The following is a 101,086-nucleotide window of genomic DNA, read 5'->3' as shown; positions in this document are numbered from 1 at the left end:
AGGATCATCTCATACTCACTCAATAACTGAGCTTCTAGATCAGCAAGATATTGAAAGAAGTTAAGCTGTTGCTTATTTTGGATTCCTCGGATTCTAGCTAGCAAGGTTCTTTTCTCCTTGAAAATGTTTTTAAAGGTGGCTTTGCTCCAAGATTGGACAAATTCAGTGAATTTGTCAATAGAAGTCAGCAAACTACTACTTTCTCCCCAAGAATGATGGACTACCTCCTTTAACGAAGACTCCGACAGCCAGAGCTTCTCAAACCTAAAGACTTTTGTTTGTCTGACACTTTGGAATAGATTAACTAGAACGGGGTAATGGTCCGATCTAGTTCTAGTTAAGTGGAGGACAGAAGAATCTGGGAATAATGAATTCCAATCAGGGTTGCAAAACACCCTATCTAATCTTTCAAGGATTAAACCGGCATCAAAACGCTTGTTAAGCCAAGTGAATTTTGGGCCAGAAAACCCCATGTCTAACAAATCACAAGAGTCTAGACACTTCTGAAATATTGAAGCATGATTTTGATTAATGGGTTTACCTCCTCTCTTATCCACATTGGAAAGTTTTTCATTAAAATCACCAAGGCATAACTAGGGGAGGGAGTTCTGGGATGCAACAAATTTCAGATTATCCCACAAAATCATCCTATTGCTAAAATTTGGACTAGCATAAACTGCAGAAAGAAGCCAAGAGGGGGTATCAGATGATACCTGGACTGTAGCGTGGATTTCTTGCTCTGTTTTACTAATAATGTTGACCCGAACATCGTTTTGGTTCCATAAAAGCCATAGGCCACCTTTCCTTCCAACTGAATCAACAATCTCATACCCATGAAAAGGTAGGCTTTCGCACATGTTAGCAGCTGCTTGTCCCCCTATTTTAGTTTCTGCCACTGTAACTATAGCCGGTTGATGTATATCACAGATATCCAAAAAGTGATTTCTGAATGTGGTACTACCAGCACCACGCACATTCCATGTGATAATCTTCATTTGGCTAAACTTCTTGAGCAGATTGACCCCTGGTGTATGCATCACCTGCCTGAGAGTCCGTCTCCCCTGATTCCACGATCTGGCCACTCTCTTCTATGCCTCTGAACCTCTCTAATATTGGCCAGGCTCTCATTATGAAATCCATATGGTGAGCCTCCTCTTCTCTGTCTATCTTGATTTTTAGTTCTGTTCCTGTGACTCCGGGTGTGGGAAAAATGAACTTCCTGGCTTCTTCTCGCCAGTCTATTCCCAAGGTTAAGGGGATAGAGAAAGAGACTCTCCTGCCCATCTTCTTCGATGATGTCTGTTTGAACCCAATTCCGTTTCTGGAAGGGCCATTCCGTTTCCTTCTCCAATCGCTGATTGACGGTCTTCCACTCCATTTCTTCCGTCTTCGGTCCTTTGTAAATGATTTGGGTTCCCTTGCAATTGTCCATTCATGTTGAATGGATCCAGATCCATCGTGATGCTCAGTTAGGTACTGGTTGTCCACATGTGTAGCATTCCCAAGATGTCTCTTGAGTCTACTTCTCCTGGGTTCGTTCCATGTCCACGCAATGTCCTTTCCCTCAGATAAGTGGGAGTGAAGATTGGGTGGGAGCTCACTAATTCCCAATTTTCCTCGTTCAGATTGGAGCTTGGGGCAGTTGTGATTTAGAAGATTATCAGTTGTGATTTATTCTTCTCAGAGTTTCAATTAGGTTTCATCAACTGAATTTTGGCAAGCCTGAAGTCAACTCAAAACTAAATGAGGATTTCGGGCTTTCGGACTTTTGGGTTCGGGCCTAGATTAGTAGACTCAACCTTGACTTATTATTTAATATGAGTTTTGGGTCCATATTGGATTCGGCCCAAACTCATAATTAACCACATGATTAATATTTATAAATTATTATAAATTTGTATATGAATTATTAATATTTTAATATTATAATATGCATAATTATTTATTATATGTATCATTTAATATGCAATTATATGTATATATAGAAGTTGACCTTTGACAAAAAAAAAATATGCAATTATATGTATATTATATATATAATTATACATATGAGCGGGCCAAACCTTAATCGGGCTTAAGCCCAGTGAAGCCTAAATTCAGCTCACATTTAATTTCGGCGCAGTATTATTTAGGCCAATCTCTGTCCGGTCCTATTAAACATAAGGCTCATCAGGGTTATTCACAGCCCTAATTCTTGTGTAATTCCAAGAAGATGGTCTAGTTGAATAACGTCAGCTAGTTTATTTATGTAGAAAAATTTGGTCCGCAAGTCAATTAGCAAAGACACATTTTTTTTTTTGGGAGACAGAAAATTTTGTGTTGATGGCAGGTATGGGGTAAGAGAGTGGGAATCGCTGGAATGGGAAGCATAGGCAGGAGAATCAGCAAGAGGCTTCAAGCCCTCGGGTGCAGCATTGCATACAACTCTAGGAAGCCAAAAGCCAATATTTCTTTCCCATTCTACGCAAGCGTTCAGGAACTGGCTTCCAACGTTGATATTCTAGTGGTTTGTTTGGCATTGACAAATGAGACTCGCCACATAATTAACAGAGACGTGATGAAAGCCCTGGGAAAGGAAGGGATCATCGTTAACATTGGCCGCGGATCTCTCATTGACGAGAAGGAAATGGTTAAATTGTTGGTGAAGGGTGAAATTGGAGGAGCGGGTCTTGATGTGTTCGAGAACGAGCCTGTGGTGCCTCAGGAGCTATATGCATTGGGCAATGTTGTATTGTCTCCACATAGAGGCGGTGCCGTCCCAGAATCGTTATTACGGTTACAGGAGATCATGATAGCCAATATCGAAGCTTTCTTTGCAAATAAGCCTTTGCTTTCAGAGATTGAGCTGGAATGATTATCTTGGATTCTTTCCTTCCTAGGACTCCATTGTATCTCGTCTGTGTTACGAGAATCTGATACTCCTATGCAACTAAAGAACTTTGCGTCTGGTTAAAGAATAAGTGCGTTTGATAAAACTGAAGTTTGAATTCATTAAATTATTGAATTGTTAAATATTAAATCTAATACATTTGAGTGCATATCACGTTCAGTGATAAGTGGATAGTTTATCACTTAATTTTGAAAATAAATTTTATCTAAAAAATTCAGTGTCATTCAATTAATTTAAATGTTCAGTTTTAGATTATCAAATATTTGAATATATTAAGATCTGAATTCATTAAATTAGTGCTGAAATATACTATCAAATACTCCAATTTTCCTTCCCATTATTCCGACAAAGGTAAACTCCATACTAGTAAGTTCGTAGTGAAAAAGCAGCATCAAACACTACAATTGGTGTCCCAACGTTATGCCTTCTTGAAAACTTTATTTTGCAAATAAGATAAAGGATAGATACGCATATCAAAAATGAAATGGCCAGGAATTTGTTGTTAATGATTTTTTTTCTTTTTTTTTTTGGGCTAGAAGTGTCATTCTTTTTTACTTCAAAAACTATATCACACCCATTCGATGTAAATTTAGCTAGCTAACTTCTAGCCATTTAAACATCACACCCAAAAAATAAAGGTTACAAGCCAGCTGGCTACGTGTACATCTATGGCTCATTAATTTACAGACTGAATTATTAGACCAATGAATTTGCTTGATGACTTCCCCAGGTCAAATAGTGAGATATAATAATTTATAGGATAAAAAAAAAAAGCCTCCTATGGTTCAGTTTACGTAAACTTTAGTTCCTTGTGATTTAGAAACCTACAATTTAACCTCTTGCGATTGCAATCAAAGTGAAACTATTAGATTTTTCGTTAGATTTGTCAGTCAAGCTTGAATAGTCAAACTTTTCAAACAAAATTACTATAATATTATAAAATCATAAAAAATTATGAAATAAAAATAAAATTTTAGAAAAGCTTATATTTACCTCCTCTTCAACGCTATATGTAGGATTGTTACCACCATAATAAAAAAAAAATTATATTTGCTTTTGTGATTTATTCTTGCCACCATGATTTGTTCTTACCCTCTTTTAAGAGGCGAAATAAATATAATCTTTTTTTTATCACTGTAATAGCAGTCCAATAGATAGCATTAAAAATGAAGCAAAGACATCTTATCGTATCTTTTGATGATGTATTTTGTGCATTGGATTGGAGATAGTATCAAAATGAATATGCATTCAACAATCTGAATGTTCTTCTTGCCTATTAACGTCGTGATGTTGTTTAGAGAGCAGCATACACTGATGTCCAAAATCTTCAACTATAAATCTGCAGTTGAAGAACTCTCATCAATACTCAATTGCCTTATTGTTACTATTCAAACTGAGCACGTTTGCAAACTTACGAGTTGCCAAATCAATGTTCAATTATGTTATCTGATCATTTTGTCCCGCTTACATTATTGTTTCTTGTTTTGTTGCCCTCATTTTTTGATGCTGGACATTCTTGTAGGTACAAGGCAAGCGAGTTGGAATTGTGGGTTTTGGAAATACTGGCATCAGAGTAAGTAAAAGGCTTGAGGCATTCGGCTGCACCACCATTGCCTACAGCTCTAGGAAGCCAAAACCCAGTTTTCCCTTTTCCTTGTTATGCAAATATTCTTGAACTTGCTGCTTGGAGTGACATTCTTGTTCTTTGCTGCTCATATACGAATGAAACTCATCACATTGTCGACAAGAATGTTATGAAAGCTTTAGTACATTGTCGACAAGAATGAAACTCATCACATTGTCGACAGAAACTATATTGGTAGACTAGGACTTGGAGACCTGATACCAGTTTCCCAGAACAAAAAGAGTGTTAATGTAAATAAAATATTTTGTTGTATCAATTAGTATTTATTAGCATCAATTAGGATTACAAAATAGGATATTATCTTGTATTATTAGCATCAATTAGGATCACAATATTAGTCTAGATTCACTCTTTCTGTATAATACCTTGTATATATATATATATATATATAGGCACTACATTGTCATAGAATTTATGAATTCAAAAACTTTTTCTCTCCCAAATAATTCTTCCAACAAAGAGTATGCAGTATGCTTAAAAGGCCTAAATGTCTGAGAAAATCTTTTGAAATGATAGTCGCAATGAAAGCAAGGTTTTGGACCCAAAATTTGCTCGAGATATGTAAACACAAACACTGATGCGGGCGGAAGCTAGACGTTGTGCCCCGAGGACTTCTTTGTGCAACCAAAGTTACCAAAGAACTTGCAGATCTTTCGAGCTGGTGCAGCGTAGGGGACTGGAAAACATTGAGATGCAAATATGATGCAAACAATGTGATTGAAGCTATTGATAAAGTTAGTGTAGGGGAATGAAAAAAGTGTTGCTATCATTGATGACATACAATTCCCCTAGCAAATATTCTTGAGGACTGATCTTTGTTTATCTTTGTAGGCATGTGTGATGCAACAATATTGCTCATGTAAATTCTGAACATGCAAATTCATTTAGACGTCGAGGAAGATCAAACTGCCCGGTGGCTTCTTGGTGATTTTTTGTAGACGAGGCATAGATAGATGTGGACTAGTATGTTTTCTTTTTCCCCGTGATCAGTTGTACAATGTTTAGGTTGATGTTATTTGACACATACTAGCAAGCAATGGAACGGGCATTTTGACTGGCGGCCTGCCTATTATTTGAAGGAGTTGGGCTTTAAAAGTTTTTCATTATATTTGGTGGGCTAAATAGGTTCCGATGATTTGAAGGGATACGGCTTGCCTTCTTGCCACTACAAGATGGATTCCATTGGAAATCAAGAACCCAACGCTCTAGAAGTAGGACTGTCAATATGGTCAGGCGAGCTCGAGTCCGGCCTGTTCGGTCCGATAAAAAGTTCAATGAATCTAACCTATCATTGAGTTAGGTTAAGTTTGGGTCTAAAAAATAGGTCTGAATTAAATATGAATCGAGTTTGGATTTGTGATTAGTAAGAGCGTTTTGTCCCCAAAAGCCTAGTCAATTGTACGATAGAAGTTCTCAATTCGACTATAAAATCCTTTTTTTTCCCTTTAGCTCGAATAGAAAGAAAGTTGTATGGGAAAGTGAAATGAAGGAAAGTAAGATAAAGAAAAATAAAAATAAGTTTGCCACATACGTTTGGTTATTAAGAAAAATATTGAGAGAATATAGAAAGTTAATGACGGTTAGTAGCAGTTATTGAAACTTTTGTGAGTAACCAACTATTTTCCTTCAAAATCCTACAAGTTTTGTAAGACACAAAATGCAGGAAAATGCAAGAAATATTTACGACATTCCTGCGAATCAAAACATGCACGAAGGAAAAAATAACTAATTTTCCTTCCCACACTTTTCCTTGCAAACAAACACCATCTAAGCGTTTTAGAGTTTTCTTGAAAAGAAAAAAAAAAAGATAAAGGCTTCTATTCTTTGCATCCTAATCATTCATCCATTGTTTGCTAGGCAAATAAATGCCTTATTGTTCCACTATCCAGTGTGCCAGAGTATCCAATTTATTATTCTCTGTAGAGGGAAAAAAATTTAGGGTAAATCTTTTCTATATTGACAATATATATATAATGTATGTATATGTATAAATTAGTGCATTTGGATGGATGCTACATATACAAAACTTATATTTTAAAGGCTAAAAAACCTTAGTGGCCATGCACTAAACTATTAGTCGGATCAAGTTTTGACCATCAAACAATTTTTCGTCAAAAATTAAGCACTCAACTAACTAATCAATATGGTGTCTATGATTAGAGAGGTAATTTGAGAAGAAATAATTAAAGAAGCTAGAGTTTGATATTTTATGTAAAACGTGTTTGATGTACAAATGTTAAATGGCATATCCAGGGCATGGTGCGGAGGAGCAGCCGGTACCGGCGATAATGTCATAGAAGTAAGCGCTCTTGTCGGAAGGAGTAAGGACTCAATGCCCAGAGTCAACTGCTAGTAGTTCAGGAAGTTAATCGGATTCATCCTACATAAAGTAAGAAGAGGCAATACAAAAGTGTGTAAATTATGAAAATGAGTCAAGGTGGATAAGCATACCCTTGCCCAACCCGGGGTAACTCAAGTGGTTCGTTGCTCCTCTTTAAGATATGACGACCATGGTTTGAGTCCCGGAGATAACGCGTTCGAGAGAAATGGGCCTCTCATCTCGGACCGCAGGGGGAATAGTCGGGCTAAAGGCCCAGATACCTCCTGTGTCGACAAAAAAAAAAAAAAAGGATAAGACCCTTATAACCAATTAGCCAATGACTACAGTTATCTAAAGGCAAAAAGGAGCTCATCAAGGCTAACAGAAATGGCTAACCCCAACAGTGGTAGAACCTTCCTTTTTCGGTTGAGGACTAATTTGCTTAGCTAGTGTAGGAAGAAAGGCAGGTAGCCCCATTCCCATTAAAGGGATATTCCCCGTTGGCTACTAATTTAGCAAGAAGGTTCACCATGTCAAGTCTCACAAGCAAGAATAAGAATAAAAGAAAAAGAAAGAGTTTGTTGTAGGAATTCCTAACCTCTCAACAGTAAAGTAGTCGCTTAGTTTTCTAAGAAAGCAAGTAGCTAGCACATCTCTTCCCTCTTCGAGCCAACCGTTCACTTCCTCTAACGAAACGAGCAAGGAAAATGCTTGAAAGCCAACAACTCAATAAGATCCTAGTCGTTCTCCTGCCTTGCCTTACCAAGGGAAGAAACCGAAGAAGGTGAAAAGGGAAGCATTGAAACAACCATAACAGATTCTCAGCCGTTTATTCATTGAATACCCACGTTTTTGGCTATTTAATTGAGATGTAAATGGGAAAAGGAATAAGTTGTTTTTAGACCTGAGCTCATATGAGTTGGGAAATGATCAGACAAGTTGTTTGAAACAAAGAAATTACCTCAAACGAGTAGTCATAGCAACGTGTCTTTGTCTTAATTGTATAACAAAAGCCACATTTCAATTAAATGTGTTTACAATACCATTCCATTAATTACACCAACATATAAGCATATATGAGTTGTACATGTTGCAAAAATTGTTGCAAAATAATGTCACCTTCCAGAAATGCCCAGATGTCTACATAAATCAAAACTTTTAATGTACCAAAATAAGGACATTTCAGTAAACACATCCAAACACATGCTCCCCTCAATTGTACCAAAAATTCTAAAAAACAAAATCACACAATATCTCACATTTCCAAAAAATCCCTATCCATGCATTTGAAATTCAACCCCCTTTTTGACCAAAACTCAATTTTATATAGTATAAGGATTCCCATGACCATTGCGTCGATTAATATTCTTAATCTATGAAATAAAGTAAAACACGTGGCAAAGTGTAGCGGCAGTTTTGTCTACCATTTATGCGATTGAAAGCAAAATCATGCCACGTATTCTACTTATTTCATATATTACGAGTATTAATTGATGCAATGGTCATGGGTGTACTGGTTAGTTAGTTTAGTAATTAACTTGTGATAAAAAATTGTTTGATGGTCAAAACTTGACCCGACAAATTGTTTAGTGACCGCCAAGGTTTTTTGCTCTATTTTAAATTGAATTGTTGCATTCAAAACTGCTGATGCATACATTTTTAGTGTAAAAAAGATTAATTAAAACAAAAAAAAGCCTCATTACAACATTAAATATCCCAAGGTAAAAACTCTTATTATGTCAACGTGCAAGACGGTGATTGCTCTTACTGAGATGATCAGACAAACTGTAATAATCTACTTGTCTTTAGTTAAAACAAGCAGTAAAGGGTGACCTGTCCGACGAATTAGTAGTGTTATTCAATTATACGGCCGTCTTTACCGTCCTCCAGCTGCAATTGGGATTTCGCCAGTTTCTTGTTCTTGTAATCTTGTTAGATTTGGTACTACAATTTGGATTTTTGGAGCTTGGCCTCGGGCACTTTTCTAGAAGGCCAAAAAATGCAGATTTGTCATTACACTAATTTGGGATTTTTGACTTTCATTAGTTTTATTGGACACCAAATTTGTTCTGTGATGTAGCCTGATATTCTGTATTCAAAAAAGACAAAAATTCGTCTAGGACAGTTATTTGCAACTTCATGATACAGCGTATTGGGCTATTAATCCGTTTCTTTTTTCTCTATCCTTCGTTATTTCCCAAGATTCTGTCCTTTTTCTTCTAAGCGGCTTGACGACCTTTTGCTCATACCAATATTAATTTTTGTCTCTAAAAAAGTAGGATCTGATCTGAATCATATTTATTTTTTTATTTAAAAAAGTTGAATTTGATCAATTTATATTTATTTTTGCCACTAAAAAAGTGGAATATCATCTTTTTGTAAATAAAAAATGATTGCATATAGGTCATGTGGTGATTTCAAACCAAAAAATTATCAGAAACTTAGGTTAGAACTAAATTTTACTAATTTGAATTTGCAAAAAACGTAAGATTATTTTAAAAATTAAAAAGGAAAAATTTCAAGCTTTACGGCAGAACCGCTTTAAACTCCTAACTCCCAAGCCACGCTAAAGAATCAAGACAGTCAACACACGACATCTATCTTAAGAAATTAAAAATTGTAAGTTCAAAAATCTTACACGAAAAGATTGTTCGGCAGTACGAAACAGACACCATAGTAGTTGTAGTATTCAGATTGTACAAGAAAATACAGCAGAAGATTGAATGGAAGGTCTGCAGTAATAGTTGAATTCATTACTTGCAAGAAATGGAACTGTACTTGTAGGTACTAAAACTGTATAGCTTATCCTGCCTGTGCTAGCACATTTGACAAGGCAGCCATAAATGTATATACATGAACTGGAAAAAGAATTGTTGATATGTACTTTTGCAACCAAATAGAAGGAAGGAAAAAAGGACTAAAGGAGATGGGCAGCAAACTGACCATCTTCGACGGAGTCTCTACTCACATCGAGTCTTCCTTTCTAGATTAGGTTAAATTAGATTATAGGGATCTTATCGTTGTGACAAAAAAAAAAAGAGATGGGCAGCAAACAGTTTCGTTTGGAATTTGATGCTGATAGAATAAGTGAATAAGGCGAACCCAATAATATATATGTTTCAACAACTTGATCTAACATTAGAAAAGTGGCTAACTGCCCTTAAGACTACATTTACCAAAGTGGCTAACTCCCTCCCTCGTAAGGTTTGGAATTTTTTTCCAACAAAAAATAGTACAAAAAGAAAAGGCTAATTGCCAACTATAACTCACCTAGTTGAAGAAATACATGGCCGTAATATTTGATAATTGGTTCTAAAACTCAACTTCTAGTTTTGAATGAGTGGCAGTTACGTACAAGTAAAAGAGATACGCTTAAATTTTCAGAAAGACTTATTATTCATGGTATAGAGTGGATCAGAATCTTGAAAAGGATCACCGGATCAATGCAACCCAACAATACTGCATAAAAAATAAGAATAACTATCGAGCGAAGTGACCTGACCATCAATTTCTGTCTCCCATAGTTTATTAGTAGTAAAATGTAGCAGAATAACTAATCCAAGCAAATCTTGCTTCACCAGAACTTCTGTAACCATCAGTCATAGGATCGGAATTAACTTGTCTAAACCTACAAAGAATCGAATCATCTGATGTATTCTCAATAAAGATCCGCTAAAGTTCAAGATTCGGGAACCGAAACCAGATCTAATTTACGTAAGAAATCAAGGGTGAAAGAAGCAACAAAATCTTAGTAATTGCCAGTTGATGATGCTTTTGGAGCATCCTAATTGGTCAACTGGTCAGTTCAACTACAAGAAAATGTAATGTTGTGTAATGATTTAAGAGGGAGAGAGCGAAAGCCCAGTTCCAACACAGCAATAGTTGTCACAGAATACTTACTATATATGATATCAATTAAGACTGTCTGGTTCGGATGAGATCTTTATTATATATGTAACCATAGGTGAATATGCACTCATTTGCATAGATTAATCCATTTGGCCATCGTATCCTTGCCAGATTTCGATTTGAATTAAAAACTTTGTGCTCATTTCGACTAAATCCCTAGTCATGCATGGACATTTGGCCAGTTCAGACTAAACCAAATTGTTGGAAATGTATATGTAATTTGAATCAAAACATCACGATCCATAACAATAATGTTCTTTAAAAGATTTGGAGCCTTGGATACGTGTGAGTGCAGTGTTTTCCATCTATTCGGCAATCCTCAAGATCCTATGAGCTCGAGTAAATCAATCAAATGATGAATTCATGCATGACAAGTACTCTAACTCTTATTCTTTTTAGCAAACAATAAGATAATTTCATTCAAATAAAGTTACACGCATCGTCTCTTCTTTTTTTTCTTTTTTTTTTTTTTTGTTCATTATGATCGTCCAAGGTTTAATTAATATTCGATAAACACGTTCGGTAATAAAAAAAAAAAAGAGTAAATCTTATATACATTAACAGTGTATACACTATCATCGCTGGATTCATGACATGTGTGCAAAAGTTGAATTTCAAATTTAAATTTTACATAATTATCATTCATCTAATACACTATCAGTGTAAGAAAAATTAATCCATAAAAAAAACTCATACGTTCGTAATTTTAGGGGACTAGATCCACGCTGCATCTGTAAATTTGTACCTTAAATTTTAGGCTCCATTTGGCAAGTGAGTTTTTTGGGTGTTTATCTAAAACTTTACTGTAACTCACTGTAGAAGTTTTTAAAAAAAATTTTGAAGTGTGTTTTTTTTTAATATTTTGAAGTGTATAGTTTTAAAATTTTGAAATTTTTTTTGAGATTACTGTAGTTAAAATTTTTAAAAAACTTATAGCAGACAAATTTGATAAAAAATTTATCTGCCAAACAAGGCCTTCATTCTGGACACTTTATATTTCAACTTTTCTGATTTGTCCCATTTAAATCCTATTGATAACAACGTTAATAAAAGTAGGAAAAATCGTTCAAAACGTCTCTCACATTTTACAAGATGACTTTTTTCGTCCTTCACTTTTAAAAGTGTAATTTTACGTCCTTTACAAATTCACATTGACCAAATTTGGTCCCTACCTAGGTTTTCAACTAGTTTTTGGCCGGAATCCACCACGTGACTTACATGTGATCATTTTTTTAAAGGCAAAATTGTCAAGTCAAATTTTTACATAATCTGATTCATAGTCCCTGACATTTCACAAAATGAATTTTTTCGTCTCTAACATTTTACAAAATGAGTTCTTTCTTTCCTCACATTTGAAAAAATGAATTTTTCCATCCTTTATATTTTTCAAAATGAATTTTTTCATCCCTCATTGATTATGTATACGAATAGTTTTTTTTTTCTATAAACCCACGTATATGTCTATTTGATTTTACCTGAACAGTATGAATAACATGTAATTTATCTCTATTGAATTTTATCTAAATATACTAATCGTAGTTATACACATGCTATTCAATAGATATATATAGGGGTTTAAAACCAATAATTTTGTTTGAAACCCATGTATATATTTATATGATTTCACCATTTGAACCTATTCAATATTTGTGACATTTCTCTTTTGGTAATAATTTTTTAATTGAGTTGTATAATAAGGTCATCTAATTAATGGATCCTAACTCGAATTCTATAATTGTGCTAACAAATTTCAATTTAAATCTGAAATTTCTATTCGGCACTTTTAAGACCAACAGTTGAATTATTTGCCTTGTGATTTTGTTAAAATTTGAAAGTGCCAATCACTTATTTCTTTTTGTCATACTTTTCGTTTGTTTACTTTTTCTATCCAAATTTAATTCGATATAAACACTCGATAATATTTAGGATTAAATGCCTTCTTTATTTTTAAATTTCGAGTAAAAGAAAATGAATATAAGTGAAAAACTAACAATTTTTTTAAACCCATGTATATATCTATTTGATTTCACTTGAGCAATACGAATAGTGTGTAATATATCTCTATTTGATTTCACATGCTTTTCGTACTGTTCAGGTGAAATCAAATAAATATATACATGAATTTTAAAAAAAAATTATTCACACACATGATCAATAAAAGATGAAAAAATTCATTTTGAAAAATGTGAAGGATAAAAAAATTCATTTTGTGAAATGTGAAAGAGGAAAAAATTTATGTTATAAAATGTGAGGGATTATAAATCGAATTATATAAAATTTGATTTGACAAATTTGCCCTTAAAATATGATTACATGCAAGACACGTGGTGAATTCCGACAAAAAACTAGTCGAAAACCTAAGTAGGGACGAAATTTGACCAATATGAATTTGTAAAGAACGTAAAATTATATTTTTAAAATCAAGGGACGAAAAAAGTTATTTTGCAAAATGTGAAGGATATTTTGAACGATTTTCCCATAAAAGTAACAGCCTAACAGGACAGAGGAGTGGGCACTACAAATGTGACCTTTCTTTTTAGAGGGACAAAGGAGAAGACTGACCGAGATCAGATTAAGGAAAATATACAGTGCATAGGATTTGATGTTCACCAGAAAGGAGATCAGGCGATCATAAATCTATTATATTCTAAGGTGTCAATTTCATTGGAAGTGGACTCCAAAGGAATGCGACAGTTAGTTTTAGAGGTAAGACCACTTTAATTACCTTTATGGCTTTAGTTTAGAACTTTTGATGGCTTTAGTTTAGAGGGTGCATTGTACTGCTGCTGGGACAAAGCCAACTTTTTTTCTGGAGTTGAAACTGCCCAATCACCCGTTTCTTGTCAAACTAATATTGTAAATTATTGTTGCCAACACAAACCCAGTTGAGTAGTAATCATACGAGTGTAAAAGAAAGAAAAAATAACCAAAAAAAAAAAGGATGATGAATTAACAAGTAACCACACACCACATTCTTTAAACTTTTACAAGGCCAATTTCTAACAGCGCCAGCACAAAAATTGAAACGTGGGGACCAAAATGGCTTATAATTAAAGAGTTATAGACTATGGAGGAAACCTTGTTCCTTTTTTTTTTTTTTTTTGAATTTAGGAGGACCAAACAAAATGCTCTGTATATACTGTGGGAGTTTCTTTTACTGATTTTTCATAAATTTCCAGGCTCATTTGTAAACAGTGATTTTTAAGGAAATAAAAAAGAACTAAAACATGGTATTTATATAAGAGAAATAACAATATAATAAAAAATGAGACAGAAAGTGGCACAGGATATGGGACAGAAGATTCGTTGACTATGTGCAAAACTTATTCAGATCGAATTAGGTTTCCTAAGCTCCCATTGCGAGAGACAGGTCACACTTGTGTCGAAGTACAATCAACAATAATGGGAGTAATACAATCAACGAACGACGAATAATTTACTGCAAAAGTTCAGAATTACAACTATTACAATTCAATAGCTCTACAACTAAATTCAAAAGGGTAGGAGAACAAACTCGTGCATAATAAGATTTGAACCCTGAATTTCTAACTCCGAATCTCAAGCTTGATCACTTAATAATTAAACGAGTCAAAACTTTGATTTGTCGAAAACATTGAGTAGACAGTAGAGGTTGTTCTCAGCCACACATTCCCGCATTTCTTGGGAGCTGTTGAATTAATAGTTGAACCATCTGCATCCGGTCTGATGACTTCAATTTAATTAGGAAAAAATCTCTCTGTAGCTGTTAAGTGAGATGTGGATGTTGACTTTTATCTTAGATTTCATCACAATATTTGATGAATAAGGTAGACTTTGACTTTCTTTTTTTTTCTTTTTTGGGGTTGAAAAATTAACGTAGACTTTGCTTGCTGCATAAAATTTATGTTTAGGTACTGTTGGCTCATTCCTTGATGCTAGTCATGTGAACGTGGATAATGATCCTACCAATTAGGGTATTTCTTGGTAGTAAGAATGCATTTTAATGTGTACGGACCAGTTGTCAACCATTCAAGCTATGGTCGGATGCACTGAACTTGATGGCCGGTTTAATCAACAATTAATCCAACAAGATTAACTAAACAAATTACTTTAATTACATCAATTCTTGATCCAATCTCGTAGTGGTCCGACTCCCAAACGCATGTGTTAATTATGCCAAAGCGTGCCTACTGTTCACCAAAACTCCACACACCCAAAAAAATTTTATTCGTTTTACTTTTGTTTCTGTTCAATTTCATTCTAGGGTCGAATCAATCATATAGGATACAGAAAACTGGGAGATGCATGTAACCAGCCAAGGAATCAGGGTGGTTCGACGGTCAACTAGTAGTGTTGTCTACAGAAGTGTCCATCATTACAGATGGGAACAATTAACTTAGATATGATCTGATGTTAAGTACATTGTGAGGAATAATATGCCATTTAAACTTAAAATCATGGTTAAGTACACTGAACATATGGAGGAGTTCAAAGACAAACTAATCTTGATTTTGGGTTCGTATATCTCTTCTTCATAAATGGTTTGTCTCTGAAGATTGCAAATTTTATTCAAGATTTGTAAGACCCTGTAGACGAACAAGAATCAGTTACCAAAATGGCACGTTAATAAACTTTAAATCTTTGCAACTATTTATAGCTAAGAGATTAGGAATTAGGTTCGCGAATTATTTGAATTGCATGCATTATATATTAACACTAAATAAACCCAACCAAAAAAAAGCAGGAATTTGATATAATTCTCTTGGGACTCAATTTACTGAGGCGCCAATCTTGACATTTTGAGTTCGCCAAACTCGAGTTCGAATTCTTGTTTGGTGAAATTATGTTGAAACTCGGTTCAATTAGGTCGAAACTCGACTCGTTTGCACCCTTAGTTCTAACCTCTAAACGTTATTCATGTATATATTTCATTTGACTTTTCCTATTTTAAGCGAATGAAAGTTCTTTAACAATATGCCGTAATCGGTCTGAAATCCCTATCATATTAAAATAGTTGTGCTTGTTAATAGCAAGTATACCATGTAGACTCCAATATTGGGACAACTTAAACCAAGAAAAAAAAAAAAAAAAAAAAAAAAGCCCCAGGAAATCGAGAACCAGCCAACAAATGCAACAACTATTTGTATCCATCCATCAAGAACAGATTGTGTATGTTGGGATTTTGGTCCCACCTCCACCCAACTCAAGAAGTAAATCAAAATGACAGAAATCATCAATATCATCAGCACTTTGCATTATCTGAAAATGACAATAACAGTAGCAACAAGAGGTTGCTCTCGTACGTGGGGTAGTAAATGCAAAAGCCACAAAAGAAGCTCAGCAGTATTATTCCACCCCACTCTCATGCTTGGATTGAAATGGACGGTTGAAGACTGAAGAGTGTGCAGAAAAGGAGAAAGTCCAGTCCTGTTACTGTTGCTTTTGTGGCTGTGCAAACTCTGGAGACAACTATTAGGCGAAGTGAAGCATTTGAGGACTTATTAGATTTTGAAAAATACTGCTGCTACATCTTTTTTAAATGCTTGGAACATCTCTTTATATGCATATGCATAGTACTTTGTGAGTTATAGATTTCACTTTTTTGTTTTGGGTTCTTATGGATGGTAAATATTGACATCGTATACTGTATGAGAGATTCTACAGCTCCTTTACATATCATATCCTTAGATTAAATGTACCATTGGATGTTAAAATATATGTTTTTGAGCATTAAATTATAACATTTTCAATATTTTATAAGATAGACCATTACCATCGTATCGTTAATGGATACCAATTGAGAGAATGGTTCTCTACAAAGACCATAGAATTTTTCCTTATATATATATATATAGATATATATGGAAACTTGATCCTAAATAAGAAGTTGCACTTCTGCATATGGTACCTAAAAACTTGTAAAGCTGTAAGCATTTATTCTCTTTTGGCAAATTTTACGATACAAAACGTGAAAAGATGACCTAACTTTCCCTAAATTCTGCAAGTACCTAAACTTTGCTCCTCCTTAGCACAGTTGCAGGATCCTCAATATCTTGGCATCTTGTGGAAAACTGTATAGCTCGTGTGAAGGTTCAATCAGGTCAGGCCTCGGATTCTCCAATATCTGGGTCCTTCATGCGTCTTTTAGCTGTGGGGTTTGCTTATCAGTAAGAGATTACGATATGGCTTCAATCCCATGTTGTACCTCGGACGGTTTACATTACATGGTAGTGATGTAAATTGTCATGGGAATTTTTTTTTCTTTGAAAAAATATATATACTAGAGAAAATATTCCTGCTCGTCCAAAATTAAATTTAAAGTGTCAAAATCTGAACAGCATTTGAGATTAAATGAACATAACATTGATTTGAGACTACAAGCATTTGAGATTCAATGAACATAACATTAATGATTTGAGAATGTAAGTTTTATCGAAGTACCAACTGCATGAGCCACATACTAGCAAGTCTAACTTATCATGTTGGTCCTTTTCAGATAAAAGTGACCAAGAAGAAACAAAAGAAAGGCCAAGCCGAATAATTTCATTGGGAGGACCATACGTAGTCCACTGGTGTAATCCATTATGAAATGAAACTAAAGCGATACTTTTTAGCTTAATGAAATAGTAAATCCTTGAAAAAGCAAGAGAACAATGATTCTGTTACTAGTTTGATGTCCCTGAGATGGACATTGATAGTCTTTCTTAAACTATCATTAATTGGATCGCAGGAAATTAAATGAAATGTTGAAAATATAAGGATAATCATCCCATCATTTGAATAGTTGTATCACTTAGACGTGCAAATAATTTCATGGAAGCCTCCATTCTTCTATCAAACGAAAAATAAAGATAGAAAAGTAACCTCTATTTTTCTTTTGTGATCATAAGAGATTTCTTCCACCGGAAGAAATTAAAAGTTTGAAGTTGAGAATGGTAATATCACTCATAGAACTCAACGCCAATACAAGTTGATTCAGTTGGTAAGAACAGAACACTTTCTTACAAAAAGTCATGTATTAAAATTACGCTACCGATGTTAGTGTAAAGGTTATGTTAGTAGACTATCTGTAAAAATCTCTGTAAACGACCGAAGATTTTAAGAACATCTTCTGACCCATGGTAATTATTAGTCAAATTCACCCAATCTTTTTTCTCAAAAAAAAACTCGACCAGATTGATATCCACTATCAACAACAACAAAAAAAATAAAATGAAATAAAAAGTAAATGCTTTGGCTTCTCTTGACAACCACAAGGCTAATTTGTACTCCAGTACTCCGGTTACTGTCACTGATCATGCTGCTGTGTAAAAACCTATTCTCTAATGAAGTTTGATCACAGGGACAACATAGAATATGAAAGAACTAGACAAAATGCCATTTAATTTAAGCCTTACAAAGTAAAGTATTGTACTAACAGCTTTTAGCTTTCAGACGCACCATTCAGTTGGTTGCAATGTAAACTAAGAAGAACAAAAATTGCTTCAGCTTTTTCAACTTTCCCCACCAGCATTAGGTCTTTATGAATTATGAATTTGGGGGAAAGTAATTAAGAAAATAAAGTTTATTGCTTCTTTCCAACTTCCCCCAACATTATGTCTTTATGCTCCTCATCATTGAGTCGGTGCTGTTCTATAGTTGGTAGAAGGGGTGGATAAGGATTAAAGAATCATATCATAAAGTTTGTAAGCATGTTTTGTTGTCATGTTACGTAACTCTTTTGTAGTTTCATAAAATTTCATGAAATGGAAACCTGAACTAACAATATAAACACACCAAAAAAATAAAGAAATGAAGTAAAAATACTATGAACATTTACCAGGTTAAGATTTAATAAAAAGAAACTCAATTATATAGTCTCTAATTATCATAACTCTTAATAACGCAATACACATTAGTACTATATACCGGCAAATTTGTGGCTTGCCATATTAAAAATGCACTATCTTTTAGACAAATTTGTGTCATTTTCGCAATCTCTATCCTAGAATGTAATTATATATACACCGCATTTCATCTCTATATAACTTGTATAAGTATATATATATATATATATATATATATATATGTTTGTCTTTGTGACCTTTTTTTTATCTCTGGCAAAAAAAAAAATGTGCATAGGTGCTTTATAATTTCCAATTTTCATTACATTCATCCCACCTTGATCAACTCAAATTCGACAATGTCTATAAGCAATAATTGTGTAACTCACAGTCAAGAATTTATTTTCTTTAAATTAAGTGGATCCATCAATAAAAAGCACTAAAAAATGCTTTTAAGTACATAACCTGATAATTTTATGTATGAAAACCGGTGTAACAAATGTTGCTTGTAATTTTTACGTAGGAAGTTGTAAATTCAGAATTTTGCAGTGACATCAACCAAATTTCTAAAAATCTTCTAGTAATTAACCAAAAATACCAACATATGATAATTTAGTCAAGATTTATAACTTGAAACAATTTTTTTCTTTTTTCAATTGCATTTCTCACCCATCTCTTCTGCTCATGGCCTTAAAGAGCTAAACTTGCTTTATGGAAAGATTAGTCATAGTAGTTAAACTTGTAATTAGTTATTCGTTGAGCACATTTTGAGTATTATCTGACCTTGAGTTTTTCTTCATTGGAAAGACATGTACCCTTTGTAATGATTAAAATTAATAAATTATGTGTTTTTTTTTCTGCACATTATCCTACATCTAAATACATTAAAGCATCACTTCATTTCTAAATAATTAAAAGTGTATAATCAATTAATGAATTAATTTGTTAAATTCATGGACAAGTATAATACAAATGCTTACTCAAATTGTGTTTTTATTTAACACAGATGTACACTTTAATGCATATCCAATCTCCTTCAAACAGATAAATACATTTTTTTTTCTTTTACATCTCTACTCAAATACACAAGCCATTCCTCCTCTCTACCAATTCTCTCCCTCTCTCATACATGCATGCACATTTTTAATTTTAGTATACAATCTATTACGATTAAGATATAACATTTCATTAATCAATTTAGCATCATTATAAACCATCTGCTTGTTATTGAACTATATAATATACATGGAATCAAATGTTTAAGTTCAATTCTCAAGTTCAACTGACTATCAAACATACTAGGATCACTTCATGAAATCTGCAAATTAATATTTGGAGGGCTTAAATTTCGATTTCCAAATTTCATATTTCAGTCTTGAATTTGATCAGCAAGCTTTCTACATCTTTTTATAAGGTGAAGTATATAATGCAGGTTGAACCTATATAAGAATATTAATCACTTAAAATGTTGGTTAGGAGAGCATAATTTGATGTGAATATACATACAATTACCAAATCTTTTAATTGCTTAGAGAATAGTTTACTGACAATACCCTTTTTTCACACGGCACTGAAACAGCAGTTTTGTATTGAATTGCCATAAATGGAGGGACTGAAATAGGAAACAAAGCAAAGCATGTCCAGACTCCAAGGTCTAGCATGAAGACATCATTCTAAAAAGAAAAAGAATTTTTTGCAACATGCAATTTATAAGCTTGCCTAATTGAGATGATCTCTTGTTTGTAGCCAGGATACGGTTTGTATGATGGGGCACCTGTTATATTAATTAGAGAAAGTAAATAAATATAAGTGAGAATAGGTAATATTAAATAAGAAAAAAGAGAGGATCATAATTATTATTAGTACATAAATACAAGAGAGTGTAGGTAAGATTAAACCAGAAAATATATAAATCCAAGAGAAGATAATAATTACTATTAGTATATAAATGCAAGGGAGAGTAGGTGAGATTAAACATGGAAAGATATAAATGCAAGGGAGAGTAGGTAAGATTAAACATGCAATTTATAAGCTTGCCTAATTGAGCTAATCTCTTGTTTGTAGCGAGGATATGGTTTGTATGACGGGGCACCCGTTATATTAATTAGAGAAAGTAAATAAATATAAGTGATAATAGGTAATATTAAATAAGAAAAATATGTAAATGCAAGAGAGAATCATAATTATTATTAGTATATAAATACAAGAGAGTGTAGGTAAGATTAAACAAGGAAAATATATAAATCCAAGAGAAGATAATAATTACTATTAGTATATAAATGTAAGGGAGAATAGGTAAGATTAAACATGGAAAGTATATAAATGTATGAGAGGATATAAATACAAGGGAGAGTAGGTAAGGTTAAACATGGAAAGTATATAAATGTAAGGGAGAATAGGTAAGATTAAACATGGAAAGTATATAAATGTAAGCGAGGATATAAATGCAAGGGAGAGTAGGTAAGATCAAACATGGAAAGTATATAAATGTAAGGGATGATATAAATGCAAGGGAGAGTAGGTAAGATTAAACATGGAAAGTATATAAATATAACAGAGGATAATAATTATTAATATGTGTACATATATAGTAGATTAGGTAAATACTAGACGTGCTGTTAATACTACATCATAATTAATTTTAATATAAGTTCTAAACCTTTCACATACGTTATGCATAAAAAATCGCTAATATATATATTGCCAATGTGAGAAAAATATTTGCATTAAAAGAATAATTCATGGTAACCTCGCGAGGTGGACCACATAGAATCCTTCCTAGTATAATATAATTTCTTACCAAAAATCCAAAATAAATAAATAAACATTGCTACTTCAATACTTAACTATAGTCGAAGTGGCAGACAATCGAGAAATAAGATTAAACATGGAAAGTATATAAATGTAAGCGAGGATATAAATGCAAGGGAGAGTAGGTAAGATCAAACATGGAAAGTATATAAATGTAAGGGATGATATAAATGCAAGGGAGAGTAGGTAAGATTAAACATGGAAAGTATATAAATATAACAGAGGATAATAATTATTAATATGTGTACATATATAGTAGATTAGGTAAATACTAGACGTGCTGTTAATACTACATCATAATTAATTTTAATATAAGTTCTAAACCTTTCACATACGTTATGCATAAAAAATCGCTAATATATATATTGCCAATGTGAGAAAAATATTTGCATTAAAAGAATAATTCATGGTAACCTCGCGAGGTGGACCACATAGAATCCTTCCTAGTATAATATAATTTCTTACCAAAAATCCAAAATAAATAAATAAACATTGCTACTTCAATACTTAACTATAGTCGAAGTGGCAGACAATCGAGAAATAAGATTAAACATGGAAAGTATATAAATGTAAGCGAGGATATAAATGCAAGGGAGAGTAGGTAAGATCAAACATGGAAAGTATATAAATGTAAGGGATGATATAAATGCAAGGGAGAGTAGGTAAGATTAAACATGGAAAGTATATAAATATAACAGAGGATAATAATTATTAATATGTGTACATATATAGTAGATTAGGTAAATACTAGACGTGCTGTTAATACTACATCATAATTAATTTTAATATAAGTTCTAAACCTTTCACATACGTTATGCATAAAAAATCGCTAATATATATATTGCCAATGTGAGAAAAATATTTGCATTAAAAGAATAATTCATGGTAACCTCGCGAGGTGGACCACATAGAATCCTTCCTAGTATAATATAATTTCTTACCACAAATCCAAAATAAATAAATAAACATTGCTACTTCAATACTTAACTATAGTCGAAGTGGCAGACAATCGAGAAAGGCGATAGGATCCCTGCGTCAACCCCTTAAACCCCCCCCCCCCCCGCCCCCCCTCCCCTTTCCCCCCTCCCTCTTCTTTCCATCTTTCTTGTGACGTCAATTTAAATTCTCTCAATTCTCCCACTTTCCATTTTTAAATTCAGTTTTCCTTATTTCTTTTCCTTCCATAACAATTAATCCCGGTTTTCATATTCCGAAAAAAAAAAATTTCCCTGCCCTCGCAGCTATTTAAACCCCCCCCCCCGGCCGTTCTCCCCAACCCATTCCCAGAATAAACAGAGCTTTTTTCCCAGTTCAAACCCCCACTGCCCCCCGGAAAAAGGAAACCACCATGATTGCCTACTTGGAACGAGTTTCAATACCAGAACCAAACAACAATGAAGACGACAACGTCTCACTCCTCCGGAACAGTTTAGAAGACTTGCAACTCCAGGGCAGCATCGACTACGGCCCTACTGGCTCAGCCAGTAAAGATTTTGGCGGCATGCAGATAACGAAGCCGTTAGCAGTTATAAGACCCGCCGGCGCCGAAGATATTGCTAAGGTCATCAAGCTGGCGTCACGCTTACCCAATTTAACGGTGGCCGCCAGAGGCAACGGCCATTCCATTAACGGCCAAGCCATGGCCGACAGAGGCCTCGTTATCGACATGAAATCAATGGAGAGCTATAACAAAATTGAGGTCCGCCGCCACCCTCCGTGTGCTGACGTGGGCGGTGGGGCATTGTGGGCTGACGTCTTGAAACGCAGCGTTCCCTTCGGGTTGGCTCCCCGGTCCTGGACTGACTATCTTGATTTAACGGTGGGGGGAACGCTGTCCAACGCCGGCGTCAGTGGCCAGGCTTTCCGGTATGGGCCTCAAACCGAAAACGTTACGGAATTGGAGGTCGTTACAGGCAAAGGTGAAATTGTAACGTGTACCAGAAATGAAAATTCGCAGCTTTTCTTCAGCGTTCTCGGCGGACTTGGCCAGTTTGGTATTATCACCAGAGCTCGGGTTTTACTCCAGCCCTCTCCACAAATGGTTGGTAGTTGTTTTTTTCTTCCCTCTCTTTTTTAATGGAGTATTATTAATATTCATTTTTTCATATAAATAAGTACATTTTTTCAGATTTTAATGATTGCTTGATTTTTTTTTTCTTTTCTTTTTTCTTTTGGGACTGCATCGTAGATTTATTTTTGTTGCTAATGATTACTAATAATTTTAGGATTTTTTGTTTTTTTTTTGGATTGTTAGGTTAGATGGATAAGGGTGGTGTACAGCGAGTTTAGCGAGTTCACTCGGGACGCTGAGTTGCTGGTGAGTCAGGAGGAGAGTGGTGAATCGTTCGACTACGTGGAAGGGTTTGTATTCGTGAACAGTGATGACCCGGTCAACGGGTGGGCATCTGTACCGTTGGATCCGAACCACCCGTTTGACCCTGCCGGTATCCCAACCTCCGCTGGCCCGGTGCTCTATTGCCTTGAACTTGTCTTGCATCACCGGGAAAATGACCGTCCCTCCTCTGTTAATTTGGTAAGCTTTCAGTCCCTTTTTTTTGTTTTAATTAATGATTGATATCATTTTAAGCTTTATTTATTTATTCTTACATTTATTAACTATTCTCTCTTTTTTCTTTTCTCCTCTACTTCTAAAATCAACCTTTGTTAAAACAAATGAAAAACAAAGAAGAGATATACATTTACGCACTAAACACATTCGGATTATCATGATGACTGTAACGTCTCTAATTTGTCTCTGATTCGTTCGTTCCATGGTTTCAATGTTTAACATTTTTCTTTTCTTTTTTCCTTCTCTTTCTTTCGAAAGATTTAGAATCTCTTCTTGAACCAAATTTTAAAAAATTGCAGAAATTCTTTTCCTTTTTTTATTTTTTGTTGTATGAAATACACAATTGTGGGGGATGTGGGCGGGGCCGGAGGATCCGAACAGAAACCGTAGGCCGCCAATTGGGGGGTGGTCCGGGTAAGGAGACTTAGCTTTGACCTAGGTGGATGCTAAAAGGGCCCGCAGTATTATACTGGTTGACCGTGATGATTCAGGAATATGGGTCCCACTCCTACAGGGCCGGACAGTGAAAAAGTCAAAAGAGTTTTTGTCAAAAAAAAAACCCGGAGTGATTAATAAGAAATGATTTGGCGCCACGTGTGGGAAGCAGCACGGCGCGGGGGAGGGGCATGGCTTGGTGGTGGACGGCGGCGGCTCCGGTGGCGCAAGTGGAGGACGACGCGAGAATCCAATCTGAATTATGAAACTGACTCAACGGGGGGTAAAATGTGTAATGTATCTTCCATTGGATTTTCTGACACCATCAACGTGTGGAAAAAGTGGGCACACAATCGGGACATTATTACGAAATCGACACCGTGCTTTCCCCTATCTCCCTTCTTCTGACGTGGCCTTTGTCAGGAGCGGGCGAGAACAAGAACAAAAACAAACAGTAACGTTAGCGTCACCAAGCTGTGTCCTATTGCTGAGCGATCATTAGAGATTTCACTGACGTTCGTTGTCTGGTCCCCCTTCTCGTCAAAATCCGTCACCATTACTTTCTCTTTCACAAATTGCCAACATATTTTCCCTATCAAAATATAGCATATACTCTGTAATCAAATGAGCCCCCCCATCACTTTCAATTACTAATTTTTTGTTTTTTTCTTTTTATTATGAAAAAAAAAATTTTTTGGGGTAGGTGGTGGATAGATTGCTTGGACAGCTGAGATTCTGCAAGAAATTGAGGTTCGAAGTGGACCTGAAATACGTGGAGTTTCTGTCTCGTGTCAAGGTTGCAGAGCAGCAGGCTAAGGCCAATGGCATTTGGGACGCCCCTCATCCCTGGCTCAACCTCTTTGTCTCCAAAAGGGACATTGCCGATTTTGATCGTTTGGTCTTTAACACCATTTTGCAGCACGGAATTGGTGGCCCAATCTTGGTCTATCCTCTCCTCCGCTCCAAGTAAGCCCTTCCTTCCATCCCCAAAAAAAGAAAAACACACCCTTCTTTAATTCATTCCTACTAATTTCACTTACTTACTTACTTGGCCAACTTCAATTTGAGTGGTGCGGACTGCTTCTACACTTTTTTGAATTCTCTTGCGTATTACTGTCAGTAGTAGAATATCTCACATTGATATTTCATAAACTTTTATAATCATATATATAAAAGATGTTAGGCCACTCGATTCATTACTAATTAGTTTTGAGATGAAAGTCCAATTTCTTTTACACGTATGTGTGTTGAAAGGTCATTCTCCTCGTCGTCGACACTTAATAATTTAACGGTGGAACTTTTTTTGAATTCTCTTGCGTATTGTCAGTAGAATATCTCATATTAATATTTCATAAATTTTTATAATCATATATATAAAAGATGTTGGACCACTCCATTCATTACCTATTAGTTTTGAGATGGAAGTTCAACTTCTTTTACATGTATGGATGTTGAGAGGTCATTCTCCTCGTCGTGGACACTTGAGAATTTAACGGTGGAACTTTTTTTGAATTCTCTTGCGTATTGTCAATAGAATATCTCATATTGATATTTCATAGATTTTTATAATAATATATAAAAGATATTGAACCACTCCATTCATTCTTTTACACGTGTATATGTATAAAGGTCATTCTCACCATCGTCGACACTTGAGAATTTAACGGTGGAACTTTTTTGAATTCTCTTGCGTAGTGTCAGTACAATATCTCATATTGATATTTCATAAGTTTTTATAATAATATATAAAAGATATTGTACCACTCCATTCATTATTAATCAGGTTTAAGGTGGAAGTCCAACTTCCTTTTACATCGTTTGTATGTTGAAACTTAATTTTATTTAAGCTTTTTAGGAGCGTTTATCACATGTTAATGTCACAAGCAAATCAAGGGTTCATTCTCATTGCTGTCACTAGCTAGCAGCTGGTAAAGTGCATGGAGTCCACGTGGAGGCCTCACAAGGTCCATGTGTTTAACTCCATTGATTTACCGCAGAAGCATATGATGGACACATGGCTATCGAGGTGTGGGGGTTACATTGCTGGCGTGGCATGACTCTACTGTACCCTTTGATTATTATTGATATGCTGACTATTTTGCTGAACGTCTTAAATCGGGTGGTTAAGATTTTGTAGTTAGGGCGGGTTTTTTGCCCTTTTATTTATTTTATTTTATTATTTTTTATAATAATATGGGTCCCTATCACTGATTATTATTAAGTGCCCAGTCCCTCTCCTTTGTGGACCCACCATTTTAACATGCTCACCTATTGCTGCACTCCACCTCAATGCTTACCATTTCTTTGTCCCCTCCATGATTCACCATCACTGTTTTTCTTCTTTCTTCTGTAGTACTTTTGTCTCTCCCCACAAATCCCCCCCCCCCCCAAAAAGAAAAAAAAAGAATATTTTACAATCATGAAAATTTTTTTGTGTTTTTCAAAGAATGAATGCAAGAATTGTTGTACCAAATTAAAGCTAGTAAGGGTACTAATGTGTGTGAAGAAAATTTAAAGCAAAGGCATGGAGAGTTCTTTAGGACAAAGATTTGATTTAAAAAAAATACGGTGATCCAACCAATGGGTGATGTTCGATTCGTCGCCCGTACATGGTAAAGATTATGGTAACCGTTTTTGTTACGCCCTAGGGGGAAAAAGAAAAAAAAAACTAAACGTCTGGATTGTAAGTTATTTGGGATTATTTTTTGTAAAAAAAATGCTGTAACATTTTTTTTTATGTGATGTATTTCTATATGAGATAAAAGGTGGATTGCAAAATTATGATGAAGGTGTTTTCATGCCTTATACTAGATTTTAAGTTGATGGAAAGGAACTTCAAAAGGGATGTTTTGCCACGCAAGTCAGGACAATGCAAGTCTATTAAATAGTGGCAAAATCAGGAACAGTGACATCAGAAATATATATATCTTGCTCTGCGATTGTTGAATTTTGATTTTCGAAAATAATTGAGAGTACTTATTATTTGCATTGAAATACTGCTACTAAATTGCATTGATGTCACAATTGGCAATCGTGCACGCTAATAATTTGTTTCTTTCATTTCTAACTTGCTATATTTCCAGTAGACATGGACCAATAGTTAGCATCCTATTAAAATTCGCTTTTATGGACCGTTACCGTGTCCTACTCTAAATTTATTCTTCTTCCTTCTTTTAAAAAAAAAAAAAAAAAAATTGAATGGAACTGTGACATTCTTTTGTTCGTGTTGTGAATTTGTGGTCTTGGTAATTTTGATGGGTTCTGAATAAAATTCAAAACATTTGCAAAGTGTTTTTTTAAAAAATAAAATAATAATAATAATTTTTTAATTATTTTTGGCTTCAAATGAATTCAATTGATTAGGTGGGATAGCCGTGCTTCTGTTGTATTGCCTGAAGGAGATATCTTCTATTTAGTGGCATTGCTACGTTTTAGTCCTCCCTATCCAAAAGGACCACCTGCAGAAGATTTGGTTGCCCAGAACCGTAGAATCCTCCACTGTTGTACCAGAAATGGATTGGACTTCAAGCTGTATCTCCCTCATTACAAGTCCCAAGACGAGTGGGAGCAGCATTTTGGAGATCAATGGACTAGATTCAAGGACAGAAAAGCCTGTTTCGATCCCCTGGCAATACTTGCTCCTGGACAGAAGATTTTCCCCAGGAATCATCATCATCATCATCATCATCATCATCATCAGTCCTAGTGGTGGGATGATTGATTTTCATCACCAACCTATATACCATTACCAGCCCTTCATTTGTTGTTTTCTGATTCTTCTTCTGTTTACCAGTTTTGCTTTCGATTTCATTTGTTCATTGCTATTGATTAAGATGTAGTCGGCATCATTAATGTAAACGAATATTTTCAGAAAGAAAAGGCATCGCAAGTGTTACCTTCTCAATAATTTTCCAAAATCTGAATTGCTGAATTATATGTGTCACCAAAAAATTGTTCCCATGATCAATTCATCCCAGCAGAATACAGGGGCTGTTAGAATGATGTTTTTTTTTGGGTTTTTGTCTAAAACACGTAAAAAAACGTCTATTTTTGTTTTTTTGAAGAACTTTTGATAGGAGAGAGTTGAATTGGGTGATAAAGTGGAAGAGAACGTAACTAAAACCTCCAACTTATCTCAAAAACAAAAAAAAAACTTCTGACACTTTTATAAAGTACTATTGTTGTAGATGGTGTTTTATCTTCTTGAGATACCCCTAAAACAAGGAAGCCAAATAGACCAATAGAGATTTAGAGTAATAACATCCCATCATACACTTTTGGAGGCGAATGGGAGCATCAATCCTTGGAAACCATCCCATCATATATATTTTCTTTAATGCAGTTTTGATAGAACAGATTTATAAATATCAACTAACTGTAGAATTGGATGACAATGCTGCTAGAACAAAATCACCACATCATTATTCGAACCTTTACCAAATCACGGCTAAAGTAATTACAGGTCCTTATTGAAGTTCTTTTAAAAAAATAATAAAGTAATAACAGTTAGTATCAAGCTCCATAAATTTAAAAGGATTAATCTTTCCTACACTGACGGTGTATACACTATCAGCGTTGGATGAACGACAACTATGCAAAATTTGAATTTGAAATTTAACTTTTGCACACGTGTCATGAATCCAACAATGATAGTGTATACACTGTCAGTGTAGGAAAAATTTACTCTAAATAAAATGCCATAAGCTCTTTTTTTTCTTTATCATTTTTTGACAGGGATCGAGGGGGGTGTTGGAATTGTTTCTTTTTCATTGCCTTTATAGGTTAACGTACTGTCTTATAAAATAGAGGAGCCGCTTTTGGTATTTGATTCCATTCACCTTCGAACAAACTCCAATTCTAACCTGGAAATCATCGGGCAATTAACCTCAATCCATTTCCTCTTCAACCTGATTAGTTCCCATCCAATCCAAATTACAATAAAGAAAAGCTCATACCAACATGCATGAACAGATAAAAAATGTACATCATAGATATATATAAAGCTTCTTCTAATCACGGCATCAGATTCCATTTTCATGCAAAAGAACAACGTGACAAAAGCTTTAGCTTTTCTAGACGATTTGGTTCTTTCCTTTCTCGGGTTATGCTTGGTTTTTGTTCCATGCAAAAAAACAAATCTACTTGGGTTCAACATCCCTTGACCCTTAATTCGTTTAGTTCATCACGTCTCTTTTTCCTTTCTTTCTTTCTTTCTTTCTTTTTTTTTGCCCTTTTTTTCTTTTCCCTTTCACTTTTATCATAAAAAGTAGGGAAAAGTCTGAATAGGGTGGTGGTGGGAGATCGATGGAGTTACTTTTGGAAGGGCAATGATAAGATCATGATTTCTTGTAAGATGTACCAACCAATGAGACGACTCTCTTCGTTCAATCCCATGCAAAGTATCAGATACGACCCCTGGTATCTGTGCCATGCATGGACGTGCTTCTTCAATTCTAATCCTGTGGGCTTAAAAAAAGTTTCAGTCTGCAAATGTACGAGAAAATTCTTGCCATATGTTTGGCTATCGAATTCTGTGCTTTGATTCTGTTGAAGTGGAATTGATAAAGACTTTTAAGAACTAGCTAGATTTGAGGATTCGATTCCTCATCCTTCTCAACACAAAGTGTTGATTAGATTAGGTAAATAAATATCATCGAGTTTCAGTCAATGTGTGATAGGGGTATTTAATGGTTTGATTAAATTGGACAGAGTAATAAGGGGTCTACGGTATTATTAACTGAAATATAAGCAAACAGTTGTGAATATGTGGTTTTCCTAACTTATATTTGTAATGATTAATATATTTGAGAAGAGGAAAAGCATTTTAAAATTTTGAATTCCCATTTAATTAAGCATTTTTGGCTTAAATAATTTTGATCATTTTTTGAACTTTAAACTTTAGGCTTACAAAAAAATTAATTTTTACCTAATCACATTTTATCGTTATAACTACTTATAATGAGAAACAACTGGATGTAATCCGCTTAGAAAGATCAACCTGTTAATAGCTATATATCTAGCAAGTGTCACTAGAGAAGAAGCGTTAGCCCTAGGGATACGCTTTAGTTTACTCTTAGAAGAAAAAGAATAAAACAATTTTTGCCCGTGCACCTCAAATCATTCTCAAAAGGCGATTACAACCAAATCCCTTCTGTACTGAACGGAAAAACTGTCTACCATAGCATCATCATTGCTCCAAATCGGCCTAATTGCTACAATTTGGCTACCCTTTTCCATGTTATATTATGGCTGCCTTTACCAATCGGACAAACATGGTCCAAAGGTTGAATCAGTGAACTATTATATGTTTATTACTATCATCAATTGATTAAGTAGGAATCACAGTTATAGAAGCCATGCATGGCTGTAGGCGGTGAAGGAGTTAAATAAGGAGTTGGATTAGTAGCATTGGATGCTTTGGGTAAATTGACATGTGTGTGTGTACGCACGCGTGTATGTCTATATATATATATATATATCATCAACATGATAATTCTTATTTTATTTCTATTCCTATTATGTATTAAGGGAGAAGGGGTCAATGAACACTCGAAGTAAATTGAACTGCCAACAGATAAGATGAATGCCTTGTGCACCCTTCAACGAAAATTTTTCAGTAAAGTTTAAATAAGAGTACAAGTTAAGAGATTTGATTTCTCGACTTATATCTAGGGAAGGAGAGCCAAGTCAGCTAGCCTGAGTTGGTTTGTATTCATATGTATTTAAATAGTGAACGTGGGCTATTTCTCTTGCCTGACTACTATCATACCTAAACAAAATCATTTCTAAAAAACATTCAAAATTTGGTAGATTCGATTTTCAAAAACTCAAAATTTCAGATTATGTCACACTATTTGATGAGATTGTACGACACAATCTAAACCGTTAGATCTTTGAAAATTGATCTATCCAAGTACGAGCCTTAGAAGACTAGTGACCAAATTAATACACTGTGGTCTAACTGGTTATTCTTATTCATCGCTATGACTTGTCGCTACTTAAGTTAACAACCTTTTTGCCGAAACAAAAGATATCGAAAGACTACCTTTACCATCTTTTCAGGATAAAAGTAAACAAAGTATAATATTAAACAGTTGCATTAATCAGTATGCCTTTCCTGGTTCTTTGTCAAACATGTCGTCCAACTAGAGTGAGCATAGTGTATTATTTGTTGTTGGTGCACATCTTTAGCAATTACTATGTCTCTTCTTTTTTTGTTTTTCCAAGATTTGTACCACGTAATTAAGATATGCTATTATAAGCCTTGTTCTTAGTTGCTTTGGATTATGTAGAATCTAATTATAGAAACTGATTAAGAATCAACAAAAGCTACTCTTTACGTGATTAAAAAATCTATCATCAGAATACAAAAGTAATCGAGAATATCGCAAAAATTGATTATTGAAAATCAGAATCTATAATTAGCTAAAATAATCAACCGAAAACAAGTCCACGGTATAAAACAAACTATTGCACTAATTAGTTTGGAGTCGACTGCTTCAGCGAGAAGTGGAAACAGGTATCGTCTGGCTGGGGCTATATTACCAAAAAAAAAAAAAAAACAAATGCACCAAAAGAACAGAAGCATTCTATCTAGAAGCAGGCCAAGCACCACCTGAGAGGTAATCCCGTTAAGCCCAGAAAGACGATCTTAGCTTTGGAGATCCCTTTAGTATTTTTGCTCTTTCGTAGAAATTCTAAGCATGATTATTGGCAAGACTACTTTGGGTACATGTCGTGTATACCTTAGTTTTCAACCTGAACAATAAACAAGAAATTACTGCTTAATTATATCTTGTCATTGTGACAAAATAGAAATCTGAGATGCATGAAAAAAAAATTTTGTTAGTTAGTAATTGATGTTAAAAATAAAAAATGCAAACAAACATAAGATGCCACAAAAGAAGAAGATGACACGGAATATGTCATGGGAGGAAGAAGGCCATTTGCCCTTCCTCTCACACCGAATGATTTTATTTTGTTTTTTTTTGTTTTTTGTAATGTAATCTCTTATAAAATTTTTAGTGAGAGATATTTTCTGTTCCAGGGTTTTTTTTTTTTTTTAATGAGAGTTGATTCTCTTTTAGGATTTCTGATGAGAGCTTTCTTTGCCAAATGTCAGTTTATTTTCTTCAAATTTGTCTATGAAATTCAAAATTTTTTTCTTTAAAATCAATTTTGTTAGATCTCAATTTGATATATAGGTTTTAAGCAGTTAAATGATAGATTTAGAGAGAAAAGACATACACAGACAGATGTTCATTAGATTCAATGAGATCATTATCATTTGGAATAGATCGGAGATTTATAACATACTATTTATTTATTTTCTCAGATCTAGTGCATGTGCAAATCCTTTGACTCTGTCGTTTCTGTCATATGTATAATAATGTATTTTTTATCATTAGTGTAAATCTCACGAATGAAATCATTATTTTTATTCAAAAATTAATAATAATAATAATAATAGAATCTTTTGTCATTTCATGAACCAAATGTAAATAAACCAATCCAAAATTTATTTATTCACAACATCATTCCAGGGCAAGAACTAGAAGGGGCCAAGCTACATTTTCTTTTTTTTTTTGTCAGCAACGATACATTTGTATAACCTACTCTATCCTAATCTAGGGGGGAGGGGGAGTCTGAAGAGGCTGTGGTAGGAACTAGTGGGTATACAGACCCAATTAAACCAAAGGGGCCAAGCTACATTTTCTTTTTTTTTTTTTTTGTCAGCAACGATACATTTGTATAACCTACTCTATCCTAATCTAGGGGGGAGGGGGAGTCTGAAGAGGCTGTGGTAGGAACTAGTGGGTATACAGACCCAATTAAACTAAGGGAGTGCTATGCCACACCTACAGCCCCAATGAGGGACTTACGTCTCTCCCTGGTGGCCACTGAGCCATTGGCCCAGTGGCTAATAATAGAAGATGATTGTCCGTGTTATAATAGAAGAACAGTGGACATGGTCAGTCCACTGGGTTTGTTGAACTTTGTCAAAGCATTCTAGAAAAATAACCGCTTTAGAAATGAACTTCAACAATGTGGAACAATACAGCCCAGGACAAGATATTCCCTCCTAACAAAAGCCCACTACTTTTCATTTGTTACAGTCTTTCCAGCTCCATTTTGGGCTTGCAGTTTGCTTATATCTGTACTTGTATAACTGAACTGGTGATGTTTTTCCTGATCACATCCTTACCAGTTGGCATGAAGATGATAAGGATTTCAACAAATGATGGTAATATATTTTTGCAGCTCTATTCAACCAAAAGCATTAAAAGGGAAATTTATAGAATGAAATATAGGACTACCTTAAGCAATAATAGGGAAATTTGCTAAGAATTCGAAAAGAGATGTTTTATTTTGAGTTCAGGAGAAAATTTCAGTCCGTCACCTGATCTATTATATAGTATACAACCAAAGTAAATATTTTCATTTTTTACATTGTTTCAAATTATTATTTTTTAAATAATTTGTTTCAAATTAATTTTGAATCACACCTAATCAAACTTGAGCTAAGACCTTGGAATAAAACTTTGGGTGATTGTTTCTAGCACAAGGACAAAAGTAAACGCTTGAGTTTGACTGTTAACCTGCCAGAAAAGGGAACGGCAGTCGGAAAAATGAATTTGAATTTGAGGATTACAAGTATTTAGGTAATGGAACGACATTGGAACAATGAACCAGGGAGTATAAAAGTTCAAATTAAACGTTTCTATATCTCTCGCAATAAACCACAAGGCACTTGGTGCCTTTGCAAGTGGAAGATTAAAGGTTCAAGTCTGGTCTTATATAATCACTATTCAATATGACTTTTTCTTAAATCCAGCAAGTTCATGCTGCATATACGTGCTCGTCTGACTGATTTCATGATAGTTTAATTTCTTCCGAATTTCTTACACTCCAATTTAACCTGTCCCTATATCTGTCTATTTTTATGATGGTTTAGTTTCCTCCGAATTTATAATAATTCAGTTCAACATGTCTCCTCCTTGTAATTTAATAGTAATTATAGCTATGTAACGATCTCTACTCGTCTGATCCCATGATTATTTAATTTCCTCCGAGTTTTTAATAATGTAGTTCAACCCTCCTCTCCCCGTAAGTTAATAGTAATTGTAGATATGTAACAGCTGACCAAAAAAAAATTCTCTCGCAATAAAGAATATTGCAAGCCAACTACGGTGGATGAAATCGTAAATTAAAGATGAGTATTAAATTTATGTTTAAAAAAATGAGGGGCGAAGAAGCCAAAAAAAAAAAAAAACAGTTCTTCCTTTTTAAGTCTCCGGTTACAATTTACATAGTCGAAATGCGTAAACTCGTAGTCAACTGTCGGCCACGTACTGTGAAGTAGTCAGATCAGTTTCACATTGTCAAGGATTTGTTGGACCGCATGATCAACTTTAAACATTTTGCTACAGCCGTCGATCGGGTTGCTGGACCCCACATGTTTCATCCCAAGGGGGCCAGACGCCAAGTATTAATTACAATGGTTAGCCTGCTGCTAATCATTTTTTTTGAAGCACTAACTAAGGTTGTTAATTAATTGAGAAACAAAGCCCAGACAATGGATCACACCACCATTCTTTGCGCCTGAATCTTAACCTCAATATTAACGACAAGGTGTGCTGATTGGGAGTTACTATTTTCAGGTTTAGCGGCCGCACAAATGTTGCTTTATGCTTTTGTCATACGACTATTTCTTTTTCTGATTACCAGCTATTGGATTGAGTCTTGGTGGATGAGAAAAGGAGAAAAGGGTAAGGTTTTTAGATTTAAAAGTCGAACCAAGAATCTTACGAGGGGGGTTTTTGATTCAATATTTTCACCAGCATCAACTGGTTAGTCTTAACCAGTTGGGATTGTTATTACTCTCTCTGTCCCGTTTTAATTTCACACAGTTTAAGAAAAAGTAGTTAACTTTGTTGGAAAAACAAATTTAGATTGCTATTTTTCTAAAATACCCTTACATTAAATAACGTTGGCTTTTCATATATCAATATGTTTTGAAAAATTTAAATGCATTAAATGTGGTAGGTTATATTCAATACTAACAATCTAGTAATAACAACTTATATTGAATAAGGGTATTTTAGAAAAATTAAAAGACAACTATATTTTTCAATTAGAAAGTGGACTACAATTTGGGACAGACGAAAAAGGAAAACAGGAATATCAAAATGGGACGGAGAGAGTATTAGAGGTTTTTTATCGAAAAATATATTGTAACAATTTGATATATGTAAGTTAAAAATGTGACTAAGAGATGTGCTCATGAAAAAAATGAAAATTTTTTTAATAGAAAATTACAATCCAAACAAGATGATTTATGGGGCTTTAGATAAAGTTTTCCATTTTCCGTTGCTTTTGTATGATTTAAAATGTCCTTTTCTTATTGGAATGCCTAAGGATGTGTTTGGATAGGAGATTATATAGAAAAAATTGTTCATAACAATATTATAATATATATGAGATAAAAAAAAAGTTTGAAATTTTATTTTTTTTATACAAGTTGAATAATATTTAATTTTTAGCCTTTAAAGAAAAAAAAAGTAAAAATCTTATACCGTTGTGAAACTAATAAAATAAAATACTAAAAGTAAAGAGATTAGAGCAGAGACGAGGAAATATGAAAATATTTATATATTATTCACTTATCAAACGTTCCAAAGGTTACAAATGCATCCTATAAGCCCCGTATTTATAGGCCATACAAAATCAAAGATACACGTACCAATATTAATATGGATACATGAATTTAGTGCTTTAAATATATGAATTGAGTAGTTTCATAAACGAACTAATTACGAGGACAGACATAAATATATCAATAATAAATACTCTGATGTATCTGTTGGGGGGATGACAAATACATATTCACACTTGTCATTTCATACTGTAATGTGACATCATCATAGAAGACAAAAGGGCGTAAAAAGGCAAATGTATCACTCATCAGTTCGGCCATTTGGGCTCACACGCGAGAATTGACAAACACGAATACCAAGCCCAGTTGCAGGTTGGGTTGGCCTTTGCACCATCATCATTGGCCTTCGCAACATTAATATCGTTTCCATTTTAATTCCTTCCCAGCCTTTATTTTTTCCTTTTTCCGGGGAAAATATCCCTTCCCAATATGTTCAATAAATGCTTATTGTTTTACAGCTCATAAGCATAAGCTCAGTTGAATAATTACTATGTCCTCCTGATGTACTACTGCTCAGAATATTAATCGTTCTTGCTGTCATCTTGAATCAATTTATTTACTTTACTTTACTTTTATTGTTATTGTTGAATTTTATTTTTGAGCTAAAGCGATGAGTTGTCAAATAAGAGTTTTGAAAGATGTTTGTATGACTATGGATCGAAAATTTCTATTTCCTCTTAGGGAACCATTTTCTCAATGTATATTCTTTAATGATGATGGTGATTTGTATTTTAAATATACTTTAAATTATTACCATCCAAATGTCTAAATGCTTATTTTACCATTCAATGATGAATTTAATCTGCGAGTATATAATACCCAAAAGGATTATAGAATCTCCTCTTATTGATTAACGTTTTCAAAATGATATTTACACGATATTGACTGATGTTGTCGTGGTCTAGACACTGTCATCATATTAGGAACGTGATCTGTAGTTACCTTGACAAATAATTCTATGTGTTAAAAGGAAAACAATAATAAAAGGGAAATCTCATTGTTCAATCTTTAGGAGTAATTATCTTGACAAATAAATCCCGTCTACAATTTTTTGTTCGTAATCTTAATGTCAATTCAAAAAATGATTGCACAGCCTAATCCAGAACGCGAGCTGCGTGATTTTAGAGCGCGAGGATGTTCTCTCAGCACATTTTTAAATAATTATTTATTTTACATACATTATATTTTTTTATAAAAACTAACTTATTATAATTATTAACTCTTTACAAAAGCCCAAAAAGAAGTGCAATCAAAACTCACGAATTCTTAATGATTTGGAGATATCAAAGATATACCTTATTTAAGTTTTGATCCTAGTTCAAGTCAATAAGAAACAACAGCAGCATGAGTCAGTGACAGAAGAATTTAAGAATTATTTATTATACACAAAAAAAATATTTTGAGAGGAAGAAAATAAATGGTCTTCGCTCTGCAAGTCTGTAGTCAAACTCCACTCACACTCCGAAAACGACGTCGGGGGCAGGGCTGTTTCGTTAAAATCCAACAGGCATTACCCTCCGATTCTGACATTCAACGAATAAAATATTTTTTGTCAAAATAAAAAATATACATAAATTATTTTTTAAAAAAATAAAGAACAATTTGGCAAACTCGAAAATTGGGTTGATTTCACATACCTCCCCGAGGATTTTAATAATTACAGAAATCTCCCCTTAAGTTGTAAAACATACACCTACCTCTTATATTTTCACTATTTAGGTAACATTTTAGGCCCAAAAGGTTATATTTTTTTCTCAAAATTTTTAAAATACCCTTGAGTTATAATTCACAACAAAAATGTAAAGAAAAAAAATGGTTCACAATCTCTATTTCATTTATCTTTAATTGCTATCACTATTACCTACCCATCAACATCTAAATCACTATAAAAAAATTATTTTTATTTTGATGTTCCTTTTTTACTTAAAAGTTTCTGATGCAAACTATTGCATCAACTATAAATGTTACATTAGATGCCAAAAAACTTACTTACAATTTCATATCAATATTATATTTTATTTAATATATAACAATATTTATCAATATCCCTACATTTCAATTTTATGGTTGCCATATTTTTAATACAAAATAATCTAAAACCATCACTATCAATATTAATAACCAATATATTCCATTGGCATATAGTTCAAAATCAATCAAATTATCTCTTATAGGAATAACATCAATAATTGTAAATAAAAAATAGAACACATAATACAGTTATAAATATATACTAAGAACACATTTTTTTCATTACAATCATAACAGTATAACTTATATTTAGTTCTTATTCCACTTCCTATCCATAATTTTTATTCTTTATCATTGTTACTACCTTCATCTTCATCTAATTTGGTAATGAAATTAGCACTCAATTTGTCATTTGAAAATTTCAATTTGCTAATGCCTATCCATAATTGAAAACAATAAGGGCTCAAGAAAACTAGTTAATAATAATGAAAAATAAAAAATTAGGACTAGATATCAAAATATGTAAGTATTGGTGGTTTAGTGTGTATACAATGATTTTATTAGTGGTAAAGAACGCATTTGGTTGATAATAATAAAAAAATGACTTTGAAAGGAAAATAGATGTAAGAGGAAGAACATAGAGAGTTAAATGAAAAAAACTGTAGTTTAAATTATTAGTTGATAATAGATAAGAAAGTTTTAATATTTTGATAAAGTTTTTTAATGAGTTAGACAATTAATAAAAGACATTGTTGTCTTTTTATCACACTAAAGGCGGTCTTTATAATTATGTAAACTTTAACGGAGCCAAGTGAAATTGTCGAAAACCTCAGGGGAGGTTTCTGAAATTATCCCTCGAAAATTTCCTCAAAACTTCCCCGACAAAATCTCTCCTCGTTAGTATATAAGGCACTTTCTCTTCACTTCACCCAGCAACTGACGGCAAATCCAACAAATTGCAAATTAACTTAGCTAGTTTTGGTACTGGAGAGAGAATTAAGAGAAGGAAGCTCAGTCACTGAAAATCCCCAAAAATCAAGAAAAAAAATGAGATGAAAAAAGTTTGAATATCCATCAATTTTCTCTCCATTACCCCCAATCTCTCCTCCAAAGATCCGATCAGATCTCTCCTCTTTTTTGCTTTTTCTCTCTCTCTCTCGACCTGTACATGTATATATATGTATTCTTTGTGTCTATTCATCTAGGGATTTTTCATTTCGGTTCCGTTTAGATTGCATGCATACATATCGGCAAGGCTAATAATTGTTGTTGGGTATCTGGGGCTCCATTCTTTGATTCTGTGGAAAAAATTAGGGCCTTTTGGATTTGTTCAGGGGGGAATTTGGCAGATCGTGAGCTAGGGTTTGGAGAGTCGCGAAGGTTAAAATCGTGGTATGTGAGTGCGTGTATGAGGATTTGGTGTTTTACATGTTTTGGAGAAAAGGAAGAAGATTGTACCAGTAGTACTAAAGAGATGAGTGAGGGCATTTTGGGAAATGTGATTGACGGTGGCGGTGAAGCTGCTCCTTCTGCTGCTGCTGCTGGTGGTGGTGGTGGTAATGATGATATGGAGAATGATGAATCTGAGGGTTTTGGATTAGGGCTTCATTCCTGGGGTGGTACTGGTGCTGGTGTCGTTGCTGGCGGTGCCAATGGGGACGGTGGAGGGGGGTTGAGTGATGGGGGGAATGGGGATTTGGAAAATGAGGGCTTCTTTGAAGTCGTGAATTGGCGGCATTTTGATCAATTGGAGAAGGATAGTTGTAAAAAGGGCATAAAGGAGGTAAATTTACAATTGGGGCTCAGTGATGAGCCTTCTTCGTCATCGGCATTGTTTTCTGCTGCATTGGATAGGGAGAATTGTGACCGCGATTCTCATAATAAGCGGCCAAAAGTTCAATCTTTTTCTTTGTAAGCTGCGGCTCGCTCATTATCTGTCTTGCTTTGATTTCTTTTAGGCCGGTCTTGTGTATGCGTTTTTCATGTGTTTGCGATTCTAAGAGAACTTATTTCCATCTCTCTCTCTCTCTCCCCCCCCCCCCCCCCCCCCCCCCCCCCCCCCCTCTCTCTCTATGTTCTTTTTTCCCCCCGAATTATGTACACCAGTTAATGGGTCAATTCGTTACTGATTTTCACCTCAAAGATTGGAATTTAGTACTTCGATGGACTAAAGTCGTAGGATCATTTATTTGTCCAATAGAATTCAAAATTTTGGAACTTTAATAGGTTGTATTAAGTTATTAAAACTGGAATTTCTTCTGGATTTACAAATGCTTGTGTATTTTCAGACTTTGGTTACCACTGTGGGAACTGATTTCCAGTTTGGATATAGCTGAAACACACCGTGATACCATTTTGTGCTAAGAGTGATTGATTTGGGGTATCAAATATGCCTAGTTCATCCCTTTGCGTTTGATCATTGCCCAAGGAACTTGATCGAAGGACACATTAACATATATGTTTTGGAATTAGATAGAAGGTGAAGTCGTTTTTACAAGTGTTTCATCAAGATAAATTCTTTTATCTTTGCTGTCGTCTGTCATGATATGGAAATTGAGGTTTTTGGATCATTAAGTTCGAAGAACATGGCTTTTCAGTATTCTTACCTCGATACCTACCAGAATTTCATGTTGGACGCTGAAGTTCATCATGTGCTTCATTACTATGTACTTGATTATAGAGACAAGTTGGAGCTGTCAACTTAATCATATACAGGCTGGGAGTGATGTTTCAATAGCCCAAGCTTAGATCTGGGATGCCTTGGACGATAAAGATCTGGTCTGGAATTTGGGATAGGCAACTTTTAGAGTCTTTGTTTATACGTATTGTGGTAGTAAAGTGATTATATTCTATGTTTTGTTTTCTGGAAATTACCTTTATTAAAAGGGATACTGGTTTTTGGTCTTAGTATTTAGTGTTTTGGTATCTTGGCTTATAGTCAACTTTAGAAGCCTCTTAGCATTCTGAGTTTAGAACTTATTTCGCTTTTTGTTGCTTTTGTGGTGCATGGATTAGCAAAACTTTTCGACTCTGACTATGAAGGTCAAATAAAAGCTTGAACTAGACTGAAAGTTGTTGTCTAAACTTCACCTGCTAGTTTGATCTGATGGTTTGGGAATTTTTGCAGGGACTGGGGTACACATTTCGACAATGAGGTGTCTTATCTTCCTCTCATGTGCAAGGATGGCAGTGTTGATTATAAGCCTGATTCTGGTGGCACCATTGATGATGAAGGAAATGATAGCAGTACCTCAAAAGCCGAAGATTTAGAAGCTAGGATGGATCTTACTGATGATTTATTGCATATGGTATATGCCTCATTAAACTTACCTTCTATCTAGCAAAATAGTAAAGATGTAAATTGGTTCATCTTAGTTGTTCTAGTATGTGGTAACTTTCATCATGTTTTTCTAAATACAGGTTTTCTCTTTCTTGGATGACATTAATCTTTGCCGAGCTTCAAGGGTCTGTAGGCAGTGGAGGGCAGCAAGTTCTCATGAAGACTTCTGGCGACGCTTGAACTTTGAGAACAGGCCTATATCCCCTGCTCAATGTGAGTATCCTTATGATTTAGAACATATGGTGTTATGGTGGTGCTGAAATTTGTAATTAAGGTGATAAAAAATGTTGAATTATGGTGGTTGGAAAATTGGCTACACTTGTGAAATATATTTATGTGGGAGGTAGGCTGGAGAGTAATTGAGCAAAAATGACTTTACTGTTGCATGAAAGTGGAGGTGCGGGGAGGATGTTGTTATTGGAGGCTAGTAATATACTTGGACCATGTGCTTGCTGGTATAATATTAGCTTCAGATTTTTTTTCTGGAATGTTTTACAGATATTGGTGGTGAAAATTTTGGAGGCGGCAATTGCTGAGTATCACCCATATTGCTTCTACAGTTTCTGTTGATTTAGCAGATTATGAGTCAAAGCCACTGTGAAACTAAAATGAGTTACCATATTTTTCATAGTTTAGGATTCCTGGATGCCAGATTTACATCCTGTTTGCAAAATAGCTATATCACCCCTGGCGCATTATCACCAATAGCTGCTGCTTATTTTCCTGCATTATATCCTTAAGATAAAGAAACGTTGAAGTTTATTATCTGTGTATTTGCAGTTGAGGACATGTGTCAGCGGTATCCAAATGCTACTGATGTAAATATTTATGGAACCCCTTCCATTCACTTGCTTGTGATGAGAGCAGTTTCTTCATTAAGGTAAATGGATTTCTTTTTATAGTGTGGGGCAATTCTGAGGTAGCTTTTACATGGCTTCTGCTCTACATCTTTGTGCTCCCAGAAATCTTGAGAAGTTGACCCTGGGCAAAGGCCAAATAGCAGAGAATTTCTTCCAAGCTCTGCCTGAGTGCCATATGTTAAAAACTTTGGCTATCAGTGATACTGCTCTTGGAAATGGTATTCAGGAGATCCCAATTTACCATGACCACTTGCATACCCTTGAGATTGTCAAGTGTCGTGTTCTCCGTGTTGCTATCAGGTAATGTTAAAATTGTTATCCTAAATAAGTAAACCCTGCTTCTGGAATTTGTGCTGAAGTGTTTTGCCTGCCAGGTGCCCGCAACTTCAGAAGTTGTCACTGCAACGTAGTAGCATGCCTCATGCTGTGCTTAATTGCCCCCTTCTGCGTGAGCTCAATATAGCTTCGTGTCACAAGCTTTCAGATGCAGCAATTCGATCTGCTGCCACTTCCTGCCCTCTTTTGGAATCCTTGGATATGTCAAATTGTTCATGTGTTAGTGATGATACGCTGCGTGAAATAGCTTTGACTTGTGAAAATCTCCACATTCTTAATGCATCATACTGCCCAAACATCTCTCTTGAGGTCAGTTTGCTCTAAGTTTGTGTTTGAGTAGCCAGACTCTTGTTTAAACACTTGCTGAAAACGCGTTATTTCTTTACTTTCAAGTCTGTGAATACTTGCTGACATTTTCTTTCTTTACTTTCAAGTCTGTAAGACTGCCGATGTTGACAATTCTTAAGCTTCATAGCTGTGAGGGGATTACTTCAGCTTCAATGGCCGCCATAGCTCATAGCTATATGTTAGAGGTGTGAACTAGTTATTGCCCTGTGTATTTCCTGCATATAAGATTGCTGTTAATGCTTTTTTAACTCTTACATTGCTGAACATTAAGTTTTTGTCATTGTAGGTGCTCCAACTTGATAATTGCAGTCTACTTACATCCGTATCCTTGGATCTTCCTCGCTTGAAGAACATAAGCCTAGTACATTGTCGCAAGTATGATGAGGTTCAAGCACGGTCTTAGATTTTTATTCTTGTGGATATGTTAATTTTTGTTAATACTTTTGCAGATTTATTGATTTGAACCTGCGAAGCAGTATGCTCTCATTGATTACGGTTTCTAATTGTCCCTCTCTTCAAAGAATCAACATCACATCAAATACTCTTAAAGTATGGCTTCCATAACTTTTAACATTTTTTTAATGAATTGACATGCTGGTGAACTTGTTCAATGAGTAATCTTTTTGGTCCTATACGACACTCTGCAGAAATTAGTTTTGCAAAAGCAAGAAAGCTTGACCTCATTAGCATTGCAATGCCAGAGCTTGCAAGAAGTTGACCTTACAGAATGTGAATCTCTTACAAATTCCATTTGCGACGTTTTTAGTGACGGTGGTGGCTGTCCTTTGCTGAAGTCTTTGATTCTTGATAACTGCGAGGTGTGTGACAATTGAACTTCTGCTGAATTTGCCTACTTTACATTCACAATTTTGTTTTTTCTGTTGGTGGGATTTTCATCACCTGATAGCATGTCTCAAAAAATTCTAACCGGTTGCAGTTTGAATAAATTTTCGAATGTTTGTAGAATTGTATGTTAGAATGGATCAAATTGGTTACCTAAGTTGCTATTGGCACACAGTATGTAGTTATATATGGGTATTGATATTTTATTGGAAGCTAACACTTGCATTTTGGTCTTGTCTACAATTTAATATTTGTCTATGCTGATATTGGTACATTATTTGTGGTTGTACGTGGATATATGTTAAATTGGAAGCTAAAACTTGTATCTTGGTCTTGTCTATGATTTAGATTTCTAGCAGTGGTAAAATCTTCTATTATTTTATTTGTTAAAAATTAAATTGCCTGCTATTTTAAAAGTTTCAAGTCTTTTGTGCTATGTATTTGTCTTTGGAGGTTATTAATCTATACATGGGAGCAGCCTTATTGTGTGCAAATTTTTGGCTGCATTTACCCTGCCTTGTGAGGGCTCATGACTATTTGGAAGCCTTTTTTGACATAGTTGTTCATTTCCAAAAAGTTCTAATGCCTGAAAGTTTCCTGCCCCTGGCGAATTGTCACCAAAAGAAAGAGGATCGTAACTGAAGGGGAAGAAATACTGCAGAACTCAAATCCATCTTTACGCAGACACTCTTGTACTTGTGACCCTTAACCTAGTTGCAAATTTCAAAATTGTTTTGAGTGCCTGCTAGTGCCAGTTTCCTACCCCTGCTGAATTCACATGCACACACAGCATAAAAAAAGGATAGTAATTGAAGCGGATGAATTCCTGCAGAATTCCATTCCATTTTTAAGCAGACACTTCTGTATTTGTAGCCCTTCACTTCTAACAGTTTGAATTTGCATGATGAAGTAATATGCTTTGGCATGTTCATTTTAATCATTTTTATCAAAAGAATTTTGTGACAGCTGCATATTGGCTTCTGTATGGCCTGTTGTCCCAAAATTTAATTGTTAAAACGTAACTCCTTACTTTTTGGCATTTCTGTTTTCCTATATTGCTAATTCTGTTTTGTTTTCTATGGACTTGGAAGAGATGCCTACCAAAACATCATTCCATTGTTTGCTTGGCCTGATCCATTCGCTTAGTTTGTGCTGTACATGTGAATGCTGCATCAATTCCCTGTTTTCATCATTACCGTCAACTAAAATTTGTCATTGTCGTCAGGGATGCTTTTCCTAGCTCTTTATTATTGTCCTTGTGTGTATCCTTGTAGATGTGTCGCAATTTGATTTAGTGATTAGATTGTGGTTCTAATGTCTGATTTGTCTGTTTCTCACTTTCAGAGCTTGACAAAAGTGGGCTTCTGCAGTTCTTCTTTGGTTACTCTCTCTCTGGCCGGTTGTCGTGCTATTACTTCTCTTGAACTCAAATGTCCTCATCTCGAGCAAGTATCATTGGATGGATGTGATCATCTTGAAAAAGCATCATTTTGCCCTGTAAGAGAATATATTCCTGGCTTGTGTTCCTTTTGCTGTTTGCTTCTTTATTCTCTCTCTGTGTAGGTGTCATGATTTTGATCTTCTATGTCTGTTTTAGTGCCTGTTCTGAGATACTTGAATAACCACTTTTGACAAACCATGTCTCAGTCATCTCAAGATAATTTGACTCTCTCTCTTCCCTGAACATCCATGCCAGTTTGCTTATGCTCTTCCACTGTTATATCTCTTAATCAGATAATCCTTTCGCATACTGACTTTTTGCATTGCTTTAACTTATTCTTTTGCTAGACTTTCTGATTGGATCTAGTACTAAACTACCATTACTTGTTTTTATGTGTGTTCATGTTGCAGGTTGGTCTCAGGTCCCTCAATTTAGGAATATGTCCCAAATTAAATGTGCTTAATGTTGAAGCACCACAAATGGCATTGCTTGAATTGAAGGGTTGTGGAGTATTATCTGAAGCATCCATTAAGTGTCCATTACTGACTTCTTTGGATGCTTCCTTTTGCAGGCAACGTCACAAATTCTTAATTCTTTTGGTCATCAAATTTTCTTGTGATATTTGATGCATAGTCTGATATTTCTCCCTTACTATTACTGTGATGTTTAACTGTTTCTGGATTTTGTGGCTGATATGTGAGCCATTGTGCTTTTCTGTGCATGCAGCCAACTGAAGGATGATTGCTTGTCTGCCACCACTGCTTCATGCCCTCTGATTGAATCATTAGTGCTAATGTCATGCACATCTGTTGGCTTGGATGGACTTTTATCTCTGCATTTGCTTCCAAATTTGACATGCCTAGACTTATCCTACACTTTCTTGGATAATCTGCTGCCTGTATTCGAGTCCTGTTCACATTTGAAGGTATTATAATATCTTATCTCATGTGTACAACCATTGGTGTTGGAATATTGAACATAGAACATTGTGCACTATACGAACATGGTATATTGGATAAATAAGAGGCCCAAACTGAGAAGTGTTGCATCCCCTTGAAATGAGTGCATGTACATTGCAGCAACTCTTTATGGTTGCTGCCAAAGCTCCAGGTGAACCTGAAATTGGCCATGGACTTAGATCTACCAAATGATAAGAGTGCCTCGTATATTTGAATTTTTTGGGTTTGATTCTTTTACTTGTGGAAGTTGCTTAGGCATCTCTTACCTTTTTTACTTTCGGATGATCTCACAACTTTATAATGTCTACATTTTGTTGACCTTTGCTGGAGCAAATTGGACATAGAGATTGCTATAATTTCCCTTAAGTTTTTCCATATTTGTATTTTCCCCACCTTCCTTTCTTTTACACGGTTCAGTATTCCTTATAGGAGTTTGTAGATTGGATTTTCTACTAAAATCTGGTATGCTTTAATATCTAGGTCTTAAAATTGCAAGCTTGCAAGTATCTCGCAGACTCTTCATTGAAGCCTCTATATAATGAAGTTGCTCGTGCCCTTCCAGCCTTGTATGAGTTGGATTTGTCATATGGGACCCTCTCTTGGTTGGCTATTGAGGAGTTGCTTGCCTGTTGCACACATCTAACACATGTTAACTTAAGTGGATGTGTTAATATGCATGATTTGGATTGGGGTTTTGGTGGTAACGAGATTCTTGAGCAGCCTAGACCTGATGGATTGTCAGATGAAAATAAACAACCCCATCGTTTGCTGCAGTACCTTGACTGTGTAGGCTGTCCAAATATTAAGAAGGTTGCCATTCCTCCTACAGCACAGTGTCACTATTTGTCGTCATTGAACCTTTCACTGTCAACCAATTTGAAGGAAATAGATGTTGCTTGTTGCAATTTACGCATTCTCAATTTGAGGTACATAATTATGTAGTTGACTGTCCATTTGGTCATTTTTGGATTCTGATATCCTCGATCCCAATCAAGGTAATGACATTGTTTTCCTCCACTTTTTAGCAACTGCATTTCTTTGGAAACCTTAAAGCTCGACTGTCCAAGATTGACCAGCCTCTCTCTTTTGGTATGTTTCTTTGTCTTCAATCATGATTCACTTCTCTTTTGTTGGAAATCGAGTTTCATTCCTATGTAGGATTAGTTATATGGAAGCTTGAAACAGATAAGATTGAGCTTCAGTTTGATTTATACATCATCCTTGACAATGATGTGTTTTATGCTTTACCTCGAGTCTCTGTTGTATGTTTATTTGGTGCTGGCCTGTGAAATGGGATTAAGCAATTAGCAATTTAGGAACCTGTACCCTGGAAATCCTGTTAGAGAGCAGATATGAGCTGTCTAATTTTACATGCAATGTTTCAACAAAAGTTTAATCTATCTTCACTTCCTCTCAATTGCATATTTCTCTGCATGCTTTGAATTTTTGATCAGTTACACAAGCTTTTATCATCTGGGATAATTGGATATGTGTGGTGCTTTGATACTTAGTTTGTAAAAGTTGATTGAGCCTGAAATAGTTGAGAAGTTACTTTGTTGCTCAAAAACTGGGAAGAGGTTGATTTAGTGTCGAGTTTGAGAATTGCTTGATTTCCTCTTTTATTTTGTTGATTGATTAAATCTAATAATAAATACTGGAAACACACGACTGCTTCCAGTATTTATTATTAGGGCAGCAACACTTTATGCATAGCTTTCTTCATCTACTTTACATCTTTAATTGGCGAAAATAGAAACCATTTTTCATTAGAAGAACAGAAAGACTTTCATCTCTTACTGCAAAGTGTTCTGATGTGACATTTATTTCCTATTTAACTTGGTTACTTGAGCTTTGAGTTCCTTGCCTTTTCCCTTTTGTTTGGGGTTAGCTATGAAGTGAATGAATTAGGCTGTGAATGGTGCACAGTTGTATATTAGCTATGCATTTGCTTTTTGCACTCCTTGTTTGGTTGCAAATTGCAGCCTTTGATTGCAGTTTCAGTAATTACGAGTTCGTTATGTTCTTTAGATATTGTTGCCGTGAACTTATTTTTTTAAGTCCTTTCTTTCTCAGTCCTGCAACATTGATGAGGAAGCGCTTGAAGCTGTCATGTCGTGTTGTAGCATGTTGGAGACGCTTGATGTCCGTTGTTGCCCAAAGGTATCGGAGCTTTATCTTCTGTTGGCTTATTTAAGAGAGTCTATTATGTGAGAAAAAAAAATCATTAATTTAAAAAATGATGTTATGTGCAATGCAGATCCGAATGAGCGTGGAACAGTTACATGCGGCATACCCAAGCTTAAAGCGCATATATTGAGCAGCCTTGTACCCTAAATAGCGTCAAAAAGATAGGTGCGTCATATTGAGCAGTTGCTTTGCTGTGCTAAGGGTGTCTGGGGTGTCAACAAATTTTAGTCATTTGTGTTGCATCCATCTGTATAGTAAATGCGCTCTCTTTGTTAGGAAGTCGTTTGTGTGTTGTGCTACAACTGTCATTGTGTAAGAGCTGCAATAAACTATCTTTATCATTTATGTGGAAGCTTTTTATCCCATCCTTCGATGCCTTCTCACTTTTCTTTGCTGGTGAAAAAGAAATTGCCCTTCTGAAGCTTTGAATTTAGAGGAATACGACTTGCGCTCCTGCCTAAAGAAATTGATATTAGGCATCAACTCTTCTTAGATCACCATCTCTCATTAAGATCCTCTATATATCACCCTTTACAAATTCAATTTACAGTTTGTCACAACTGCATTTGGCTGGGATTTTTCTGCTTCTGAGTAAAGATTAGCCAGAAACAACTGAATTGTCACGTGTTACGTGCCCATTGATTATTCAATGAGCAATGCTAGAATCCGAGAACTCTTATCTGGTTCCCGGAATTCTGCTGGCCTGAGTTGTGCGGTAGAGCGTAGCGAACATGGGTTTCAGTTGTGCTCTGAGATGCAGATATGCATTCTGAGGATTGAAATTGTAATTAAAACTTTGGTAGAAGAAAAATATGGCAAAAAAGCTTGTCGATCAGTCTGGGTGGTTCGTTCTCCTACCGTGGGATTGGATTTTATGTATGTATATGATAGTCACTTTGTACATTTGTGCACATCAGCAAAACGTCAATGTGTCTGGCTTTTTGTATAGAGTCTGGTTTTTTATGTTTACAAAGTGAGGCTCTATACAAACACAGAGCCTTGGAATTTGGTAAAATGTAGGAGAAAAGGTTTAACGTGGAGTAACTGGATTATAGATTATCAAAAAGGTGTCATGTATTTCACAAATTCATAAAATTGACTCCAACTGCTTCAATTCTGGGTCGAGGGCTTCAGCTGCTGCATCATCTTCAGAATCCCTGTATGCATCAGCTATAGCTTTTCCCTTCTCAAGCACATCGGAAGGAACAGTTTTGAGTAGACTGCAATGAAGAAATATATCAGAAACAGCTACTCTTCCTATCCTCAACATATGAATAAAAGAAGCACAGAATCATGGAAACATCAAATTAGCATATATGAAGAGAATCAAAACCTCAACATGATTACCTATCCAATGCATCAACAGCAGTATCAATCTTTCCCTTCATTGACTGAATTGAGGCCCCTGGATCATTTCTTGATGCGTGCAGCAACAATGAATCAAGTTCTTCCAAGGCTCTTGAAAAATTATGTGTGAAAAAGAATCAAGCCTGGTTATGCCATGTCTCAAGCAGTAAAACTTCGAACAGTAAGAAAAGCTGATATGTTCAAAGTGCATCTTCTCTTGAAGCAAATGCAAAACATGTCGAAGCATACTGAGCCACGAGCATGAGGATTAGCACACATCATGCTGCTCCTTTTCATTCTTGGCAGTGAGAATTATGGATAATTTAGGTATCTTAAGCATCAAACTCATCACTTTTACTGCAAATGTCTAACAATCACTCTAGCAGATTGCTACCATTGATGGCAAAACACAAATGTAATGAATAATGATGCAATCAGAAAATGACAAAAGCAAGCAAGAGATTTGGATAGGAAAATTCTGACGTCCAACTCCATCGAAATTGTACTTTGAACAACACTTGAAGCGAGCATCAAGTAAATTAACAGAAAGAGAAAATACAAGCACAGGAAATGGCATATGCTAAACTTACAAAAACATATGCACCTAATTTGCTGGCCCTCACAAACTTGGTCCTAAAATATGCTTCACAGCATAGCCATCTCCATGGGAATATTTTGCTCGAAAGTTCTCAATACAAATACGCAAGCTTAAGAGCTAATACCATGCTGCAGCCTAGGGTCATCAATTTTGCATCTCAAGTGGATCCTTAACTGATTGCAATGCTTCTCTTTTAGCTCAGAAGAAGTAGTACCACTTAGATTTATGCTGCCTGTGTCTACCTCCAAAAAAATCATGCAAGTACTATAATTGCCCTTAAGTTATGAAAAGTAGTACCTCAGACATTCATCAACATTGTCGAAAGCAGATTTGTTATCGCCATCATCAGTTGCATATTGGGCAACCTAAAATTGAAAGAAGCTAAATCGATCAATTTACATCCAACGGTACAATAGATATTTTTTTTAGACGAGTAGAAGGAAAGGAGAAAAAGCTTGAAGTATTGCACAGGAGCGTCTGCAGAAGTACACTAGTTAATGTTTGCATCTTAAGATACAAGTTGCTCAGAAGAGATCAAACATAAAAGTTGCTCAAAAGAGATCTATAGGGGTTAGATTTTAGGACCTAGGCTTAACAAAATCTCTTTCCCAACCGTCCATTTGGTTTAGAATGGTATTTCACTTCTATAGTCTTTTTCAGATACCAATGTCCTATTCCAATTCCTTTTCCTTTGTTTTGTTTTCTTGGTCTCCTTTTCTCCTCCAGAAGATAATTAAACCAATTGAACTTTGAGTCTTTAGATAAACTTTTAATACCTTGTATGTGACCCTGTTCACTTAAATGCAGTTCCACCTTTTTTTCCGCTTTTCTCAATCACCAAACAGAATAAAGACAAAGCCTGTTCATCGTAACTCCAACAAGAAATTAGAACTTCCATTCAGGCTTTGAAAAGGATGAACTGATCTTATCTTCCTCGAGATTTCTTATTGTAAAGGGTACTTTTACAGAGTACTTACAAACTTCTTGTTGAGTTTCATATCAGTCAACAGACCTTCCAAACTATTTAAAGTTCTTTATCATCAAAATGTTACTTTTGGAAATACCAATGTAAAGTAAAAACTCTACAAAGAAGGTCATTCATTGTTGGATAAGGGGCTTCAGTAGTTGTAAAAGCCATTGCTTGACATGATTTATGGTCAAGATTAGCACAGTAAACTTCTGAATAATGTGATTCAATCTTGCATAGAAACGCCAAGAATGTAAATTACATCCTAAAATTTGAAGAATCACTTGCAATTTCCGTCTTCATCTGAACTCAAAAAGCTGCTTTTGCAATTATGGCGGCCGACTGCCAATTTATGTAACTATGAAAACAAGGGTTTCATCGTAACCATCTATTTTAGATTGACAGAAAAAGTTTATGGGGAAGGTTACCAATGCATTAGCCTTACAGGAGGTTATCACTTAAGATTTATGTAATTCTTCTCCACCTACACATGGAAATCTCTCTCTCTCTCTCTCACCTAGTTTGATTGTAATGCTCATGCTGATCCTCCAGATGAATTAGCCAAAGTTGTGATAATAGTTATCACGGACAAGAAACGGAAATTCAGAGAGATCTAGCTCCACCAAATAAAAGGGGTCAATTTGCACTCTTTACACTAAGCAAGAAAGTTCTAAACATTCATATCTGCAAATAAATCAGATGTTGCATCTCATGAATTTAACTCAGTGAAACCTTGTCTTACAGCTCGAATATTAATACGTAGAGATGCTGCAGGGCCAGAACGGAGTAAAATCCGACAGTCATCAAACCTAGGTTGATCAAAATCCAAAGATTTTCCTGCATATAAGTCAAGCAAATATCACACAAGAAATTCCATTGTATATCAACTGACAACTTGAGAGGATATCGAATTGTTGCATATGAGCTTAAATCCGAAAAAAATCAGCATCAGAAAGTAGATATTAGGTATATGTATGTGTATTTGTACATGTCTACGTAATCAATTCCAGATAATGTACTACACATGCACGCACCTACTGATGAAGTGTATACAGACACACACATGCGGGTGCACCCCATAAGAAACTAGCATATATGCATGTGAAAGTGTAAGACAAAATTGAACTATCACTAACACTGTAAAAGGCAACTTTGAAGGGCAGCATTACCCAAGTCTTTAATCTGCAACTCAGTCAATATAACTGCTGGTACATAAGACTCCAGTGGATCAAGTTTTTTCCTGTTAAGAAATTTAACAAGAATAGTTTAAAATAGCGAGAGTGTAAAGAGTTTAAGAATTTGTAGAAGTCATTTAACAGGACTGTGGCAGAGATCCAGAGTAATACTATTACTTTGTCCTTAAAATGCATGCAAATGCTTCAGAAAGTGTCAAACATCTGTGTAGAAGTTCTAATCAAACATAGGTATGGGGGAACTTTCTTTCTACTGGAGACCAAGAGCCTGTCCTTTACTGAGGTCACGTTAGACTCAAGTACCTACACAAATTATACTCTTCCCCAGCTAAAGGCGGCAAGCCATTTGCCAAATTGCCATATAAACTTGTGGAGATTAGCTTTTGTACAAAATTGTAAGAAAGTATCTTTCTTTTTGGTGCTTGAATATACTACTCAATAAAAAGTTCCACCATCTAACTAATCAAAACTAATATTGGGATCTGGGGCCTCCATAATTACGTTTAAGGGTTGACTAGACAATTGGCAAATACAATTGAAGTTCAAATTCCACGGTTCAGATTAAATGTTCACACGTCTTCCTGTAAACTTTGGACTACTGCATACATCCTGATGACAAAGTTAGACAATGCATTCACGACTGTGTACAATGCCTGTCTGTGATTGCCTCTAGAGTTTATACTTGTTAAACCAGATAAAAACTACACTAGCTGCATTTGCATTATTCAAGCATAATCCACTAACAATGATTGCACGACGAAAGGATTTTAATAGAAACAGCTTTGAAAAAAAAAGAAGACAAACTCTTTAATTATATACCTTTTTAAGTATTTGTCGAAAATGCCACCCCCCATAGCATCTGCAACAGGAAAATTCATCAATTTGATCAACACTTTTTTTGGTCCAAAAATCAGTCCACTAAAAACCCATGTCGAGATTACTGTTCTTTTAGCATTTCACTGCCGAAGATTCAATTTTGTTAATTTTCTCCTCCAAGAATGCGCGAGTTAGCAAGGCAGGCGTACCTTTAGGTAGGGAGAGGCAGTTGAGCAAGGCTAGAGCTGCAGAAACCAACCCTCGTCTGCTCTGCCGCCTCTCTTGCATGAAAAGTGCGCACCCCACCTCTGAAGTATGCTTTTTTCTTTGATTCAAAGTCAAGATTGCTGGAGAAATCAGGGAGCTCAAGCGTCCCATGCTAACGTCCGCGTTAGTGTTTAATATCGCCATTTTCAGACCCCAAGCTTAGTGTTCTCTCTTATCCAATTCTTTATTTTTTTTTTCTTTTCTTTTTACAGGTTTTAGACCGACTTTTTTGTTTGTTCTTTTATGTCACTTTTAATTTGTTTCTGTAATAGAAATTTCCAAAATTCAAAATAGTCCGGTATTTCTATTTTGGGACTGGTTTAGTGGTGCGAGTAACATTTAACCCCATTTCTATTTTGCGATTTCCTTTTGCGCAATTGCCGTTTTACTCTCTTTCTTTACTATTGTCCCAACTAATTGTTTGGATTGTGATTTTTTGCAGAAAAATTTTTACGTTTTTCGTGAACTCATTTTTCGAACACATTTTTCAATTACCTTTTTATAGTAGATTTTCTACAAAACTGGGTTGTGTTTGGATTGCATTTTCTAGGATTTTTTGTAGAAAAATTACTGTAGCGATTTGATGTATGTGAGGAAAAAATGTAATAGGGAAATATAATTAAGGAAAACGACGTAATTTTCCGACGAAAAATGGCTGGCCAAACAAGGCCGTCAAAACGGGATGTTAGTCTTTGCATGTACATAGAACAAAGTAACCTCTATGATTCTAAAGTAAAGGAACAAAATCACCCATACAACTAGTTGAACATAAAGCCAAATGCAGCTTATGATATGGCATCAGGCATTTTAACAATGATTAAATGATTAGTGTGATAATCAAGCATATATATATATATATATAAGTCAAGCATATTGCATTGAAATAGTTTGTTGTTTCCATTATGAGATTGTAATAAGTATTATACTTAGAGATGGATATGGGGAATAACGAGCAAGAGCAGCCGCCTCTCCAAAAGTTTTAAAAGTTTTAAAATTATGTTTATAATTTTAGTTGTCAATTAAAATTATTTTACTTTGCCCTCCTCTAGACATAATTATCACTAGTTCTTTTTGTTACTTTGTTTTATTTCTTTTGATAAAGTGTTTTATACCAAAATAACAATTAATTTCCTTATAAAAGTGTATATTTATTATCTACATTACCATATGATTAGTACTATTTATATATAATAATTATGAAAATACTAATTTTTAAACCAAAATTCTTGTAACAAACTAATTCATAGCTTGTTTGATTAGTATAATTTTGAAATTGCAACTAAGGTAACACGGTACATATTACATAGGAAATCAAAATTATTATATTGAGTGTATCATATTGAGAGTAAATAGAATGGTACAGAGTCAAATTTTCACAATTTTTTATTTTTAAAAATTTTTCTTATTTTTAATTATAGTCTATTGAACTTTTATTTTATATTTAGTATGCTTTATTTGCTATCAGATTTTTTATTATTACATCATTGATGATTCACCCCTTAAACTAAAATCATGGGTCTATTACTTGAAAATCTAATTTTTGCTACCATAGTTTCCGATATATATACCCTGTATAAATAATATTTGTGCAAAATTAAATATCATCCCCTGTAATTTGCTTAATAAATATCAAATCAATCGACTAGGATTTCATAGTTAAAATCGCCTATTTGCATTTTTCAATCCCCACCTGAGACAAGTGAATAGGCTGCTGAAAACGACATCCCAACAACGCCTTCCCATTATTTACTTTTCCATAGAGCACGCCTTTGATATAAACGTGACTCTTTCACTTTCATTTTCATTTTGGCCGTTTCTATAAGCCCCCTGGAATTTGCTGGCAGTATTTATCTGAAGTTCCGTGGTTACCCTCAGAAATAAAGCAACCACCGAAAGTTTCAAGGGATAGTTTTAGAAACCTTCCCTAGGTTTTATGACAATTTCACTCAAGTTCTACTCAATAAAACGGAATCTGAATATTGAAACAGTTAATTTGCTGAATTTTAAGTACTAAAAATAAATATATGAATAACTGAATCTTAATGCTGAACCTATTTATACTATTTGATAAATATCTATAACTAAATGCTTAATAAGTTGAATTGTACAATTTTGCCCCGCATTTTCATCCAAAAAAGAAATAGAACTTATGATTTAATTAGCTTAAATTGTTAGGTATGTAAATGACAAAGATGAAATATATTATGGAAAAAACAAATTTGAAATCGATGAGTACAATAGCAATACATAAAAAAATTGAGAGGAAAAAAATGAAAATTATGAATGAGTAGAATGATGAAAAGCAATATGATAAAGTAAAAAAATGTGAGGAGTATGAAGAAGCTATAAAAATCATTAAATAGGAAGAAAAAAGAAGTATAAAGCCGTTAGATAGAGAATATCAGGTTATTTAATAAGATAATGATTTTGAACATAGTTAATCAACAAGGGTAGATTTGGTAGATAAAATAAGATGGTTGAAGAAAATTTGTTGATTTTAATCAAAATTAGCATTCAATTACGATTATTGTGTTGAAAAAAATACATACAAATTCAGCACGTCTTAACAAATTCAGCATATGAATTTTTCTTTATCAAACATCAATAACTTCTGAATGTCTGAAAAGGCTAAGTTTCAGCACTTTTTTATGTTATCAAACAAATCATAAATTTTTTTTTGAGACTTTAAATATTACGCTTACCTCCGTTGAGATGGCACTCTTGGTAACCAAACCTTAGATTTGCTAAAAAATTTAAATAAAAATCCTAAAATGCCCTTAGTTTATAAAGTTTAAATTACTTATACCAAACCATTGTAAAATAATTTAACACGAATGTAAGGGAAAAGTGTCAATTTTCTAACACAAATGCAAGGGAAGAGTGTCAAGTTTCTAATACTCATTTATTGTTTGATAAGTAACAATAATAGTTCTATCACTATGATAGAATACTTTTTATGGTACTTTATTGTGGATATATATTCTTTTAAGGTCGGAGAAGAAAGTATCGCCATAATTCTTTTAGAGTTTGTAGATTTTAAGATTGGTGAAAATATTATAGTTTGGTAGTAGTTTTGAGCAATTTCATTCTGAGTTATAAAACCCATTTTATATAAGCATACCCAATAGGAGAGTTTTATTAAAATGTTAAGGATAGTATTATCATTTTAAATGAATAAGGGATCTAAGCATAATTTCTAAAACGTTAGGGGAGCTCATTGACATTGTTAGAAACCTCAGGGGAGGTTTTCTGAAATTATCCCGAAGTTTCAAATCATTCTCTTGGGCGATACCGTCTTTTCATATCCGTGAATTGTCGGTTGAAATGAAAGCGTACCGACTTCTCGATGGAATCGTTAGATCCAGTCTGACATATAAACTGAGAACCAACTCCACTCTTTCTTCCAAGTTTTGATCAAGAAACAGACTGGATTCTTGATTCTTCTTCTGATAGATGGCAACTCAAACGTGGCTGTTGCTGGGCTGCTGCATTTTCTTCATTTCAGCTGAAGCTGCTACTCTTCAGAGTAAATCTGCTTCTTTATCTTACTCCTTACTGCTTATTTCTTGCTGATTTCCTTGCCTCCAAGAAAGCTTTGATTTTTAGTAATTTGTGCTCTGCATCTCTGCAATGTGCTAAATAATGGATTTGAAAGTTGGAAACTTTACATTTATGACTGTATACAATTAAATGTATGTGGACCTGCCTAGTTTATTTGTTTGTTGGATCTGCCTTTTCAGGTTTGGTTCAAAGGCAGTTGATAAAGTAGTTAGATAAATCTTGACTGTGGTCCGAAATTGTAGTTGGATTAAATGGTACTTAAGCTTAATGTTTTGCAATCTCTTTTTTTGCAACTTTCAATGAGAATTGGCAACTGATTGGCGCATTTGTGAACTTCCCTTTTTTTGTTTTTGGATCTCATTGAAGAGTTAGATCTTATCAACTATTTGGAGATCTTTTACAGCTTTCATCTTCTTATTTTCAAAGTTCAGTGTTACTAGCCAAACGAAAATTGTAGTCTTCACATTTTTTGAGTTCACCGGACTTCTAGGTTGACTTCCATAGTATCAGGCGGGGATAATGTTAAGCTGTATACTGCAAGACTTTAGAAGAGATCTTAATCTCTCTCCCTATGCTTTTCCCTCTTTTAGAACTAGAAAATGTTCTTCAGTTCTTGCTTGCTCAAATTTGGGTGTTTTGCCGAAAATGTTCTTGTAATTATCAACGATGGAGCACATCTTGAATATGTCCATGCAATCAAAGCCCAAAGGTACATCGTCTCAGTGGAGAGGTGGTGGTGGAAGGAGTAAACTAGTGATATTAATTCTGGGAATCAAGTATGTCAACTGACTTCTAATTAGATCCAGCACTACGTTTGATTGTTTATGTCTTGTATTTAATTCTTCATACGTTACAAAACAAGATAATGGCATCTCGGTTGAAGGATGATAATGTTTGGAGAAACTTGTGATAGAGCACTCATTGCCAGCAATGCTAGTTTTTGGCTTTCTGTCCTCGGACTCAGCGTTGCAATTGATTTCTTCATTATCTCTTTAGATTGCAACATGAATCCAGCAATTTGACATGTTGAAATGCAGTGAATAGTTCAAAAGTTGCCTTTGTGCTTTTGCTGGTGATTTTGTGCCAACAAGACCATCCTTCATTATAAAAAAAAAATAAAAAATTTAAGCACATAGCTGTTTGCTGTCGTCTAATGAATTAAGTAACGAAGCTCATCCTGGCTAAGTTGTTAATTTCTTAATGGAAATGCAGATAAAGTTACTGACAATCCTGCTGATCAGTTAGTGGCTGCATTAAATAGCAATCGGACGGCACATAAATCGTCCACACTTTACAGCAACCCAGGCTTGGCATGTGTAGCTTTGCAATACGTAAAAGCATACCAAGGTGATTGCGATGAAGTTGGAGGGCCAAATGCTAAGAAACCTGCTGAGGGAGAATTTGCTGAGACATTTGCACCAAACTGTGGGGTGGAGGTTAAGACTCTTGGACCAATTACTGGCCGTTTACTGGGGTGTGAGACCAAGTATGTGAAGCCTGATGAAGCATTCTCTGGGATTCTAATGAAAAACAGTAAGAGCTTGGAGATACTGTACAGTAAAAATCACACAGAGGTTGGTGCTGCTGTAAGTGGTTCAGATGGTGGTTCTCCCTACTTCTGGTGTGTGCTCTTTAGCAATGGCACATCAAACAGCAGCTTTGTCTTGGAGGGAGGTGTGGCCAAGATAAGCAGGCCTGGATGCTTTAGTGGTGCAAATGATCAGTGCAATGGTGCCAATGCTTTGTTCAAAATCCCTATACTGGTTTCAGTAGCAGTTGGAGCTTTGATCTTTTCGCTTTCCAGCTTAGGAGTTTGATGATTGAATGATTGAATGAACCTTTTTTTAGGCATCACTTAGCCCTCTTTTGTTACTTGTTTTTTATGGCTTGCATATTAGGCATATTTCTTCTAGATGCCGAAGCTGATTCTTTCAATTTTGATTGTAAACAAGCGAAATCATTGTTGATAAACTTTTCACACATTGCTCATCAATGGCTCATTTATTCTTTTAGGCAAACTACAGTTTTAATCCCTCATTTTCAGTACTAGAATTCTTGTTGTCCCTCATTTTCAGTACTTCCAATTTTTTTCCTACTTGGGTACAAAGAGGGGGAAGCAAGAACAGGGGAGGAGGAAAAGCAAACCAAGAGGAGGATTGAAAGTTGAAACTTTATCATCACGCGATAAACAAGAAATTTTTTAACTTTTGGATTGCATTCAATCCCTATTGACAAGTTAGGGATTAGGCTAGACGTGTTAAAAAGTTGATATATCAATGTTATGGACTCAATTGAAAGTAGCACTGATTATCAGGGATTCAATATCAAATATGTCGAGTAGGGACACAGAAATAACACAACTCAAGGGACGTGAATGTAATTAAATTGAAAATAAAGGAAAAAAAAAAAAGGAGGGAACCAGCAGTTGCAGCTTCAACCGCCAAGATTCTAACGGTTTCTCACTCTTCTGCAGCAGCCTCTCTTCTGTCGCAAACAATCCAATTCCTGTCTAAGAATTATTCACTCCCATAAAAACAATTATCATCAGCTCCCATTCATTTCTTGCTATCTTTCTTGCATGACCTCACCCTTTTGATTCTCTGCCTGTTATTTTGCATATTCTTCTTCTAGTTCGGTCTGCAAATTTCCGGAAAAAGTTCATTCTTCTCTAAGTCTCTCTTTCGTGAAGAAAACAACGAATTTCTTTCTTTCTTTCATCCATAACCCGCCGAGTAAAGCCCTGAATTCTTTTTCGTCAAATTCTCTAAAAATTAGCTGGCTAGGCTGGCCCTTTGAACTTTGGCAGATTGGGCGGCGCTCTTAATCTGTTTCTTGAAATTCTTGAGGCACTTTGGGCTGAATAATATGGAGGAGAAGGAGCTTATCTTTTATGGTCCTTTTTTTGGTGCACTATTGAGGGTCAGAGACAGAATTTCCCGGCTAGCTGACGGAGAGGAACTGATTCAATGGGAAGGGTCGAATGATGCATCAAGAAGTAGGCTACGTCCTGTACCTTCACTTGAGTATCTTTCCTTGCAAGCTCTTGCACAAAATGCTGGGCATATAATGTCACTTGGATATGCTCCTGATTCCCTCGGAAGAAGACTCGGTTACATGATCTGCAATCTCCGGAAAATGGATATTCGCATTTTTGAACTTTTTGTTGGGACATACCAAAGAGAGATACGTGTAAAGGACTGTTCTCTGTTGACAGGGGACCAGGTTTTGAAGACTCTTAGGAATCTCAATGATCCAAAAAGTTTGAAAGTAATTAAGTCTTCCTTTTATCATATATCTTATTATTATTGGTTTGAGCTAGAAACTTTCTTCACCAATTCAAGAAACCCCTATTTACTAAGCTTCTGCTGAGTTAGTTGCTGAACGTAATATTGAATGCTACTTTCTTGATTTCCCGAATCATAGACAATAACAAGAAAAAAAATCCACTGAATTTTCTTTTTAAATCATGGTTATTAATTTGTAAATGATTTAGGTATTGTAATTTTGGTCCACTATGATTTTTATTTCTGATATCCTGAGCTTGCCTTTTTTATCTGACAAAAAAAAAGGGTGATTTATGCATCTGGAAGGATATTTGATTTCTTTTCTTGGTGTTTTTAACTATTCATCTTGGAATTTGAATTCATAAAGCTTTGCCTTTTTGTTAGTTTGCAATTAATCTCAATAATCATGTCTTGGTGCTTTCAGGTAAAAAACTTAAACTTGTCCAACTTCTTCCTTTTGATACATGTAGAACTGATGTCTGGCGAAGTAATTAAGCTCCCTTTTTTACTTTTGATTTCCTATTTTTGTGTATGGCTTTGTTGTGGAAGCAGGTGCTTCAACTTGAACAATGCACGCAATTTGCAGCTGATACGGTAATAAAGAAAGCTTTAGCTTGGTATTCAAATAGCTTGCCCAGTCTTCGTGTCATATCTCTAGAAGGAGCATGTCAATTATCCCCTACTGGGCTAAAAGCACTTGTCATGTCAGCACCTGCACTAAGCTCTGTAAATTTGAGCCATTGCGCCCTTCTAACCAACGTTGGTATCAAAATTTTGGCCAATTCTTTAAAATCAACACTGAGGGAGCTCAACATCAGCTACTGCCCAAAAATAGATGCAATGGATGTGCATCTTTCATTGATGGAGTTGGAGCATTTGGAAGCGTTGTCAGTTGCTGGAATTTACGCAGTCTGCGACAGATTTGTTAGTTACATATTATGTGCACTTGGGCATAACATAAAGAAGCTTGATTTTGCTGATTGTCCGTAAGTCATTTTCAGATCTTCTTGTTAATCAACGCTAGCTCATGAATATGACGTCTTATTTTGTCCACTTATTGTCTTCTGATTTTTTGTGGCATGCAGGAGTTTGACCAAGTATGCTCTCCAACACATTGCGCATTACAGCAGGGGCTTACTGTCATTAAACCTATCAAACTTGGTTGGACTGCCAAATATGGGATTGGAATATCTTGGTGATGGTTGTAGACGAATTGAAACACTTAAACTTTGCGCCAATAGATTCAGGTTTCTGAGATTAGTTTTTAACGTTGTTGTTGTTAGATTCAGGTTCCTGAGATTAGTTTTATAACGTTGTTGTTGTTATATTGTACATTTGTTACTTTACACACTAATTTGATCAAAGGGATTGTTAATTTAAAGTTGACACTGATTCTTTATGGAGATTTTGCACTGCCAACTATAACTTTCACTATATTTGTTTGGATGGATGAACAGAATGTTTCAGCAAGCTTTACTTTGTAGTCATAATAACTTGCACTTTCTTGAAAACCTGTGTCGCTTTTCCCGAATGCGTGCTTCAGTTATTCTGATAAGCTGGTCTGTGACTGTGCGAAGAGGGTACTGAGGTAGAAAACTGTGTTGTTATTTGTATTTGGTTCCTCTCTCTCTCTCTCTAGAAAACAAAATGTACTATGGTTTCTTTCTTTTTTCAACCTTAAATTCTAATCTGATATAATTTTTTCATTTTAGTGATGACACAATTGCTGCATTTTTGGAAGCTTCTGGACAGTCTTTGAAGGAACTTTCTCTCAACCATGTTAAGGAGGTATGAGTATTCTGTGACATATGCTGTTCTTGCTTAGGCCTGACATATCTTTATCTGGGAACACATGATGATATTGATACATAGTTAGTTGTGCATACAATGCACAATAGAATGCTTAGGCCTGAAATATCAGTTGGGGGTTTCCCCCAAAGTTTCATATGATTGGTAGCTGGTGCAAAGCTAACTTCTTGTGAGAAAACTGACGATTAAGAATGATTAAGAGACTCTGGTTCACTGTATTTTCCTGACATTTTTCTTCTTGTGCACATTAGAATACTTAGACCATGAAATGTGGAAAGGAGATAAATATTGTACATAGGGTACTAGTCATTGCTTGACATAAAAATTGTTTTTTCTCTTTCAAGAAAAAGTTTACAAGCAATATGATAAAACATTTCAAAAGATGTACCCTTATTCTGCTTCCAAGCTTACAAATTGGATTGTGATTTGATTATGCTCATCTCAACTCAAAGATCCTTCTGCAAACTGTTGGGAGATGGGACTGCAATATTAAGTAAAGAAATGCTATTGAAATTCTAGGTCTCTGAGAAACATGACACAGGGTTTTACTGGTAAAACTTTGTCTTCCTTTCATTTTCTGGTTTCTCCTGTTACCTGTTTTTCTCAGCTTACTTTATTGCCATTAAAGCAACAGAGCTTGCGATGCTTCACAGGTTGGCTCCCAAACTGCCTATTCCATTGCCAAATATTCAACAAATTTGTTGAGTTTGGATTTATCTGGGTGCAAGAAAATAACAGATCAGGCACTGGGATTGATTGTTGACAGTTGCAAGTCACTGAAGCTGTTGAAACTCTTCTGCTGTACGCAGGTATTCCCGTCTTACTGCTGCTGAATTTGCATATGACTAAAAAACCCCCTAAAAGATGAAATTATGTTCTTGCACTTCTTTAGGCCAAACTGAAGAATAAAGTTGTTCCAACTTCTTTTTTCGCCTTTTCTTTCTTTGATTTATGATATTGAATTGAGAAAGGCCTTTCTTCAACCTTCTTCTATAAAAGGTCAGGACTCCCCCTTTTCTTTTACTATAGGCAATCTGGTGTTTCTTTAGGCATATTTGTTTGCACTCAGTTTTTCGAAGTGTTTAAATTGATCATCTGATGGAAGGTGTTTAGAAGTTTTTCACTTACTCCATAGATGTATCAACTGCTAGCCTTTGTTTTCTTTGCTGCACAAGTAATTATCTGCACTCGAATTAGTTAAATCTGATTTGACCATTTATAATTTTGCCCATCCGCTTCCTTGTTCTAGCTGAGAAGAAACTAGTCCATCTTATGAGAAATGACTTATTTTTAGTGGTTGTCCTTACAGTGTAGGCAAATATGTCTACTAGTTCAATGACGAGAGATATATCCCTTCTGGTTGTTGCTTCAGCAGTGATTTATCTTTCATGTCATTGCAATCTTTCTTTAGTATAAAATTTTGAGGGGTCTAAGTCCAGTAACATAATGTATTTCTTCCAGTAGAGAAGATTAAGCATGCTGCAAAATTGTTCCTGAGAAAAGAGTTAGTGGCTAGCTAGTTTCAAATAAAAACCTCAAGCCTCTACCCTAAAATGCTGGCGAATATCTCTTCACTTTAAAGAGGTAAACGGAGAACACCACAAGAATAACCATCTGATACTTTCATAGACTCTTAGTATAGTCCATCAGCCTAAACTTCACCCAGATATTTGAGATTTTAGTACAGGCATTAAGGCCAGCTGCAGAAGAGGCAAGGTTTGCCAATGCAAAAAGTTTAATCAGCCTGTGGATTTAATGAAACAGCCACATGCATGCTTGACTATGTCTGTGCTTTATGTTCTCTTAAAACCTAAAATCGCTACATGTGCTTTTCTGAGATTCTGATACATTTTATGGAGGAAAAATTGATGGGTATCAGAGTTCTGATATTGCTGCTTGTATCTATGCTGATTCTGCAGATAACAGATGTATTTCTCAATCGCCACACAAACCCCATGGTGCATATCGTTGGGTTGCAGTCGACATCATCACAGGATATCGTGAGCCACTTCGAGTCTTCAGAAGACTTTTTGGAGTATTCGCCTCTCAAATTTTTATCTGATGACACAGACAGAAAAAACTCTGGTTCTTCCGAACCAGTTCTGAAGAAGAGAAGACTGAGTTTTCAATGAAAAGAAAATAAGAGATAGAGGGAGCAATATCGGATACAAATGCAGGGCTTTATTGCATTCTTTTTCCAAACTTTTTCATTCTTTGTGCCAAAATTTATGTTTTAGGAAAGAGCGTAATGTACATTTGGTTATGCCAAAGATAACAGATTACTAGCATTTTGCAGCAACTGGGGAACTGCAACTGGGACATCTGGGCCGTTATCAGTTTTGCTGTCATTCTTTTATAGTGAAAATTTTATAGTACAATAATGCTTCAGTTTGTAATACTGAATTTCAAAGTGGTTCCCGAAAAATGGATGTTTGGTGATTGCTTTAGCGTCTTTATCTACTAATGGCAACTGTGCATCTGTTAACAGGCAGAAGAGATTAACATGAAATCATGACATCTATTATTTTTTCAGTAAATTTTATATATACTGACAGTGTATAAACTACACTGTCACGGCTGAATGCATGACACATATGCAAAATTTGGATTTCAAATTCAAATTTGAATTTGTGTCATACAACCAATGACACATATGTAAAATTTGGATTTCAAATTCAAATTTGAATTTGTGTCATACAACCAATGATAAAAATGTATACACTATCAATATATAGAAGATTAATCCTTATTTTTTTTCATACATTTGAGAGGCTTTTGTGTTCCCACAGTGACATTTTTCCCTGAAAACACGACTGCCTTTTATGTTTGTTAAGCTAAAAAGTTCTTTGGTTTGGTATGAAAACTTGAAATGCTAGAACTCATGGGTGTTTTTGGTCTTTTAACCCTACAAAAAAGAGTACAAAAAGAAGAGTCTGCAAATCAAAATGTGCAGTGCATTTGAATCATTTTCTACAGTCTGTTTATGACTTCATAATAGTCCTTGTGAATACCAACTTTATTAATGTAATAATTATGCACTTTATTAATTTATGGAAAAAAATTAAAGCTAAGAAAGATAACAGTTATAGGATTTTTCTAATCAGTGTACAATTAGTACTCGTTAAGACACTTAAATTACCATATAAATACACTTTATGGAATTAATTAAAAAAAAGTAACACCTAAACTCCCTCTTATTAAGTGTCCAATACAGTCATCCCTTAGCCAAACCAATAATTAATTGCACATGAATTATTTACTTTGGTGGAATTTAATGACATTCCAATTTCCAACTTCACTTTGCCTCCGCATTTATTTATGAAGCAAACAAATACATAGGAGTCAAGCCCTCAATACTACTGAATTGGTAAAAAAATCTTAATGAAGGAAACAGAAAGACAAGAGATTTGTGCCATTGTAACCAATAACTTAGAGCCCATTTGGCAAGACTCCAATTCCTAGACTCTAAACAGCACAAAAATGTTTTAGATCCCCTTTCTGAGATTCAGCTAGTGCATGATGGCAATTTGACAAACAAATTGATAAAGAGTAAAAATTACTCTCCCAGTAGTTTATACTATTTGTTACTAGCATTTAGATATGTGCAGTGGGAAGGGGCAAAGCTATAAATAGGCTTCCCCAAAAGGTCCACGCAAAAGGCTTAAAAGAAAAAAGAAAAAGGGCGAACCAACCACTTCTTCAGTGTGTGTGTGGGAAAGCTCTCAGCTTTCCACTGCCAAATTACTCGGCACTTTCTCGCTTTCTCTTTTGATCTCTTGCTATAATTCAACGTCTCAAGTCTCAGAAGTCTTCGCCAATGAAGAAGTTATCATCAATTTCTGATTCTCTACATCTCTTTTTTAATAATATTCTTGGTACTATTTCTGTAATCCCAACAACTTTCTTTTTAATAACTTTCTTCCTTAATTGCCCATGCAAAGCCCTTTGTACACAAGGCCACCACAACATCTACTTTTCGTTATCATCAGTTGTTTCATTCATTGCTAATCATCTTTCTTACATGACCGTCCTGCTTCTCTTTGTGTGATCTTTTTTCGGGGGAAAGCTCATTTCTTTTTTCTTCTCTCTTTCTTGAAACAAGAAAGTTTCTTTTCTTCTGTGACCCGCTGATTGATCCCCAGAATTTAATTTTTTCTGGGTTTTTTTTAAAGCCCCTGAATTTTTTATTGTTTGGGGCTTTTGGGTGCTGGGATTTATTTGAAATTGTGTGGTAATTGGGGTGATATGGGGCCTCCGAGTCAAGGTGAAAATAGTAGGGAGAGTTCTAGTGGAAAGAAGAGGTTAAGTGGGGAAAGTGATGGGGGAGATTGGACGGGGAAGAAAGTTAGGATCTTTGATGGGATTGATGGAAATCTGGAGGTTTTTCATGGGATTGATACTGAGGAGGAGGAAAGAAATGAGAATCAGGCAATGGGTTCTGGGGAAGAAAGGGGAGTTTCTTGCACTGATGAATTGTGTGGCTTTGATCTTAACGTGGCGTTGATCGATTCAGAGGATGATGAATTTGTACCTGAAGCTGTAAATAGGAAGGTTGACATTATTTGCATTCCATCTGATGATAGTGAGGATGAGGAGGGAATAGGGATTGTTGCACATGACGTCAAAGGAAAGGGGAAGCTCATTGTGGAAGAAACTAATAATGAGCTTCTTGAGAATATTGATTTTGGATTGGGACTAATGGACAGGAGTTATGATGGAAATAGTTATGTGAGTGATGGGCGGAGATACACCAGGGAAGAGAAAGGGAAAGCTAAAATTGTTGATTCTTGGTTGTCACTTGCAACTAATCCAACTCAGTTGGAGTTACAAACAAGAAGCCAGGATTCAATACAGTTTGAATATCAACCAGGAAGCCAGGATTTGAAAAGGTTTAACCACCCAAGTGAGAATGGTTACCAAGTGGAAGGCTCAGAGTCGAGCTCAGAATTCGCGCGTAGAAAACATGCAGAATATGATATTGAGATGCAGATACTGAGACACGGTGAACTCCGGAGAAATGCTCATAAATTTGCACGGTGGGCGGAGAATGGAGATGTATCTTCTAGTCAGGAAAAGCCTTCACTTGAAGATCTACTGGGAAAATCTCCTGGTCCTTTTTCTACCGCTCTGATGATGGTTAGAGACCGAACGTCCTGGCGATCCAGGCAACTTATTGATTGGAAACCATCTGACAATGGCTGCAATTCATTTAGACCCGTTGTTCCTTCACTTCTGGATCTTTCCCTGAAAGCTCTTGCAGCAAAAGCTGAGGCTATAGTTTCACTTGAACTTGTTCCCGATTTCCTCAGGCGAAAGCTCGCTGACTGTATCTGTAATCTCCGGAAAATGGATGTTCACACTTTTGAACTCTTTGTTAAAGGATCTCCAACGGAGATACGTATAAAGGACTGTTCATGGCTAACAGATTGCCATTTTTCAGAGGCATTTGGAAATTTTGATGCTAAAAATTTGAAGGTAAGTCTACTACTGGTTAGTTATCTTGTATTTGATGTCCTATCACATTAGTGCATTCTTTTGAATTGCTGGTTCTGTATGCTCTGCGATTATAGAGTTCCTTTTGAATGAGTTTGTTGATGCCTCATATTGTTGAGATGGTTTATGTACTCCAGGTGCGTTTTTGGAATTTGTTACTTGGGATACTAACCTTCTTAAAACAAGCTTCAGGATTGTGTTTTTTCTTGATAAATGTACTCGTTCTTGGTTCTAGTTGACTTCTCATGACTTCCTGTGTCTAATGATGAACTCCCTGATTGTCATGTTTCTCAATGTCATTGGATGCTAACTTTGTCGAAAATTAAGGAAAATAAAATCCACTGCATCATTCTTTATTTATTCATTACTTTTCATACTTGTTTGCATTTGTCATGTCCTTGGTTCATGAGCTTGTCATCTTGCTGGCTATAGGGCTGACGCTCAATCATATTTATTTTTCTGCATGTCTTTTTTACTTTGATTTTTATTTGGTTGTAAGCACTAATCATCTTAGTTATTTTCCTTCATGTTAGAGAGGGGAGGGCAGGAGGGGGAAAGAAGAATAATGCTGGTTTACCCTCTTACTGTTTTAACCATTTTAGAAGGACCTTGAGTTTAACTAGCCTTCATTTTCCCTACTTTAGAGTTAAGCTTGAAATTTTTAGGGTGGTTTTTCTAAGAAAAACTTGTCTAAGTCCTTCCCTCAAAATTACAATAAGCCTCACTTATGCTGTGTCATGTTTCAGTGGTCTTTTGTTTTCATGTTTTGATATTCCTATATCTGTTCTGGTGGACTGAACTCTCTCTCTCTCTCTCTCTTTCTGTTAATCTGTGTGTTGTAAAAGCAGGTACTTGAACTTGAATTATGTGGGCAATGTCCATTTACTTTGGCTGGCTTGAGGTTCCCCAAACTAGGTGTCTTATCATTAAAGGGTGCATGTCGTCTATCCAACGATGGGCTACAAGCATTTGTCAACTCTGCACCTGAATTAGAGTCTATAAATTTGAGCCACTGCTCCCTTCTTACCAATGTTGGCATCAATTTCTTGGCCAATTCTTTGGGATCCAAGTTGAGGGAGCTGTATATTGATGAGTGCCCGAAAATAGATGCAATGCTTATCCTACCTGCATTGAGGAAGTTTGCATACTTGGAGGTCTTGTCTGTTGCTGGAATTCACACTGTGTCTGACCAATTTGTTGACGCCGTAGTTAACACATGTGGGCAAACTCTAAAGGAGCTTGATTTGTCCAATTGTCTGTAAGTAAATTCATTGTTTTGCGCTTGCTAATTAAAGCTATATTTCAAGTACTTTCCTTTGATATGATGGCTTTTTCTCTACTATTGATCTTCTTTTCTCTGGATGCAGGGGCTTGACCAATGGTTCCCTCAGAGCCATTGGAGATACCTGTAGTGGTTTACATTCATTAAACATTTCAAACCTAGATAAACTGACAGATCTTGCATTACAATTCCTTGCTGATGGTTGTCAGCACATTCAAACACTTAAACTTTGCCGCAACAAATTCAGGTTTGTGAGATCAGTCAATTACTAGTTATACAATAGAAATGATCCAAGGACTGTAAAATCTGATTTATTGTTGGCATTGCTTCCTTTGGAGATCTGCATTGGTGACTTTCAAACTACAATGGCAAGAATGTCAAATTACAGGAGGGAGAAAAACAAAATAATAAAGAAAGATAGACAAAAATGTTGTGTAGTTGTTCCATGAAATTCTGGCCAATAAAATGCTGGTTTGACTGTAATTACACAAGGATGTCAAAGAGGTAAGTAGAAAAGTAGGAATTTCCGGAGGAACATACATGTCCTTTGTCAGTTGATACTGATATTTTGCTGGTGGTAGCTCAGGAGCTGTTGGAAAGGTCTAATGTCCTGTTCCTTGACAATGGCTAGATTAACTTATATCCTATGTTTTTATTTATAGCTTGTCTTGGTCCCAATGGAGGTTTTCATTCCGCCTAGTAAATGAAAGGCATGTCAGCTAGATGCAGTTTGTGGAGAATGCATAATGTATCCTGTTACAATTACCTAAGCTACCCTCTCCAAGCGTTTAGATGTGATTTTGAACAATATTTGTGTGGTGTAGGATTTCCCTTGCTTTTGTGTTTTGACAATAGTGGGATGTGAGGAGGTTAGGAGCTGGATTACAGAGGCACAATTTATATTCTATTAGTTACATTGTGTTAGCCCACAAATTGCCCTACAACTTCTATCTCAACCAAAGAAAAAGAGAGAAATGCCCCTATTTTAAACTGAAATTCTTTTTCTATTTTCAAATTCAAATTCCTGATCTGAATTTCTTTACATTTTAGCGATGAAGCAATTGCGGCATTCTTGGAAGCTTCTGGAGAGTCTTTGAAGGAACTATGTCTCAATAGTGTTACTTCGGTATAAGCATCATCTGATCAAACTCTGTACTTGCTGTACTTGGTAATATAGGTTATGATATCCATTTAGTTGCATAATGCACATAAAAGGTCTCCCTTTTTGGTTGTTCATAAATTTTGTTTAGTTATAATGGCAGGGTACAAAGTTGACTTCATGCTATCTTCTCTACTAATTATGATTCTACTATAGGTAGCAATGATCTAGAATGAGCCTGGTCTTGCCTATTTGGTATTTGACTGATTATGATTCCCTAGGTCCTTGATCATTTGTTCTAGATATAATCTAGCCTGGCAATATCTTAATAATTCTGGGCACATTTTGGGAATGCGTGATGGATATCATGTTAATGTTATCTCTTCTGTATATTCCTGCCCTTTACTCGAGATTATGCTCAAGAGTTTACCTTCAATATTTTTATGTCAGTTTCCTTGTAGTTTCAGGGCATATTCTTGTGTATATTTCCCAAAGCAACATGTTGGACAATAAAATGGGGAGAGACAACACTTGCTTAGGACTGCTGGATTCTAGTCATTACATATTACTGAAGTGTTATTGATTTACCACTGAAAGACAAAAGTTGATTAGCAATATGCATTCTGTAGAGTTGATTAAGGTGCTGCTTTACATGGTCCATTGATAGAAATGAAATACAAAAATGTACTCATTCTTCTGTATAGAACTCTAGTGGCATGGGAACTTGATTATGTCCATGTTCTCACGAAAGTCTTTTCTTGACATTGGTAGGTGGGAATTACACTGTGCTGTCAAGTGAATATGTTATTTTAGGTTTTTTGGAAACACGCAATTCGTGTTAGTAGAGAAAGTTCTCTTTTCTTGATTTTACTTTTTGTTTGTTTACCTTTTTTCTCGGCCTATTGTCTTTAGTTAAAACAACTGAGCCATGATGCTTGGTAGGTTGGCCCTTGCACTGCCTTTTCGCTCGCCAAATGTTCAAGAAAGTTGTTGGTATTGGATTTGTCATGGTGTCGCAAATTAACGGATAAGGCACTGGGATTGATTGTTGACAGCTGCCTGTCACTGAAGTTGGTCAAACTCTTTGGTTGTACACAGGTATGCCATATGACTGCTGCTGAACTTTTCTTCAAAAATGTTGTCCTAAACAAAAGTCATGTTTCTGTATGTTCTGTAGGTCCCATTTGGCATTCTGGAATCACATGGAACAATGAATTAATACCAACTTTTCTTTTCTATTTCTTTTGTTTACTTTTGCAAAATTAAGTTGAGAAAGGCCTTTCTGATTCTACCTCCGTGAAAAAGTTGGAATTCCCATCCCTTCTAGGTTTGGGGATCACCATTGCACACTAAGGAATTATCAGTGTCATCAGTCACCAGTCAAGCACATGCCAAATTGACCGCAACCAGTTGTTAAGTGCCCACCTATGACATCCCTCTCTGTCTAAGTTATGCATGTTTACATTGTGAATTAGGGAAACACCACAAACTAGTGAATTATTCCCCACCACATCCATGTTGAGGTATGCCTTATCCATTATAAATCTCCACTACAACAGCCAACCCTGGAGCCACCACCATTTCATGAAATATCCGCAGCCTTGGGAATACGAGTATTATTGTGTTTCTGTCCATGTAAACACATATGTAAAATTTTCTGTGGCATTATCAGCATTGTTATCTTCCATATGAACAAATATGTACTGTGTCTTTGTACCAATGTATGTAATTTTAAGGACCGTGTCTATGAAATCGAAATCCTTTCATTTGCTCAATTGAGAAGTAATTTAGAAGTTGGATATTTGTATTTAACATCAAGTTTGAAATTTGAGGCCTTTGACTGAATTATTGTCATCTATTCACCTGTTGATGGGTTTGAAATTGTGATTTGAATATTTTGGGAATATTTTTGTGCTGTGACATTTTGATGATTATCTGATGGAAGACTTGTAGAAGGTATTTCCTTGTTCCTTATCTGCTATGTCTGATTGCTAGTCTTTCCTTATCTACTTGTTTTCATGATTTGGGATATCTTATGTTGAGGTGCATGTTAGCTATCATTATTGGGTTCAAGATCTTTTTGACTCTAATTTCTCCAGAAACCAAGTTTAATTATCTTGGATTTTCTGGACTGGGTTTACCATTAGCTCCTATGTTGTTTGCAAATCACTTATCCCATCGCTTGGAAAGTTGAATAGCATCTAGTGTTCTTCAGCAGCTATTGGCATTGATCAGCTTAAATGAACGGAAATTTGATATAGTTGTGCAAAATTTGTTCTTAGTTGGGGAGGTAACTATATGTTCATGATGGAAAAGTAGATTGAACCTTTTGGGGTAGGCAAGTCCACCTATTCTTGCAGTGAAACATGAGCCATACATTCTACATATGTCCAACGAAAAACTCCAAAACTCTACCTTTAGGGGGCCAGCCCAACTCTCGTTTCATGTTTTTTAGCCTTCAACAGGCAAAGGAGAGTGGGAAAAATTAAACAATTATTTTCCTGTTTAGTCATATTTATATGGCTGTGATTGTTGTAGATTGCTAAAAACCTTGACGCTTCAGTAAAAGCATAAAAGCTGAATCACACAAATTGTGAGATTTTGCCAATTCAGAGTTCAGGTTTCAGGTTCCCATGGACCAATGTTTTCTGTATTTAAACAGGCGGATGCTCTAATATTTCCCTGCTTAATGTTCATCAAACCCTTAGGTCTTTGTTCCTGTCACGCTGATATTAGTTTTGTTGAGATTCTGACACATTGTAGAGAACAGAGGTCAGGAGAATTTGACCGGTATCAGAATACTGATCTCTTTGTATCTGATTGGTTCTGCAGATCACAAAATCTTTTGTAAATGGGCACTCAAACACACAAGTGCAGATTATCGGGTTGCAGTTGACACCAATACTGGAAAATGCAACTGTTTGAATCTTCAGGAACACTGTCGCGCTATTCACCCGCTGAAAGTTTTGTCTGATGCAATGTAAATCACCAAAAAATCATGGTAGCATGAGAAATTAGCCTATTCTACTATTGCTTTGTATCACTTTCTGTGGCATTCACAACCACTGTTAAACCGGCATGCTTATGCAGCATCAACTCATTTCTTGCTCTACCTGAAGATAATAGAATGGTGACCATGGGAGCCCCCTGTGCACTTTTACCAAATGCATTAGAAAGTTTATGCTGCTCTCTAGCCATGACATTCTCCAGCCAACGAGTATTCATTAAAAGTGAACAGGATCCAGGGTACACCCAAGATGGAAAATCCTTCTAGCAGTTTGATTTATATAAAGCTTTGGCCATTTTTTTGCTGCAAATTATCTCTACCATACAACTGCACAAGCAAGGCTATTTATTTTCTTGAGACAAAAAGATAAAAGAAAAGAAAAAGACGTTAGAAAACTAATCTATAAGGTCAACATAGAAAGTTAAAGCAATCAGTAGTACAAAAAAATACGGTGCTGTTTTTCAAAAAGTTATGCAGCACCTGGCCAAAATATATGATCATGATATTCTGGTATGATCACAGCCACTGGGAAGCAAAATTAGTAGGAAAAGAACGAAGTATGAGCACATTACATCCATAGATAAACTTTGCTAATCTCTTCTAAGCTGCTCAGGTCTTCAAAACTGACGCGACAATCAGCAGAAGAATGATGATCCCAGTGGAAGAGCCACAAACTCTGAATCCAGTTAGGAAGAGCATAATGCGCATTTCAACAAACTTAAAATTGTGGTAAGAAAAGTCAGCATCTTACATCCACAGATAAAATTTGCTGATCTCTTCTAAGCTGCTCAGATAAAATTAAGAAGATTTGAACTTCAAAACTGATGCGAGAATCAGCAGAAGAATGATGATCCCAGTGGAAGAGCCACAAACTCTGTGAATCCAGTTAGGATCAAAACTGGTAAAACTTCGGTCCAAGTAACGTGATACAGCTATAGACATGATCAGAATCAAAAGCAACAGAGGTAGATACGAAGATATGTTGATGGTTTCCTCCTCAGGCTCTGGCTCCGTTTCCTTTATCCTATCAATATAAAGAGGTGAGATTACAGCAGCAAGTGCCAAGCATATTGCTATAACCCTTTGATCGTATGAAGAAGGCCTGCTACTCCTCCAAGTAGCTCCCTGGTCCATCTTGTGGAATCCTTCCTCACGAGAAACCAGCTTTATTAGACCAGTTTTGGAACTCTGATTTTCTATGGGACGTAAAGGGTCGTAACCCTTGTTCTCTAGATTCCTTTTAAGCTCTCTGTTTTCGTTCTTTTCCCAAAGTCTTCTCCTTTTAGAATCTTTTTGACTATTGGATCCATTCCCAGAGTGATACAACAACAATGAAAAGGATAAGTCATTCTTTTTTATATAGCCAGAATAGGATGAATTGAGCAAATTAAAGTTATATCCTATTTTAAAGGTTTCCTTGTTATTTATAGTTTTTTTTTTTCATTTTCTTGATGTATATCTAGAATAGACAAAATCTAAGCGGTTCCAAATAAGTTTGCTGAATAAGTGTTCGTGTTGCTTGTCACAGCACTACAGAGAATAGCTGCAGCACGTAAGATTACTTTCTTTATGAAGATTAGGTAACAAAAACTTGTAAGTAAAAAGTTTTTGCGATTGGACTGAGGCATCAGAAAGAGACTGCACTCTCCAATGGTAGTTTATACATGTTAATGTTCCAGGGGAATCAGCCATGGAATCTGATTCTTATAGCACGAATAAGGATCAAAGGTGGCTTGTGCGCTATAAGTGGACATGTTCCTAAGTGGCAAATGTTTCAGCATTTGCGTAGGAATGTGGATCACTTCGAGATGGAAACCGCAACTTTTGGAACAACTGATATCCTAGTTCCATCAACCATCTTCCGCCCTACACGCAGGCCGCCGCCGCCGGGAGGGGGGGGGCGGGGCGGGTGGTACCAAATATGGGAAACTGTTGGGCACACTCAAAGTTAATGAGCTATTACGGAATCTGAAGTCATTATCAACATTCTATCTTTAGCATTGCTTTCTGATTTATGTTGTTTTGGGATGATTCTCTTGCCATTCAAGAATCCCGGGCATGCAGAAGACCTAACTGAACACGAACAAATGCTCAAAATGGAAATTAAAAAGGATAATAACCCTCCCTTTTTATTACTATAATAACATTTCTGCGATTGCTATTATCTAACACTTTCATGTTTGCTCTATCTTTAGTCAACAACCAAAATACATACAATTACAGAAATAATCACAATCACAGGGCCAAAGAAGGTACCATACATATTTGGCAAAGTATTACAGAGTTATAAGCACTAGCACAAGTTTGACACCATTAGCCATCAAGTAGCGAAAGAATTGCTTTCAAAAGTGGTCAGAATAAATTGTGAGAGAATGTACTTCCTTGTAGCTAAAGGACCTAGCACAGGTTGAAATTGGGCAGTTTGCCAGATCATTGTAAATGTTTTTGGAAGCTCAAAGTGGCATGATGAACACAGGAGAGAATAATCTGATGCATATAAGCAAATTTACATTTCTGAGCGTGAAAGTCAAGGATTTCTTGTACCTTATACATGAATATTAAGCAAAATCAAAGTATCCTACAGCACGACTCCTCTTGTAACAGGACAGAATCAATTGAGGCCTAATGAATTGATTCAATTTTCACCAGATGAGTTTTTTGACTTGACACTGGAAAGTCTTCTGATCCATTTCTTCTGTGATGTCGTAAAGGGTGATACTGTTGTGCGAGATGGCAGACGTTCAGAAACTCCTGTAGGGGGAAGTTCAGCAGGAAGTGCGGCAGCTGTACTGGTAAAAGCATTCAGAACAAGGAATGCTAATATAGGTGAAAGGTCCAGAGTCCCTCCAAGTGGTGGAATAATCCCACGAAATATGTTCAAGTAGGGATCGCATATGGTGCTGAAAGAAATAAGCAATTGTCGAGACAACATGCTCAAATTGATTTATAATGTTCACAAGAAGCATGATTCACATTTTGTCATACAATTGGATGGATACAATAGTACCACAAAAAGTTTGTAATTAGACACCAGAAAAGTACAAGAAGGCCATTCTGCACATTACAGATCAAAGATATTTTTGCTCCTTGTTCAAGAGGGGAAGAAATCACTAAGCAGTAATTATTAAATCTCATGATCTGCCTCTGCAGCAGAATTCACATGGTTCACACCCGTAAGGGCTTCAAATGCTTATAGATGTTATTTTAAGGGGAAAAAAGGGCTCACTATTGTCATTATACAAGTCAAGAAGAAAAGACAACATTTTGTTAGACCCTTTGAGTCAACTAATGAACCTTAACTACTTAATATTTTCTTGTCGCACTTCCAATGGTCCTGCAAATGAAATATTGGATACCTCTAGCAAGGACTAGATCAACATTCAAGTTGTTAATTTATCTATGTTATGGTACACGTATATGAGCCAAATGATTTTCTTTCGTCCAGAATTAAGCCACATATCAGTTTCCAGAGATAATGAACTCAAAGGAAAAGCAATCACAGGCATGCACAAATTGTACCATATTTCGACAAAAATTTACCAGAGATACTGGCATGAAGTTTAAGAATTCAGATTATGACATGGTTGTTTTTAATACTTATAATCCAACATGTGATGCACCAAGAATATGATGTCAAATATATCACGTTGGTGTAGTGAAATAAGTTTAAAAGCATTCAGAAGAAGTAAAATAGTAAGACAAACCTCAAGGGGCTAACAACAGCTGGAGGAGCATTAGGAAACCAGGTCAAAACAAGCCTAACAATTAATAATGTATTATAGATGTTCAGGAAATTCAGAATCCCATTAGTAACCACAATTCCAGCAACCGAATCGCCAAGTAAGACGGCTGCAAAGTTATGGTTGGACCGGGCATCCAAATGTCCATAGTTTCTGCACCGCATCTGTAAGGTAAAGTAGAATCAGATGCATAAGTTCAGTGGCCACAAAGATACTCCACTATCAACGACATTTTCCAATACACTGAAAGGGGTAAAGAACACAAAAACATTAATAACAAACACAGATATTTTAAAACGTGTTTGACTGAATCTCGGAGCAGGACTTTTTATACACCAAGTAACTGCACAAGCTGTTATTGTTAAAATATGTCGTTCAAACTATCTACTCCAGTAATCAATATTTCAAGCAGTACAAAGAGGGAAAGCAGAGGTATCTTGTTAGTCAGACAAAATAATGTTCATCTGATTCCTTTTTAGCCTTGACATTTGTTACATGTTAAGGCTAAAATCATACAGCTAATGCCTGGACACAGAACACAAATAAGTCAGTCTGCATTCCCATCCAACTGATAAAGGATTAGATAACAGAGGTTTCTAATCCAATTTACATTAATTATTGGTCCTTCTATTTGTCTTCCTAAACTAGGGAAGTCAATGCTACCAAAATCCTCTTCTCCTTAAAACAAGCACACTTTGATCGCTTCCTCTGTCTTCTCCAGATTCAATTTTTCATACCCTTCTTCTCATTTTCCGTCTTTCTCTTTCGGCTTTGCCAAAGAGGCAACAATATAAGAACAATATGAGCTGCATTCTGAGCTCTGATTATTAACACTACTACTATATACCAGAAACTAAGGGCTGTTGGTTTTTCTATTGCACAACAAAGAAATCATGCTTCATAGGCATAAAGAAGTCACAACAAATCCCTCTCAGATCCTTCTTCTTCTCAACATTGTATTCATTCATCCTCTGACTACTATTCTTTCTCCAGTGTTTTCATTAATTTGTCCTTTGAATCACTTGTTACGACTATGACAACATTAATCAAAATAAAACCTCATCGAACAAGTCAGAGAAAAATGTTCAAGAGGAATGATCTATGTGGAATGTATTGCTGAGAGGGGAGACACTTTTGGATTAAAGGAGAGGAGGGAGTGGATGATGGGAGGGGCAAGCGGGGCAGGCAGGTAGAAGGGGGATGAAAAGTCTCTTTTTTTTGTCTTTTTGGGTATCGAGAATGACTGATGAATCTCAATGTAATGTAGACAAAAACTTACTAGTGTCTTTCTCAACTTTCTCTTAGCCTTCTGATATTCCAAATTTTAATCCCACCATAAATTTCATCATCTAGCCATCCTAAGTAATACGATTTTGCATAATCTACACTGCCCTAAAATCTCAGTCAACCAATCTACCCCATCATGCTTAATCCACATATTTTCAAGAACAAAGAACGCACATTTTCGACCAGATTTCACCGTGATGATCCCAAAGTTGAGGCATGTCAAATAAGTAAACTACATAAAACACAAAAAAAAGGAAAAAAGAAAAACAAAAGCAACCCACATCAAATATTCCTGCTGTTGACAAACAAATGTTCATACTCCTGCAAAAATCCTGCCTTCCAACCGGCCATTCAGACTAAAGTTTGAATCTTTTCATTTGGTTTTATTCAACTTTTGCTCCAGTAACCCAATGACGAAAGCCAATAAACAGTTATTGTTTCCCACACTCAAATGCTTCTATGGACAAATTTACAATGTGAAAAAAGAACAGAAGAAAAATACAGAACACATACCTGGGAGCTGAAACTTTGGAGATGAGAAGAAAACGATAGAAGTCTGCAGAGAAGGGGATTCTGCGAAGCTAAACCATGCAGCATGCTGAGGAATTTATCAGCAGATATGAGAATGGAATCATGGAGTTGAGTGGCAACGTGGGTCGCTGCTACTTTTAGTAACTGTAGGTTTGGCTTCAAATGTGGAGGAGCCGGTTGCCTGAAATGCGGGGGAGCTGAAAAGGGTAGTAATGTTAGACAATTTGGGGTGGATTTTTTCGTTGCAAATCTTTCTTCTTCCTTCGACATTGTATCTTTTGACAATGGATTGTCCGAAGAAGAAGAAGAAGAAGCCATACTTTTTTCTTCTTTTGCACTGAAAAATGTGGAATTTGAGCTTTAGAAGATAAGGTGCCGGGGTAGGCTGTTGTCTGTAGAAATGGGCGAGTCCGGACGGCGTCGCATTGATCCGCCGCTTTACTGCTATGCAAGAAGGCGTGGTATTTATCGGATGCTCTACGTTACGCTTTTGGAGAAGCAGACCAGCTGAAAGTGGGCCGTGTTTCGTTCTTCAAATGGGAACCCGGGCCTCTGTCTTAACCAATGCCAATTGCAGTATGATACATATAGTTAGGTGGCGTTTGGTTCGCACATCGGAATTGGATTCGGATTCGGAATCGGATATCTTGGGTTTGGAATGAGGTCATTCATTCCAATACATTTGTTTGGTTCAAGTACCTGGAATGTGTATCGTTACTATAGTTGATGTTTGGTTCGTCGACTCTTTCGGAATGGAATATAATAAATATATTATAAATCACATTGTAAATGATAGTTATTGGCTCTTTGTAAATGAGATATAAGAAATTTTTACTAATTAAATATATTAGTATAAATGTATTAGTAAATTTAGTCTAACTGATTAATAATTTCTATTAGTAAACATGTATAATTATTAGTATAATTGATAATATTAATTATATTACACAAATTAATATACATTATATAATATATATAACTAATATTATTATTATTATAAGTTTGTAACTAATTAAATTAAATATTATATATATAATTAAATATAAATATACAAATGTTATAATATAAATATACAATTATAATTATATAATATATACAAATATTAATTATACAAATATTTTATATAAATGTAATATATATTACATATTAAATATAGTTGTTATTATATATTATTATATTTAAAATAATAATAATTATTATAATTATATAATTTATTAATATTACATACATGTATATATTATAATTATACGCACATATAATATACATTTATAAATATACATATATATTATAAATATATTATTATATAATATTAATAAATTTATAATATATATTATATAAGTATAATTATATTTAACTAAATAATTATAATATATAATTATATAATATAATAATATCATTATTATAAGTTTGTAACTAATTAAATTAAATATTATATATAATTAATTATAATTATATGAAAGTTATAATATAAATATAAATATATAATTATATAATATATAAATATTAATTGTACTAATATTTATATAAATATAATGCATATTAATTAGATATAGTTATTATATATTATTATATTTAAAATAATAAATATAATTATAATTATATAATTTATTAATATTATATACATGTATTTATTTTAATTATATGCACATATAATATACATTTATAGATATACATATATATTATAAATATATTATTATATAATATTAATAAATTTATAATATATATTATATAAATATAATTATATTTAACTAAATAATTATAATATATATTTATATAATGTACTAATATTATAATTATAATATATTATATATATGTATATATTATAATATATAATAAATATAATATATATAAATATTAATTATATCATTGTATAATTATAATATGTAATTGGATTTGTTTCTTGGAATCAAACTTGGGAATCGGACAAAACCCACCAAAATACTTGGGAATGGAGAAACACCAAATTTTTAGAAATCATTCCAAGATTTCAATTCCCATTCCAGTGAACCAAACACCATTTATGGGGTTCATTCCATTCCCCGAATCCGATACCCTCTTACCAAACGCCCCCTTAGTATGTTTGGATAGTAGATTAGGGAAAATCGCCAATTTCGTCCCTAAACTTTTTTTTTCTGTCGATTTAATCCCGATACATTATTTATAGCCAATTTAATCCCTAAACTTATATTTCGCTTCCAATCAAGGAGCTTAGCGGCGGCGCCACCGCATAATTTCCATCAGCTCCCAATTGAGCAACCCAGAAGGGGTATTTTTGGAATTTCAATGGTGGGCCCGTAACAAAAATTAAAGTTCTTGTCTTTTCAACGCACCACGCTTGAGATCTCAACCATTTGCAGATATTGTATACTACTATTCCTATATTATAGTACGTCTTTTTCTTCGGTAATTTTTTTTTCAAACAAAAAAAAATCTTTTATTTGTTCTCTCCTTCTCGACTAAGGTTTTTTTTTTCTGTTTTGGAGGAGGAAATTTGGCTGCAATCCTGCATCCGTTTAAGGGTGTTTAAATTTTGTCCAATATTCATGATGCAGGTGCACGGAGAAGGAGGCGCCTCTGGAGGAGTCACTAGAATTGAGTCGGTCAGGATTGAGGATACATACTGCATAAATTCCACATCCTTCTTAAGTCCAGCCATAGTCTCTGGTGCTAAAACAACTTCCAGATCGACGCTCCCATTTCCTTCACGCCCTGGGAATGCCGAGATCTTGCCGTCAAATTTATTGGTCCTACCGCTTCGCACTGCAATGGGTTGTCCCCACCCAAAATCATTATCATACATTGGAAACCTTGGGGAGCTTGGGGAGCTTCCCATGGTGATCATCGCGCCGTCAAAGTTCCCCAGCGGAAACAGCCTTGGATTACTCTCCCATTCCTCGAAACCCCGTCGCACCATGGAATCGTCATGCGCCAACACATTTCGATGCAGCCGATCCGCACCCCAGGACGGGTCGTTGCCCAGCAGCTCCTCCACTCAAGCCACGGTTGGGATGCTCTGGATCAAGTTACCGAAGTAGAGCGGGTCCACCCACGGCTCCAGCCGGTGTCTACAGTTCCATGGTAGCTGACCTCCTGCTTCATCTTGAACGACGACACACGGGGGATGGAGAAAATCCAGTAGAAAACGCAAGGCGTTGACCATTCCGACGGCCGAGACTGTGGCCCAAGTGAAGATGGAGGAAGCCATGATGGGAACGCACGCGAACAGGAGGTACTCCAAGGCCAGGACGATGGTGGGATACTCGATTTGGATCCACTTGAATTGGAGGGAGACCAAGACCCCTATCAAGAAATTGGTAAGGGCGCAGGCGAAGGAGGCGAGGAGACCGAGGGAGACGGAATTGAAGGTGGAGAGCAGGAGGGAGGAGCTGAAGAAGAAGGCGATCTGAGCAGCGATGAGGGAGAACCAGACGGCAAAGAAAGAGCCAGGCTTGAAGGCCGCCACCCCTCTTCTATGAGAGCTGAGCAAGAAATTCTTTTGTTTTCATTTTGGGTTTTGAGTGGGTATTTCTTATGAAACTTTTGTTTCGGTTAATTTTGGTTAATGGCTTCGGAATGGAAGTTCCTAAAATACCCCTTCTGGGTTGCTCAATTGGGAGCTTGAAGGAAATTGTGCGGTGGCTCCGCCGCTAAGCTCCTTGATTGGAAGCGAAATATAAGTTTAGGGATTAAATTGGTTATAAATAATGTATCGGGACTAAATTGACAGAAAAAAAAAGTTTAGAGACGAAATTGGCGATTTTCCCTAGTAGATTATTTGGGACAATTTTTTGAAAAAAAATATGTTGTAGCACATTTTTTCGATGTGACGTATGTGAAATAAAAGGAGATTGAAAAATGTGTTGATAATATATGCAAATAATAATTGACAATTCAAGTAAGATATTCAAAAATAGATACTGAGGCCCTTGTTTGATAACTCAATTTAGCACTTAATTTAATGAATATAGATCTCAACATGTTTAGACGCGTTTGATAACAAAAAATTGAACATCTGAATTAATTAAGTAGCACTGAATTTTCTAAGCAAAACTTGCTCTAAAAAAAAAGTGATAAGTTATTCACTTATCACTGAACGTGTGACATACACCCAAATATATTAGATTTAATATTTTAACAATTCAATAATTTAATGGATTCAATTTCAGTTTTCAAACTTCAATTTTATCAAACGCACTACAATTTTATCAGACGCATTACAATGATATGCAAAATCACACTAAATTTGCACACACATTGAAATTTGCCTTATTTTAAATTATATCCATTCAAATTCAAATGTGTTTTTGGCCCAAGACAAATATCAATGCAAAATACTTTTGTGGGAGGATTTGAAACATTTATTAGCTTCATTCATTTCGCAACGTCTCTAAATACTAATCGAGATCAACCAAAGAAGTCGAGAAAATGAGATTTGCAATCTTTGCATTTAGAGATTTGCGATTGATCCTAGAAAGAAAATCGAACTTGGGGAAACATGTTTTGATGTACAGTTGTATCATTTTGCTGTACAATTGAATTTTGCATTTCTTTTATTTTTTAAAAATTTATGTATAAAAGTGTGAATTTTATTTGCATAGCACATATTACATGCTACAAAAAGTACAGCAATCAAACACAACCATACCAAATTACTCAACCTTATATGCCCCATGCCCTTCACAACTTAACTAACCCTTTAAAGAAAAAAAAAAAAAAAAAGAGGCAATCAATAAAAAATAAAAGGGGGTTACACATTTTTTTATGGTATATGGACCAGCACTTTTTTGGATTCCAAAAAACCACCACACCAATTTTCCCACCCGCCACCATTGACCTCCAGTCACCACCAACCATTTCTGTCCATCATTTATTTCTATATTTAATTCCTTTCCACCACAATTTTGTTCACGTGTTAATCATGCCATCCTACTCATCAAAACTCATTTTGTATTAGTATGATATTATCCACTCTAAAACACATTTTTGTATTAGTATTATATTATCTACTTTAACTTCTTCTTCCGGAAACGGAATTTGACTAACTAAACCTTAATCCCAGAAGTCAATCCAAAAGCCGGCAACTTTTGGATTATCTACTTTAACTAACATAAGTTGATTTAATTTGCCAGAATGAAGCACTTTTTCATAAAAAGTCATCTGACTCCTGCGACTCAAGCGAGAACTGTGTTGGTAGACTATCTGTAAGAACCTTTCTAAACGACTTATGATATGAATGGTATGTCCTGACCTGCAACAGTGACTGAAGTTGAATCCATCCAAACTTTTATATTAAAAAAAAATTATCCAATCTTGGCCATGCAAAGTTGTCGAAGAAAAACACTTTGTTTGTTTGGATTGAGATAATTTGCCACAAAATAATTTATTTCACAAATCTCAAATCCCAATCACCTTTTTATCTTCCCAATCATATTTTTCTCTCATATACATCACATCACAAAAATGCTACAGTAATTATCTCAAATAAATCATCCAAATAAACTCTTATCCAAACAAACTCACTAGCTGAGTTTGTTTGGATTGAGATAATTTACCACAAAATAATTTACTTCCCAAATCTCAATCACCTTTTTATCTTTCCAATCACCTTTTTCTCTCACATACATCACATCACAAAAAGTGCTACAGTAATTATCTCAAATAAATCATCCAAATAAACTCTTATCCAAACAAACTCAGCTCTCTCTCTCCTATCTGGCTATTAAACACTTGGATTAATTTTTAATAGTGATCTAATTCACGCCTTCAAATTTCTGATTTCTTTCTCTCAGCTCTTTCTTACATTCATTCATTTCCTCGTCTGGTTTTCGGACAATGATGACGTCAGCGTCAGCTGCTGATCTTCTCTGCCTCCCTCTCTCACTCCCTCCGCACCCTTCTTACCGCTACTCCTCCTCCTGCTCTAGTAGCTCCTACATTCCACTCCTTCAGAAACGGCGTCGCAATGCTGCATCTCAGCATCCTTTTAAGCTGCTCTCTCCCAATTTCCCCAACCGACGCCGTTCTACTCTCTCTGTTTTCGCCAAGGCCGTCGACTTCAAGGCTCCGTTGACGGAGAGCGTCAGGCCAGACGGAGACGGAGAGCCCAACTCGACGGTGCTCCTCGATGTCACGGGGATGATGTGCGGGGCGTGCGTGTCACGCGTCAAGTCAATTCTGTCATCCGATGACCGTGTTGACTCCGTCGTGGTCAACATGTTGACCGAGACGGCCGCGATCAAGTTGAAGAAGGCGGCGGAGCTGCCGGCCGGGGAGGAGTTCGCTGAGAAGCTGACCCAGTGTGGATTCCCGACGAAGATGAGGGAGTCGGGGCTGGGAATTCAAGAGAAGGTGAAGAAATGGAGAGAGATGGTGGCCAGGAAAGAGGCTTTGCTTCTGGAATCGAGAAATCGGGTGGCGTTTGCTTGGACGCTGGTGGCTTTGTGCTGTGGAGCCCACGCTTCGCACATATTGCACTCCCTGGGCATTCATGTTGCTCATGGTAAGAGCAAATTTTTCAAATTTCTGTCTTTGTATTTTGCAATCGTTAAATATTGCAAGCAGATGCTTGAAAAAAGTCGAGTTTTTGATGTTGAGAATGTGGAACAGGGTCTGTTTTTGAGGCGTTGCATAATTCTTACGTCAAATGTGGTTTGGCATTGGGAGCTTTATTGGGACCTGGACGAGGTTAGTGCATTTAATTCTCTTTTAGCTTCCCGAATCTTTCTTTTCCTTATTAAAGCTGTCAATGCCACTTGTCTTTTTGTATTGTTTTCAGTTTTTGGTTTGATTGTCCATTTATTGCATTTTAATCTTAATTGAAATTTCTCTCACCATGGCGCTTTCTTTGGACAGAGAAATTTAGACGTTCTTTTCATTTTCTTTACACAGTGTGATCATTTGTGAAATTGGTCATGTTTGAGTTAATGAATTTATTTAGGCTTTCTTTGTTGGTTCTCTTTCACAGTAAAAATTAGATTGAATTTGGAATCATGGAATGTTCACATTAAGCTACAATGCTACATGTTGCAGTTCTAAATTTTAACTCAATTCCAGTTCTGGTATAGAACCAAACACAGCCGTAGTAAATTTTAAATTAAGAGTGCTATGAGAAACAAGGTGTACATTAAAGTATAGGACCACGGAGATCACATTCTATTGTTTTTTAATGTTATTTAGATTGAAAGAATCTTTCTTGGACCTTGGACATGACTCCTCTATGATTTGCTAATCTTCATCAATAGAATCTAGTACTACAATCATTGTCTTGTGGACCTAAACAAGATTTCAAACAATCTTTGCCTGAATATCAATCGGAATTTCATTGCTTAAGTATGATCCTTGTTCTCAACGTCTACAATTTTTTTTTTTGGGGTACAAATTGTTGGCTTGTTAGTAGTTCTTCAGAACTCCAATTTATTCACTTCACTATTGATGAAATTCTGTGTCAGACTTGCTTTTTGATGGTTTGAGAGCATTTAGAAAGGGATCGCCCAATATGAACTCTCTTGTTGGTTTTGGATCTATTGCTGCATTTGCCATTAGCATGGTAAGAATCTAGTCGTTGCCTGTCTGAAGTTCTTCAAAGAGAACTAGTGTCAATTTTATTCATTATTTGTCTACATCTCACAAGCTCTTCTTTTTTGCAGGTCTCACTACTTAACCCTGAACTAGAATGGGATGCATCATTTTTTGATGAACCGGTTTGTTTTGTTGTCTCTTTCCTTTTCTTCTCCTTTAAGAATATCTTTGATATGTACTTATTTTTGTCTAATCATTTAAGTTCATTGCCTCAGTCTGATTTTCAGAAGACTTTGCTAGTTTGAGGACTGATTAGTATCCAGAATTTCAGATTATGGTCATAGAGGAATTCTAGGTTATATGTTTCCTCTGATGTCTGTGCACACAAAAACACTAGATAATTATTAAGAAGCATTGAACCTAGATATTTTCCTGGCTAAATAACCTTAATTAGCAGTAGTGTCCCATGATATTTTCCATTTGATCTTTTTGTTTAAATTTCTCAGTCAACCTTGTTATTTTTTAGTAATCAGGTCATGCTTCTTGGTTTTGTACTATTGGGACGCTCTTTAGAAGAAAGGGCGAGGATCAGGGCATCAAGTGACATGAACGAGCTACTGGTATGCTATGCTTTGGTTCAGATAACCAAAATTTCTTGCCACTACATGATGCTTATGAGAATTTCCATAAAGAAAGTCATCCTGAAAATCGTATGTTTTAAGTGAGTAGAATCCTTGATGCGAAATGATGCTAGTGCATTATGTGTGGGAAAATACATGTTGATGTTTTCCTTCACTAACCACTGATGAAGGAGACTAACACTCTGAAACTGACATTTTACATGTGCGTATCCTCATAGCATCTGACTGGATATAAGTTACACTCTATAGACCCAGCTTCGCTGTTGCAATCACAGTACTTATGCATAGAAGAAGTGTGAGTTTTAGCATCAGAAGTTAAAATCACAGTGGGAAACTAGTTTGCTTAGAGTGGGCATGGAGATTTAGATGCACAGGGCTTTGTATAATTAATAAACGTAAACTAGAAAGACCATGTCATGCTTTATTGAATTCTAATGATAGACAATTCATATTTCAGGAAAATCAAATCCTGAATATTGGATTGACTTCAACTTCTAAACTTGAATATTCATTTTTTCTTGAAGTTTTCCTGATCAGTCAGTTTTTGTACAGTCACTCGTATCAACTCAATCTCGCCTTGTGATTGCTCCCTCTGGAAGTGAGTCTGCTGATGATAGTGTGCTCTGCACTGGAGCAATGTGTATCGAAGTTCCCACTGATGACATCAAAATTGGAGACTCAGTGCTGGTTTTGCCTGGAGAAACAATTCCAGTGGATGTAAGTAAATTCTGGTTTCTGTGTTGAGTTTTTGCCACTTTAGAATTTCATACCACTTCAAATGGTTTCTATCATGTATGCAAGCACCCTTTTATGAATGGTGTGATTTCTTATTAAACTTTGTACTCTTAGAAATTTTGGTCACCTGTAATGCAAGAAAACTGTGTGTGTGTGTGTATTTAATATGAAGAACGTATGAAGCCAAGCAATAAGTAGTAGTTGTTTATGAATTGGTTTTAATTTAATCCAGTTGTCTGATACTTGTAATCAACCTCAAGGAGGATTGGGCAAGTTGACGGCCTGGATTGTTGAATCTGCATAACCTTTTCTCTCCATGCCATATTCTCTTTCAAGAGTAACAGACCATAAAATAATAGAAAAGGTTTATTTGCATTTGATTTCCATAAGAAATATGCAGAATTGCAACTGACTGCCTCTTTTCATGTTTTGCTTTTTGAGATGTCAGGGTAAAGCTCCCCTTTCTTGTCATGCACGCTAATTTGACATTCTGCACATATTGATTGGAAATCTCAAATTGTATATACAGGGGAAAGTACTTGCAGGGCGAAGTGTTGTGGATGAATCCATGCTCACTGGTGAATCTCTTCCAGTATTCAAGGAAAAGGGTCTTCTGGTCTCTGCTGGAACTATAAATTGGGTAAGTGCTTTTGAAGATATAGAGAACCTACTAACACGAATCTTTTCTGTTTTTCTTATTGACTCAAAAGAATTTTTGTTTGCCTTCATCAAAATAAGATGTGATTTTCGTCAAGTAAAAATTGACTGAGGCTGTATGTAAGGTCCCATTACCTGTGGTATTTTTTTCAATATGAAGCATGAGCTTTAATTTGTCTCTTGATTTTTTTCATTCCAATATATGAGCTTTATTTGAGTCAAAGGAACCGAACATCGAAAATGTTCATGTTTCTTCACATGATTCGCTATAACCTACTTTAGTACTGTTGCTAGGAAGTTACCTGGATATATACTGGGGAATGAAATTGTTCTAGAAGCATTTATGACCATGTGACACAGTCTTCTCATTATCAATTTAGTCTTTGATTGAAAATAATTATAGTATTGCTATTCAGGATGGTCCTTTAAGGATACAGGCAACCACTACAGGTTCTAATTCAACAATAACCAAGATTGTTACCATGGTGAGTAATATGCTGCTTTTATGATAATCATTGCCGCATTTAACTGCTTCCTTCAGCTTCAGCAATTGCTGATATTGCATGAATTCTTGGTTAATTGTTTGATAGTTTGCTAAAATTTGCTTCTTGTGGGGGGGGGGGGGGGGGTTTAATTAAGAGGACTTAATAGTGAAAAGTTTGGTAAAAGAATGAGCTTATTGGAATCATTTAAGTAACAGCCTGTATCCATACGCCGCACTTATGGTTGGCTGGTCTAGAATGGGTTCTGACCTGAGAAGTGCTAATTCAGTTCGGATAGACTTCATTCAAGAATGCTGCCTCTGGAACCATAAGAAAAGAAGTGCTTGATTTGTATCTTGGCCAAGTCACATGCGACCAAATGCTTGACTTTTTGTTGGCTGGTCTAAGGTGGGATGTTGATTCATATTGCGGCCCACTCAAGTGACACAAAATGGGAAAGGGGAAAACAAGGATTGCAACATACTGAGTCTTCAGAACTTCTCTTTTCCATAAGGGCACTGCAATTTTAGTAGCTTCAAATGTGAGAAGCAGCGAGTTGGAATTGTATAATTTGTAGGCTTCCAGGGAATATCTCTGTTTCAGTCACTCTCGATCTAGTCTACTACTTAGCTTTTGTCAGTTGAAGTACTATGCAGCTTGGTGCCAATTTTTGTTGAACTCCAGAAGTTGTTGAGCTAGTGCAAACTTGCATATGGCATACAAGCACCACTTTGCAGTCTCTGCATGTTGTGATACTTAAGTCACGAGTCCACGTCTTTAATGCGCATGATGCTAAGATATTGGGTGTTTGTCTCACATTTGATACAATATTGACAGTTTGGAACTTGGGGTTGGTGCCATTGACAAAAGCTTGAGGATGTTGTTCCAGTGATTGTTAGCGTTTGTCCCAGTGTAATATCTGAGCTGGAAGTCCCCTGTTAATATTGGATGCACAGTAGCTAGGCATACTATTGTCTCTATTTTCAAGGATAGTCCTTTGCTTGTTTCATGCCTTGGGCTTTTGTGTGAACATTACCTAGATGGATTCAAGATTGAACTTATGTCCATATCCTCGCTCCTCCAGGTTGAAGATGCGCAGGGCCGTGAAGCACCTATTCAAAGGCTAGCAGATTCAATTGCTGGACCATTTGTGTACACTGTAATGACTTTATCAGCAGCAACATTTGCTTTTTGGTAAGGCTATTACCTCTTGCAGTTCACTTACTTCTAAAGCTGATAGCATACAAAGAGTAAAATGTCATTGAGAAGTCATTGGAATGGCTCTCAGAAGGATGTAAGGGTAGTAACATGATGCGGTAGTGGAATCACTGCATCATGTTACTACTCATGGGTTCCTCCATTCCTTCGTAGTGGTATTGTGCTTCAAGTGTTTTACTCCTTTGGTTGTTATCTACTAATTCTTTCTAGTTTGAACTTTAATTGAACTTACAAATAAGGTCTTTTATGCTTTAATTGATATTTGCTGGCTATATTGTATAAGGAACTATATTGGGACACACGCTTTCCCCGATGTATTGCTGAATGACGTTGCAGGGCCTGAGGGAAATCCTTTGCTCCTTAGTTTGAAGCTTTCTGTGGATGTCTTGGTGAGTTACACTCGAAACGATTAACCTTTCAAGAGTAATGACTTGTCCAAGCTTAGAGTACCTGTCCTTCTGTAAGAAGTGGGATCTTTTCCTGGTTATGTATATTCCCTTTTATTTTTGCTTTGTTACCCTGGGTGGCCTTGTTCCTTGCAAGAACTGTGTTCTACCATTGCCGCTGATGCACATAATTTACCCAAATTCTCAGATGATTTTTGTGTGTATGTTTTAGTTTTTCTTGTCAAACACTGAAGTTTTCCTTTATTTGCGATTGATCAAAATGAATTTGTTGCATAAATTCAAATTAATTGGCTACATGTTCTTTTCTCCAGGTTGTCTCCTGCCCATGTGCTCTAGGTCTTGCTACACCAACTGCGATACTAGTTGGCACCTCTCTTGGTACTTCACTTGAGCTTGCTCTTACTTCGTCCTGTTATTTAGATGCATAACTGGGGCAACCAAATAACCCCAACTCACCACTCCCCCTCCACAACCCCTACACCAAAAATAAATAAATAAATAAATAATCTCTCCCTGCTGGAGGTAAAAAAGGGTCGTCAGGATTATAGGAAGATATTAGCCTCCTCCAAGGTATTGACAGTTTCGTACTTATGGTCTATATGATGAAGATGAAAATGCCAAATTTTCATCTCAATTGGCTGACCTTTTAATGCTTTCAATTGAACACATCTAAAAATTTTACCTTAAGATCTTCACATGTATTGTTCATGACAACTTACTTTTGTTCCATCTATGACTGAATAGGAGCAAAACAGGGACTTCTTATTAGAGGAGGAGATGTGCTGGAGCGCTTGGCTGGCATTGACCATATCACCTTGGACAAAGTACGTGAAAAGTTTTCTGAAGCATTATGGAAGTGGTGCTTTTGTATGCTTAATTTTTATTTTTTTTCATACATGTGGATGGAGAGCCTGTTAGATCTTGAGAAAATTAGTATGCTGTACTCCTCTTAGAAGCGTAAAAAAAAAAAAAGTTTTCTAAGTACTTTATGCTGGTGTTGACTCTTTTAACTTTGATATGCCTTTTTAACTTTCAGACAGGAACTCTGACAGAAGGTAAACCTGCTGTCTCTGGTGTTGCTTACCTGAGCCATGGAGAGTCAGAAATCCTTCGGATGGCTGCTGCAGTGGAAAAAACAGCCTCTCATCCGATTGCAAAAGCTATTTTAACCAGAGCAGAATCATTAAACTTAGATCTTCCCCCCACACGTGGACAAATAGCTGAACCTGGTTTTGGGACATTAGCAGAAGTAGATGGGCTTCTAGTTGCAGTTGGGACTTTGAGTTGGGTTCATGAACGTTTCCAGCAGAAAACAGACCCCTCTCATCTGAAGATTCTGGAGGAGTCTGTGATGCGTCAATCATCAATGAACAGTTCATCATCAGTTCATTCAATAACAGCTGTCTATGTTGGACGGGAAGGAGAGGGTATTATTGGTGCCATTGGAATATCTGACAGTTTACGTAGTGATGCCAAATCGACAATGCTCGGGTACCTCCTTTTTTTTTTAATAACCTGTCTTAGGGAGTTGACCTTGTGTGATAATCCTGACAAAAAATCTGCAGAAAGGTCTTTTTTTTTAATGACCTGTCTTAGGGAGTTGACCTTGTCTGATAGTCCTGACAAATAATCTGCAGAAAGGTTGACAAATAATGTGCAGAAAGGTTGTTTTAGGTACTTTTAGGCACATCTTCTTGATCAATGATTTCGATCAAATGGTGCTCCCTGGTTTCTAGCTTTTAAAATTTGGTTTCCTTCGAAGTACAGCCGTGTTATGTGGCTTTTAAATACCTTCTATTCTTATCAAATGATGAAGAAATGCACTTTCCATACCCTTTCCTGCTTTTATCTTTCTGCAGTGTTATATAGTTGACATATAATTTTGCTCCTGCATCATGAACAGAAGTTTGTCAATCTCACTTCTTGGACAAGAAGTTTAGCTTACAAATCCCCACAAAATGAAGCTTGTCCACAGCCAGAGTCCACGTATGAAAATTATTAGCAGAGAATGTAATTTAGATCTTGGAAGGCAGGAATTTAATACATCTCTAAGTTGTGGAGTTTCTTGATATCATGCATAGTAATCAAATTCATGACCAAACGAGTAATTGAAATACCTGATTTTCCATACTTGTTCCTCTGCAACCTGTTCCTCTAATGAGGATAAGGTTCTCCTTAGACTATAGCATTGCTCCCTTGTCGGCTTAATTTTTCTGTCACTTTTGTGTTGCATTGTTATGCTGTGCAGCTTATACTATCTGACACCCTCTTGAGTATCCACCAAAATAAAATTCCTTGCCAACTGCTTCTAAGTTGGCTAAGAATTTGATATGTTTCTAAGCTGTGGAGTTTCTAGATACCATACACAGTAATCAATATCATGACCAAATGAGCATTTGAAATACCTGATTTTCCATTCTTGTTCCTCTGCAACCTGTTCCCCTTATGAGGATAATGTTCTCCTTAGACTATAGTCTTGCTCCCTTGTTGGCTTAATTTTTCTGTCACTTTCGTGTTGCATTGTTATGCCTTTGCAGCTTATATTATCTGACTTCATGTTGACTATCCACAAAAGAAAATTCTTTGCCAAGAAAAGAAAACCTTCTTCTCACTTGCATTGTGGGCCTGTGGCACATGGATCTCTTGCAGCTCATTTTCTGGATTTTCCTTGTGTACTTCTGGACAGGCTCAAACAGAGGGGAATAAGAACAGTCCTCCTATCAGGTGACAGGGAAGAGGCAGTTGCAACTGTAGCCAAGTCAGTTGGCATAGAAAATGAATTTATCAATGCATCCTTGACTCCCCAGCAGAAATCTGGTGTCATTTCCAGCCTTCAAGCTTCTGGACACTCTGTCGCAATGGTAATTGTCTATTAGTGAGGGCTTATATATCTTTTGGAATTATATTCTGTCATAAGCATTAAATCTGGCATGATAAATGTGTTTATGTTTTTTTCCTCTTCTGAGTAAGGAGGGAGCAAGGGTAGACTGAATTGGGTACAGCTAAAGCTACTCTAACCCTATGCAGTATATTGGGTCCAACTCTCATTGCTACCATATTGCAGCAGCAATAGCAGCTGCCTTTAGGCTATGTAAATGATGCATTGTAAATAAAATAAAAAACAAAAAGTAGTGGAAGGATCATAGTGATGTGATTCATGTCAGGATTGGCAGAAATGGTAAACCCACCATGCCAGCATCCAAGTCCCACCCATTCCCCATCCTGCTAGGCTATAGTAAATGATGTATTCGAAAAATCTAAATAAAAAATAAATAAAAATAAAAAAAGAGAAAATACAAGATTGAAACTTGCGGTTGATGTCTTCTTCCTACCTAAGCTCCATCATTTAATATTTTCAATGATAATTTAATTAGCTTGTGCTTTTGAGGGAAATCACATCACAGAATTTGTATGTAACCCTGTGAAGAGATGTTTTGGGAGGCTTCAGATGTTTCTTGTAGGAATAGCATTATACTGCTTATTTCCTTTCTTGGTGAATAAATTATTTGTTTAACCCAAGTAAATTTTATGTCTGCAAGACATTAGCATATGCTCAAATCTCAAATATTCAAATTGGTTGCAATTACTGGCTTTATGATGACTGGGCCTTGTTGGAGTATTAAAAGATTGTATACTGGAGTAGAACAACCACATTGTGTTGTTTTGAAATTTTAGCACCTTTCTTTGACTTGACTTGTATTTTTGAAGGTTGGCGATGGCATCAATGATGCACCCTCTCTAGCCCTTGCAGATGTTGGAATTGCTTTGCAAATAGAGAAGCAAGAAAATGCTGCATCAAATGCTGCATCCATTATACTTCTCGGTAACAAACTTTCACAGGTATGCATTTTCTCTTTTTGTTTTTTTTGAAAATAACATTATTTATACCTTTTTTTTATTGATATCAGGTCCATGGTCCATACTCAATTAGTAAAACTTGTATATTCTCTTTGCTGATTGTTTATGTCAATTAACGAGGAAAAGTGTAAGATTAATGCTTATTATTCATTAAATGAACTTCTGCTACTTTTTTTTTAAAACGATGGGTGCAGACTTTATCGAAAACAACCAAAAAAAAAAAATAGTGGGCACAAATTGTGTGATTCAAAAGCATTGATGCTATGTAACTCTAAAGCACTCTATGAAAATTGATGCATGATCAGTTACCTATCTTACATCTCCTTAATTTTGTGATTGTGTGGACCATTATTCTTAAAATTACTCAACTGACACTTCCTTCAACATGTTTCTGATCAAACACTAGCAATGCATGTAATCGAACTCGAATGCCCCACAGCATGCTAAAAGTTACTATGAGACGTTTATAAGGAAATTTACTTCCTTTTTTCGCAAAAACTTTAAATTATCTTAGTGGTTTTATCCAGAGATGTATTGCAGAATGAGAAGAAGAATATCTTCAGCACAAAAGAGTGGATAGGAGGTCCAAATTTTTATGTTATTTGACAATTTGGAATTGAGATAGAGACGTGTGTATGTGTGGAAAGTAAATTAATTCTTCTTGGAATCTCTGGCCATGTTTGTCTTACCTTTTTTAAAGTTCATATATCAAATTTTTTGTGGTCTCATGTTCTATCCCAAGTTTACATGCTTACCCTTTTAGCCAAGCACAAATGAAAACTTCTTGTCTCGCTAATATTTTCATAATGAAGTCATTTTGGGAGACATCTTCTCTATTTTGTGAATGGTCATTTCTGTGTAGAACAGTTTGATTATCAATGTTAATTTCACCTGGAATTTGTTGCAGGTAGCAGAAGCAATTGACCTTGCACGCGCAACAATGGCAAAAGTTCATCAAAATTTGTCTTGGGCAGTTGCATACAATATTATTGCAATCCCCATTGCAGCGGGTGTATTACTTCCTAATTTTGATTTTGCCATGACTCCTTCACTTTCAGGTAAGAAAAATACTACTCTTCGTTGTTTCTGAAGACACTGTTTAGTAAAAGGAACTAAACTTGCCTTGCTTTCCCACTTGTGCACAAAGAACATTGCTAAACATGCACTAGTAATCACATTCTCTATACTGGCCTTATATCCTTTATTTGGCAACTGATATGACAATATAAGCTGGCTATTACTTTTCCCCTCCTGTAAGCTACCACTCTGTGCACCAATGGTTTAAACCAGGCTTTAGCTGTCTCGAAAGAAAATGGAAAATTTTCGTTTCAAGCATTTGTTCAAGGAACTAAGAGTTGCTAAAGATATATTGCTCATGAACCTTTAAATTGAATCTGTCTGGGCAATTCCAAAGGAATTTACCACCATTTCATTTTCTGGTATTTTCATTTTGCAGGTGGGCTGATGGCTTTGAGCTCAATATTTGTCGTCACGAACTCATTGCTTCTTCAGTTTCATCGGCCTGACAGGAAAGAGAGAAGGGCAGACGACGCTCACAAACCTGTCTAATTGATGAACCTTCCTCCCTCCCTCTCGCCTATCTGTTCAATCATGAAATTTGTAATGTAATATCTCGTATAGCATGGAATTGCTTGTTCTGATTGCAATCAAAATGATCATATTCACCCGAGTAATATCCGTATCAAAATTCCTATTGTATACAGTACTTGGGATGTTCTCATCTGTTTTCATTTCCTTGAAAGTCGTTTGGAGTGAAAGAACTAGTCAATATGCTTCAATGGTTGGGAGTGAAAAGTGAAAACCCACTAAACTGAAAGCTTGCCTATTGGTATAAAATGCAAATTTATACCCTTTATGTCTCTGAAAAAACAGAAATAGAAAACATGAAAGTGCTGTGGATTGGAAATGGGAATACATTTACTTCAGTTCTTTTTTGTTTGGTTCAAAGGGTGAATATCCTGTTACCATATTCTGATAAATGGACGATTGTACAATCATGCAGTAGAAGGCCAGGCTGGTTAGCTTTCGTACAAGGGTGACTAAATTTTTTAACCTTTTGTTCAAGTTAGATGCAATTATTGACATAGGGAATATGTAACTTTTACTCTACAACATATTTTTCAATCATCTTTTTATCTCAAAAACTTTTAAAATTGTTATACTAGTACATTAATGGGAAAATCACCAATTTAGTCCCTAAACTTTTTTTTTCTGTCAATTTAGTCCCTATACATTATTTATGGCCAATTTAATCCCTAAACTTATATTTCGGTTCCAATCAAGGAGTTTAGCGGCGGCGCCACCGCATAATTTCCACCGGCTTCCCAATCTAGAAACCCAGAAGGGGTATTTTAGGGACTTCAATTTTTTTCATATTTTTCTTTGACTTTCATCTTATTTTTATCCTTGCACGACTAACTTTACTATTCTCACCAGCCATCACAAATCTTCTCAATTTGTCTTCTCAAACGGAAATCCCATGTATCATCTTCATCATCATCTTCTAAAATCCCATGTTCCCCATATCCGAGGAACAGAGCCCATAGTCCGCAGAAATAAAGAAAATAAAGAAGCAAAATCGAAAAATCAGCACACATGTAAAAGGGAGGAGTTTTGAAGTGGTGCAAACTGTAAAGACATACCAAACACCTTAGCTTTGGAAGTGATCTTCACAGCTCCTACCTGATTCTTGAGCTCTCCTTTTTTTCCTTTGGCCCAACATGTATGTCCAAAATGTCCACGCCCCACTTCTTTTCCCAGTTCATACTTGGCAACGAAATTCTTTTCCCACTTCTTTTCCTTCACTGTCTGCTGCTCCACCTTCGTCATGCTCAGATATCGGCCACTCATTCGGCTTCGCCGGCGCCCCTTGTTGCTTTAGAATCGCGGACATGATGGGCTTTGCCAGCGAAGGAAGGGGGAAGGGCCACCTAAACTTCCTCCCTGAAGCTTCCTCCCTGGAGTTCTCGCCTCCGACGGCGAAGGCCGAACACCTGCAAGGTAAGGACTCTGCCATGGGCTGGCGGCAAAGGAATGAGCTGGCGTGCTCTTATTGGAGTGACCGTTGGCCGATGGTGGGCCCGGAGATATTGCTGGCCTTGGGCTTCCGGCGGCGATCTGCTGTACCCGAGTTACCAGCGGAAGTGGCAGTGGCGGAGGGGTGACCATCGAAGGCGGCGACGGGATCGTCGACCTTGTGGACTGAGACTGAAACACTTTTGGTGCAGCAATGCCCCATTAACGGCTACAATTCCGACGACGATCGGTTCAAAGTCCATTCCTCCATCGGTCAACTGAAAATGTTAGATGCTGACGCCGGCCAAAAATAACGTGGAGAAATTTATGCTCGTTTAAAGCATTTTATATTGGAGCATTTTCCACCTGGCTGGAAGACCAGCAGCTATTTTACCGGTCAGCTTAGCACAAAGGCCCGATTCACAATAATAGGAAAATAGAATGTGGAAGTCCCTAAAGTACCCCTTCTGGGTTGCTAGATTGGGAAGCCGATGGAAATTATGCGGTGGCGCCACCGCTAAGCTCCTTGATTGGAACCGAAATATAAGTTTAGGGATTAAATTGGCCATAAATAATGTATAGGGACTAAATTGACAGAAAAAAAAAGTTTAGGGACTAAATTGGCGATTTTCCCTACATTAATCTACAAAAATTTCTAAAAGTAGCCATCTAACTGGGATCATACTTTACGAAAAATTTACTTCTTAGTTTTTTTTTTCTTTGTTAGGCAACTTGATCAAACCAAAACATGTGTTAGTGTCCGTGACAAGAAACCTTTCCTGTATCTTGGATAGAAATTCCAAGACACGAGGTGATAAATGCTTTCCATAATTGTGATTGCCAGATCGTAGTACCATTTTACCATTTCGGGATATCTTGCTGATGATGTGAAAAAACTGTGTTTTTTTTATTATTATTTCTTCCTCTCTATTCATTCATCCTTCTCTCCCCCCATGACCTAAAAACTTCCTCTTCTTCTTCTTCAGATTGCACCAGAAAAACTAGAATCGAGAGTCGTGTCTTCAAACCTGTTTCACTTCAGCTTTGTTCACCACAGTTTTGCTGTTTATCAATCTAATCAAGAAGAAAATGGGACCAAGAAAAAGTAACGAAACCTTAAATAGATAGTCATTGAATAGACACGTGATTGGGAACAAATGTTGTTGGAGGCATTTTCATGCAAAAACGCATTGCATGTGAGACTGGGGTCCCTGGCTTGATCCCGTCGTTCTCAAACTAGCTCAAAACCCAAACCCCTCCTCCTCCTTTTTCATCTCCAGTAATACTACAATAAAAAACTTCGGGCTCTTGGCATTATTGGGTCCCAAATGCATGTTAGATTTGGAAGAAGGAATATGACTTTTGGAAAACAACAACTCCTCATACTAAAACAACTGCTCCTCTAGATCTAGACTGGTAGTAGCGCCCTGACTTTTTCTCTGTTTAAGCTCGACAGCATACACAATCTAGACTATACCATCAAGGCAACGCTAAAGTATCTTTTCTCGAACAAAATATGTATGCCAGTTTAGCACAGTGATTCCCTGACGAGATTCTGGGTTCCTCTGGAAAACATATTTGGATAGTCCAAATGCTTGCTTGTATAATAAACACGTTTTCTAATTATATTTTTTTTACTTTATATACGTCATATCATAAAAAACAGACTACACTGCAACAGCAGCAAAGCAAGACCAATATCTTTTGTGGTGAAAAATGCACTTTTCATCGTCAAAATTGGCCGGCCTAGCGACCAATTTCATCCCCAACACATTGCTTCCTCAAAGTTACTCAATTTCGATCGATTAAGGACAATTGTCGGAATTCAAAGCAATTTGGATGAAATTAGGTCATGTGAGGTGCATGTCTGGTTAAGAGTTGGAATCACTGACCAACAGTTGCTAAGACAACTGGAATCAGGACGAGCTAAAGACATCAGATTGTTTGTTCAAGCGAAGGAGATCAATAGCCTAAGCTCAATGTTTATGCAATGCTCATTTTATTTGCTCCCAGATGAATAAATAGATAGAAGTAGACAGATTAATTTGCATGCTGTAAGCATTCCAGTGGGTAAGTTGTTTGGACAACAGTTTATTTGGATGATTTATTTGAGATAATTACTGTAATACTTTTGTGATGTAATGTTGAGATAAAAACGTGATTGGAAAGATAAAAACGTGATTAAAATTTGTGAAACAAATTATTTTATCTCAAATCATCTCAATCCAAACACATCCATGTATTGGTTTCCTTTAGTGTCTTTGTACACGATGCATACTTCATTGGGCCTTCGCCCACACTCTTGTAAAGTTACTATGGTTAATCGATATAAAACCTTAACGTTTGCGGTTTAAAAAAAGAAAGAAAAGATGCATGTCTCGTTGAGCAAGGTGCTTAACCAAACAAAAGAGGAGTAGAATACCTCGTTTCCTCCTCATTTCTTCTCTCCCGTCAAGCTTGACTAGCCTCCTTGCTTTTTCTTTTTACTCAAAAAAGGAGGGGTGAAAAAAAAAAAAAAGCTGGTCTGGTTTTTTCTGTGAAATGTTCATTGGGAAACCGCAACAGTGTCGAAAATTTATTTGTGTCTATTTTGGGGCACACCCTCCTGTTTGACTGTTTGCAGTAATGTGTCGCCCAATTCAATTTTTTGGTTTGCAGAGGCTAGTACAAATTGGTCACGTGCCAGGAATTATTATCCCGGAAAAGCACCCTTTTTTTTTTGTTTTCTGGCAATTCTGAAAAATCTTTTTGGGTCACATTGTCCAACTTTCTTTTTGCTTTGAAATGTCACGTATGATATCCATTTCCAACTGAATTTGCAAAAAGTTGATGTAGTATTATACTTCCTATAAATTGCACGTTTTTGGAAATTTATAATTGTAGAAAAATACCCCGAGTAGCACGGAGCATTTTAAGTTAAAAATTGGCCCGAAAAATAACATGGGGAACAAAAGGACTAGTAGTATTAAATTTGTGGGACGACGGACAAGAATGAATGTCAAATCAATCGTCTCTAAATGGAATAATATTTTTTGAACATTTTATAATTCTAAATAAATTACTGGTATATTTTTATAATAGTAGAAGTCTGATATTCTGTAACTGTTCATATAATTTTCACGCACAATAATTGCATATATTGTAAAACTCGATTACTTATATTTCATTAAAAAAATATTAAATCGTTCAAACTGATGATCTTCCGTGCCCTGATTCAAATTTGTGAACCTTGATGGGTTTCAACTTTCAAAGTGATGAACAATAAGGAAATGTCAGCCTCAACCAAGTGTGCATGACAACAAACGATGCCCAATTGAAATTGACGTTTACTTTCCTTAACCCTTAAAAGGCTTGAGGCCGCTTAAGCATGTTAAGTGATTGTTGTGTTTGGATTGTATTTTTCATGATTTTTCATAGAAAAATTACTGTAGCGATTTGATATATGTGAGGAAAAAAGGTAATAGGGAAATGTAATCACGGAAAACGACATAATTTTTCGACGAAAAATCGCAATCCAAACAAGGATACACTACTGTTCGAAAGGATGTGTACCTTAAATACTGCTATTTGTTTCACTTCTGGGAACATTCTCTAAACAGGAAACATGAATCAGCCTAAAGTCCCGGAATCGAACCAGCCAAAGTTAATGCCACTTAGTACGGGGAAATGCTAATCTAAGAACAAAACAATTATTTCAGTTGGCTTGATTTGAAGTAAAACGGAAAGATTTGTGTGGTATCTTCTCTCTTTGATGTTATTGTCGGCTAATTCGGATTGCTAGAAAAGATAGTTGTAATAACATACAAGCAATATGCTGCTACATGTCGCACCCAGAAAAAAAAAAAATTTACTGCATGAACAAAAATTCGTG

General features: G+C 35.8%; 10 protein-coding genes across 19 annotated transcripts in view; 7 read left to right on the top strand and 3 right to left on the bottom strand.

Moving 5' to 3' along the window:
• The window catches only part of LOC113703734 (glyoxylate/hydroxypyruvate reductase HPR3), a 6,862-nt gene extending 3,887 nt beyond the window's left edge, over positions 1–2,975 (top strand). Inside the window, exon 2 of the mRNA XM_027225199.2 lies at positions 2,330–2,975. Coding sequence (XP_027081000.1) covers positions 2,330–2,854 — 525 coding nt within the window. The 3' untranslated portion in view covers positions 2,855–2,975. The remainder of the gene's footprint in view (positions 1–2,329) is intronic.
• Positions 2,976–22,451: 19,476 nt separating this feature from the next.
• LOC113703206 (cytokinin dehydrogenase 7) lies at positions 22,452–28,312 on the top strand. 3 transcript variants are annotated; one of them, XM_072061720.1, is made up of 4 exons: positions 22,452–23,418; positions 23,632–23,910; positions 25,085–25,347; positions 26,237–27,328. In XM_072061720.1, the coding sequence occupies exons 1-4, from the start codon at positions 22,726–22,728 to the stop codon at positions 26,301–26,303; spliced, it is 1,302 nt and encodes a 433-aa protein (XP_071917821.1). In that variant the 5' UTR covers positions 22,452–22,725; the 3' UTR covers positions 26,304–27,328. The 3 variants fall into 3 exon arrangements, with proteins under 3 accessions (XP_071917821.1, XP_071917822.1, XP_027080297.1); XM_072061721.1 differs by having other exon boundaries at positions 22,453–23,418; positions 26,229–27,328; XM_027224496.2 differs by lacking the exon at positions 26,237–27,328 and adding an exon at positions 27,745–28,312 and having other exon boundaries at positions 22,455–23,418.
• Positions 28,313–38,984: 10,672 nt separating this feature from the next.
• On the top strand, positions 38,985–48,747 carry LOC113703649 (F-box/LRR-repeat protein 15). Its single transcript, XM_027225084.2, has 17 exons — positions 38,985–39,979; positions 41,196–41,376; positions 41,489–41,621; positions 42,189–42,288; positions 42,371–42,568; positions 42,643–42,913; positions 43,039–43,137; positions 43,239–43,327; positions 43,402–43,501; positions 43,600–43,770; positions 45,140–45,292; positions 45,647–45,807; positions 45,963–46,161; positions 46,676–47,121; positions 47,221–47,284; positions 48,269–48,355; positions 48,453–48,747. Exons 1-17 carry the CDS (start codon positions 39,477–39,479, stop codon positions 48,510–48,512), a joined length of 3,015 nt encoding a protein of 1,004 aa, XP_027080885.2. The 5' UTR covers positions 38,985–39,476; the 3' UTR covers positions 48,513–48,747.
• Positions 48,748–49,301: 554 nt separating this feature from the next.
• LOC113703016 (uncharacterized) lies at positions 49,302–53,768 on the bottom strand. The gene is made up of 7 exons (XM_027224224.2): positions 53,513–53,768; positions 53,307–53,346; positions 52,464–52,534; positions 52,037–52,131; positions 50,625–50,692; positions 49,730–49,840; positions 49,302–49,602 (listed from the first exon to the last, which is right to left on the bottom strand). Exons 1-7 carry the CDS (start codon positions 53,712–53,714, stop codon positions 49,470–49,472), a joined length of 720 nt encoding a protein of 239 aa, XP_027080025.1. The 5' UTR covers positions 53,715–53,768; the 3' UTR covers positions 49,302–49,469.
• Positions 53,769–56,882: 3,114 nt separating this feature from the next.
• On the top strand, positions 56,883–59,149 carry LOC113704235 (uncharacterized). The gene is made up of 2 exons (XM_027226007.2): positions 56,883–57,096; positions 58,344–59,149. Exons 1-2 carry the CDS (start codon positions 57,024–57,026, stop codon positions 58,946–58,948), a joined length of 678 nt encoding a protein of 225 aa, XP_027081808.1. The 5' UTR covers positions 56,883–57,023; the 3' UTR covers positions 58,949–59,149.
• A 276-nt stretch (positions 59,150–59,425) lies between these two features.
• On the top strand, positions 59,426–64,426 carry LOC113703763 (DNA repair protein rhp7-like). The gene is made up of 6 exons (XM_072062091.1): positions 59,426–60,398; positions 60,968–61,401; positions 61,501–61,662; positions 62,128–62,203; positions 62,878–63,033; positions 64,144–64,426. Exons 1-6 carry the CDS (start codon positions 59,997–59,999, stop codon positions 64,354–64,356), a joined length of 1,443 nt encoding a protein of 480 aa, XP_071918192.1. The 5' UTR covers positions 59,426–59,996; the 3' UTR covers positions 64,357–64,426.
• Positions 64,427–65,875: 1,449 nt separating this feature from the next.
• On the top strand, positions 65,876–73,263 carry LOC113703972 (uncharacterized). 8 transcript variants are annotated; one of them, XR_011819871.1, is made up of 7 exons: positions 65,876–67,699; positions 68,566–68,975; positions 69,085–69,246; positions 70,050–70,125; positions 70,560–70,738; positions 70,870–70,935; positions 71,041–71,196. XR_011819871.1 is itself a non-coding variant. In XM_072061432.1 (6 exons), exons 1-5 carry the CDS (start codon positions 66,470–66,472, stop codon positions 70,909–70,911), a joined length of 1,920 nt encoding a protein of 639 aa, XP_071917533.1. In that variant the 5' UTR covers positions 65,876–66,469; the 3' UTR covers positions 70,912–70,935; positions 71,041–71,196. The 8 variants fall into 8 exon arrangements, 3 of the variants coding, with proteins under 3 accessions (XP_071917533.1, XP_027081332.1, XP_027081330.1); XR_011819872.1 differs by having other exon boundaries at positions 70,566–70,738; positions 70,870–71,196; XR_003451547.2 differs by lacking the exon at positions 70,870–70,935.
• A 607-nt stretch (positions 73,264–73,870) lies between these two features.
• On the bottom strand, positions 73,871–74,478 carry LOC113703973 (uncharacterized). Its single transcript, XM_027225532.2, has one exon. The coding sequence runs from the start codon at positions 74,237–74,239 to the stop codon at positions 73,904–73,906; it is 336 nt and encodes a 111-aa protein (XP_027081333.1). The 5' UTR covers positions 74,240–74,478; the 3' UTR covers positions 73,871–73,903.
• Positions 74,479–75,580: 1,102 nt separating this feature from the next.
• On the bottom strand, positions 75,581–79,038 carry LOC113703029 (ylmG homolog protein 2, chloroplastic). Its single transcript, XM_027224235.2, has 3 exons — positions 78,646–79,038; positions 76,810–77,009; positions 75,581–76,005 (listed from the first exon to the last, which is right to left on the bottom strand). Exons 1-3 carry the CDS (start codon positions 78,979–78,981, stop codon positions 75,741–75,743), a joined length of 801 nt encoding a protein of 266 aa, XP_027080036.1. The 5' UTR covers positions 78,982–79,038; the 3' UTR covers positions 75,581–75,740.
• Positions 79,039–84,448: 5,410 nt separating this feature from the next.
• On the top strand, positions 84,449–95,873 carry LOC113703825 (copper-transporting ATPase PAA2, chloroplastic-like). The gene is made up of 17 exons (XM_027225305.2): positions 84,449–85,162; positions 85,270–85,347; positions 86,112–86,209; positions 86,310–86,363; positions 86,715–86,801; positions 87,375–87,539; positions 88,087–88,197; positions 88,631–88,699; positions 89,781–89,890; positions 90,198–90,303; positions 90,633–90,699; positions 91,066–91,145; positions 91,358–91,812; positions 93,008–93,182; positions 94,030–94,161; positions 95,087–95,237; positions 95,636–95,873. Exons 1-17 carry the CDS (start codon positions 84,496–84,498, stop codon positions 95,746–95,748), a joined length of 2,718 nt encoding a protein of 905 aa, XP_027081106.1. The 5' UTR covers positions 84,449–84,495; the 3' UTR covers positions 95,749–95,873.
• The last annotated feature ends 5,213 nt before the right edge of the window (positions 95,874–101,086 follow it).

Source organism: Coffea arabica, chromosome 8e (genome assembly GCF_036785885.1).
Source record: "Coffea arabica cultivar ET-39 chromosome 8e, Coffea Arabica ET-39 HiFi, whole genome shotgun sequence".
Taxonomy (NCBI): Eukaryota; Viridiplantae; Streptophyta; class Magnoliopsida; order Gentianales; family Rubiaceae; genus Coffea; species Coffea arabica.
Note: the sequence above shows the minus strand (reverse complement) of the source record. Positions and strands in the feature narration are given on the sequence as shown.

What these genes read in the sequence shown, in the direction of transcription:
- LOC113703206 (XM_027224496.2), top strand. Translation starts at nt 22,726, where the DNA reads ATGATTGCCTACTTGGAACGAGTTTCAATACCAGAACCAAACAACAAT. An exon ending in TCCAGCCCTCTCCACAAATG is followed by an intron (nt 23,419 to 23,631) that starts GTTGGTAGTTGT and finishes TTGGATTGTTAG; the next exon opens with GTTAGATGGATAAGGGTGGT. An exon ending in TATCCTCTCCTCCGCTCCAA is followed by an intron (nt 25,348 to 27,744) that starts GTAAGCCCTTCC and finishes TCAATTGATTAG; the next exon opens with GTGGGATAGCCGTGCTTCTG.
- LOC113703972 (XM_027225529.2), top strand. Translation starts at nt 66,470, where the DNA reads ATGGGGCCTCCGAGTCAAGGTGAAAATAGTAGGGAGAGTTCTAGTGGA. An exon ending in CTTTGCCGCAACAAATTCAG is followed by an intron (nt 69,247 to 70,049) that starts GTTTGTGAGATC and finishes TTTACATTTTAG; the next exon opens with CGATGAAGCAATTGCGGCAT. An exon ending in GTCTCAATAGTGTTACTTCG is followed by an intron (nt 70,126 to 71,040) that starts GTATAAGCATCA and finishes GATGCTTGGTAG; the next exon opens with GTTGGCCCTTGCACTGCCTT.
- LOC113703763 (XM_072062091.1), top strand. Translation starts at nt 59,997, where the DNA reads ATGGAGGAGAAGGAGCTTATCTTTTATGGTCCTTTTTTTGGTGCACTA. An exon ending in CTTTGCGCCAATAGATTCAG is followed by an intron (nt 61,663 to 62,127) that starts GTTTCTGAGATT and finishes TTTTCATTTTAG; the next exon opens with TGATGACACAATTGCTGCAT. An exon ending in AACTCTTCTGCTGTACGCAG is followed by an intron (nt 63,034 to 64,143) that starts GTATTCCCGTCT and finishes CTGATTCTGCAG; the next exon opens with ATAACAGATGTATTTCTCAA.
- LOC113703973 (XM_027225532.2), bottom strand. Translation starts at nt 74,239, where the DNA reads ATGGACCAGGGAGCTACTTGGAGGAGTAGCAGGCCTTCTTCATACGAT.
- LOC113704235 (XM_027226007.2), top strand. Translation starts at nt 57,024, where the DNA reads ATGGCAACTCAAACGTGGCTGTTGCTGGGCTGCTGCATTTTCTTCATT. An exon ending in TGAAGCTGCTACTCTTCAGA is followed by an intron (nt 57,097 to 58,343) that starts GTAAATCTGCTT and finishes ATGGAAATGCAG; the next exon opens with ATAAAGTTACTGACAATCCT.
- LOC113703825 (XM_027225305.2), top strand. Translation starts at nt 84,496, where the DNA reads ATGATGACGTCAGCGTCAGCTGCTGATCTTCTCTGCCTCCCTCTCTCA. An exon ending in AGCTTTCTGTGGATGTCTTG is followed by an intron (nt 90,304 to 90,632) that starts GTGAGTTACACT and finishes TCTTTTCTCCAG; the next exon opens with GTTGTCTCCTGCCCATGTGC. An exon ending in CTGGACACTCTGTCGCAATG is followed by an intron (nt 93,183 to 94,029) that starts GTAATTGTCTAT and finishes GTATTTTTGAAG; the next exon opens with GTTGGCGATGGCATCAATGA.
- LOC113703029 (XM_027224235.2), bottom strand. Translation starts at nt 78,981, where the DNA reads ATGGCTTCTTCTTCTTCTTCTTCGGACAATCCATTGTCAAAAGATACA. An exon ending in TCCAAAGTTTCAGCTCCCAG is followed by an intron (nt 77,010 to 78,645) that starts GTATGTGTTCTG and finishes TTTACCTTACAG; the next exon opens with ATGCGGTGCAGAAACTATGG. An exon ending in GCTGTTGTTAGCCCCTTGAG is followed by an intron (nt 76,006 to 76,809) that starts GTTTGTCTTACT and finishes TATTTCTTTCAG; the next exon opens with CACCATATGCGATCCCTACT.
- LOC113703649 (XM_027225084.2), top strand. Translation starts at nt 39,477, where the DNA reads ATGAGGATTTGGTGTTTTACATGTTTTGGAGAAAAGGAAGAAGATTGT. An exon ending in GTTCTCCGTGTTGCTATCAG is followed by an intron (nt 42,569 to 42,642) that starts GTAATGTTAAAA and finishes TTTGCCTGCCAG; the next exon opens with GTGCCCGCAACTTCAGAAGT. An exon ending in TTGGATGCTTCCTTTTGCAG is followed by an intron (nt 45,808 to 45,962) that starts GCAACGTCACAA and finishes CTGTGCATGCAG; the next exon opens with CCAACTGAAGGATGATTGCT.
- LOC113703016 (XM_027224224.2), bottom strand. Translation starts at nt 53,714, where the DNA reads ATGGCGATATTAAACACTAACGCGGACGTTAGCATGGGACGCTTGAGC. An exon ending in GTTGCAGATTAAAGACTTGG is followed by an intron (nt 52,132 to 52,463) that starts GTAATGCTGCCC and finishes ACTTATATGCAG; the next exon opens with GAAAATCTTTGGATTTTGAT. An exon ending in AATGTTGATGAATGTCTGAG is followed by an intron (nt 49,841 to 50,624) that starts GTACTACTTTTC and finishes TAATTTTTCAAG; the next exon opens with AGCCTTGGAAGAACTTGATT.